General features: G+C 39.5%; 1 protein-coding gene across 5 annotated transcripts; it reads left to right on the forward strand.

The window, feature by feature from the left end:
* The first annotated feature begins 18,797 nt into the window (after positions 1-18,797).
* LOC127430646 (la-related protein 1-like) lies at positions 18,798-107,643 on the forward strand. 5 transcript variants are annotated; one of them, XM_051680566.1, is made up of 19 exons: positions 18,798-19,319; positions 33,095-33,156; positions 33,261-33,326; positions 65,151-65,295; positions 66,131-66,265; positions 72,150-72,308; positions 74,619-74,781; positions 82,465-82,609; positions 82,869-83,043; positions 83,143-83,300; positions 83,662-84,054; positions 92,475-92,598; positions 92,682-92,878; positions 93,321-93,427; positions 93,577-93,734; positions 93,820-93,964; positions 102,120-102,229; positions 102,313-102,440; positions 103,390-107,643. In XM_051680566.1, the coding sequence occupies exons 1-19, from the start codon at positions 19,016-19,018 to the stop codon at positions 103,570-103,572; spliced, it is 3,057 nt and encodes a 1,018-aa protein (XP_051536526.1). In that variant the 5' UTR covers positions 18,798-19,015; the 3' UTR covers positions 103,573-107,643. The 5 variants fall into 5 exon arrangements, with proteins under 5 accessions (XP_051536526.1, XP_051536527.1, XP_051536528.1 ...); XM_051680567.1 differs by having other exon boundaries at positions 83,686-84,054; XM_051680570.1 differs by lacking the exons at positions 18,798-19,319; positions 33,095-33,156; positions 33,261-33,326 and adding an exon at positions 44,661-44,821.
* Positions 107,644-144,179: the final 36,536 nt, after the last annotated feature.

Here is a 144,179-nt window from a genome sequence, read left to right on the forward strand (position 1 = left end):
CTTAAGAGCCTCCCAAGCCACGCCCATAGTGGATACTGAGGACCAGTTGGTCTCCATATAAACATTGATTTCAGTTTTTAACATTTGTTGGAATTCAGGATTTTGCAAAAGGGACACATTAAGGCGCCAACTATATGATTTCTTTTTCTCCGTATGTGGCACCACCTCTAAACTAACCAAGGCATGATCTGAGACTAAGATGTTTCCAATTGAGCAATCAACAACAGATGAAATGAGGGACTTAGATATAAAAAAAATCTATTCTAGAATAAATCTTATAGACTGATGAAAAAAATGTAGAGTCCCTACCAGATGGGTTCAAAAGTCTCCAAATATCCATAAGACCAAGATATTTACACATCCTGTGAAGTGTCAGTGTTGCTCTAGGGGGTTTACACACTTTTGCTTCACTGTGATCAAGGACTGATTCCATCAAAAGATTAAAGTCTCCTCCTAATATTGTATCATGAGGGGTGCCAGCGGCTTGCAACATCCCTTCAAGATCTATAAAAAAGCCCTGATCATCAGCGTTAGGCGCATAAATATTAGCCAAAATCAACCTTTGCCCCTGAATTTCAGCTAAAACAATAATGACTCTCCCTAATTTATCTTTAGTCTGTTTGAGACATTTGAATTGTAGATGTTTACTTACCAATATAATGACTCCCTTGCTCTTACTTGAGCCAGCACTAAAGAAAACATGTCCACCCCATATCTTCCCAAATTTTTCCGCTTCCTGCGGGGAAAGATGTGTTTATATATATATATATATCATATTTCTTACGTTTAAGAAAATAAATAACCTTCCTTCTTTTTATGGGGTGCCCCAACCCATTTACATTCCATGTGGAGAGAGGCAGTACACTCATATTAACAACTGACATATTGATATAATAAAAAAAATAAACTGTGTGTCAAAAACAAAATTATACAGACCACATTCCCCATTAGTGAAACAATCAAACCCCAAACTTCCCCCCAAACAAAACAAACAGAAAAAAGAAAAACGTGCGCATTAACCCCGCGCACGAAAGCGCCAACCGGCGACAATCCCTCTAAACTCAAAAGGTCCATGAACGCCCACGAGCCCCCACGACAACTTTGCCATCGGATTGCTAAATTTTGCCTCACAAATTTGTGAGGCAAAATTACATAACAGAAAATACTTTGTAAAATAAACCCAGCCAATAGGAAGATTGAACACAAAGAACGTGTAGATGCATTCACAGGACTGTCTCAAAGATGTGATCTTAAATAAAACAAATTCCAGCTGATATAAAACCGTTCAGATATGTTCAGTGAGCTGGCAGTTATGAGTTCAACGGATGACGTAATCATTCCAGTGTCCCGTAAAAAAACTCAACAAAACAAACTACAGCCAGCAGGAGATATAAGCACGAAGAACGAACAGATTAATCCACAGCTGTTCCAAAGGAGTGTTATTCAATAGAACAAGCTCCAGCCGCTAGGCGGAGCCAACACAAAAAGAAACAAAACCGGCATCCCGGTTCCCTGGATGGTTGAGTCAATTCACTCAGAGGCCACATAAAAATATATACCATGACTTACATAATCCATTGTAGGGCTTTACTGGTTGTTTAGATCAGTGTTACTATCAGAAATAATTGATAATTATTTCTTTAGTTATTAATTAATATTTTAATTAATTCATTGAATCTAACTCAGTAAAACCTCATATGGGGCTCCAGTAAATGTAGTGCACTACGTTTAGGAGCGGGTTTGGTTATTAGCAATAATTAATAATTATATACAAAGATAATTATTAATGATTAAAATCAATAGAACATTGATGAGAATCAATGTTAGCTTTTTTAATCCTTTAAATCAACAATTATCAAAGATAATCACCAATCATTAACATCGATGAAACATTAATTAAAATTAACACTATCTTATTGATCCTTCAAAATCAACAATCATCAAAGATAATTATCAATTATCAAAAATCAATAGAATATTAATAAGGATTAATATTGCCGAGGCACCACCCTGGAATCAGGGACTAATAACCAGATAGTATAACAGTCTCAATATTAGATTGTTTTCTTAGGAAAATCGACATCCGAAGAATATCGATTTTCGGGAAAAAAACAATGAATGAAGGCTTGAATCCGAGCACTGACATCCCGTCAGCATGACACAGGTGTATGCAAAACAAACCAAAACACTTCTCTTTGTAATATAACAAAGTTTATTTATGCAGTAATATCAAGTAATAATTAATACAATGCAGTCAATAAACTTCCGACTACAAACTAAACAGTGATATGATTAGATATGGAAATCAAAATAATCCTATAACACATGAGGGTGTGTGTGTGTGAGAGCATGTGTGTGTGTGTGTGTGTGTGTATGTGTGTGTGTGTAAGGAGGGACGCGCACAAAATGGCGGACGTGACTCTCGTGCAGAGTATGTCATGCGAGACTTCCGGCCAGAGAATATGGCTGCGAATGTGGGCGGAGAGAAACCAGTCAATGGCGTCTACCAGTTACCGCGTGTATCCGCTTGTACGATAGCTTAGGGACAAAGCTGAGCTTTATCACAAAGCTATCTACTAGCCAAAAATGTGTGGGAGAATGTTTGTGAGGGGTCGCGCGTGTGTCTGTGTGGTTAGTACGAGAGAGAGAGAGAATTAAGTGAAGGCCCCAAAGCCGGTTTCGCGATCGTGGGAGAAAAAGCAGCTGTTAGTTTATCACTCAGAGACGATTCTTTAATGGATAAACTCAGTTTGCCGGTCTCACCCGCGATGGTGGAAATGCACAACAGTCCAATGTGGTTGGACTACAATACAGCAAATCTCATTTGTGATAATTAATACCCTGAGTATTAGCCGCAATGAGTGGACTCGGTGGTCCATAAACTGTACAAGCAATAACCTTGATACACAAGAATAACACACTATAATATTCTATCTCTGCCCAGACGTAAACCTCTTACTTGAATCGCATGAGGATGCAGAATGTGTGTTCATCCGTCCTTTAACTCCGACTCGTGATGACGGGAGGCCATTTCCTCACTCTGTCGGCAGGCGGTACAGCTGTTGATTCTCGGCGGGCTGGCAGAGAAATCAGCGATGTCGACTTGATTGAAGATGGAAGAGAAATCTTTTATCTCTTCACTTCTGCAGGCAAACGGATGAAGATGCGGATTGCACAGCAGTCTCCTTCGGATCCGTTAGAGTGTTCGGTGGAACACAGAGTAATCTCAACTCGTCCAGCGAGATGGAAATTGTACGGCCACAGTTTCAAGTCGGGCGTTACTTCCTTGTGCCACGAAGCAACACCTGAGAGCAGCAATGAGCTGCATCTACACACAGCGAGCAAAGTTGCTGGAAGCAAATCCCGGAAGCATTTCAGAGGTATTTCTACTCCTGATGATGTCATGGTTGAGGTGCGTTCTGTCGTGTGCCTCATCTAATAGGAGTTGAGAGTTTGATCCTTTAGTGAGCAAGGCTTCATGGGATTTGTAGTCTGTTTTGGACTCCCTTTGTTTGATTTTGGCACGGTTTTTATCAGTAAGATTTATGACTTGGTATGTGGGCCTGAGTTAGGTTTTATGACTGTGTTAGGCCTGCCTTTGTCTTCTATCTGAATACATGAGGCCCAACATCGTCAACTTTATAAAAGCCATCTTTTGTGTGAGCATGTAGATATTTTGCGGTCATCCATAGTGTCCACTCTCAAACTGGCCGGGAACTTCAATGCAAAAGTAATCTTTCATCAATGCAAAAGTTTCTTTAAGGAAAAGTGTTACTCACAAAACAAGCTCCAGCCGCACAGTGGAGCCAACGCAAAAAACCCAAAATGTCGCCCAGCTTCCGCAAGAGTAAGTACAGCAAGTCGACCCACTCACATGAAAAACATCCAATGGTTTACTCACCCAGTGATTCAATAAAAGACATTGCCTGATTGGGACATGTAAATACTTTGCGACCGACCTTCGTTTCTATTCTCAGTTTGGCCAGAAACATCAGAGCGAACAAGATCTTACGCCAATGTAACAGTTTCTTACATTCCTTGAGATTCGATACACCCAGTTACATACTTGCTCTTTGAGGTAAACATGGCAAAGAAATCAAAATCCTCAGACTCTGGAGACATTAAAAGACATTTACGTGTTCAAGCTGAGGCCTCTGACGGGACTGCGAGACGGGGACTCGATTTGGACGGCACGTCGGTAGATGAAATTCAGTGTCAACTGTCCAACATGTCGGTAATATTGACGAAGGTTGTTGCTGACTTGGAGGATCTTGCTGTAATACGACGATTGATTACGGCGATGGAAACAAAATTCTCTGAGTTGTTTACAAGAGTGACAGAAGTTGAAAAACAAATCGATTATCTTGAGTCATCGGAAAGGGAATTATCCGCTAATCCGCCCGTGTCCAAAACAGATTTGGAATTAATTTCAGAAAAACTGGAATATTTTGAAAATATGAGCCGAAGGAATAACATACAAATTGTTGGAATTCCTGAGCATGAAGAGGGCAGAGATATGGTGAAATTCCTGGACGAGCTCTTCCCGAGTCTGCTCGACATAACAGGCCATAAACTGGAAATCTAGCGAGCTCACAGAGACCCAGCTCGCAGATCTGCTGAGGAAGATAGGCCCCGATCGATTTTGGCCAAATTTCTGAGATCATCCGATAAAGATCTCGTGTTGCACCAGGCGAAGAGCAAAGGGAAGCTTTCTTGGAAGAACCATAATATTTTCTTGTTCCCGGACTTTGCAAATTCGACAAGAGAGAAACGCGATCGGTTCAAGGAATGTAAGAAACTCTTACATCAAAAAAAGATCTCGTTTGCTCTGATGTTTCCGGCCAAACTGAGAATAGAAACGAAGAATGGTCGCAAAGTATTTACATGTCCAAAACAGGCACTCTCCTTTATAAATACATTGGAGTAAGCCATTTGATGTTTCTTATATTGGTGGACTGACTCGTGGTTCAGTCACTCTATTATCTGAGGAAGCTGGGTGCTATTTTTGTTTCTTTTTGCACTGGCTCTGCCTAGTGGCTGGAGTTTGTTTTGTGGCATGACTCCAAGAAATTTTTACATTGACGGAAGATCTTTTTTACACTGAAGTTTCCGGCCAGAACGAGAATGGACACTTTGGATGACCGCAAAATATCTACATGCTCACATAAAGGACGTCTTTTATAAAGTTGACGGGCTGAGTAAGTTATGGTGTATTTTTCTTTTCTTTTTTCTTTCTTTTTTTTTTTTTTTTTTTTTTTTTTGTAGCCTCCGAGTTAGTTTGGCTCTTGATCATCCAAGGAACCGGGATGCCGGTTTTGTTTTTTGTGCTGGCTCCGCCTAGTGGCTGGAGCTTGTTCTGTTGAATATCACTCCTTTGGAACAGCTGTGGATAAATCTGTTTGTTCTTTGTGCTTATTCCTCCTGCTGGCTGGAGTCTGTTTTGTTGAGTATTTTTACGGGACATTGGAATGATTATGTCATCCGCTGAATTCATAACAGCCAGCTCACTGAACAATTGCTTGTCTGTCCGAGGAAACTGAATGGCTTTATATCAGCTGGAGTTTATTTTGTGGAGGAACACACCTTCGAGACGGTTCTGTGAATGAATCTACATGTTTTTCTGTTTTTCTGCCTGTTGGCTGGGGTCTGTTTTACAAAGTATTTTCTGTTATGTAATTTTGCCTTATAAAATTTGTATAGAAGCACCGGACTTGAGCAATCTGATGGCAAAGTTGTCGCGGGGGCTCTCGTAGGCGTACATGGACTCTTTGAGTTTAAAGGGATTGACGCCGGTTGGTGCTGTCGTGCGCGGGGTTAATGCGCACGTTTTTCTTTTTTCTGTTTGTTTTGTTCGGGGGGAAGTTCAGGGTTTGATTGTTGCATTAATGGGGAATGTGGTCTGTATAATCTTGTTTTTGACACACAATTTATTTATTTTTATTATATCAATATGTCAAATGTTAATATGAATAAGTTGTCTCTCTCCACATGGAATGTAAATGGGTTGGGGCACCCCATAAAAATGAGGAAGGTTATTTCTTTTCTTAAGTGTAAGAAATATGATATAGTGTTTCTTCAAGAAACACATCTTTCTCCGCAGGAAGCTGAAACATTTGGGAAGATATGGGGTGGACATGTTTTCTTTAGTGTTGTCTCAAGTAAGAGCAAGGGAGTCATTATGTTGGTAAATAAACATTTACAATTCAAATGTCTCAAACAGTTTAATGATAAATTAGGAAGAGTCATTATTGTTTTAGCTGAAATTCAGGGGCAAAGGTTGATTTTGGCTAATATTTACGCACCTAACGCTGATGATCAGGGCTTTTTTATAGATCTTGAAGGGATGTTGCAAGCCGCTGGCACCCCTCATGATATAATATTGGGAGGAGATTTTAATCTTTTGATGGACTCAGTCCTTGATCACAGTGAAGCAAAAGTGTGTAAGCGCCCTAGAGCAACACTGATGCTTCACAGGATGTGTAAAAATCTTGGTCTTGCAGATATTTGGCGACTTTTGAACCCATCTGGTAGGGACTATACATTTTTTTCATCAGTCCATAAGATTTATTCTAGAATAGATTTATTTTTGATATCTAAGTCCCTCATTTCATCTGTTGCGGATTGCTCAATTGGAAACATTTTAGTCTCGGATCACGCCCTGGTGAGTTTGGAGATGTTGCCACATACGGAGAAAAAGAAATCATATAGTTGGCGCTTTAATGTGTCCCTTTTGCAAAATCTGACCAACTGGTCCTCAGTATCCTCTGTGGGCATGGCTTGGGAGGCACTTAAGGCAGTTCTTAGGGGTCGGATCATACAGTATGCCTCATTCACCAAAAAATCCAAAGCACGAGAACTTGTGGAGTTGGTAGAGAATATTAAAAGTGCAGAGGCAGAGCTGAAGCGCAGAATGTCGTCTGATGGCCTCAGAGAACTGACTAGATTGAAATACAGATATAATGCTATTTTGTCGCGAAAAGTGGAGTTTTGGTTATTTAGGGCAAGGCAGTAATACTTTGAGTCAGGGGACAAAGCAGGGAAGCTTTTGGCTAGATATATAAAGCAGAGAGAGTTTTTTCTACTATTCCCTCAGTGAAATCTGCTGGTGGTGAAATATTTACCTCGGCCACTGATATTAATAATGCTTTTAAAGAATTCTATATTGATCTTTATAGTTCTACGTCTTCGTCTACTGATGAAGATATTAGAAACTTTGTGGAACCATTAAAACTTCTTAAACTGACGTCTGAGCAAAGAAATTGTCTTGATTCTGAGATAAACTTGGAGGAACTTGACGAGGTAATTAAGGCCTTACCTACAGGCAAAGCTCCGGGGCCAGATGGTTTTACTGCTGAATTTTTTAGATCTTATGCTACAGAACTGGCTCCACCTTTGTTAGAAGTTTATACAGAATCATTAAAGAACGGAAAGCTTCCTCCAACCATGACACAAGCCCGGATCAGTCTGATTCTTAAAAAGGACAAAGATCCGTGTGTGTATAAAAGTTACCGACCAATTTCTCTGATCCAGCTAGATGTAAAAATTTTGTCCAAAATTTTGGCTAATCGTTTAAGTAAGGTTATGACACCTCTTATACATATAGATCAGGTGGGGTTTATTCGGGGCAGCAGCTCTTCTGATAACATCAGGTGTTTCATTAATATCATGTGGTCAGTAGCGAATGATCAGTCTCCGGTCGCTGCCATTTCACTTGACGCCGAAATGGCGTTTGATATGGTAGAATGGGATTATCTTTTTAAGATTTTAGAAATGTTTGGGTTCGGGAGTACATTCATTGGTTGGATTAAGTTACTTTATAGACACCCTGTTACAGCGGTACAAACAAATGGACTAATTTTAGATTATTTTACTCTGGATAGGGGCACTCGGCAGGGTTGTCCTCTTTCCCCATTATTGTTCTGTCTTGCCCTGGAACCATTAGCAGCTGCGATAAGAAAGGAGGATGATTTTCCAGGGGTGGAGGCGGGAAGTATGGCGCATAAGCTTCTGTTTTACGCAGATGATATTTTATTATTCGTCTCCGACCCCACTAGATCTATGCCTTGCCTCCACAGAATTATTAATTCCTTTTCCAAGTTCTCAGGATACAAAGTCAATTGGTCTAAATCTGAAGCTTTGGCTCTGATAGCATACTGCTCAGTAACGGCTTTCCAGCCGGGTGCCTTCCAGTGGCCCAAACAGGGTATTAAGTATTTGGGCATTTTATTCCCAGAAATTTGTCTGATTTAGTTAGAGTTCATTTTGACCCTTTAATAAAAAGTTTTTTGAGTGATGTGGGCAGGTGGGCTTCAATACATTTATCTATGATTGGGAAGGTTAATGTTATTAAAATGAATTGTATTCCAAAATTTAACTACCTGTTACAATCTCTCCCTGTAGTTGTCCCCCTCTCTTATTTCAAGCAATTTGATAGCATAGCGAAGTCCTTCATTTGGAATGGTAAACGTCCTAGATTACATTTTAATAAGTTACATAGGCCGATTGACAAAGGTAGGCTAGGCCTACCCAAGATTTTGTTTTATTATTATGCATTCAGTCCCAGGCATTTGGCTCATTGATCGCTTCCACCTGAGAGAGCCCCTCCCTGGTTTTGTATTGAACAGGAAGTTCTTACCCCTGTTTCGCCATTACAGCCCATGTTTTTGGGGGTGTGTTAAGATCCAAGAGTTTTGGTTGAAGGTTCAGAGTTTCATATGTGACATTTTGGTCACTCGAATTTCATTTTCCCCAGACTCTGTATTCTGGGCTAAGGGGCGGTCATAAATTTGGGGGACAAACACATAAAAAATTGGGTCCTGACTAGTTTTATGATTGGCAGGCAGATTATTTTAAGGGGATGGAAGTCAGATGGGGCTCCCTCATTTCTGGAGTGGTGTGCAGAAATGGGGAGGGTAGCGGCTTTTGACGAGATTTGTTTGATAGGAAGTGGGGCAGGTATTTGGTGTTTTTGGGGGACTCTCGGGGAGGGGCTGTGAAGAGAGAGGTTTAGTTTTAATTATATAAGATTATTATTTTTTTGGGGGGGGGGGGGATTATTTGTTTTTGGTTTGTGTGTATGTGTGTGTGTGTATTCTATTTGTGACCACAGGGGTGTTCGTTGGGGGTCAGGGTTGGTGATTGGGGAGGGGTAATAGTGGGGGTGAAATGTTAAATGTTGACTCAGTGTATATATGTTGTTTTTTTCTTTGTTATATGTTTGAGTCAATAAAAAATTTTAATTGAGAAAAAAAAAAGTGCTTTCTTCTGAAGAAAAAAAAGAAAGCTCCGTCCCCCAGACTCTGAATTAGCAGGGAGTAATATACTGATGCCTCGTGACCTTTTCCAAAAGCAGTAATCACCACTTCCAGAGTGTCAGCCGCCTTAGGGGAGTGTATGCTACTCCCAAAAATAGTACAGAGTAGGTGGTGCAGATGTAAATACCTAAAAAACCAAATTTACAAAGGATCTCAACACTCCACTCTCATATAGTTCACCGAGTGTAGTAACCCCCTCACAATCCACTCTAACCAGCAGAAAGGGGACTTAATAATACATCATTTTGGGTTTAGCCATTTGCTCGAGGCAACACTTAAATAAATGTCCGAATTAAACACTCTGGACACTTTTTTCCATACTGAGAACAAATGCGAGATAACGGGGTGTAACTTAACTTCTCCGGTTAATTTGTTAGAAAAGCTCTGCAATGGTGAAATAGGGGCAAGAACTTCCTGTTCAATACAAAACCAGGAAGGGACTCTCTCAGGTGGAAGCGACCAATGAGCCAAATATCTGAGACGAACGCATAATAATAAAACAAAATCTTGGGTTGGCCTAGCCCACCTTTGTCAATTGGCCTACGCAGTTTACTGAAATGTAATTTGGGACGTTAACCATTCCAAATGAAGGACTTCGGTATGCTATCAAATAGCTTGAAATAAGAGAGGGGGACATCTATAGGGAGAGAGAAAATTAATTTTGGAATACAATTAATTTTAATAACATTAACCTTCCCAATCATAGATAAATGTAATGAAGCCCACCTGCCCACATTGCTCAAAAACCTTTTTATTAAAGGGTCAAAATTAACTCTAACTAAATTACACAAATTTGCTGGGAATAAAATGCCCAAATACTTAATGCCCCGTTTGGGCTACTGAAAGCCCAACTTAATCCATCCAATAAAAGTATTCCTGAACCTGTATATTTCCAAAATCTTAAAAAGATAATCCCATTCTACCATATCAAATGCCTTTTCGGCGTCAAGTGAGATGGCAGTGACCGGAGTCTGATCATTCGCCACTGACCACATGATTGATGAAATGCCTAATGTTATCAGAAGAGCTGTGGCCCCGAATAAACCCCACCTGATCTATATGTATAAGAGATGTCATAACTTTACTTAATCGGTTAACCAACATTTTTGACAATATTTTAACGTCTAGCTGGATCAGGGAAACTGGACGGTAACTCTTACACTCACTTGGATCTTTGTCCTTTTTAAGAATCAGACTAATACAGGCTTGTGTCAATGTTGGAGGAATGATTCCATATAAAGTTCTAGCAAAAGTGGAGCCAGTTCTGTAGCATAAGATCTAAACAATTCAGCGGCAAAGCTGTCTGGCCCCGGAGCCTTGCCTGTAGGCAAGGCCTTAATTACCTCGCCAAGCTCCTCCAATGTTATTTCAGAATCTAGAGAATTTATGCTCCGTCATCAGTATAGGGAGTTCTAATGGTTCCACAAAGTTTCTAATATCTTCATCAGTAGACGAAGATGTGGAACTATAGAGATCAAGATAGAATTCCTTAAAAGCATTATTAATATCAGTGGCCGAAGTAAAAATTTCACCACCAGCAGATTTCACTGAGGGACTGGTAGACAAGGACTCTCTCTGCTTTATTTATCAAATAATATAATAACGAGTTTATTTTATATAGCGCCTGTCTTCAAACTCAAGGTCAGTTTACAGGATGAGAGTAAACACAAAGAATAAAATAAAATTCCCAATTTAAGAGTCAGAAAAGCATAGGTCAAAGAGATATGTTTTGAGATTGATTTTGAAATCATGTATGGAGGTGTGATCATGGAGAGACTGAGGAATAGAGTTCCAAAGCGAAGGGGCAAGTGTGCAAAAAGCCCTACGACTTAGCGAGGTCAGCTTGTAATGTGGAATGAATAGTAGGCCCAAATCAGATGACCTGAGTGAGCGGGATAAGTGTAGCGTTGGACGAGATCAGTGATGTATGAGGGGGCAAGACCATGTAAAGCTTTGAATGTTGTAAGGAGAATTTTGTATTGGATACAATAGGTGACAGGCAGCCAGTGTAGCCTACAAAGTGTGGGAGTGATGTGAGAGGATTTCTTTGAGTAGGTGAAAACCTTAGCTGCTAAATTCTGGATGTATTGTAGTTTGTTTATTGTTTTAGTCGGAAGGCCAGAAAAGAAGGCATTACAATAGTCAAGTCGAGAATTAATAAAGGCGTGAACAAGAGTTTCTGCATCTTTGGTGCTAAGAATGGGGCAGAGTCGCGCAATGTTACGGAGATGATAGAAAGCAGTTTTTGTGAGAGAGGAGATATGAGCATGGAAAGAGAGTGTGGGGTCAATGATAATGCCAAGGTTATGAAAAATAGCGGAGGGTCTCACCAGGACACCATTTATGTCAACCAACTGATCAGGGAGACGTGATAAACCACTTGGAGTCCCAACTATCAGTACATCAGTTTTATCAGTGTTGAGTTTTAGAAAGTTACTGATCATCCATGAGTTGATGTCCTTAATACATTCAGAGAGGGAATTTTTTGGGAATGGGGCAGTGTGTTTAGAGCTGATATAAAGTTGAGTGTCATCAGCATAGCAGTGAAAGTTGAGGCCATGATGGTGAATGATGTGACCTAGGGGAAGCATATAGGTGATGAAGAACAAAGGACCAAGTACAGAACCCTGGGGGACACCTTGAGAAACTTTGATTTAAACTGACGAATAGAAATGTAGTGTTGGTGGCCAGAGAGGTAAGAAATGAACCTAGGACAAAGCAGTGCCTGAGTTGCCAATTACAGGGAGCCTAGCGATGAGTATGCTATGCGAGATAGTGTCAAAAGCAGAACTGATGTCTAAAAGGACCAAGAAAGTGATGGCTCCAGAGTCCGCGGCCATCAGTAGATCATTAACAACTCTGATGAGTGCAGTCTCAGTGCTGTGTAGAGGACGAAAACCAGATTGAAAACACTCAAAGAGATCTATCTAGCCAAAAGCTTCCCCGCTTTGTCCCCCGACTCAAAGTATGACTGTCTTGCCCTGAATAGCCAAAACTCCACCTTCCGCAACAAAATAGTATTATATCTGTATTTCAATCGGGTCAATTCTCTGAGGTCATCAGACAACATTTGGCTCTTCAGCTCTGCCTCTGCACTTTTAATATTCCCTTCCAATTCCACGAGTTCTCGTGCTTTGGATTTTTTGATGAATGAGGCATACTGTATGATCCAGCCCCTAAGAACCGCCTTAAGTGCCTCCCAAGCCATGCCCACAGAGGACACTGAGGACCAGTTGGTCTCCATATAAACACTGATTTCAGCCTTTACATTTGTTGAAATTCAGGATTTTGTAAAAGGGATACATTAAAGCACCAACGATATGATTTCTTTTTCTCCATATGTGGCAACACCTCTAAACTCACCAGGGCATGATCTGAGACTAAGATGTTTCCAATTGAGCAATCAACAACAGATGAAATGAGGGACTTAGATATAAAAAAAATCTATTCTAGAATAAATCTTATGGACGGATGAAATGAATGCATAGTCCCTACCAGATGGGTTCAAAAGTCTCCAAATTGCTGTAAGCCCAAGATTTTTACACATCCTGTGAAGCATCAATGTTGCTCTAGGGGGCTTACACACTTTTGCTTCACTATGATCAAGGACTGAGTCCATCAAAAGATTAAGGTCTCCTCCCAATATTATATAATGAGAGGTGCCAGCAGCTTGCAACATCCCTTCAAGATCTATAAAAAAGCCCTGATCATCAACGTTAGGTGCGTAAATATTAGCCAAAATCAAACTTTGCCCCTGAATTTCAGCTAAAACAATAATGACTCTTCCTAATTTATCTTTAATCTGTTTGAGATATTTGAATTGTAGATGCTTACTTATCAATGTAATGACTCCCCTGCTCTTACTTGAGCCAACTCTAAAGAAAGCATGTCCCAATATTCCACAGAACAAACTCCAACCAATAGGAGGCATAAGCACAAAGAACGTGCAGATTATTCCACAAACTGTCCTGAAGGAGTGTTACTCCACAAAACAAACACCAGCCGCTAGGCGGAACCAACACAAAAAGGAACAAAGAAGGCGCTCAGTTTTCTCGGACGGTCAAGTGAATGTTCAGTGTGTCTGGTCCACTCGGCTGTATAGAAAGTATCACACAATAACTTACTCATTCCATTAACTTTATGAAGGACATTGCTTGCTGTGGGAATGTAAATATTTTGCGGCCATCCATAGTATCCATTCTCAATTTGGCTGGGAACATCAGTGCAAAAGCGACCTTCCGTTGATGTAAGAGTTTCTTGCATTCCTTGAAACGATCAAGTTTCTCTCGTCGAATTCGCAAAGTCTGGGAACAAGAAAATGCTGTGGTTCTTCCAAGAAAGCCTTCCTTTACTCCTTCTGGCGATCTCGAGGCCAGAATTGATTGGGGCCTGTCTCCCTCAGCGGATCTCTGAGCCAGGGTTCGATTTCCAGCTTATGGCCAGTTATGTTGAGTAGACTCGGGAAGAGCTCATCTAGGAATTTCACCATATCTCGGCCTTCTTTGTTCTCAGGAATTCCGACAATTCGGACGTTGTTTCGCCGGCTATGATTCTCTAAATTTTCCAACTTTTTCCAAACATTGCTTGCGGGGTTAGCAGCGAATTCCCTGTCCGATGACTCCAGATAATCGATCCGTTTTTCAACATCTGAAACTCTTGTAACCAACTCAGAGAATTTAGTCTCCATGGCAGTGATCAATCGACGTATTATAGCAAGATCCTCCAGGTCAGCAACTACCTTCGCCAGCACTGTCAACATGCTCCACAGTTGACTCTGAATCTCTCCCGCCACACCATCCAAACTGAGTCCCTGGTCTGCGGCCTTGTCAGGGGTGTCAGCTTGAGCACGTAAGTGTCTTTTTTTTTCTCCCCGATTTGGAATGCCCAATTCCCAATGCACTCTAAGTCCTCGTGGTGGCGTAGTGACTCGCCTCAATCCGGGTGGTGGAGGACGAATCTCAGTTGCCTCCGCATCTGAGACTGTCAATCCGCGCATCTTATCACGTGGCTTGTTGAGCGCATTACCGCGGAGAAACAGCGCGTGTGGACACTTCACACCATCCACTGCTGCATCCATGCAGAACCCACTACGCGCCCCACCGAGAGCAAACCACATTATAGCGACCACGAGGAGGTTACCCCATGTGACTCTACCCTCCCTAGCAACCGGGCCAATTTGATTGCTTAGGAGACCTGGCTGGAGTCACTCAGCACACCCTGGGATTCAAACTCACGTACTCTAGGGGTGGTAGTCAGCATCTTTACTCGCTGAGCTACCCAGGCCCCATCGTAAGTGTCTTTTAATGTCTCTAGAGCCCAAGGATTTTGAATTCTTTGATATATTGTCTTCATAGAACACTTATGGAACTGGGTGTATAGAATCTTACCGGTTTATGACACAAAAAGTATTAAAAACTGGCAAAGTGTGCAGAGCTCCCACCAATTCCATTCATGAATGTTCCATATGCCATGACTGTTTGATAGACTGTTTGCTGCTGTGCTTGAGTGAACAGTTTGATACAATTGGATGCAATGAGTTGGATGTCCCTAACCTGTAAAGCCTGAAATGTAGTTTTTTATTGTTGGTTCATTGTCCTCCATTGAGTTTTCGAGGGGCTGCACGATGTTAGCCAGTCATAACAGTGAGTTTAAAGGAGATACTGAGACCAAAACCAATCATTTCAGACTGAGAGACAGAGTGGAATAATACATTACTAAATTATGACTATTTTGGTGCAAAAAAAAAAACTTTACTAACATTATAAGTGGACCACAGGGGAAAAAAAAAAAAAAAAAAATTTTTGTGTGATTATAGAGTATCATAAAAAGAGTATCATGACCACTTTAAGTCACCTTCTCAGCTTCCCTCCAGCAGTTCAGAATGAAGATGTTGGCATAGATGTCCTCCACACAGATCCAGCTTGACAAACTGAGAGTGGTGTCTTTCCACACCCAATCCATCATCGCACATAACTCCGTCAGGAAAGGAACTAATCGGAAACTACGACAACAAAACCAGACTGTTGATGAGACAAGAGTCATAAAGACCACTATAAAATGAAAATTACACAAGTGAGTAATGAATGGATACTGACAAACTAATTATCTTAGCTTAAGTACCCAGGAATGATATTTATAATATATTATGTCAGCAACTGCTTTTTATGATCAAGAATCTTCAAGTTTCATTTATCAAATTTACTGCTGAAAATGTTAGAGCCTTGATCTAGAAATCCTTTTAGGGGAAAAAATATAATTTGCCATCTGAAGTGACTAAGAATTCTGGAGTCAGGTGAAGAAAGGACAACCAATAGCCTGTGAAATGTGATTAAAATAAATAAATGAAGTGAAGTAAGTCATGCAAGATGTTTAAACAAAAACCAACAAATGGATTTACCCCTGAAAGAGCAACAGGTTGAAGTAGTTGTATGTCTTGGTGAGAACGTTTCCCAGAACGCGGTTTGGGTAGCCACATTTGATCTGTTATGCTGACAGACCAAAATACAGCTCAGCATTCAACACCATAGTGCCCTCCAAGCTTGATGAGAAACTCCGGGCTCTGGGCTTAAACAGCTCGCTGCGCAGTTGGATCCTGGACTTCCTGTCAAGCAGACGCCAGGTTGTTAGAATGGGCAGCAACATCTCCTCATCACTGACCCTCAACACTGGAGCCCCGCAGGGCTGTGTTCTCAGCCCACTCCTGTATTCCCTGTACACACATGACTGTGTGGCAACACACAGCTCCAATGCCATCATTAAGTTTGCTGATGATACGACGGTGGAAGGTCTGGTCACTGACAATGATGAAACAGCCTACAGAGAGGAAGTGCACACTCTGGCACACTGGTACCAGGAGCACAACCTCTCCCTCAACGTCAGTAAGACAAAGGAGCTTGTGGTGGACTTCAGGAGAAGAGACAGAGAACACAGTCCCATCACCATCAATGGAGCACAAGTGGAGAGAGTCAGCAGCTTCAAGTTCCTGGGTGTCAACATCACTGAGGAACTCACATGGTCGGTCCACACTGAGGCCGTTGTGAAGAAGGCTCATCAGCGCCTCTTCTTCCTGAGATGGCTGATGAAGTTTGTAATGATGTGAATATAAGATTCAACCTAAGACCTTTATATGGCTTAATTCAGCACATGCAGTTGAAGAGACTGTAAGTCTAAAATGTATTATACTGATATGTTTTTGTACATAAATGGACTACTTGTAAACCCATTCACCCATATCTTTTAGAAAGAATGGCAGCTACTCCAGAGTAAATTTCAAAAGTATATTGTGAAGTAAAGACTGTGCATGTGAGGTTTGTATATTGTTTTTGTGAGAAAAACAGAAATCAGTATAATAAATCATAGTACAAAACGAATATGACAATCCAGAAAAACAATAATCATGTAAAGAATAAATGTTGTCATATTACTTGAAATAAACAGGTCTTAAAGAGGTGCAGTAAACTAGGGCTGACCAATACAGCTTCAAAAATGATCTCAGAATTTTTCAGCCAATATAATTATTATAATTAATTATTATTAATTATAATTATAAATTAAAATATCTATCTCGATAATTATGTATTTCCTCTGAAATGGCTAAATCTGTTTAAAATAATGAAGGCACATTTCCCCAGTTTTCCACTAAATAAACATGGGGTAGAATGAGATTTTCATTGATATGCACTTTTATATTTATATTTTAAATACAATAATACATAGTTGCCAAATAAAAATGTATTTAGTTTCATATATTTTATATTTTTGCAAAAATTACTTACAGTAAGAAGAATACAGTATAATACTAGAATATTACTGTGGGACCCAGTCAAGTTTATTACGCTAATACTGATTTATCAATATTATTTTGAGGATTAGATTTGTTTGATATAAAAGCAATATATTTTCTGCTTTTTTTTACTTCACCTTCACCTGGGACTTTTCCCAGTACAAATAAAATAGGGTTCCAGCACTTCGTGCTTGGACCCCTAATAATAAAAAGAAAATCAGTACAAATACAATAGGGTTCCAGCACTTCGTGCTTGGACAAATCCTTACAAAAATAATAGGGTTTCTAGCCCTTTGGGCTTGAACCCCTAATAATACGAAAATCGGAACAAATTCAATAGGGTTCCTGCACCTTCGGTGCTTGGACCCCTAAATAATAATAATAATACTTAGAAGAACAATAGGGCCTCCGCACTTTCAGTGCTTAGGCCCTAATAATAATAATCATTAGAAGAACAATAGGGCCTCCACACTTTCAGTGCTTGGGCCCTAATAACTAGATAGGTACATTTCCTGAAAAAAAATTGAGTGGTGCCTGCCGTGGCAAAATTTGTCATCACGATGTCCCACCAACTGCCCCAAGCTGAAAGAGGCCACCCCCATGACAGTAGGATGTTCTGGTGCAAAAATATTGGTTGCTAGGGTGTTCCATCTCGTTGATAGGGAGTTACAAGGGTGATACTCAAAACGCTCCTTGCCAGCCTAAGTCAAATGAGCCAACCCGGAATTCCCCACTGAATTTTATCCTGACTTCTGAAAAACATCTCAAGTTGACTCTGGCATTGTCGATGGGCACAACACATGATGACATATTTGATAGGTTCAAGTGTTGGACTTTGCTGCTTTGACAGTAGTTATTCTTCATTATTCAATCGGCTGCCATGTGATGGAAAAACAAATCATGCATATTCCAGTTATTGAGTCTTTATTATAAATATGACGTGAAGACCTACTGATTGTAAACTTCCTAAATATGTTTGTTTAGTATGTTGTTTTGACATGTGTTGTACAGTAGCTAGCATGACCTGTAATGTTTCTACATATCTCTTGTATTTGTATTGAATGCACAGCAGAAGAGAGAGTGGCGGTGAGAAAAGTAACAAAATTAACGTAATACTTAACTTAAAAAGTAACTTTTTCATTAATTTAGTTACTTTTATGGAGTGACAAAATATTCTAACAAGTTACTTTTAAAAGTAACGTTACCCAACACTGAGTATTTTTAATATTAGGCTATGCATCATATTTTATACTGTACAATACATGTTATTCTTAATGTACACCATTCCATGTGTATTTGTATCACTGTACCTTGTGTTATATTTTCCAGGCATTAATCTAGACATTATAAAAAGAGTAGTTTGGAATATACTCGCAGCAAAATATATGTACAATTCTAAATAGTATATTAATGCAACAGCGCTCTTTACTCATCTCGCTCGCATCAAAACACAGATTATATACTCCTCAGAATGCATCAACACCATGGAAAGAACAGAATTTATAAATCTGCATGTAGATGGAAGCATAATGTATAAAATGTGTCATCTGATTAAAGTCTTTAAGTCTATCCCGAACGCACACTTTTAAAACTCACTTGCTGACTGCTCCCCATCTGTCTGCTCTTACCTCCCCCTAAGGACTGGGCCCGCCTTAGCACGTGTCACGTGGTCATGTCGATGCCACGCCCCGTTACGCGTAAGTGAGCACTCACGTCCAACGCGTGGCTTTCTCACTTTGCTCTAAGTCGAGCAGTTCTGACCGTCAGGGTTTTTACATGTTTTAATTGAAATTCACCACTCTGCGTCTTAGACTGAAGCCGTTTTGGTCTAGGGGTGGAGTGGAGACGTTCAGCGGCGGGACAGAAGTGATCTTTCGGGCAGCTCATCGCGGTACATTTGAGGTGTGTTCGAGGAGAAATGGCCACTAAGGTGGAGGCTGTCCTGCCAAACAACCATCTGCTCACACAGGAGGATCACGAGCAGAGCGATCGTGACGGAGCTTCAGAGCAGGCGGGATTCAGCATGAAGGAGCAGACGAGCCTCAAACGAGCGAAAGATGAGAGCAACAGTCAAGTGAAGGAGAACTTGCTGCAGGAGAGTGAAGAGCAGGAGAAAGCGGCTAAAAAGGAGTTTGCAGAAGCTCAACCGCCCAAGGTGAACCCGTGGACGAAGAAGATGAACCCGGCGATGAGCAGCAGTTTCAACGGCCAAACACAGCAAGGTTTGTAAGAAAATCATTGCCTGTTGCAGTTCTGCGGTTGTCTGGATGGATTTGTTTGCAGTTGTAAAGACAGACCTGTTGTACGTGTGCGATCTACACGATTGCTGTCAGTAATTTAAAGCGCTTATGGATGTTCAAAAGAGCGATTATACGACTGTACATGCAGGAGCATTATTTCACTGGCTTGATTCGCGTTTCTCAGTGTAGGTTCAGCCCAATAATGTTTTTATCTGATAGAGTTCTCTGTGATCTAATAACGTGGGTAAATCAATGCACGTCATACATGTATGCCAGACCATGTAAACAAGATAACTCGATAAATGCGGCCTGCAGCTCGCGCTTCTGTGACTTCCTCACGGATCGTTCGCTCATGTAATAACACGGTGATGCTAAAAGTGTGTTATTTAAAACAATATCACAACAGTGGATGGAAATCCACTTGCTCGGCGGCTTTGCTGTTGTCCTGAACAAATGGCTATCGGGTTAGCTCAGCTAGCATTAGCGGCCTATCGCGTGAGCTTCTCTGACAGAACTGATTCATGTTTTATTCTTATAATACTGCCGATTGATTGATACTCTCAGATCGCATTATCAGACCTCATGAAGTTGGTGAAACGGGCCTTGTGATCACCGTATATTTGACATTTGTTATGGAACATCACGTGTGAGATCCACGTGTTTCTCGTAAACCGACTCGCATTAACTTTAACCCCATTTGTAATTGAAATAAATAATCAGAATGAATATATATATATACACACACCGATCACGAGTGTGGATCTCTAAAGATGTTCAAAGCACATTGAATGTGTCAAGCACGTCAGTGCTAATGCTAGCTGATTAGCATGAGCCATCTGTCTCGCCTTCAAATAATGATAAATATATGGTTTCTCTCAGATCGACACTTTATTGTGAACGTGCTTTACGTTTCTACAGCAACACCAAAGAGTGATTGAATTACAGGCTCAATGGGGTCAATTGTTATGAACCCATAATTCCCTTGTAGTCAGACAACGTGGTTTGTGCCAGATCATAGCGACTGTATTTCAAAATGTCAATGTGTTCACTCCTCATGTTCGAGTGAAATGATGTCGTGAAGGAGAGGAAAATGACAGTAATCCTTTGCCTTCGCTTCTCTGCGCCCATACTAATGTAAACAGAGAATGGAAGTGAATGAGTCCACTGAATGCCCACAGTAAAGATGAATAAGACTGTTGTGTAACATGCAAATGTGCTGATGTGAGAAACTCTCTTGTGTGTAACACACACGCATTTAGTGAATGACATTGACAAGCTGCTGTCAGTAACACACTCATGTTTTTCATAATTAAAAGCTCCTTTTAAATGCTGGAAATTACTTTTGTATACAAATATTAATTGCATTAGATTGTAGTTGTTAATTTCTTGTTCATGTCCTTGGATCATGCATATCATTACTGTTAATCTAAAATGTGGAAAACCGTAAGGGTTGTGTGTCCAAATAATAATCAGAAAAATGTTGTATAATAACTTTAAGTATAGCATGTCTCAATGCGGTGCACAACAGCCTATATCAGGGTTGCCAACTTAGGTTACCTGTGGCCTGTTTCAGAGTAAGTTTCAGGTTGACAACCAGATAGAGACAAACTGGTTTAGATCGGGTTCAGCGATCTCGAGACGCTCGCTATAAACGTTCTCTGTCAACTCGGAGTTTGATCCTGAGTTCATGATGAAGCTTGTGAACATGAATGTGACGTTTGACATGAACAGCCAATCTGTGAAGCTTGGAGTCTGCAGGATTTACTTGTGCAAGAAATGTATGATCCAAGGGGAGCGACTTTATTGTGTCAGATATGTCACTTTACTCACAGCTGATTGTTTCAGTATCAATTTGCGATCTGTAACTCAGAATAAAACCTGCTCTGGAGCACGTTAGCCGTGTAGCACAAGTTATGGTGATGAACACCAGTAAAAACCGACCTGCCTCCTTGAGACTGAAAAACCAGAGTTTGCTCAAACTAAACTCAATCTTACCTGGGTAGTCACGGAAACTGGCTTCGTGAGACGGGCATCTGGTTGGAGTGAGATTTTGATGACATGGGGTGAATTAATCACATGCGTTCATATTTAGTACTAGAACTATCCTTCATTTGGAACTCCACAGCACTTCCTAATCAAACACTACAATGAGCAGGTTTTTTTGGGCTCGCTTACACCAGTTAAATTGGCATTCACACATGCGCTATAGCACTACCAAGGTTTTTCCAAAAGTGGTCTCAGGTGGGGCCTGAGGTACTCGGTCATCCATACGCTCAAAGTTGGTTGGTTACTTAATTGCAATTAATGAATAATTAGCTAGCTTTGTAACAATACAGAAATTCCATGATACGATGCAGAAGCCTCCTGACATGATTATTAAAAAAAAAATAGTGCCCTCAAATGTTTTGCTAAAAATAATTCAAGGAATCAACACAAATGTATTTTAAATCATACGTGAATGATCAGAAGACATACTTTTTGTCCTTTTCCCAAATTTCATGTTATTGTAAACAATTTTATAAGCATTTTTACTGGCTTATCACATGTGCTTGTGTTGTGCTTATACCTGTTTACATTTCAACATCAACAGCAGTGAATATGAAGTCTCATGTAAATGCGGGTTTCTTAAGTTCTTATGTTTTTTTTATTGTCATCAGCGTCTTGTGGTGCATGTAATCATGCTCCGTGTCAACTGGGAGAGGCTTTCTGTTATTTTCAGCAGTGAGGCAAACTTGCGGCAGCTGTGTTTCTGCCTCACATTTTTTGTGAGTTCCACCGGTTTGCACCTTGATGTCGGCGTAAATAAAACATCTTTGATGTAGTACCAGGACAAGGTAAAGCTGGAAAAATTCCAGACTCTAAATAAATAATTTCGTGCATAGAAATTTGTGTTGTAAAACTTTACAGGTATATTTTAGATATAATATCGGTGATTGAATGACTGTTTGCTCTTTAAATTGAAAAGATTTCCTATTAAGTCAGTAGGCTCACTGGAATGTTTTAGCATACAAATATGGTGGCACAGTGGCTTCAGTGTTATGACGTCATCACCGAATCAAACAAATTGTACGTATAGTGTACAATGAATATTGAAAGTTGCTCTCACGCTAGTGCGGATCCAGTGAGCAGCAGTCTTCTGACAGTTTTAAGTTTACGCTGCCTGGATCTCCTGCTTGATGTGTCATGAAATGACCATCATGCAACATTCGTGACTCAGAGGAACTGAGTTTTGATCAAGGCTGTTTAAATGTGCGCTTCAGAGGAATATATGTGAGTGCTCACAAGAAGAAAACACTGGGTTTGTGAGGTATATGATAGAAGTCTTCTTGATATTTGCCTTCATATCAGTATCATTAGTCAAGGCAATTACAGGGAACTGTTGAGGTTAGAGAGAGAGAGAGAGAGAGAATTAAGCACGTAAGCATAGGGTTGGGCGATATGGCAAAAAAATAAAGCCTCGATTTTTATCAAACTTATGGACGATTCACAATTCGATACGATTTTTTCAACTTTTAAATGTACTCCAACATGATTCAAATTGCATGTTCTTTATTAGAATAAAAGGCAACCTGGTTAGAGAAATCCAATTTCTTTTCATTATAGGAAACAAAGGTGTGCAAGAAAAATTTACAAATGCACCACAGGGGGAAGTTGTCAACAGAGTGTAAATGTAAAATAAAATCTAATACATCCATATGTTCAGAAATAAAAGATTAAAATAAGAAAACTGCAAAATACAGAAGTAATGTAGGTATGTATCTCTAAACCAAGTCTAACTAGAAAGTTATCTAGAAATCAATATCTATAAATTATCAAGTTTATCTAGAAAGTACTCATTGTATATCAAACAATTTGTGTATATTCATAAACCCCTTCAGATAGAGAAGTAGCGCTCTAGCGGTTCACGCTGAGCAGCGCAGCAATATGAAATTTATCATTACATTTCAACTAGCAAAGTTTGTCAAAATGATCGCTTGCCAAATGTTGGCTATATATGCAGTACACTTGAAACACGTCAAAGATCAAAGCAATAATTAGCTATCTATCTGAATCATCATGGCAAAAGGAGCGGCGGATGTTTGATTCTCCCATAAATAGCCTATTCATATGATTTGAATGATTTTGAAGTGCCAGTGACTGTCACAGAACTAACGCTTTATAATGGGTAAAAAGAAAAGAAAGGAGTCAGTTCGTCAACATTCGCATGCCGAGGCCAGGTATGGTCTTAAGCCAGCGTATACAGCTCTGGGAAAAATTAAGAGACCACTACAAAATTATCAGTTTTTCTGGATTGACTATTTATTGGTATGTGTTTGAGTAAAATGAACATTTTTATTCTATAAAGTAATGACAAATTCCTCCCAAATTCCAAATATAAAATATTGTCATTTAGAGCATGTATTTGCAGAAAATAACAACTGGTCAAAATTACAAAAAAGATGCAGTGTTTTCAGACCTCGAATAATACAAAAAAAAAAAAAAAAACAAGTTCGTATTCATTTTTAAACAACACAATACTGATGTTTTAACTTGGGAAGAGTTCAGAAATCAACATTTGGTGGAATAACCCTGATTTTCAATCACAGCTTTCATGCGTCTTGGCATGCTCTCTACCAGTCTTTCACATTGCTGTTGGGTGACTATGCCACTCCTGGTGCAAAAATTCATGCAGTTCTGCTTTGTTTGATGGCTTGTGGCCATCCATCTTCCTCTTGATCACATTCCAGACGTTTTCAATGGGGTTCAGGTCTGGAGATTGGGCTTGATCCGGTGGTCCTCCATCCACACCTTGATTGACCTGGCTGTGTGGCATGGAGCATTGTCCTGCTGGAAAAAAACAATCCTCAGAGTTGGAACATTGTCAGAGCAGAAGGAAGCAAGCTTTCTTCCAGGATAATCTTTTACGTGGCTTGATTTATGCGTCCCTCACAAAGACGAAACTGCCTGATTCCAGCCTTGCTGAAGCACCCCCAGATCATTCCGATACTCCAAATATCACAGTGTGTGCGAGACACTGTGGCTTGAAGGCCTCTCTATGTCTCTAACCATTAGACGACCAGGTGGAGGATCGGTGAAGACCTGGGGGTGCTCCAGAAAGGCTGGAATCGGGCAGATTTGTCTTTGTGAGTGGCATAAAGTCACCCAACAGCAATGTAAAAGACTGGTAGAGATCATGCCAAGACGCATGAAAGCTATGATTGAAAATCAGGGTTATTCCACAAAATATTGATTTTTGAACTCTTCCTAAGTTAAAACATTAGTATTGTGTTGTTTAAAATGAATATGGACTTGTTTTCTTTGCATAATTTGAGGTCTGAAAACACGGCATCTTTTTTGTTATTTTGACCAGTTGTCATTTTCTGCAAATAAATGTTCTAAATGGCAATATTATTTATTTGGGAGAAATATTTACTTAGTTGACAAGGTATGGACGTAGCTACTTGGTTTGCTAGTTAGCTATAAGCTCATTATCATGGAGAGTAAAAGATGGACTTTCCAGCATTGCGTCTCACCAACTAGGTAACAACATAGCGTGAAATCAACAGACACAATCCACCAGTGCACCGTTTTCTGCTGAGCTGCAAAAAGTTGCTCTGATGTTTACCTTACATTACTTACTGCACTGACAAACTATAGCTGGCTAACGCAGCAAACAGAGGAGATAAACATAAATGACATGGTTGTCAAGGACAGGGTTAACGTTATATTGAAAACGGAAAATGATGGGGTCATAGTTTATTAACTTTCCAGTATGTATTTCACAAACTAGTTAGTAACTTACCATGAAAACACCGCTTAACTCCGCCCTGTCTGCAGAGCCACCATCAGCTCAGCTCTGTAAACAATGGAGTCGGAGCGCATTATGCTGGACAAACTTTGACACCAATTCTAAAGCATTGTTTTCTGCATTACATATTCTGAAAAAGTTTTCATATCTGCACATATCGGTAAACCTATACGGCGATACTGATATATTGGAGAAAGGCTAATATCGGCCAATAATATTGGTCGGGCACTAGTATTTGGCTAACTGGGGCCCAGGTCAGGAAGCAGACAAACTGGTTAATCCGAACGTGTGCTAGGTGCCTTGAGACGTCACACAGGTCACATAAACAACACCACATATTACCTAGATATCATATAGAGACTGTGTCTGTTCCTCGAACTACCAAACACAAACCCCTCACTAAATCATTTAGAAAAAATTTGATTAAGGTCAAACTTGGAAAAAAAAAACGAAATAATTGAAGATAAACACCATATAAAGTTAGGGCTACTAAACATTAGATCTCTTTCTACCAAAACACTAATTGTAAATGAAATTATTACAGATCATAGTTTGGATGCGCTCTGTTGACTGAAACCTGGCTTAAACCGAATGAATATATTAGTTTAAATGAATCTACTCCCTCAGGTTATTGTTATAACTATGAGCCTCGTCTGAAGGGTCGAGGAGGTGTTGCTACAATTCACAGTTTTTGGTGTTACTTAGAGGACAGGTTATAAGTTTGTCTTTTGAACTAATAATGCTTAATGTGACACCATCAGATATAAATAAAAATCTGTTGTCTTTTGCCCTTGCTACAGTATATAGATCACCCGGGCTGTACTCAGATTTCCTTGGTGAATTTGCAAATTTTCTATCAGATTTCGTTGTTAATGTAGATAGAGCTTTAATTGTTGGTAACTTCAACATTCACATAGATAATGAAAATGACACATTTGGGATTAGCATTTATCGATATTCTCAGCTCTCTTGGAGTCAGACAAAATGTGACAGGACCAACTCATCGCCATAATCGTATGCTAGATTTAATTCTGTTATATGGAGTTTATGTTGATACTATAGAAATTCTACCACAGAGCGATGACCCTGTCTCTTGTTTGCTGTGATCAGCTAATGTCACTCAATCTACACCACGCTATTGTTTAGGTATAAATATTCTTTCGACCACTAAAGATTGCTTCACTAATAATCTTCCAGAATTGTCTCACTCAGTAAGCCAAAAAGTCCAGAAGAACTTGAGGTAATAACAGAAATATAAATAGTCTTCTCTAGCATTCTTGATAGTGTTGCCCTCTTCAATTAACCCTTTAAAGCCTGAGCCCAAAATTAGGAAAATTCCATTCTGTGCCAGAATATGATATTCATATTACATTAATATTCATATAACATCACACACCTGAACTGTATATACCATATTGAAGAGGAAAAACTAGGGTTTTCATATGATATAAATATGTATGATTATTTAAGGCTAATCATCCTTTATCAATAAGATTTCACACAGCAATTTTTACAAAAATCTTCTCCGGCCACCATACTTCATCAGACAACTGCATTTTCAACCATTTTAATTACAAGCTAGAGGGAAACTTAGTGTATGAAATATACATAATTTTGTGGGCAATGTAGAATAGCAGACAGATTAGAAATATAATCTATTGTTTAAAAGTTGTGACCATTCTAGTGATTAGTGGGAAAACGGAATAAAACACATTTAGAATGTTAAGATACATTTCACATGACCACTCCTCAAATACTCCTTTTGAGCAGCTGTAATAATAAATTGAGATTGCATCTGAAATCGAAGGACACAAACACTGAAATAATACATTTTATGTGTTCAATAAAACACACACTATTTAATTTGAACATTAGAATTACACATGAATTACACAGCAAAACATTCAAAATCAAACTTTCGAACTATCTACAGTAAATACATTTTTAATAAAGAGTGCAGGAACAGAATATATATAAATTCATAAATACTCAACAACTGCAATACCTGTGGAGAGAAGAGAGGGAGAAAAGAGGGGAGGGGGAGGACAACAACACCAGTAAACACAGCCCAACCTAGGCCTCTTTGCGAAACTGTTCACACTTGGCTAAGTACCAAGACTGAAAACAGTTCCTATCGCGAACCAAGCAAAGTCTTTTGCCATTACATTCCGGCGTGCAACAAGCTACTTTAGTTTTATTTTCAGTCCTAGTTTTCCAATAGCATAGCCAACATCTCTTAGAGGACTCTTCAAATTTAGGGATATGGGCTGTGTGGAGTGATGACGAAGGAGGGACTACAGGCTTTAGTGTATGCAAAGGGAAACTTGCGTGAATATCGATACCTCCCAGCTGACGAGCCAGGTTTTCTCTGAAATCTATCTGGGTTAAGTTCACCAGTCTACGCTCATCCCCTGGTGCCGCATGAATGTGTTGCCATTCCTTAAACAATATGAAACTATTGACGACGGCAATGTCTATGAAGTGGAGAAAAAAAAAAGAGTCTTCCACCACTTCTGAGTTTTTTGTAGGACATCGTAAGATTTTATCATTTGGTCTGACCTATCAACACTGCCCATGTTTTTGTTATAATTGCTGATGACAGTGGGCTGGAGGGCTACTTTTGTCCAGTCGCCATCATTTTTTACAAACCTAGTAATTTTGGTCGAGCCATTCCCATTGTGGAAATTGGAGAGGCATGTAACTGCAGGCGTGTCCTTCCACTGAATTGCAAGTATATTCCCCTCAATCCTACACCACCTCATAGCGCCACGAGCTGTCTTGCATTCCCATCTTTTGATGTCTTTAAATTCTGCAGGAAACCGTTTACGATTCACCCTGCATGTCCCACATGCATTAGTTCCCATTTCTAACAACTTAAGCATAAGAGCTGGGGACGTGTAAAAGTTGTCAAACCAAACATTGTGGCCCTGGTCTATTGCTCAGTTACGACACATGCTCTCTGTTGCTGATGCCAAAAAACTAATTCATGCGTTCATGACCTAAAGACTAGTTTATTGTAATGCATTATTGGGAGGATGTCCAGCAAGTTCAATAAATAAACTTAAATTGGTTCAAAATGCAGCTGCCAGAGTGCTGACTAGAACCAAGAAATATGATCATGTTAGCCCAATTTGATCGTCGTTACATTGGCTACCTGTTAAATTTCATATTAATTTTTAAATTCTGTGAACTACATACAAAGTAGGGATGGGCAGATCGATACTAAAGTATCGATACTTCTGATACTGATGTGGTATCAAGAATATCGATCCTCACATAAAAATATCGATTCTGAAGGTTTTTTTAAGTAGTGATCTTATTATTTAAAATAACATGAATATTAATGCATCTCATAAGCTTAGAGTGGAAAAAATTATTATGAGCGAATTAGTTGCATGGCACCTGAACTAGTTTTTCTTCCGCCCATCTTGATGTGCAGAAATGCTGAAATACACTACCAGTCACAGACAGAGCTCACCCTTTCTGTCACAGTGCTCGTTCAAAGAGGGAGCAGTGCTTTCCTGAGGTAATGACAGAAAAACAGCATCTGGAGTTATTCACACTATGACAAACCTAGATGTGACATGTTATAATGGGCTTGTTTGACAATTTTTACAGGTTTATTTAAATTCAGAGTTGTTAAAACATTGATAATGATCTGTAATCCTTGTTAATAAATGATACCCTTATGAAAACTACCCATGGATTTACTGTAGTAATATTGTATTAACCATGACTAGTAACCACGACTGTAGAAACCAGGTTTTTTTTGGCAGTAAACAAGGTTTTGATAAAATTAACCATGGTTTTACTACAGCATTACTGTAGTATCCATATTGTAACTTGGTTTTAGTAATCGTAACCATGTAATATCTATGGTTAATTTTGTGGTTTTATATATTGCTTATACAGTGCATCCGGAAAGTATTCACAGCGCTTCACATTTTCCACATTTTGTTATGTTACAGCCTTATTCCAAAATAGATTAAATTCATTGTTTTCCTCAACATTCTACAAACAATACCCCATAATGACAACGTGAAAGAAGTTTGTTTGAAATCTTTGCAAATTTATAAAAAATAAAAAACGAACAAAATCACATGTACATAAGTATTCACATACTTTGCCATGACACTTAAAATTGAGCTCAGGTGCATCCTGTTTCCACTGATCATCCTTGAGATGTTTCTACAACTTGATTGGAGTCCACCTGTGGTAAATTCAGTTGATTGGACATAATTTGGAAAGGCACACACCAGTCTATATAAGGTCCCACAGTTAACAGTGCATGTCAGAGCACAAACCAAGCCATGAAGTCCAAGGAATTGTCTGTAGACCTCCGAGACAGGATTGTATCGAGGCACAGATCTGGGGAAGGGTACAGAAAAATTTCTGCAGCATTGAAGGTCCCAGTGAGCATAGTGGCCTCCATCATCCATAAATGGAAGAAGTTTGGAACCACCATGACTCTTCCTAGAGCTGGCCGACTGGCCAAACTGAACGATCAGGGGAGAAGGGCCTTAGTCAGGGAGGTGACCAAGAACCTGATGGTCACTCTGACAGAGCTCCAGCATTTCTCTGTGGAGAGAGGAGAACCTTCCAGAAGAACAACCATCTCTGCAGCACTCCACCAATCAGGCCTGTATGGTAGAGTGGCCAGATGGAAGCCACTTCTCAGTAAAATGCACATGACTGCCCGCCTGGAGTTTGCCAAAAGGCACCTGAAGGACTCTCAGACCATGAGAAACAAAGATTGAACTCTTTGGCCTGAATGGCAAGCATCATGTCTGGAGGAAACCAGGCACCACTCATCACCTGGCCAATACCATCCCTGCAGTGAAGCATGGTGGTGGCAGCATCATGCTGTGGGGATCTTTTTCAGTGGCAGGAACTGGGAGACTAGTCAGGATCGAGGGAAAGATGAATGCAGCAATGTACAGAGACGTCCTTGATGAAAACCTGCTCCAGAGCGCTCTGGATCTCAGACTGGGGCGAAGGTTCATCTTCCAACAGGACAACGACCCTAAGCACACAGCCAAGATAACAAAGGAGTGGCTATGGGACAACTCTGTGAATGTCCTTGAGTGGCCCAGCCAGAGCCCAGACATGAACCCGATTGAACATCTCTGGAGAGATCTGAAAATGGCTGTGCACCGACACTCCCCATCCAACCTGATGGAGCTTGAGAGGTCCTGCAAGCAAGAATGGGAGAAACTGCCCAAAAATAGGTGTGCCATACTCAAAAAGACTTGAGGCTGTAATTGGTGCCAAATGTGCTTCAACAAAGTATTGAGCAAAGGCTGTGAATACTTATGTACGTGATTTTATTTTTATTTTTTTATTTTATAAATTTGCAAAGATTTCAAACAAACTTCTTTCACGTTGTCATTATGGGGTATTGTTTGTAGAATTTTGAGGAAAATAATGAATTTAATCCATTTTGGAATAAGGCTGTAACATAACAAAATGTGGAAAAAGTGAAGCGCTGTGAATACTTTCCGGATGCACTGTAATTACAAATTTTTAAAAAGTAAACAAAGAAGCCTAGTAATTTTCTGCTTAGGCCTATAAATATATTAAAAAATGTAAGTTACTAATTTTATCCAAAGAATTTGTAAAAATTTAATTGATTAGAAGTATTGGTATCGATATTGGCGATACTGGCCTAAAAGTACTTTGTATCGGATCAAAGAAAATAAGTGGTATCGCCCATCCCTAAAACAAAACTTTGAATGGTCTAGCTCCACAGTACTTAAGTGACCTTCTACCACACTATATTCCATCACAGTCATTATGATCACAAAATTCTGGCTTGTTAATAGTTCCTAGAACATCAAAATCCACTAAAGGCGGTAGATCCTTTTCCTATTTGGCTCCTAAACTATGGAATAGTCTCCCTAACACTGTTCGGGATGCAGACACACTCAGTCAGTTTAAGTCTAGACTGAAGACTCAGGCATACACCTAATTTATCCATCAACTCACAATTAGGCTGTTAGTGAGGTCTGCCGGAACCAGAAACATCTGTCATGATCCATAACATTGCATAAAATTGAATGGCATCTACGCTAATATTATTCTATTTGTTTCCATGTCTCAACCACGGGATTCACATCCCGAGGTTACCAGAGCCGGCAAGATCAATCTCTGTTCCTGGTTGGTGTCGGACTCCACTGCTATGTGTGTCTGAGTGATGACGACTAAATGCAGCCAGTGCTAGCCAGATATCACTTCAGTCTTTTACGATGGACTTCAGTGGATGAACTGATGCCAACACCAACTGTAAGAAATCGGATATTTCATATGCCACTGCCTGAATCTTGGACTTAAGATGGACCCCACCGAACCTCACCGAATTAGACCTGCCGGTTGAACTGCAATGCACCTCATTGATCTCTGCCTGCATCATCTTTGTCTTTTGATGGACTACACTCTTGAAATGGAAAACATAGACTATAATTTAATTGCCAACAAAAGCCTTCATCAGCCAACTAACAAAGGACAGTGAATCTATGTGAACTTCTGCAGTTAATCCAGGATAGACTTCAAAGACATTAGTCATTATACTTAAAGTTCATAAAAAATATTATTTATTTTTTTTAAACACTGGACCTTAACACTTAGTTTACTAATCTTAAACCATGACCTGCACATAAATAACTAATATTGGCATTATTTCATGCTGGTTAGCCAGAGGGGAACTGGCCCCCACAGTGAGCCTGGTTTCTCCCAAGGTTATTTTTCTCCATTAACCAACATCTTATGGAGTTTTGTGTTCCTTGCCACAGTCGCCTTTAGCTTGCTCACAGGGGTTCTAATGCAATTATTATTTAATTATTTATTTTTAAACACAATTCACAATCGTATTTTATCAAACTAAACAATGAAGACTCATAAGACTTTATAGATATTACAGTTTCATTTTCTGTTAATGCACGATTTTCTGTAAAGCTTCTTTGAAACGATGTGTGTTGAGAGGGCACATTAAATACATAAACCATGCAGCACCGTTATATTACTGCAAATAACATTACAGGCTGTTAATAAAAGAGCATTCCATTTTCAACTAATGTGCAAAAAATAAAGTTTTTGCTGGTGCATATTTTCAAATGTTGAATTAAAAGAAAAATGGGGGGGGGGGTGTTCAATAGACGTTCACATGGTGTTACACTTTCTGATGCCACAGTATACTACCACCGACTCAAATTTCATAATAACAGTGAAATACCACATTGTTTTTTATTCATTAGTGTATGTAGGGTAGCAATATTCCCAGATAGCAGTGGTATTCGTCTGAACTCGGTGGTGAAGCGGCTCAGACTATGAGCTCAGGCAAGGGGCTGTTCAAACAGACGGAACACAACAGAATGGAACCGAACGAGAGGATCTCGTGCAGGAGCGCTGTTTTTTTAGATGCTGTGTCTAATTAAAAAGAAATGTAAAAAGCATCTTGAGACACCTGCTTTCTGTTAAACTGTATTTGTTGTACTGTGTCTAGCTTTTATTAGCACAAGAATGTGATCGATCTTAAATCATCGTCAGTGCTTGGCACAAATCCAGAATTTGAATAAACAGTTTTAGCATTCGAATGTGCATTTTTTTTTTTTTTTTTCTTTAATTCAACGAATATTCAAAATTACAATTTTAATTTGACAGCCCTACCAGTCTATTATTGTAATAACACGGTGGCAATACGATGGAACTACAAAACAAACTGTGATTGGTCGTTTACATGTCTCAGACGGCTCCTTCACATGCAAGTAGGCAATAAACCGTGCCTTCAGAACCTAATCGGCCAAACGGAAAGATTTATTGGCCTCTGTAATATATCGGTCGACCAATACAATTGGTATGATATTGTACTGTAGTTTTGGTATTCAGCCCTTGTTCTTAAATAAGAGGCTATTGTAACTTTTTTTTTTACAATTTTTTTTTTTTTTTGTTTTTTGTTTTTTTTTTACTTCTCTAGTTCATTCTGGGCCCACTAAGGTTGTGAGAGCAGGAAATACAAGAGCGAGGCGTGGAGGAAAGGTACGTCCCTCTCTTTCCTTACTGCCTCATTCTTATTACCAGACTAGTATCATAATGAAAGGAGAAAAGCTCTTGGTAAGATAACATTTTAACTGGTTTTGAAGGTTGGAGATTTTGGAGATGCAAACAATTGGCCGACACCAGGAGAGATTGCTACAAAAGAATTCCAGGTGAGAGAACGTTAGAAAGTTCATTCCTCGAAAGCTTCAATTCTTGACCACTGCCTCAAAATGATTTCCTGTCTAAATGAAAGTACATCATTGCTTGGCTCGTGAAGTCAGCAGTAAAGGCCCTCTCGCCACTGAGGTTCCTCAGGGTTCGGTGCTGGGACCTCTAAAGATCTCCGCCTACACCTGAACCCACAGGCCTTTATAACAATAAGTCCTTCAAACTGTAAATTTCCAGATCTGCTTCTGCAGTCATCTTCAGCCTGTCCATCTCTTCATATGATCGGTTCTCTTGTAGGCCTGTCGCAATTATTAAATAATTGTCTGATTGCGGGAGCCTGGGTAGCTCAGCGAGTATTGACGCTGACTACCACCCCTGGAGTCGCGAATTCGAATCCAGGGTGTGCTGAGTGATTCCAGCCAGGTCTCCTGAACAACCAAATTGGCCCGGTTGCTAGGGAGGGTAGAGTCACATGGGGTAACCTCCTCGTGGTCGCGATTAGTGGTTCCCACTCTCAATGGGGCGCGTGGTAAGTTGTGTGTGGATCGCGGAGAGTAGCATGAGCCTCCACATGCTGCGAGTCTCCGCGGTGTCATGCACAACGAGCCACGTGATCAGATGCGCGGATTGACGGTCTTAGAAGCCGAGGCAACTGAGACTTGTCTTCCACCACCCAGATTGAGGTAACCGCGCCAGCACGAGGACCTACTAAGTAGTGGGAATTGGGCAATCTAAATTGGGAGAAAAGGGGATAAAAAAAATTCAATAATAAAATATAGTTGCGAGCAGCAATTAACGGGGTTCAAGCGGTTTAAGGCCTTTAAGCACATGCGTAAAAAGGTATTATGTTTTATTTAGCAAGCATGTAACCACCTAGATCATAGATGGAATAGACCATTTACAGCCAATACAGGCAATTTACTAAGGAAATACATGGTTTTTAAAGCTTTTTAAAGCTCATAGTGCCACCTATGGTCTGATCTCCATAAAAGTATGCATGCTTGTTTAGAATCATATGTCGCATGTGCTCAACTAATTTCGTGAAGTGCTGAGTTTTTGTTTAGGAATTATGGGCTTATTTTTACACTTGACCATGCCCATTTTTTAAATGACAATGTTATAGCTACCCAAAGGGTAAAGTTCAAAAAATTATTTTTATTTTTTTTATTTTTATAATTATTGACCTAGAGAGTCCAGAGAATTGTACTGCATTGGTTTTATTGAGGTTGAGTGAAAAACCTAGGACTAGTTCACAAAAGTAGGTTTTTTACATAATCGTGACTATTTAATGAACGATTTGATTGACAGCAGTGGTTCTTGGGGCAAAGTTTTCAGTATGAGGAGATCTAACAAATGACATGAATTATAGCTGCATCCCAATTCAGGCTGCATCGTTCAAAGGTCGCATTCGAAGGCAGATTGCGTCACTGCTGAGCGACAAAGGCTGTCCCAATTCGAAGGCCCCTTCAAATGCGGCCTCCAAATGCGTCCTTCGTTTCCCGTGAAATGGATACAACAGATGGATCTTTCGCGGCCTTGCCTACCCCAGAATTCATTGCGCGCCACTGACGACAGGATTTTTTTTTTATAGAAATTGCTGAATTACACTTTTAAATGGAAGTATTGGGTTTCAACTTACTCAAATATCTGATACAAATGTAAAAATTTTTTTAAAGTGGTTCAAATGTTGACTTATCTTACTAAGATGCGATTATATATAGTTTATACTTTTTTTTTTTTTTTTTTTATATATATATATATATATATATATATATATACAGAAATGTACCATGGTGAAAATATTTACAGTTTGTGAACCCTGTTTTGTTTTCAGACAGTTTAATATAAGTTTCAAAAAACGTCCAGTACAAATGTTAGTCACTCGGCAGCTGTCACAGTTGTTAGGCGGCAAGAACAGTCCTCCATAGGCTAGACTGTCCCAATTAACTATGCTCAGTCCGACCTTCATGACCTTCGAAGGCATGGCCTTTGAAGTCAGAGTCCTTAGAAGGATGCAGCCTTTGAATTGGGACACAGCCATTGTGTGTATATGTGAAACACCACGTGATTACAGAGGCGTAAAACTCGTTAGTGCCATCCATTGGCCGATTTCTTTCAAATTTCTCACAGACCTCTAGGGCCAGGAGTGGAACAGGCCCACCGAGTTTTGTGCCGATCGGCCTCCGTTAACCTTGTCTAATAGGTGCTCAAACTTCATTGGCCGATAGCAGACATGTTTTTTTTAGATACGCCAATGTCCTCAGACAGTCCTGGCACCTTTGACAAAGACACTGCATGCCGATTCTCAATCAGACTAACGGTTGCGTAGTTAGAGCTGTTTTCATGTTTTTTTCCTGTTTTAGCACCACCAAGTGGCCAAACTGCACTGTTTTTTTACTGTGACCTCAGATTGAGCTCATACACGTGTACAGAGTTTGGTGAAAATATCTTATTTCGTTTGGGTGTTATAGCCATTTTAGTAAAAATGGCCGCCTTTTTTTGAACGTTTTGGCACCCCTTAGCGACCGTGAGTCGAAATTTCAACTTTGTTTTGATGATTATTGATAATCAGACTCCAGAGTGTATTTCTGCACTGGTTTGTATCCGATCGGGCGAGAAACCTAGGACTAGTTCACAAAAGTAGGTTTTTAACATTTATCTGAAATATTTAACGAACAGTTTGACAGACACCAATGCTTCTTGAGGCAAAGTTGTTTAGAATGAGAAGAGCTATCAGGTGATATAAATTTGTGCTCAAAAGTTTGCATACCCTGGCAGAAATTGTGAAATGTTGGCATTGATTTTGAATATATGACTTATCAGTCTTTTATTTAAGGATAGTGATCATATGAAGCCATTTATTATCACATAGTTGTTTGGCTCCTTTTTAAATCATAATGATAACAGAAATCACCCAAATGGCCCTGATCAAAAGTTTACATACCCTTGAATGTTTGGCCTTGTTACAAACACACAAGGTGACACACACAGGTTTAAATGGCAATTAAAGTTTAATTTCCCACACCTGTGGCTTTTAAAATTGCAATTAGTGTCTGTGTAGAAATAGTCAATGAGTTTGTTTGCTCTCACGTGGATGCACTGAACAGGCTAGATACTGAGCCATGGGGAGCAGAAAAGACCTGCGTTACAAGGTAATGGAACTTTATAAAGATGGAAAAGGATATAAAAAGATACCCAAAGCCTTAAATGCCAGTCAGTACTGTACAGTCACTTATTAAGAAGTGGAAAATTCGGGGATCTTTTGATACCAAGCCAAGGTCCAGTAGACCAAGAAAGATTTCAGCCACAACTGCCAGAAGAATTGTTCGGGATACAAAGAAAACCCACAGGTAACCTCAGGAGAAATACAAGCTGCTCTGGAAAGAGACAATGTGGTTTTTTTCAAGGAGCACAATACGACGATACTTGAACAGAAATGAGCTGCATGGTCGAGTTGCCAGAAAGAAGCCTTGTTACAATATGCCCGACAACACCTTGACACGCCTCACAGTCTCTGGCACACTGTAATTTGGAGTGAAGAGGCCAAAATAGAGCTTTATGGTCACAACCATATCCCATAAGATATAAAAGAAGTGTTATGTCTGCTCACTCATGTTTTCTACAAGGGTATGCAAACTTTTGAGCACAACTGTTTATTACTTGTGTTTTTTCACAACACTGCATTATATACAACCTTTAACACCTACATAAATTGTGATAGTACCACCTAGTGGCTGTTTTTTTTTTTTTTTTTTGTAAAACTTTGCACAACCCTCTCAGACCAAGAGTCAAATAGGTCCACCAAGTTTCGTTCCAATCAGTCATTGTTAATCTTGAGTACTATGCTGCTGAAATTTGATTTGCTGATGGCGGCCGTGTTTTTCAACATACGTGAATGTCCATATAGACAATGATGGCAGCTGAGACTATGTATGCAAATTTTGAAGTCAATAAGATTAACGGTTTCATAGTTTTTTTTTTTTATTAACATTTGTATTGATTCATATGCACATGACAGTGGAAAAAACTCAACACATATATAAAGAATCAACATTTTACATTTAAACCCTACTAATACAATCTCACCATGACCCCTAATGAACACCCCTGCGGTCCCACATAACACACACACAATCCAAAAAAAATAAAATATAATATCTTTTTTTTGTGATTAACATTTTATTAATTTTCAAAACAAAGAAACCGACTTCCAACCCCTTAAAACAATCTGCCTGCCTATCATCGCACTAGTGAGGATCCAATTGTTTATGTATTTATCACCTACGTCGATGACCGCCCCATCACCCAAAAGACAGAGTCTGGGGCAAAACTAAATCTGAATGCCCAACACAGAACACTCTGTACCTTCAACCAAAATTCCCGAATCTCAGCGCACCACCAAAAAAGATGGGCCATGTCTCCTTCCTCTGATTGGCATCGCCAGCAGGTGGGTGTGTCTTTAAGACCAAGTCTATACAATTTAGAGGGGGTCCATTAGAACCGATGAAGGCGCACCCTTGCATCTCTCGATGCAGTTTTTGTTTTTTAAAATCCTAGCCCATTCTCTCTCCTCCAATTCTAGGTTTAAATCTTTCTCCCATAATCTCTTGAGAGTGGTTGAGACTCTGTCCCCCAGACTCTGAATTAATAAGGAGTAATACACTGATGCCTCATGGCCCTTTCCAAAAGCAGAAATCACCACTCCTAGAGTATCTGCTGCTTTAGGGGGGTGTATGCTACTCCCAAAAATAGTACAGAGAAAATGGCGTATTTGAAGATACCTAAAAAACTGAGATCTGGGGATCCCAAAATATTGAACCAGATTTTTAAAGGATCTCATCACACCGCTTTCGTAAAGATCACTGAGTGAATTAACCCCCCTTGCAATCCACTCTGACCAACAAAAAGGGGACTTATTAATGCATAGTTTGGGGTTTAGCCACAGGCTCGAGGCAACATTTAGATAAATATCTGAATTAAACACTCTGGACACTTTTGTCCATACTGAATGTAAATGTGAAATAATGAGCCAAATGTCTGAGACCGAATGCATAATAATAAAACAAAATCTTGGGTAGGCCTAGCCCACCTTTGTCAACCGGCCTATGTAATTTATTGAACTGTAGTCTGGGGTGCTTACCACTCCAAATGAAACACTTCGCTATGCTATCAAATTGCTTGAAATAAGAGAGGGGGACATCTAAAGGGAGAGACTGTAGCAAGTAGTTAAATTTTGGAATACAGTTCATTTTAATAACATTAACCTTCCCAATCATCGAGAAATGTAATGAAGCCCACCTGTCTACATCGCTCAAACCATTTTATTAAAGGGTCAAAATTAACTCTAACTAAATCGCACAAATTTGTTGGGAATAAAATGCCCAAATACTTAATGCCCTGTTTGGGCCACTGGAAGGCGCCTGGCTGGAAGGCCGTTACTGGACAGTATGCTGTCAAAGCCAAAGCTTCGGATTTAGACCAATTGACTTTGTATCCTGAGAACTTGGAAAGGCAAGGCATAGATCTAATGGGGTCGGAGACGAATAATAAAATATCATCTGCATAAAGCAGAAGCTTATGCGCCACACCTCCCGCCATCACCCCTGGAAAATCATCTTATCGCGGCTGCTAATGGTACCAGGGCAAGACAGAACAATAATGGGGAAAGAGGGCAACCCTACCGGGTGCCCCTATCCAGAGTAAAATAATCTGAAATTAATCCATTTGTTTGTACCGCTGCTACAGGGTGTTTATAAAATAACTTAATCCAACCAATAAACATACTCCGGAACCCATATATTTCCAAAATCTTAAAGATAATCCCATTCTACCATATCAAACGCCTTTTCGGCGTCAAGTGAGATGGCAGCGATCGGAGTCTGATCATTCGCCACTGACCACATGATGTTGATGAGACGCCTAATGTTGTCAGATATGCTGCGGCCCCGAATAAACCCCACCTGATCTATATGTATAAGAGATGTCATAACCTTATTTAATCGGTTAGCCAAAATTTTAGCCAGAATTTTTACATCTAGCTGGATCAGGGAAATTGGATGGTAACTTTTACACTCGCTTGGATCTTTGTCCTTTTTAAGAATCGGACTGATCCGGGCTTGTGTCATGGTTGGTGGAAGCTTTCCATTCTTTAATGATTCAGTATAAACTTCTAACAAAAGTGGAGCCAGTTCTGTAGCATAAGATCTAAAAAATTCAGTGGCAAAACCATCTGGCCCCGGAGCCTTGCCAGTAGGTAGGGACTTGATTACCTCGTCAAGTTCCTCCAAGGTTATCTCAGAATCAAGAGTTTTTTTGCTCATTCGTCAGTTTAGGAAGTTCTAATGGTTCCACAAAGTTTCTAAAATCTTATTAATAGTATTATATCTGTATTTCAATCGGGTCAATTCTCTGAGGCCATCAGCTGACATACGGCACTTTAGCTCTGCCTCGGCACTTTTAATATTTCCTTCCAGCTCCACAAGTTCTCGTGCTTTGTTTTTTTTAATGAATGAGGCATACTGTATGATCCGACCCCTAAGAACCGCCTTAAGTGCCTCCCAAGCCACGCCCACAGAGGATACTGAGGACCAGTTGGTCTCCATATAAACATTGATTTCGGTCTTTAACATTTGTTGGAAATCAGGATTTTGCAAAATGGACACATTAAGGTGCCAACTATATGATTTCTTTTTCTCTGTATATGGCAACACCTCTAAACTCACCAGGGTGTGATCTGAGACTAAGATATTTCCAATTGAGCAATCAACAACAGAAGAAATGAGGGATTTGGATATAAAAAAAAAAATCTATTCTAGAATAAATCTTATGGATGGATGAAAAAAATGTAGAGTCCCTACCAGATGGGTTCAGAAGTCTTCAAATATTTGTAAGAACAAGATTTTTACACATCCTGTGAAGCGTCAGTGTTGCTCTAGGGGACTTACACAGTTTTACTTCACTATGTTCAAGGACTGAGTCCATTAAAATGTTAATGTCTCCTCCCAATATTATATCATGAGGGGTGCCAGCGGTTTGCAGCATCCCTTCAAGATCTATAAAAAAGCCCTGAACGTCAGCGTTAGGTGCGTAAATATTAGCCAAAATCAACCTTTGCCCCTCAATTTCAGCTAAAACAATAATGACTCTCTAATTTATCTTTAGTCTGTTTGAGACATTTTAATTGTAGATGTTTATCAATATAATGACTCCCTTGCTCTTACTTGAGCCAGCACTAAAAAAAACATGTCCACCCCATATCTTCCCAAATTTTTCAGCTTCCTGTGGGGAGAGATGTTTCTTGAAGAAACTCATCATATTTCTTACGTTTAAGAAAAGTAATAACCTTCCTTCTTTTTATGGGGTGCCCCAACCCATTTACAGGTGCATCTCAATAAATTAGAATGTCGTGGAAAAGTTCATTTATTTCAGTAATTCAACTCAAATTGTGAAACTCGTGTATTAAATAAATACAATGCACACAGACTGAAGTAGTTTAAGTCTTTAGTTCTTTTAATTGTGATGATTTTGGCTCACATTTAACAAAAACCCACCAATTCACTATCTCAAAAAATTAGAATACATCATAAGACCAATAAAAAAAACATTTTTAGTGAATTGTTGGCCTTCTGGAAAGTATGTTCATTTACTGTATATGTACTCAATACTTGGTAGGGGCTCCTTTTGCTTTAATTACTGCCTCAATTCGGCGTGGCATGGAGGTGATCAGTTTGTGGCACTGCTGAGGTGGTATGGAAGCCCAGGTTTCTTTGACAGTGGCCTTCAGCTCATCTGCATTTTTTGGTCTCTTGTTTCTCATTTTCCTCTTGACAATACCTCATAGATTCTCTATGGGGTTCAGGTCTGGTGAGTTTGCTGGCCAGTCAAGCACACCAACACCATGGTCATTTAACCAACTTTTGGTGCTTTTGGCAGTGTGGGCAGGTGCCAAATCCTGCTGGAAAATGAAATCAGCATCTTTAAAAAACTGGTCAGCAGAAGGAAGCGTGAAGTGCTCCAAAATTTCTTGGTAAATGGGTGCAGTGACTTTGGTTTTCAAAAAACACAATGGACCAACACCAGCAGATGACATTGCACCCCAAATCATCACAGACTGTGGAAACTTAACACTGGACTTCAAGCAACTTGGGCTATGAGCTTCTCCACCCTTCCTCCACACTCTAGGACCTTGGTTTCCAAATGAAATACAAAACTTGCTCTCATCTGAAAAGAGGACTTTGGACCACTGGGCAACAGTCCAGTTCTTCTTCTCCTTAGCCCAGGTAAGACGCCTCTGACGTTGTCTGTGGTTCAGGAGTGGCTTAACAAGAGGAATACGACAACTGTAGCCAAATTCCTTGACACGTCTGTGTGTGGTGGCTCTTGATGCCTTGACCCCAGCCTCAGTCCATTCCTTGTGAAGTTTACCCAAATTCTTGAATCGATTTTGCTTGACAATCATAAGGCTGCGGTTCTCTTGGTTGGTTGTGCATCTTTTTCTTCCACACTTTTTCCTTCCACTCAACTTTCTGTTAACATGCTTGGATACAGCACTCTGTGAACAGCCAGCTTCTTTGGCAATGAATGTTTGTGGCTTACCCTCCTTGTGAAGGGTGTCAATGATTGTCTTCTGGACAACTGTCAGATCAGCAGTCTTCCCCATGATTGTGTAGCCTAGTGAACCAAACTGAGAGACCATTTTGAAGGCTCAGGAAACCTTTGCAGGTTGTTTTGAGTTGATTAACTGATTGGCATGTCACCATATTCTAATTTTTTGAGAGAGTGAATTGGTGGGTTTTTGTTAAATGTGAGCCAAAATCATCACAATTAAAAGAACCAAAGACTTAAACTACTTCAGTCTGTGTGCATTGAATTTATTTAATACACGAGTTTCACAATTTGAGTTGAATTACTGAAATAAATGAACTTTTCCACGACATTCTAATTTATTGAGATGCACCTGTATATTTCATGTGGAGAGAGACAATCCACTCATATTAACATTTGACATTTTGATATAGTAGAAAAAATAAATTGTCAAAAATAAAATTATACAGACCACATTCCCCATTAGTGAAACAATCAAACCCCTAACTTCCCCCCGAACAAAACAAACAGAAAAAAGAAAAACGTGCGCATTAACCCCGTGCACGAAAGCGCCAACCAGCGACAATCCCTCCAAACTCAAAAGGTCCATGAACGCCCACGAGCCCCCATGACAACTTTGCCATCGGATTGCTAAATTTTGCCTCACAAATTTGTGAGGCAAAATTACATAACAGAAAATACTTTGTAAAATAAACCCCAGCCAATAGAAAGAATGAACACAAAGAATGTGTAGATTCATTCACAGAACTGTCTCAAAGGTGTGATCTTCCACAAGACAAATTCCAGCTGATATAAAACCGTTCAGATTCCACGGATAGACAAACGAATGTTCAGTGAGCCAGCTGTTATGAGTTCAGCGGATGACGTAATCATTCCAATGTCCCATAAAATTACTCAAAACAAACTCCAGCCAGCAGGAGGAATAAGCATGAAGAACGAACAGATTAATCCACAGCTGTTCCAAAGGAGTGTTATTCAATAGAACAAGCTCCAGCTGCTAGGCGGAACCAATACAAAAAGAAACAAAACCGGAATCCCGGTTCCCCGGATGGTCGAGTCAGTTCACTCGGAGGCCGCATAAGTATATACCATGACTTACTCAATCTGTCAACTTTATAAAAGACATCCTTTGTGTGAGCATGTAGATATTTTGCAGTCATCCGTAGTGTCCACTCTCAAACTGGCCGGGAACTTCAATGCAAAAGTAATCTTCCGTCAGTGCAACAGTTTCTTTAAGGAAAAGTGTTATTCACAAAACAAACTCCAGCTGCTCGGCGGAGCCAACGCAAAAAGAAAAAAGAAACCGAAATGACGCCCAGCTTCCTCAAAATCCTGAGTAAGTACAGTGAGTCGAAACACCCAATGGTTTACTCACCCATTGATTCTATAAAAGACATTGCCTGATTGGGACATGTAAATACTTTTTGACCGTCCTTCGTTTCTATTCTCAGTTTGGCCGGAAACATCAGAGCAAAAGTGATCTTTCGCTGATGTAAAAGTTTCTTACATTCCTTGAACCGATTGCCTTTCTCTCTTGTTGAACTCACAAAGTCCGGGAACAAGAAAATATTATAGTTCTTCCAAGAAAGCTTCCCTTTGCTCCTCGCCTCGCGCAACACGAGATCTTTATCGGATGATCTCAGAAATTTGGCCAGGATTGATCGGGGCCTTTTTCCCTCAGCAAATCTGTGAGCTGGGACTCTGTGAGCTCGCTCGATTTCCAGTTTATGGCCTTTTATAGCCTGTTATGTCGAGCAGACTCGGGGAAAAGCTCGTCTAGGAATTTCACCATATCTCTGCCCTCCTCATGCTCAGGAATTCCAACAATTTGAATGTTATTCCTGCGGCTTCTATTCTCAAGATCTTCAAGCTTTTCAAGGAGATGTTCCAAATCAACTTTGGTCGTGGGTGGATTAGCGGTTAATTCCCTCTCTGAAGACTCCAGACAATCGATTCGTCTCTCAACATCAGTCACTCTTGTAACTAACTCAGAGAATTTTATTTCCATTGCCGTAATCGATCGACATATTACAGCGAGATCCTCCAAGTCAGCAAGAACCTTCGTCAGCTTCACCGACATGTTGGACAATTGACGCTGGATCTCCTCTCCCGCCACGCCATCCAAATCGAGGCCCCGGTCTGTAGGCCTGTCGGGGCTTTCATCCTGAACACGTAAGTGTCTTTTAATGTCTCCAGAGCCCGAGGATTTTGACTTCTTTGCCATGTTTTGCCTCAGAGCAAATGTGTAACTGGGTGTATCAAGTTCACCAGATTTTAACTTGAAAAGAATTTTTTTTTTTAGGAAAGAGCTCGTCGCTCGCACATCTGCTTCTTGCATGGCATCATGCGACCTCATGAGAGTGGATGGGCCCATGGCTGGATCACTAATGGACACAGGGCACCACTTCGAGTCAGGTGCTAGCAAGGTGGAGAAGGGGGTACTGGTATGGGCTGCTATCATTAAGGATGAGGTAGTTGGGGTTAGGTTAGGGTTAGGACCTTTTCGAGTTGAAGATGGACAAACTCAACTCTCAAACCTACTGCCAGTTTCTGGAAAGTACTTTCTTCAAGCAGTGGTACAGGAAGAAGTCCTCAACATTCAAGAAGTCCACGATCTTTATGCAGGACAATGCTCCATCACATGCATGTACTCCACTGCTTGGCTAGCCAGCAAATGCCTCAAAGATGCCCAAATAATGACTTGGCCCCTTCCTCACCTGATTAAATCCTACTGAGAACTTGTGGGCCCTTCTCAAGCGAGAGATTTACAGTGAGGGAAGACAATACACCTCTTTGAACAGCATTTGGGAGGCTGTGGTTGCTGCTTCAGCGAAAGTTGATCGTGAACAGATCAAGAAACTGACAGACTCCATGGATGGAAGGCTCATGGCAGGTATTGAAAAGAAGGGTGGCAATATTGGTCACTGAATATTTTTGAAAGACCAAAATTTTTATTTAATGTCATTTTGTGTTACTTATTTGTTGCACCTAGTCTAAAAATTGAGAATAAACAGTTGAGTTGGGAGAAATTCTTTTTGTAATTTAGTTGCCTAATAATTGTGCGCTCTAATAGTTGCCTAATAATTGTGCACACTTATATATTCCCCTGAGAAAGACAACTCAATTTTTCTTTGTTAAACATTCAGGTTTGAGGTTCAATAACATTTTGGATTGAGAGCATTTGTTCAACAATAAAATTAATCCTGAGGAATACAATTTGCCTAATAATTGGGCACGCAGTGTATAGCACCTTACCAGAGGTAATACAGTTTAAAGAAGAAGAATAAGACGGAGCATGTTTCAGTTTCTTTGTTTTACATAAGGATGAATATTCCTAATAGATGAATACTCTATGGAGCATTTAAACCTTTATGGAGCATTTTAACTTTTTATTTATTTATTTTTTTTTATGAAAAAAGTCTTAACCAGATAATTTTCTTAATCACTGATGTGGATATAAATGTTGTCAACTTTAAAAGAGGGATAGACTGGCTCTGATGTGAAAATTGTTCGATTAGTAAAGGGGGCTTGACTGAAAAAGGTTTGGGAACCACTGATCTAATATGACAACTGTTTGGTAAAGAACGATAACCAATAACAGTTGCAATGTAAAAAAAGAAAAGAAAAAAGCCTGAGGTGTAATGAAACTTTGTATCTGCTCCAGATATCCTCTTTTAAAAAAAAAAAACTTTTTTTTATTAATTATATTTAAAATGCGTAACATTAATATGACAGTAATTCCAGTGTCGACTAGCAGCATCAGAACTGTTTAGTCAACTAATCTAGCACATCCCCAATAATTAATCGCACTAAACTGATGCGTTAAATTAACAGCCCTAATCTAAAAAAGAAAGCAGCAGAACTAAAAATGGTTCAAGGAACGAAAACCGAAAAGGAACAATTTTTAGTAGGCCGTAACCGAAAACCGGAACAAAGTGATTTAATTGTTCCGGAGTGAAAACTTTCTTTTTAAATGCTGGTAACCAGTTATATTTCGTTCAGATCATTTTTTCATGAAACCAAATGCTAAAGGGTTTATCACAGTAAATCTTTGAAATTACACCACTTCATGTTGCCCGAAAAAATTAAACGTGCTTTGATCCAGAAGGAAACTGCCGCATCACACATTTCTTTGCCAAATTGCCCGTTGTGGTTGCATTCTATGAATGAAGACCTTTTTAACAACTATGTGTAATTACTACATATACTTATGGAAGTATATTCATGTCTAAAGTCTTTGAAGCATAAAAGCATGTTGAATTGCTCTAATCGGAAAAATAAATGGATTGTATTACCAGTGCTTGCATTTAAATGCGTTGTATTTACAGTGCTTGTATTTTGGGAGGCTGAATTTTAACAAAGTTGTATTTTTAAGCATTGAATAGTTCGTTTGGAAACATTTCATTATTACAAATTCAGTAATACAGTGCATCCGGAAAGTATTCACGGCGCTTCACTTTTTCCACATTTTGTTATGTTACAGCCTTATTCCAAAATGGATTAAATTCATTATTTTCCTCAAAATTCTACAAACAATACCCCATAATGACAACATGAAAGAAGTTTGTTTGAAATCTTTGCAAATTTATTAAAAATAAAAAACGAAGGGAAAAAAAAAATCACATGTACATAAGTATTCACAGCCTTTGCTCAATACTTTGTTGAAGCACCTTTGGCACCAATTACAGCCTCAAGTCTTTTTGAGTATGATGCTACAAGCTTGGCACACCTATTTTTAGGCAGTTTCTCCCATTCTTCTTTGCAGGACCTCTCAAGCTCCATCAGGTTGGATGGGGAGCGTCGGTGCACAGCCATTTTCAGATCTCTCCAGAGATGTTCAATCGGGTTCAAGTCTGGGCTCCTGCTGGGCCACTCAAGAACATTCACAGAGTTGTCCCGTAGCCACTCCTTTGTTATCTTGGCTGTGTGCTTAGGGTCGTTGTCCTGTTTGGAAGACGAACCTTCGCCCCAGTCTGAGGTCGAGCGCGCTCTGGAGCAGGTTTTCATCAAGGATGTCTCTGTACCTTGCTGCATTCTTCTTTCCCTCGATCCTGACTAGTCTCCCAGTTCCTGCCGCTGAAAAACATCCCCACAGCATGATGCTGCCACCACCATGCTTCACTGTAGGGATGGTATTGGCCAGGTGATAAGCGGTGCCTGGTTTCCTCCAGACATGACCCTTGCCATTCAGGCCAAAGAGTTCAATCTCTGTTTCATCAGACCAGAGAATTTTGTTTCTCATGGTCTGAGAGTCCTTCAGGTGCCTTTTGGCAAACTCCAGGCAGGCTGTCATGTGCCTTTTACTGAGGAGTGGCTTCCGTCTGGCCACTCTACCATACAGGCCTGATTGGTTGAGTGCTGCAGAGATGGTTGTTCTTCTGGAAGGTTCTCCTCTCTCCACAGAGAAACGCTGGAGCTCTGTCAGGGTGACCATTGGGTTCTTGGTCACCTCCCTGACTAAGGCCCTTCTCCCCCGATCGCTCAGTTTGGCCGGGCAGCCAGCTCTAGGAAGAGTCCTGGTGGTTCCAAACTTCTTCCATTTACGGATGATGGAGGCCACTGTGCTCATTGGGACCTTCAATGCTGCAGACATTTTTCTGTACCCTTCCCCAGATCTGTGCCTCGATACAATCCTGTCTCGGAGGTCTTCAGACAATTCCTTGGACTTCATGGCTTGGTTTGTGCTCTGACATGCACTGTTAACTGTGGGACCTTATATAGACAGGTGTGTGCCTTTCCAAATCATGTCCAATCAACTGACAGTCCACAGGTGGACTCCAATCAAGTTGTAGAAACATCTCAAGGATGATCAGTGGAAACAGGATGCACCTGAGCTCAATTTTGAGTGTTATGGCAAAGGCTGTGAATATATATATATATATATCACATGTACATTTTTTTTTTTTTTTTTTTATAAATTTGCGAAGATTTCAAACAAACTTCTTTCTCATTGTCATTATGGGGTATTGTTTGTAGAATTTTGAGGAAAATAATGAATTTAATCCATTTTGGAATAAGGCTGTAACATAACAAAATGTGGAAAAAGTGAAGTGCTGTGAATACTTTCCAGATGCACTGTATATATTCACCTTCCAAAGTTCATTTCCAAAATATTCAGTTCATTTGAAAATACAATCTAGATTTTTTGACAGGTAAAATTCAGCCCTTTATATTTCGCTTAACAAAATTCACTTCCTCCAGTTCAGTGGTTCAAATTCAGTTGGATATTCAACCTTCTACATCCTAGAACTGCAGGAAAAGCAGCATGTTACAGATGCACAATCTCCATCTGATGCTATTCATTCTCACCAGTAGGCGGTGCAATGCAGTCGGGTTTTGACTGCTGAAGACCAAAGCTACAGGTAGAGAGAACAGCCATGTACATTTTGATGGTTTGTTTTTCAAAATTGTTAATGGGTAGAAAATAGATAAATGATTTGCACATGTAGGTGGGCATGAAACAACACCGATTGGTCAACCCACGTCATCATCAGTTCCTTAATGCCGTGCAACAGGATAATTATCCACCGCTGCTCAACATTTATTGCAACTACATATCTCTCTCTCTCATCAAACAACTGGGCTAAGGAATGCTTGAGAGACAAACTGTCCTAGTCTAGGGAAGGATCTATAGACACAAAGCCCTGTCCGTAGAGAGGGCTTCATGACAATTTTCTTCTGTGTAGGCATGGGTTCTGCAACCTACGTGTGCCAGATAAATATTAGTTGTCTGTTTTAGAAATAGCTTATTGATGTCCCTCGCATCTGCACTCAAAATTACTTCGCCTACTTCTTAGACACACGACCTGTTTTATTTAGCTGTCAGCTATCAAAATCTCTCTCAAAAGGTGTGGCGAAACTGCGCACCCAGTGCGACCCACTGGACCGGCCGGAGAAGATGTATTTACTTTGCAGTGAAGCACAGAGCAGTATGTGGAATGCATTTGCTTTTTAAATTGTTTATAAAAGTATTGCAAATACATTGTTCAGGTTCTTACATAACTCAGATGTTTGAAGTGCTGATTGTTGGTAGGCATTACGTATAATGTAATAGGGTTACCAGACCCTAAATTATTATTATTATTATTATTATTATTATTTTGTCTCATTTCATTTATTTGTCCGTGGCTAGGTTTCCCGAGGCACTATAGAACATTAGTATTACTAAAGTAGTACTTGATCTCTACAGCGTGTTTCCCAAAAAGCATCGCTATAGTAACATAAAACTTTTGAACCGCTCTAAAGTTATAAGTGCAACTTAAATGTATCTTTCTTGCATTTTTCACAGTTTATCAGAGAATGAGTAACATGTAATAACTTGTATTGATATATTTGGATCATTGGAAAGCCAGAAACAAGGCTTTGGGTGTGCCGAGGGAAAGTGCAAGAACTGAAGCACAATAAAGTTACAAAAAAATAATAATTTTTGCCTTTCACAAATGTAACCATTTTTAGCACTAAATTTTTCTATTTAGCCCCGCATTACATTATAATTAATTTATTAGACTAAACAAATTAATGGCAATTTTATCAATGGAGTTGGTAGGCCTGTTAATATATCCAAATATTAGGACTAATATTTAGTAATAAAATTTGATTAAATTATTTTAGAACGTTACTTAATAATTTTCCAAAATCCAGAAAACAAATGCACAGGTAAATGAAGCAACGATAAATGGAATAAGAAATGAATTTCTACTCTCCAGCCCCAGCACAATACACACAAATAAATAACGGTCAGTTCAAATATTGAGTTGTTTATTTTGTAGAACAATAATGGGAATATCATAAACTTCTGGAGGAAGTGGAATAAAAGCCAAAACTTTTCTTAAGAGGGAAAATGATAACTTACCTAAAAAGAAACAAAAGGAAAACACACTTCCCTGTCTCCCTCTCTGAATAAACAGCGAAAACATTAAATAAATCTGCACCCGCCTCCCCACAAAATTTCCTAATATAATAAACAAATCTTCTAACAAAATTTAACTAAATTATAACAGATAAATGAGAATTAAGAATATAGTTTGTCAACAACAGACTTACACCAGCACAGCTGAAAAAGACACCATTTGTGGCAGGAGAGACTAAACTCTCCTGTGAAGGATAAACGCTCAACTCTGTTCTTGTGGTCACTCGCAATCTCTCGAGGCAGCTAACAACCGATGCTGCCAACGCGCGCCTCTCTTCTCTCCTTCTGCCTTTTTATGTGAGCCACAGTCCTCTTAGCTTCCAATCACAAAAGGCAAGACTCCGCGATGGTAATGGGAAACAGGTGGCAGTAATTAGTACCTGCTCAGAGGAAAGTGGGAGAGACAGAAGGAAAAACTGGTGGATAGAACACACCCAAATAGTGACAATTCACACACCACAAACACTGATGTAAATAAATACATCCAGGGATGTAACAATGTAAAATAACAAGCAGTGTTATTTAAGATGATCATAAAAGCTTAAGTTGCAACTTGTAAAAAAAAAAAAATACAAATTAATTTATTCCCACTTATCCCATGTAAGGTCGAGAAGGTACTGGAAAAAATCTTATCCCAGGAAAAAATTGTATCCAACACATTCTCATGGTGTAATCGTAAGGATTCATTCGACTTTTCTAAATATGGCTAATTTGTAATATCGTACGACTGCACTCGCATGAATTCGTACGACTTTCACTACAGCCGATGATGTCGCTGGACATTGTTTCCATCTAATATGTGACAATTACTTGTTTCTCTCACACACAACAGCTTCCTATCATGTTTACACACACTACTGATCAGTTAAGTTTAGATGAGGCATTTGGGTAAGAGCATAATATTAATAAGCATGTCCTTAACGCCTTGTGCGCGAAACTCACGCTTCGGCATTACACATCCGGGCATTTGCACGTGATGAAATCATACAAATTCGTACGAACAAACTTGTACGAATTCATACGAAATAGTCAACTTGTAAAATATGTACAAATTTTCATGAGACTGGGTTGTTTTTATCTAACATTAGAAAAGTTGTAAATGAGCTTTGACTTTTACAAATGAAGATCAAGGCAAATGTCTCTAGTATTTAATAAAATGTTAGCCTAGATTAGATTATTTGAATGTTTAAGTTTTTTATGTCTGTCAATACATTTCTGATTTTAAAAATCCTCAACAGTGTAGAAGTCCTTGTTTTGTTTTGTTTTCTATTATTATTTACTTCAGCACCGGACATTAATATGCAGATATTGACGTAGTTCAGGAAATGCAATAAATAAATAAACTAATTAATAAATAATTCTAATAAATAAATAATACATTTCACCATGGTACAATGTTAGATCAAAAAATACATGTTCCAGCAAATCATAATGGAATAATTGCGTCTTACATATTAATTTAATAAACTGTGGAGGTCCCACAAATGTTTATTTATTTATTTATTTTTTATTATTATTATTGGTTTTTATTATTTTGTGACATGACACAACAAACTAGCTCGTTCAAATAATCACTTTAACAATCTGTTTAAAGCAGTACTCTTAACTGCTTTTTATTTATTTATTTATTTGCAAGCTTTGGCAAATCTAATCAAAAGTCAAGTAGTTTTCGACTGGTTCTTCCACAGAGGTGCTCATTGTAGCCTGCTGACTTCTAAACAACACTGTTATCTGATAAAGTGATAAAAACCTGTGCACCTCATAAGAGCTGCCAGCCAATAGAATGGATTTTCTGACATTTCTTGCAGATTTCATGCCATCTGAGACTGAGACTAACCCTTAGCACTGGCCAAATTAAATTGACCTTCCAACATTCTTGACTTATTTGTACAGAAACTAAAACAGTGCAAAATATTCAATCCCATATCCATACCACGTTTTGAAATAATAATGACATACTTGTATTGCTATTAATATTCATGTTCAGATAAATTCTAGCCATTTCTGAAACTCCAACACACCAAAAAATATGCATTTTCCTATTTCCTGCTTTGTAGTAAACACTACAAGAATAAATACAACCATTTTAATAAGTAACATTTATTATACATTTATATTCATGATAATGTTATTATATTAATTATACCGTATCTGTCAACTGCTAATATGAATAGTCTATTAGAGGGACAAATGGCATGTTTTTTTTTTTTTGTTTTTTTTTACAAGAAACATGTTGAATTCAGTGTTACTGTGTCAAAGTTCCACATCTTTAAGCTTGTTCTCTTCAATTCACAAATCTAGATAAAGGACTTACATGCGTGACTTGTTGGGCAAACAGAATAATATTTAGCATTTTATTTGATCACCTCAATTTCTCCTGCTCTTGTTTTTGCATCCAGCTCATTTAAATTATGGATTTCGTCTCTTGAGCGTGGCTGTGTGTGAGGGTGCGGCACACAGCACAGAGGGAACATTACCTCCACCCAGAAGACATGTCCGAGATTTTGCGATGGCAAAGTAGACATCAGAAGCAGTTTTTTGTTGCAGTGCTGTCAATATGCTTCACTTGGATTTTCCAAGATATACATGGAGATTATCACACACATGTGAATGGGTTCAAATTTCTAATTGCAAGTTTTTAATTGCAGATGTGAAAGCACTGCACAATGAGCCTTGTTTCCCAAAAGCATCGTAAGCCAGGTAACGTGAATGTACGCAATGTGAATCATAAGGGGCTCTCACGTAGCCCAAAGTTTTTTGTCTGGAAACTGAACAAATGCACACAGAACAGGATATTAAAATGACGGACATCAGTATTTATTTTTTTGTTAACTATTTTTATTGATTCCGTACAACAAGCCAAACAGACATAACAGAAAATGTGTAGTCACATTATATGAAATTAAATCCCTTCCCCCCGAACATTCCCCACCCCCCCAGCCGACACAAGCACTCCATTGATCAAACGCTATATTGACAGTGACACAATTAACAACAAATCAGCAGAAAACATTCAGAAACACACAAAAAAACACAAACTAAAAGCACACCTCCAAAAAAAAAAGGTTGCACACATGCATTCAAAACTACAAATCCCTATACACTGTCCCTCCCCGAGAGCCTCCCAAAAAAGGCCAAATAGTTGCCCCATTTTTTTATTAAAGAAATCCAGGCTGCCTAGCCTTCTACATGACATCTCCTCAAAGGCCGCAACCCTGCCCATCTCTGTGTGCCACTCTTGAAACGAGGGTGCTCCAGCAGACTTCTATCCCCTAAGTATGACCTGTCTGCTGATCATAACAGTCTGGGGCAAAATTAAATTTGAGTGCCCAATACGTCACACACAAAACTCTGAACCCTCAACCAAAATTCTTGGATCTTAACACACCACCAAAAAACATGGGTTGTGTACCCATCTTCTGATTGGCATCGCCAGCAGTTGGGTGTGTCTTTAAGACCAAGCCTATACAATCTAGAGGGGGTCCAATAGAATCTATGTAAAATCTTAAATTCATAAGGCGCACCCTTGCATCTCTAGATGTAGACTTTATATTTTTTTAGAATCCTAGCCCACACTCCCCCCTCCAATACTAAGTTTAAATCTTTCTCCCATAATCTCTTGAGAGTGAAGTTCCGTCCCCCAGACTCTGAATTAGTGGGGAGTAATACACTGATGCCTCAAGACCTTTTCCAAAAGCAGTAATCACCACTCCCAGAGTATCTGCTGCTTTAGGGGGTTGTATGCTACTTCCAAAAATAGTACAAAGCAAGCAGCACAGCTGTAAATACCTAAAAAATTGTGACCTGGGAATCCCAAAATGTTGAACCATATTTTCCAAGAATCTCAACACTCCACTCTCATATAGGTCACTGAGCGTATTAACCTCCCTTACAATCCACTATGTCAAGCAGAAAGAGGACTTCTTAATACATAATTTGGGGTTCAGCCATATGCTCGAAGCAACATTTAAATAAATGTTAGAATTAAAAAATCTGGACACTTTGTCCATACCACGTGCAAATGCGAGATAATGGGGTGTAACTTTTCTGGTTAGTTTGATGGAGAGGCTTTGCAATGGCGAAATAGGGGCAAGCACTTCCTGTTCAATACAAAACCAGGGAGGGGCTCTCTCAGGTGGAAGTGACCAATAAGCCAAATGTCTGAGACCAAATGCATAATAATAAAACTAAATCTTGGGTAGGCCTAGCCCACCTTTGTCATTTGGTCTATGCAACTTACTGAAATGTACTCTGGGACGTTTACCATTCCAAATGAAGACTTCGCTATGCCATTGTAGGGCTTTACTGGTTGTTTAGATCAGTGTTACTATCAGAAATAATTAATAATTATTATAGTTATTAATTAATATTTAAATTAATCAATTGAATCTAACTCATTAAAACCTCATATTGGACTCCAGTAAATGTAGTGTGCTACGTTTGGGAGCAGGTTTGGTTATTAGCAATAATTCATAATTATCAAAGATAATTATTAATTATTAAAATCAATAGAACATTGATGAGAATCAATGTTAGCTTTTTAAAATCCTTTAAATCAACAATTATCAAAGATAATCGTTAATTGTTAACATCGATGAAACATTAAAATTAACACTAGCTTATTGATCATTCAAATTCAGTCATCAAAGATAATTATCAAAAATCAATAGAATATTAATAAGGATTAACATTGACGGGGCACCACCCTGAAATCAGGGACTAATAACCAAATAGTAAAACAGTCTCAATATTAGATTGTTTTCTTAGGAAAATCGACATCCGAAGAATATCGATTTTCCGGAAAAAAAAACAATGAAGGTTTGAATCCGAGCACTGACATCCCGTCAGCATGACACAGGCGTATGCAAAACAAACCAAAACACTTCTCTTTGTAATATAACAAAGTTTATTTATGCAGTAATATCAATAAATAATTAATACAATGCGGTCAATAAACTTCCGACTTACAACTACAAACTAAACAGTGATATGATTAGATATGGAAATAAAATTATCCTATAACAAATAAGGTGTGTGTGTGGTTAATAGAGAAAGAGATGATTAAGTGACAGCCCTAAAGCCGATTTCGTGATAGTGGGAGAGAAAGCAGCTGTGTTTATCACTCAGAGACGCGGTGGACGGCTCGTAAAAGTCCCGCGTTATTTGACTCTTTAATGGATGAACTCAGTTGCTGTCTCACCCGCGATGGCGAAATTGCACAACAATCCAATTTGGTTGGACCACAATACAGCAAAACAAATTTGTGATAATTAATACCCTGAGTATTAATAATGAGCGGACATGGTGATCCGTAAACTGTACAAGCAAAAACCTTGAAACACAAGAATAACACACTATAATATTCTATCTCTGCCCAGACGTAAACCTCTTACTTGAATCGCATGAGGACACAGGTAGAATGTGTTTTCCTCCGTCCTTTAACTCTGACCCGGTTCCTTGAAGCTCGGGTGATGATGGGAGGCTGTTTCCTCGCTCTGTCGGTGGGCGGTACGGCTGTTGATTGTCGGCGGGCTGGCGGAGAACTCAGAAATGTCGACTTGATTGAAGATGGAAGAGAAATCTTTAATCTCTTCACTTCTGTAGGCAAACGGATGAAGATGCGAATTGCTCGGCGGTCTCCTTCGGATCCGTTAGAGTGTTCGGTTGAACACAGAGTAATCTCAACTCGTCCAGCGAGATGGAGATTGTATGGCCACAGTTTCAAGTTGGATGTTACTTCCTTGTGCCACGAGGTTGCACCTGAGAGCAGCGAAGAGCTGCGTCCATACTCGGTGAACAAAGTCGCTGGAAGCTACTCACGAAAACATTTCGGAGGTATTTCAACTCCTGATGATGTCATGGTTTGAGGGACGTTCTGTTGTGTGCCTCATCCAATAGGAGTTGAGAGTTTGATCCTTTAGTGAGCAAGGCTTCATGGATTTGTAGTCTGTTTTGGACTCCCTTTGTTTGATTTTGGCGCGATTTTTATCAGTAAGATTTACGACTTGGAAGGTGGGGGCTTGAGTTAGGTTTTTACGACTGTATTAGGCCTGCCTTTGTCTTCTATCTGAATACATGAGGCCCAACACCATCAAATTGCTTGAAATAAGAGAGGGGGACATCTATAGGGAGAGACTGTAGCAGGTGGTTGAATTTTGGAATACAATTCATTTTAATAACATTAACCTTCCCAGTCATAGATAAATAATGAAGCCCACCTGCACACATCACTCAAACCTTTTTAATAAAGGGTCAAATTTAACTAACTAAATCACAATTTTGCTGGGAATAAAATACCCAAATACTTAATGCCCTGTTTGGTCCACTGGAAAGCGCCCGGCTGGAAGGCCGTTGCTGGACAGTACGCTGTCAGAGCCAAAGCTTTGAATTTAGACCAATTAACGCTGTATCCTGAGAACTTAGAAAAGGAATTAATAATTATGTGGTGGCAAGGCATAGATCCAGTAGGGTCAGAGACGAGTAATAAACTATCATCTGCGTAAAGCAAAACCTTATGCGCCACACCTCCCGCCATCACCCGTGCAAAATCATTCTCCTTATCGTGGCTGCTAATGGTTCCATGGCAAGACAGAACAAAAATGGGGAAAGAGGGCAACCCTGCCGGGTCTCCCTATCCAGAGTAAAATAATCTGAAATTAATCCATTTGTTTTGTGCCGCTGCTATCGGGTGTCTATAAAGTAACTTAATCCATCCAATAAAAGTATTCCTGAACCTGTACATTTCCAAAGTCTTATAAAGATAAAACTATTCTACCATATCAAACGCCTTTTCGGCGTCAAGTGAGATGACAGTGACCTGAGTCTGATCATTCGCCACTGACCACATGATATTGATGAAATGCCTAATGTTATCAGAAGAGCTATGACCCCAAATAAAACCCACTTGATCTATATGTATAAGAGATGTCAACTTAATCGGTTAGCCAAAATTTTTGACAATATTTTAACGTCTAGCTGGATCAGGGAAATTGGACGGTAACTCTTACAGTTGCTTGGATCTTTGTCCTTTTTAAGAATCTGACTGATCCGGGCTTGTGTCATGGTTGGTGGAAGCTTTCCATTCTTTAATGATTCCGTATAAACTTCTAGCAAAAGTGGAGCCAGTTCTGTAGCATAAGATCTGCATGGACAGTAACTAGCTAACCACGTAGCTACTTTCATGCCTTGTCAGTGTGTAAACATGTATTCACCAAACTGTTTTGTTCAGAATTCACAGTTTGGTACCCCCTTCAACCGAACAATTACAGTCGTTGCATTTATAAAATGTAATATTTAACAGTCTGGTTTTCCAGACATTTAAAATAGGATATGTAATAAAAGTAGATTTAATAAATAGTACATTTGCCCTGTGTAAAATAATAATATATAGGAACTGTATCTAAAATAAATGAGGGGTGACAAATACTAATACAACAGGCTGGAAAAATAGACATTTATTCATTTTAATATCCTATATATATATTTTGAATGTGTTGAAACTTGACATTGGGCGATGCATCCTGAAAACTGCACCGTTAGATCAGTTTCATGCTGAAGAGCCGCTTAAAAGTAAAAAAAAAAATCTTTTCTCTCTCGTAAACGTAAATGAGTGTAAATGCCAACACCATCATATACAGGTGCATCTCAATAAATTAGAATGTCGTGGAAAAGTTCATTTATTTCAGTAATTCAACTCAAATTGTGAAACTCGTGTATTAAATAAATTCAATGCACACAGACTGAAGTAGTTTAAGTCTTTGGTTCTTTTAATTGTGATGATTTTGGCTCACATTTAACAAAAACCCACCAATTCACTATCTCAAAAAATTAGAATATGGTGACATGCCAATCAGCTAATCAACTCAAAACACCTGCAAAGGTTTCCTGAGCCTTCAGAATGGTCTCTCAGTTTGGTTCACTAGGCTACAAAATCATGGGGAAGACTGTTGATCTGACAGTTGTCCAGAAGACAATCATTGACACCCTTCACAAGGAGGGTAAGCCACAAACATTCATTGCCAAAGAAGCTGGCTGTTCACAGAGTGCTGTATCCAAGCATGTTAACAGAAAGTTGAGTGGAAGGAAAAAGTGTGGAAGAAAAAGATGCACAACCAACCGAGAGAACCGCAGCCTTTTGAGGATTGTCAAGCAAAATCGATTCAAGAATTTGGGTGAACTTCACAAGGAATGAACTGAGGCTGGGGTCAAGGCATCAAGAGCCACCACACACAGACGTGTCAAGGAATTTGGCTACAGTTGTCGTATTCCACTTGTTAAGCCACTCCTGAACCACAGACAATGTCAGAGGCGTCTTACCTGGGCTAAGGAGAAGAAGAACTGGACTGTTGCCCAGTGGTCCAAAGTCCTCTTTTCAGATGAGAGCAAGTTTTGTATTTCATTTGGAAACCAAGGTCCTAGAGTGTGGAGGAAGGGTGGAGAAGCTCATAGCCCAAGTTGCTTGAAGTCCAGTGTTAAGTTTCCACAGTCTGTGATGATTTGGGGTGCAATGTCATCTGCTGGTGTTGGTCCATTGTGTTTTTTGAAAACCAAAGTCACTGCACCCGTTTACCAAGAAATTTTGGAGCACTTCATGCTTCCTTCTGCTGACCAGCTTTTTAAAGATGCTGATTACATTTTCCAGCAGAATTTGGCACCTGCCCACACTGCCAAAAGCACCAAAAGTTGGTTAAATGACCATGGTGTTGGTGTGCTTGACTGGCCAGCAAACTCGCCAGACCTGAACCCCATAGAGAATCTATGAGGTATTGTCAAGAGGAAAATGAAACAAGAGACCAAAAAATGCAGATGAGCTGAAGGCCACTGTCAAAGAAACCTGGGCTTCCATACCACCTCAGCAGTGCCACAAACTGATCACCTCCATGCCACGCCGAATTGAGGCAGTAATTAAAGCAAAAGGAGCCCCTACCAAGTATTGAGTACATATACAGTAAATGAACATACTTTCCAGAAGGCCAACAATTCACTAAAAATGTTTTTTTTATTGGTCTTATGATGTATTCTAATTTTTAGAGATAGTGAATTGGTGGGTTTTTGTTAAATGTGAGCCAAAATCATCACAATTAAAAGAACCAAAGACTTAAACTACTTCAGTCTGTGTGCATTGAATTTATTTATTACACGAGTTTCACAATTTGAGTTGAATTACTGAAATAAATGAACTTTTCCACGACATTCTAATTTATTGAGATGCACCTGTATGTCGAAAGGACTGATGCCTGTCAACCAAAACATGAGCTCATCGATGTCATTAAATGAGTCTGCTTTTTTATTCCATCAGTTGCTCCTGGTTGGAGGCTGCCATATATATTTAGTTTATACGTAGGGTTACGTCCACATAAATGTAATGGTGCAACGGTCAAATATTTAGTAGAGCGTAAATTGTGACTTAGTGCCCATTTACGCCACAACTAGGCTGAGTTGTAACGTACGTATAGCTGGTGCAACCGGCCCCTGATGTTTATTTAGCTATTTATTTTATTTTTATTTATTTAAATGGTCAGCCATTGACTGATACTAAACCGTACTGATGTTTATTTAGCTATTTATTTTATTGGTGGGCAATTGACTGATACTAAACATACAGTACTGAATTTTTTTATTTTTTTTATTTATTTAAATGGTCAGCAATTGACTCATACTAACAGTACTGATGTATATTAAGTAGGGGTGTGACGAGATCTCGTGATCTCGCGATAATAAAACGTGACAATATTTCTCGTTGAGGTGAAAAGCTGTCTCACGATATCAGCATGACGGAGTGTGAGGGTTAAATTAGCATAGAAGATGCCCCTGCCATTTTTAAATCGTTTGTGTGGCAGCATTTTAGGTACCTGGTGGAAACGATAAATGGCGACAGAGTGACAGACAAGACATGAACAAAGGCTGTGTCTCGTTTGGAAGGCTGCGTCCTCCGGAGGTTGCATTTATCGGCCGCATGCGTCATGGAATGCCTCGTTTAATTATTTTATATATATTTTTTTTATTATTATTTTTTTTTTATATCTATTGTCAATGCCTTTTATGTATATGCACCTTTTTTGCATTCCCAATAAAAAAATACAAAATTTAAAAAATAAATCTCTGACGTATGCGGCCGACAACTGCGACCTCCGGAGGACGCAGCCTTCCAAACGAGACACAGCCAATATGTAAGCACTCTAAGAAAATAGTGCCGTACACTGCGGCTAACACAAGCACTATGCAAAGACACCTACAGAACCACCGCAGCTCTCAACTAAAATCAACCAGGTCTGAAGAGACTCATGTAAAATCATACAGGAGAGAAGCCAGTCAGTTGAGTTTGTGGAAAAACCTTTTACAGTGCTTGCATATTGTTCTGTCTTTTACTGCATATGATAATTCATACTCAAAGTAGAACTGAAGTGACATTCATTACAAGATGATTAAATGGACCTGCATTGTTTTGCATTTTGTGACTTTCAGTCGAAAAAATACTATTTTTCCAGTCATATACAGATCTTTTGATCTGAAGACGTATGCTTAAATGTTTGAAATTAGTTTTGTAGACAAAAATATAATTATGCCACCATATTAATTTATTTCATTACAAAGCTAATTTATTTAAAAAAAAAAAAAAAAAAACATTTTTGAAATTGATGACTTGGACCAAATAATAAAGAAAAGCAGCCAATAAGTGCCCAGTATTGATGGGAACTCCTTCAATACTGTTTAAAAAGCATTCCAGGGTAATACCTCAAGAAGTTGAGAAAATGTCAAGAGTACATGTCTGCAAATTCTAGGCAAAGGGTGACTACTTTGAAGATGTTAAAATATAACATAGTTTTGACTTATTTTGGATTTTTAGTCACAACATAATTCCCATAGTTCCATTTGTTATTCCATAGTTTTGATAACTTTACTATTATTCTAAAATGTGAAGAAAAAAAAATTATAAGAATAAGTGTTTCAAAACTTTTGACCAGTAGTGTATATAGTGTTAAAATATCGTCTCGTTCTCATGATCCCAGTATCGTGTATCGTCTCGTGAGCTAAGTGTATCGTCACACCCCTATTATTAAGCTATTTATTGTATTTTTATTTATTCTTAATTTTCTCAGTGTTCATTTCTAGAATTTGTTGACATTATATAATAATAATGTCAAATGTTCTTTGATAAAAATATTTTAATAGTTTAAGAAAGCAGCCTTCTGACATTTGCATTGTCATATTGGTGCACAATCCACTAGAAAAGGTCTGTTTTCATTCCAGCTCAAAAATTAGCTCTATCAGTCACCATATCGGTAATCTGTGAATTGTTTTAAATGTACAACTTAATTCACCACATAATTGCATTTTGTTTTGCAATCGTTTTGTGCAGAATTATATATTTCTTTTACACAATCACTGCTTCGTTCATCAGATGTGCATTTTAATATTTCGTTTTCAAAATTTGCTCTGTAGGTCGAGATTAAGGGTGTGTTTACACTTGGCAGGTTTGGTTAGATTAAAACGAACTCTGGTGTGATTGCTCTGTTAGTGCGGTTCATTTGAACAAGTGTGAACGCTGCCATCCGGACCTTGGTGCGCACCAAACAATCGGACTGAGACCGCCTGAATAGTGGGTCTCGGTCCGCTTCCAAACAAACTCTGGTGCGGTTCGATTGATATATGAACACAATACAGACCAAAGACGTCTAAACGGACCAAAAACAGGAAGTAATTTGCCTAAAACTGACCTCAAGCATACCTGGTTCTTCTCATCATAGGAGCTATGTTGCCCATTACAGTTCGGTACAGGGATCGGAAATGCCGTCAGCTGTCCTTGCAGCATATCTTCGTTTATGTGTGCAACGGAGGAATTCCTGGCGTTGTTTTGACTCCTTTACACATTTTATTAGCTCTTCGTTTGTTCTCAGCTGGTAAAAATACCACCATATATACATACATAAATCTAACGAGCACATTTCGCCCAGCAGCCAGCATTGTTTTGGATGTTCTGCAAGTTCCATCGCAATATGTCATAAAAGCTGTCCAATCAGGTTGTGACATTTTCCTGATGCCTTTTGTTTCGTATCTTTAGGATCGGTGTTAAAAATGGCAGTGTGAACGCTAAGCGAACCAGGGCTAAATGTATCATTTTCTTTTTTGGTCCGGACCAAGAGAACCGAACTACAAGTGTGAACACACCTTAAAGCTTCCAGTATTGGTGAAGACAGCGGAGGGGCACTGTGTATGGTCCTGCTAATGACAACAAGCATTGATTTGAATATAATGTGGTTCACAAGTGTTATCACACAGCATAAAATAAAGAGAACATGGAGGCTGTGATTTAGGGACATTAACAAATCAAAGGGAGATCTGCTCTTTACTCCCAAAAGTGATGACGGTAACAGCAATGCTATACAACATGTGCGGTACTACACATCGCGTGGTGCGGGCAAGAGCGCCATTAGGTGTCGGAGAGGAAGAGGAGACGAGGATGAGGAGCCTATATACTGTACAGAAGATTTTCATGCACGGCAGCAAGTTATTGTCTCTCTCTGCAACAATCACGCCACCACTTTGTTGTTACAACTAGTCCACAAATAACTTTTATTTGTTTACTTAATTTATCTGTTCATCCAATATTGACTAACCATTTTATGCATTCATTATTATTATTATTATTATTATTATTATTATTATTAGCCTTTTCAGTTAAAAAATATATAAAATAAAACATATGTATACTGATATTAAATTAGCATAAACTGTAGCTATAGGTGTTTAAATTGTATCAGGTGTAATTTTGCGTTTGTCTTGCAGGTGTCTGCATAAGTCTGTGTCCTTACGATGTTCTTAACACTACAATTACTCGAGCACTCGTTAATCCACGAGCATTTAAGTACTACTAAAGTTACAATGCTTTTGGGAAATGGGCTGCAAAACTAAGATGAATCGTAAGAAGGATTCAGTGATCTATTTAGGCTTACGGTGCTTTTGGGAAACGAGGCCCTGGACAAGGTATCGGCAATCTTTTTATAAACATTTTTAAAAGCCAATGCACTCCACATACTGCTCTGCACTTCTACAAAGTAAATGCATCCGCTCCACTTTGTCCATTGGGTCTTCGCCACACCTTTTGTTTTGATAGCTGACAGCTAAATAAAACAAGCTGTGTGTCTAAGAAGTAGGCAAAGTAATTTTGAGTGCAGATGCGAGGGACATCAATAGGCTATTGCTAAAACAGACAACTAATATTTCTCTTGGGCACGTAGGTTGCAAAACCCATGCCTATGCAGAAGAAAGTTGGCACGAAGCCCTCTCTATGGACAGGGCTTTGTGTCTATAGACTCTTCCCTGACTAGTATGGTTTGTGCGAAGCATTCCTTAGCCCGGTTGTTTGATGAGAGAGAGACAATATGTAGTTGCAATTAAAGTTGAGCAGTGGTGGATAATTATTCTGTTGCATGGCATTGAGGAACTGATGATGACGCAGGTTGACCAATCAGTGGAAAGGTGTGTTTCATACCCACCCACATGTGCAAATCATATTTATCTATTTTCTGCCCATGAAAAATTTTGAATAACAAACTATCAAAATGTAAACGGCTGTTCTCTCTGCCTATAGATTTGTTCCTCAGCAGTCAACACCCAATTGCATTGCACCACCTACTGGTGAGAACGAATAACATCAGATGGAGATTGTGCATCTGTAATCTGCTGCTTTTCCTGCAGTTAAAAATAAATAAATAAATAAATAAAAAGCTTTTCCTTCCAGATTTGGAAGGTTGAAGTTTCAACCGAATTTGAACCACTGAATTTGAAGCTAATTTTGTTAAGCGAAATATAACGGGCTGAATTTTACCTGTTGAAAAATCTAGACTGTATTTTCAAATTAGCTGAATAGTTTGGAAATGAACTTTGGAAGGTGAATATTTATTATTGAATTTTTAATAATTAAATTAGTTGTGAAATGTTTCCAAATGAAATATTCAATGCTTAAAAATACAACTTTGTTAAAATTCAGCCTTCTAAAATGCAAGCACTGTAATTACAATGGATTAAAATGAAAGCACTGTAAATTCAGTGCATTTAAATGCAAGCTCTGGTAATACAATGCATTTTATTTTTTCGACTAGAGCAATTAAAAATGCTTTTATGCTTCAAAGACTTTAGACATGAATATACTTCCATATATACTGTACATGCACAGCTAATCCAGATACAAGGAAAACATTATGAGAGGTAAAAAGTAAATTTCGCAGTTTTGTTCACTGAATTATTGTTAGAAATGATGTATTAATACAGAGTTAGTGCTTTGTTTGTTTTTTTTGTTTTTTTTGACAGATCTGTAATTAAAATTGTTTAACTGTTAATTAACTGTATGCTGGTTAGGCAAGTGGCTTTTTTGGATTGTTTTTTTCAGACAATTTTTCATGTTTCTCTTGCAAAATCTGGCAATACTGCAATTGTACTGTCATTTTAAAAAGAACATTATTAACCATTCTTTTATTTTGTTCTAACTGGTAACCTTTTGGAAAGGAGGCTGCAGAGCTTCTGAACTGGAATGAAAAAAATAAAGTTTTTGCTCAGAACGAACCGAAATGAAAAACATAGTTTTTAGTCCCTGAAACATGGAGATGATGTGCAGCAGTGAAAGCCGGCTGTATAGTGCACATTCATAGGAATAACAGCACGTTTATTTTAAGCGACTCAAGAATACAGTACATGCCTGATTTATTTTCTCTCTGCATAGCAGACAACATCTAGGCTATAATAAATATGTATTTACTGTAAATCCCAGCATGCCCTCAATGCAGAAGTAAAAACTGGCCTTTTCACGTGTGTCTTGCTCTTTATTTACTAACTTAAATTCTAAATTTCAAGTAATCATTTAATTGTTTTTTGTTGTGTATCAAATTTATGAAATGCCCATCCCTGGCCTTTACACTGACCTTAAGAACATACGTACTATTATGCTTTGGTCATTGTCTTGACTCATTGAGCACCTGGTTTGTATGCTCTAGATTAAAAGGTGTTCACACTGACAGCGGTTTGCAGCGACAAAGCGGAACATAGAAGCAGAAATTTTGAAGAATCGTTCTGAAACACTTGACAACATGACATTTTTTTGCAAAGTAAAATGGAGACAGAATTGTTTTTCATTTAGAGAGCAACATGATTAACAGTATTGTTTAATGTAACTATTGTGCTGTCGCATGTGACTCGGTGAATAAATGACAAGAATATTGAGAAGTAATGCTGTTGCTGAATCTCCCAGCCCAGTGATTGATAAATGTGGAAAAAATCCTTATTGCTGCTGTTTAATTTCATGCAAATGACCCATCAGGTGGTGAAGTCAACGATCAAACGAGAGTCAAAAGGACGGAGAGAGAATGAAGAGAGTAAAGAAAACCTGAAGTCGAAATCAGATGAGTCTGGAGAAGAGAAGAGCCCGGATGAAGACAGTCAGAGGAATGGACAGAAGAAGAGAGGTGGAAAGAGTCTTCACACGGATTGTGTGTTGTTTCTTGGGATGCACAGATATTTAAATTCTGGCCAATTCCAATAAGCCAGTAATTATTTTCATGGTAAAGGCAATATCACAGAAATGGCTGATTACTGTTATCAGAAAAGCTACACTACTTTGTCAAAAAAAAAAGAGAGATTTAAAAACATTTGGTTGATTATTTACAGAGTTGAGCATCCCATATAATGCTGATACTTTGATTACATTTATGAAAAAGTTTTAAATGATTTTGCATGGGCAGAAAATTACACAATTATGTCAGATTATCAAAAGTATAATGTGATTTTATGATGTTTATAATGATTAATAGATAAGATCCGACTGCAAACGTGAAGGCTCAAGAGGAGTAATTAGTTTATAAATTGTTTTTGACATCAGAGAACATCACTGCATCAAAACAGCCAGCTCAGATGGTAACGGCTTTAAACTTTTAATTTGTGTTTATTTGAATGATTGTAACATGAAAAACAGAGAGATAGTGATGTTGAAGAGGCTTCATCATGACAACCGCTGCAGACATTTTTTCCTGGTAAACAGCAGCGCCAATGCAGATCACAGCGGTTTGATCACACGTGTGAAGAGGTTAATGATAAAATATAAACAAAATAAAACCCTAATATCGGCTGATATGATTTTGATGTATTGTGCAGCCCTTGTTTTCAGTTGTGCATGCTAAAAAAAATGGTAAATGTTTCAGAATGAGTAAAATGGGCATCTGTGTTATTTTAAACATATTTATTTTAAATGTGTTCTAAAATGTAATGAAGCAAACATTCATGTGGTGGTTGTGTGTGTTTTAGGTAACAAGCACAAGTGGGTTCCTCTCATGATTGAGGTGATGTCGGAGGGTCCTCGCGAGCGCTCTGCGTCCAGGAATAACACGCGTCAGTTTGACGGCCAGAGAATTCCTCCCAACAGCAGGAATGACTTGAGCGGTATTTTACACTTATTTGTTGGTGTTTTTTACTTTCATCCAGTGGTGGTTAAAGTAAACACATCAGATCAGGCCTTCGGGTGCCATTGAACACGAGCAGACTTTCATTGTCAGTCGTGCAGTGACTCAATAAAATTCCAAGGACAAGCAATCTGTCTGTCCACAATAGATGCGACACTGTGATATACATACACTAGAATGATGACAAATAATAAATCAGAACTGTGATATAAATCAGTCAGTTGATTGAACGCAACTCATTTTCTTATGGAAGCTGCGTAAGGACATTCACTTTCTACAGCAAACCCAGAGGGCATAAATACTCAATGAGACACATTGGACTCAAGATGGCACTGAGTATGGCTGCTGCGTTGCGAGCTCCGACACAACATAGTAATGTTTTGTTTGTTTTGTTCACAATTCTTATGTTTTTTGTCTTGGATGTTGTCTGCCTTATTGTCTACGACAGACAAACACTTTTGGACATTGGTTCAGCAATCTCACACCGTAAATCGGACTTCACATTCCTCAATGCCGACCCGCTGTTTACAAACACGCAAGCGGAGCCCTTTGTCTGGGCAGCACGGCCGCGGAAACGCAGGAGGAAAAGGGGGAACAGAGCCGGCGTTCTCATCAGAGTAAGACGCCGTGCAAATCGACCCCCGCTACCCACTATTCTACTGGCAAATGTTCACTATCTGGATAACAAGCTCTGCGAGCTGAAAGCGTGGATCTCTTTCCAACGAGATACAAGGGACTGCTGCATTATATGCCTAACAGAAACTTGGATGTCTGCGGAGATTCCAGACTCAGCCATTGAACCCGCGGGGTTCTCCGTGCACCGAGCGGACAGAGCGAAAGACCTCTCAGGTAAAAGCAGAGGTGGTGGTGTATGTTTTATGATCAACAAATCCTGGTGTGATCAGAGGAACGTACATTCTATCAAGCCTTTCTGCTCTCCTGATCTGGAATTTCTTATGCTTCTGTGTCGACCATTCTGGCTACTGAGGGAATTCACAGCGGTCATTATCACTGCTGTGTACATCCCCCCACAAGCCGACACAGACCGGGCACTCAAGGAACTGTATGGGATTATGAGCAGGAAACTGCGCACCCTGAGGCCGCGTTCATTGTGACCGGGGACTTTAAGCCAGTTTAAAATCAGTCGCACCAAAATATCACCAGCACATTAGTTTCAACACACGAGGGGACCGGGTTTTGGACCATTGCTACTCTCCGTTCCGGGATGGCTACAAATCCCTCCCCCGCCCACCATTTGGCAAATCGGACCACTCTTCCATTCTGCTTCTGCCCGCTTACAGGCAGAAAGGAAGCACCCACCCTCAGAACGATCCAGTGCTGGTCGGACCAATCAGATTCTACGCTACAAGACTGTTTTGATCACACGGACTGGGAGATGTTCCGGTCCGCCTCTGATGACGACATCGAGCTTTACGCGGATAGCATAATGTGTTTCATCAGAACGTGCGTAGAGGACGTCGTTCCGACCAGAACTGTACGAATCTATCCGAATCAGAAACCTTGGATCAATAGCGATGTTCGCGCGGCACTTAATGTGCGGACCTCCGCTTTTAATTCCGGGAACGTGGAGGAGCATAAACAAGCCAGTTATGCCCTCCGAAAAACTATCAGAACCGCAAAACGCCAGTACAGGAGTAAGATTGAAGGACAGTTTAACACCACCAACTGTAGAAGTATGTGGCAGGGAATTAACATCATCACGGACTTTAAAGGGAATAAAAACTTAGCCATGAACACCGCTGCCTCTCTACCGGATGAGCTAAATACTTTTTATGCTTGTTTCGAGGGAAATAACACCGCCCTCGTGGAGAGAGCTCTCACGGCTGAAGCTACAGAGGTTAGTTCACTCTCCGTCTCTGTAGCGGATGTAACCCGATCCTTCCGACGGGTGAATATCTGCAAAGCCGCGGGCCCAGACGGCATTCCGGGCCGCGTCATCAGAGCGTGCGCGAACCAGCTGGCTGGTGTTTTTACGGACATTTTCAACCTTTCCCTCTCTTTGTCTGTAGTCCCCACATGCTTTAAAACATCCACCATTGTGCCTGTTCCAAAACAATCAAAAATAACTTGTTTAAATGACTGGCGTCCTGTTGCTCTGACCCCCATCATCAGCAAATGTTTTGAGAGACTAATCAGAGATTACATCTGCTCTGTATTGCCACTCTCTCTTGACCCGCTGCAGTTTGCTTACCGCAACAACCACTCCACTGATGATGCCATTGCATCTACAATACACACTGCTCTCTCCCACCTGGAAAAAAGGAACACTTATGTGAGAATGCTGTTTGTAGACTACAGCTCAGCATTCAACACCATAGTGCCCTCCAAGCTAGATGAGAAGCTCTGGGCTTAAACAGCTCGCTGTGCAGCTGGATCCTGGACTTCCTGTCAAGCAGACGCCAGGTGGTTAGAATAGGCAGCAACATCTCCGCATCACAGACCCTCAACACTGGAGCCCCACAGGGCTGTGTTCTCAGCCCACTACTGTATTCCTTGTACACACATGACTGTGTGGCAACACATAGCTCCAATGCCATCATTAAGTTTGCTGATGACACGACGGTGGTAGGTCTGATCACTGACAATGATGAAACAGCCTACAGAGAGGAGGTACACACTCTGACATACTGGTGTCAGGAGCACAACCTCTCCCTCAACGTCAGTAAGACAAAGGAGCTTGTGGTGGACTTCAGAAGAAAAGACAGAGAACACAGTCCCATCACCATCAATGGAGCACCAGTGGAGAGAGTCAGCAGCTTCAAGTTCCTGGGTGTCCACATCACTGAGGAACTCACATGGTCCATCCACACTGAAGTCGTTGTGAAGAAGGCTCATCAGCGCCTCTTCTTCCTGAGACGGCTGAGGAAGTTTGGAATGAACCACCACATCCTCACACGGTTCTACACCTGCACTGTGGAGAGCATCCTGACTGGCTGTATCTCCGCCTGGTACGGCAATAGCACCGCCCACAACCGCAAAGCACTGCAAAGGGTGGTGCAAACTGCCAGACACATCATCGGAGGTGAGCTTCCCTCCCTCCAGGAAATATATACAAGGCGGTGTGTGAAAAAAGCTCGGAGGATCATCAGAGACTCCAGCCACCCGAGCCATGGGCTGTTCTCACTGCTACCATCAGGTAGGCGGTATCGCAGCATCAGGACCCGCACCAGCCGACTCCATGATAGCTTCTTCCCCCAAGCAATCAGACTTTTGAACTCTTGATCTCCCATGATCAAAATACATCAGCACTGCACTTTATTACCCTTACTCTTATATCTCACACCGGACTGTCATAAATTATATTATTATTATTATATTATGTTCTCTCTTAACAACTGACTATCAACCGACAGCCTGAATGTCAATACAGTACAATACTGTACATTCTATATATACTACTATATATACTTTTTTATATATTTTTATTTTTTATTTTTATTGAATAATGTGTATCTATATAGTGCGTATTGTATACTGTACAGTATGTTATTATTTGTATACTGTTGAGTGTAATTATGTGTATAAAAGATGTTTAAATTGTGTTGTGTTAATTTGATGTTATTGTAAATTGGTATATGTCTCAGCACTGTCACGACTGCTATGGTGATCGGAACTGCACCCAAGAATTTCACACACCATTGCACTTGTGTATATGGCTGTGTGACAATAAAGTGATTTGATTTGATACAGTGCATTCATAAAATATTCAGACCTCTTAATTTTTTTTCACATTTTGTTATGTTGCAGCCTTTTGCTAAAATGCTTTCAATTATTTTTATATTCACATCAATCTACACTCCATAATGACAAAGCAAAAACCGATTTTTGATAACTTTGCAAATTTATAAAAAAAAAAAAAAACTGAAATATCACATTGATATAAGTATTCAGACCCTTAACTCAGTACTTAGTTGAAGCACCTTTGGCAACGATTACAGCCTCAAGTCTTTTTGGGTATGATACGACAAGCTTTGCACACCTGGATTTGGGAATTTCTGCCATTCCTCTCTGCAGAGCCTCTCAAGCTCTGTCAGGTTAGATGGGGACTGTCGGTGGACAACCATTTTCAGGTCTCTCCAGAGATGTTTGATTGGGTTCAAGTCCGGGATCTGGCTGGGCCACTCAAGGACATTCACAGAGTTGTCCCTAATTCACTCTTGCATTGTCTTGGCTGTGTGCTTAGGGTCATTGTTCTGTTGGAAGGTGAACCTTCGGCCCAGTCTGAGGACCTGAGCGCTCTGGACCAGGTTTTCATTATGGATATCTGTATTTTGCCGCGTTGTCCCTGCCGCTGAAAAACACCCACACAATATGATGTTACCACCACCGTGCTTCACCATTGGGATAGTATTGCCTAGGTGATGAGCGGTGCCTGGTTTCCTCCAGACATGACACTTGGAATTGAGGCCAAACAGGTCAATCTTTGTTTCATCAGACAAGAGAATCTTGTTTCTCACAGTCAGAGTCCTTTAGGTGCTTTTTTGTGTCTTGCACTGAGGAGAGGCTCCCGTCTGGCCACTCTGCCATAAAGAGTGTTACAGTGATGGTTGTCCTTCTGCAAGTTTCTCCCATCTACACACATGATCTCTGGAGCTCAACCAGAGTGATCATCAGGTTCTTGGTCGCCTCTCTTACCAAGGCCCTTCTCCCCCGATTGCTCAGTTTGGCTGGGCAACCAGCTCTGGGAAGAGTCCTGGTTGTTCAAAACTTCTTCCATTTAAGAATTATGGAGGCCACTGTGCTCTTGGGAATATTCAATGCAGCCAAAGATGCATAGAGCAAAATGAGCAATTGAGCAATTCTCCCCCGATTGCTCAGTTTGGCTGGGCAACCAGCTCTAGGAAGAGTCCTGGTTGTTCCAAACTTCTTCCATTTAAGAATTATGGAGGCCACTGTGCTCTTGGGAATATTCAATGCAGCCAAAGATCTGTGCTTCGACACAATCCTTTCTCTGAGCTCTGCAGGCAGTTCCTTTGACCTCATGGCTTGGTTTTTGCTCTATGCATTTTCAGCTGTGAAACCTTACATGGACAGGTGTGTGCCTTTCTAAATCATGTCCAATCAATTTAATTTCCCACAGGTGGACTTTAATCAAAGTGTAGAAACATCTCAAAGATGATCCAGAGAAATGGGATGCACCTGAGCTAAATTTCAAGTGTCATAGCAAAAGGTCTGAATACTTATGTTATAGTTCAGTTTTTTCTTTTAAATAAATTTGCAAAGTTATCAATCGTGCCGCAGTGACATTTACACTGTGTCCTAACCAGACGCAACGCAATAAAATTCCAGCGACAAGCAATCTGTCTGTCGACACTAGACGTGACACTGCGGTATACATACACTAGAGTAATGACAAATAAACACGGCACTTCTCCTCCGGTGTTCGACCGCCTTCAGTTAATGTTATATCACCCTCTTGTGGTCTCCCAAAGCTATTACACCAGACATTAAACAGAAGGCCAGCTGACAGTGAATTGAAAAGCATGCAAATAAGGCTTCTAATTGAAATGTCTGCTGATGTTAGAATATAGACACCTCAAACATTGAGAAAATAACGTTCCGAACAATCAATGTATCGATATTTAATGACATTCCTAATAAATACACATTTTAAATCTGCACAATGGCACCATGCCAGGTGGACATTGGTTTTGTGTGCAAAATTTAATTTAGCAACCATTTAATAATAAAAAAAGTTTAATAGTAAAAAGAGATGAATAAATATGGACCGGTTGCATTATTTGTCACTTTAAACACAATGTCATGTCAACCGTTTTCTTCTTGCAAAGGGAACAATGCTCACAATTGAGTTGCTGTTGTAATTCTTCTGGTTGTGTTTGTAGACTGGCACAGTGGAAAGTTTGATCAGGACTTTAAAGATGATCGTGATGAAGTGTCCAGTGTGAAGAGTGAGGGTGCGCCCTACAGAGGAGCTGTAAGATGCCGCGGGCGCGGGAGAGGAAGAGGACGAGGACGAGGACGTGGCAGAGCAGCTAACAGAGGTACAACCAGATACAACCGTATTCACTGTCACATGTTCTCAACAGAAAGGGGACTGAATTGAGATGCTCTGAGATACTTTAAGCACAAAAAAAAAAAAGATTCTTGATGCATCTTGTCCTCCCATTTCTTTCCTTTTTTTTCCTCAGTTTTTTCAAAATGTACTATTTTTTTCCCCATCAGCTTTTTAATTAACAGCTGCTTTCAAAAATCAGAATGAGTCACATTACATAAACTGGCCTTTTACATTCAGTATGAGCTGTAAACAAAACATGGAATATCCACAAGATTAAATAAACTGTTCTGTAGCTTAGAAGAGTATCACAATTTTTTAGTTTCTTTCTTTAGAACCTTACAAAACATAAATTAAAAGCACAAGAATAAAAATATTGGTTCTCTCTCTCTCTCTCTCTCTCTCTCTCTCTCTCTCTCTATATATATATATATATATATATATATATATATATATATATATATATATATATATATATATATATATAAAAATAAAGCATTAAACATTTAAAAATTTAATTGTGTAAAATTAATTTATGCCATGCCTATTCATGTTAATTTTAACCACAACTGGAAGTTGCTGGTCTTGGTGAGAGATATATCTGCTTCTATGAGAGTGCAGCTCTCAGCTTTTCCTCCTCACCTGCACAGGTGATAAAGTGGTTTAAATAGCAAGTTTGTTGCTTCAGTCATTTATCAAGCGTCTCGAATGCACTGTTCCATCTGTTTTCTTTGTGAGTAGAAGATCGCACAACCCTGTCGCAAATGCTACAATGGATTTCAATCCATCCAAATATCAGCATGTGTGCACTGTCCTGACAGTGAAATGGAGAGCGCGCAAGAGTAGAGAGAGGCATCGGAGAGGGAAATAAAAATAATTAAATGAAAACATATCCCACGTCTCACGAACCGCTGCCTTATTATTTTCTGCTGTGTTTTCCCTCGTTCTGTGCATATCAGTGCAATAATGGACACAAGCTCGACTTTCATGTTGTTTGTTGACATGTTATCATGAATAAACTCTCCTGTTGCTATGTGCTTGGGTTTGTGAAAGAATTTAGGGATTGTAGATTCATTTGGGCACAAATGGTCATGTATTTGATGCTTCTAATCTACAAACAGTTGTGTTTGTGTGCTTGACTTTAGTGTATGCACTTAACATGCGTCTTTGTTTTTATTGCTACGTCCGAAACCAGGAAAATGCTGCCTTCGGAGGCTGTATGGAGGCAGGATGAAAATAAGGTGCTTTTCAAACTGTTCGAAGACCAGTTTCCTTAAGAGTTCCATTCATTCAAAATAGCTGTCAGTTAAGCCATTAACTGATTAGGCAGTAAGTCAGCTGCCTACGTTTTCGGATGCAGCCTATATCTGTTTCTGGGGTGTGCACTGTGCTGCCGCAGTTTAAACTGAACTCAGAATTGATTCTGATTCTTTTGAGAATCGATTCAGAATCATTTGAGAGAATCACGATGCATCGCTGAAACAATTTTTACCCCCACCCCTGTTCTCTATATACTTGTTAAGTACATTTAAGCGTAATGCCCACATAAAATGACTGTTGTAACAGATGTTGTCAATTGAAACAATACTGATAGTATCTTATTTCATGTATATCTACTTGTGTTATACATTTGCTCAAAACCCTGCATGTTATTAAACATTATGACATTTAAACGCTCAGAGTTGATATAATGTAAGCAATAAAACACAGATCTCATCCAACAAAACCATCTTCAGGCCGACCCATTATTAGATACTTTACCAAAGACAGCTGAAAACGACTGTTAACAATTGCACAGAAATAATGATTTTGTGGTGACAAAAACAAGTTTTTGCACACAGGCATTTTGAATACAAAGACAAACAGCACACTGCAAGTCACAGCAATAGTATTAATATTTGGTGAAGAAAAACACTTAAGATCCGTAAGCGTAAAACGTTTATTTATTAAAATAGGTGATACTACAAAGATGCCGTGATATGTTTTGTATATATTGAAGATATTGAATATTATTTTTCCAGTTGAAATCTGTGCAACAACCTCTTGAAGTGGAAGAATCCAGTTCTCTTTGCCTTCACACTGACTCTCATTTTGGTTGACTTCAGATAGGGTTTACGTTCACCCTCCATGTTTGTTTTGGTTGTGGAGTCAGCACCGCTGAAGGAGCGTCTGCGTTTGGTTGGTGGCAGGAGTTCATTTCACGCTTTGCTCACATAGAGGATAAAAGAGCACATTTGAGGGCTGCTCTGTTGAATCCACAGCTACAGTACTCATGTGTGTGTGTTTCTGCTCTCATCAGGTCAATCTGAATACTACTACGGCTATAAAGGCTTTGAAGGGAAGCATGGTGCATACGGGCAGAAGGTCAACAGCACAGTGACGTATTACTATGACAACATGAGCAGCACTGACCTGTATACAGTGGACCAGGATCTGCTGAAGGACTATATCAAGAGACAGATGTGAGTCAAACACCAGCAATTGTATTTTCAATTGTCAGATAGAATCTATTAGACAGTTGTAGTTCAAGTTTTGTTTCAGCTACTATTTTTCATTAATATTTTTTTTCATAAATTCACAAGACTAGACCGTACCCATGAGTAGAACACTTTACAGAGTTATGACTGTGCTAGTGAAAATGTTTGTTTCCTACACCATAACAGATATGGTTTTCCTTTCATCAGGCTCTTAATGATTTAATTAATCTTGAGGAATATCTGAAGGCAAACAATTCAACTTTATTGCCTTCTATCTAACACTATTCTAATAGAACATATATTACACAGGAGAAAAATGTTGTCCATAATTTGTGTGTAAAGCTCTTTATATACTTGCCTTTACATTTACAGTGCAAAGCCATAAGCACAAACAAGACCACGAATGGTTCCTCATTTCTGTGGTTAAGTCATTATAGCTAGTATTTCTAAATTGTTAAATAATTGAGGTAATTAAGGTTCAGTTTGATTTCACATAGCACCTTAAAGTATAAAATTATGTGTTGAATTCAAAATGTTCTATATACTTGGATGGTGAAAAATAACTTGTATCCAATGTGAAAATGAAATAAGTATCCTTTGTACACTGATCAATAGAGAACCCCATTCCATCTATTTGGGACAAATTTGACCCGAAACATCAAATGTGAAACCCCCCCAAAAAAAAAATATATATATTTTTATATTTTTTTTTTTTAAAAAAAATATATATATATTTTTTTTAACAAAATACAGTTTGCTCTTGTGTCTTCACTAGAGTTGTCACAGTACCAAAATTTCAGTAGTCAGTAGGGCTGGGCGATAGGACGATGTAATCGGACTATGTCTTACAAAGATACCGATTGCAAACAGATGATGATTGACAAAATCGGAAAATGGTAAAATCATGGATCTGGGAAGTTGCCAAATATATTAAACAGTAGCCCAGGGTGTCAAACTAGCACCCGCCACCCGCAAAATGCGATGAGGCTGAATCCAGTTCGCAAGCTCCTCATCCCGCAACAGGCGGGGACTTGTAAGACGTCTCGTAATGACACATGACAAGAAATGCTGTTAGTCACAAAGACATGTGCTTGAAAAAGCAATTTAAAGTTAAATTTCAGTGTAAATAATAAATTAAACCTTCAAAGTGTTTCTCAATGAAGCCTGCATTGCTTAAAGGTGCACTTAATCATTTGTTTCCTCATTTTAAAAAGTTTTACTTCTAAAGAAATGAATGGTAATTTGAAACATGTTCCACTCATGAGATGAAGAAGAGTTCAGTCATATCAGTAACCTTTTAAAAGCTCTTTTATTCTACATAGGGCAGGGGCACCCTCATGTTAGAATCACATGACCATCTGAATACTACTCAATCTCAGTAACTGCCCTGTTATTGGACAACTCTCATTAATGGATTAAATGAATCTTGGCTTGCTGTGCATTGTGAATTTCTACAATGGCATGGGTAACTGAAAACTGCTGTGTTTGAATGATGCTGCGTCCAGGCCATCAGGTGTCAGTGTAAGCCACTTCAACATACTTCAAGCAATTTCTGCTTTAAGTGTTTTTACAGAGGGTTCTACTTAAATCAGGTTTATTTTTTCCCAAATCCTGTTTTCTTCACTCTGGATAAACGGTTCGCTACATGGCGCAGTGTGATTGTTAAAGCACAAATGCTGTGATTTAATTATATAAAAATACATGTTCTACATGTGAAACGTACAGTGTGCTTCAAAGTGGAAAATTGCTCTGTCATCTCTTTCAACTCGAATGGTTGCTAGGCATTTACCAAGGTGACACTGAAAAGGCTCCTTGCTATCCTGAGTCAAATGAATGAAACCAGAAGTCTCTATGATGTTCTGGTGCAGAGATGTGTGATTTGTTACATGGTTGCTAGGCAGTTACCAAGGTGATATTGAAAAGGCTCCTTGTTAGCCTGAGTCCAATGAACAAAACCAGAAGTCTCTACAATGTTCTGGTGCAGAGATATGTGATTTGTTACATAGTTGCTAGGGTAACCCCATCTGGTTGCTAGGTAGTTACCAAGGTGATACTCACAATGCTCCTTGCTACCCTGAGTCCAATGAATGAAACCGGAAGTGTCTACGATGTTCTGGTGCAGAGAGATGTTTTGTTGGTTGCTTGGGTGAGCTCATTTGGTAACTAGGTACGCTGCTCTTGTAGCGACCAGCTGCACTGTGTTCGTTTGTTTGGAATTGTTTCTGTTTTTTGTTTTTTAAAATATATTTTTTATGTCTGATACCAGAGGTATTTTTTTCCCTTTTCTTAATATTACGTTAAGGTATGAGGAAAATGGAAGTACGTAAATACCCGGGTTTTTATGGTTCATGCATGTTTATGTTAGTTTTTTGTATTTTATTGTTGATGCTGCAGAAATTGCCCTGTGAAGGGACAAATAAAGAGTATTACCAAGGTGGTACTCAAAAGGCTCCTTGCTACCCTGAGTCCAATGAACAAACCCAGAATTATCTATGATGTTCTGGTGCAGAGAGATGTGATGTTACTTGGTTGCTAGGGTAACCCCATCTGGTTGCTAGGCAGTTACCAAGGTGATACTTAACGTGGCTCCTTGCTATTCTGAGTTAAATAAGTCAACCCGGAAGTCTCTATGACATTGTGATCCTGAGATAACCATCTTAGTGGTTTTGAATGGTAGTCGATGGTTTTTGGTTGCTAGGGTGCTCTAAATGGTTGCTAGGGTGTGGCTAAGTAGTTCCCATGACAATACTTGAAGACTCTTTTGTGTTCACTCAATTAAAATAAGCCAACACTCATGTCTCTAGGACATTCTGATCCGAAGATATCGCACTCTTATTGAAAGCAATATAGTTGGTTGCTAGGGTGCTCTAAATGGTTGCCAGGGCATGGCTAGCCAGTGAATAGAGTAATTCTTATTGGCTGCTTACTAACCTGACTCCAAAAGAGCCAATCCCCAAATGTCTACAACATTCTGTTCTGAAGATATCCTTCTGAGACATTTTTGAATGGAAGTTAATGGGGGTGTTTGCTAGGGTCCCATAAATGGTTAAGGCATGGCTATGCCATTTCCAAGGTGATACTTAAAGAGTGATAGGTAGCCCGATTAAAATGAGCCTGCCCCCATGTCTCTATGTCATTCTGATTGACAGCTTTTTGCATTGACTGCCATAGTAGGAAAAACAATTCCTTCCCATAGTACCCTATGGGACATTTTTGGACTCCCACCTATTGTTTGATAAAGCCACCTAGACTCATCGAATATAGTCCTATTTTTGTTTTTTGTTTAAAATTTTTGTTCAGTTGGCAAGTTTAGAAAGTCACCAAGCCTTTTACTGCTCAGATTAAGGAAACCATTTTTATAAAAACTTAACAATTGACCCGAACAATGATTAAGGGTTGATAACATTATAGATGTTATAAATTGTTTAATGTTATAAATTTATTAAATTAATTTGCATTTTGTAAATTAAATGTAAATATGTAATAAACCAAATTCGAGCATGTGGATGACTGTATACGTTCGTCACCACCGAAGACCATTTTTGACTCAGGAAAAACCTTGTTGAACAGTTTGATAATCGACTACTCTAACGATTATATAAACAATTATTCGACTATTCGGGCGATTAGTGTAACGATTAATCATTAGCTCTGACTATTCAGGTTGTTCCCCAAGTTAAAAGGGTGTATTAAACATGCTTACTAACAATAAAGAGGACAAAATCATCTTTTAAATATACCTCTAAATGACATTTACTGAATTAAAGGGGAAAAAAATTATTTTGAATTCAGTAAAAAAAATCACTGCAAAAAATCTTGTTATATGTGTTTTTGTCTTTGTTTTCCATTGAAAATTGTCTAAAAATATTTAAAACAAGATACATTTACAGTTGAAGTCAGAAGTTTACATACACTTAGGTTGAAAGTCATTAAAACATATTTTTTTAATCACTCCACAGATATCATATTAGCAAACTATAGTTTTGGCAAGTCGTTTAGGACATCTACTTTGTGCATGACAAGTAATTTTTACAACACTTGTTTACAGACAGATTGTTTCACTTTTAATTGACTCATAATTCCAGCCGGTCAGAAGTTCACATTCAGTAAGTTAACTGTGCCTTTAAGCAGCTTATAAAATTCCTGAAAATGATGTCAAGCCTTTAGGCTAATTGGAGTCAATTGGAGGTGTACCTGTGGATGTATTTTAAGGCCTAACTTCAAACTCAGGGCCTCTTTGCATGACATCATGGGAAAATCAAAAGAAATCAGGCAAGACTTCAGAAAAAAAATATTGTGGACCTTCACAAGTCTGGTTCATCCTTGGGAGCAATTTCCAAACGCCTTAAGGTACCACGTTCATCTGTACAAACATTAGTGCGAAAATATAAACACCATGGACCATGCAGCCATCATACTCAGGGAGGAGATGCATTCTGTCTCCTAGAGATGAACATAGTTTGGTGTGAAAAGTGTAAATTAATCCCACAACAACAGCAAAGGACCTTGTGAAGATGCTGGAGGAAACAGGTAGACAAATATCTATATCCACAGTAAAACAAATCCTATATCAACCTAACATGAAAGGCTCCTCATCAAGGAAGAAGCCACTGCTCCAAAACCACCATAAAAATGCCAGACTACAGTTTGCAAGTGCACATGGGTACAAAGATCTTACTTTTTGGAGAAATATCCTCTGGTCGGATGAAACAAAATGTTTACTTTTTGGCCATAATGACCATCGTTATGTTTGGAGGAAAAAGGGTGAGGCTTGCAAGCGGAAGAACACCATCCCAACCATGAATGTGAACCAAGCATCATATTGTGGGGGTGCTTTGCTGCATGAGGGACTGGTGCACTTCACAAAATAGATGGCATAATGAGGAAGGAAAATTATGTGGATATATTGAAGCAACATCTCAAGATATCAGCCAGGAAGTTAAAGCTCAGTCGCAAATGGGTCTTCCAAATGGACAATGACCCCAAGCATACCTCCAAAGTTGTGGCAAAATGGCTTAAGGACAACAAAGTCAAGGCATTGGAGTGGCCATCACAAAGCCCTGACCTCAATCCGATAGAAAATTTGTGGGCAGAACTGAAAAAGCGTGTGCGAGCAAGGAGGCCTTCAAACCTGACTCAGTTACACCAGTTCTGTCTGGAGGAATGGGACGAAATTCCAGAAACTTATTGTGAGAAGCTTGTGGAAGGCTACCCAAAACATTTGACCCAAGTTAAACAATTTAAAGGCAATGCTACCAAATACTAACATAGTGTATGTAAACTTCTTACCCACTGGGAATGTGATGAAAGAAATAAAAGCTGAAATAAATCTATTTAAAACTATTATCCTGACATTTCACATACTTAAAATAAAGTAGTGATCCTAACTGACCTAACACAGGCAATTTTGTTCTACGGTTAAATGTCAGTACTTGTGAAAAACTGAGTTTGAATGTATTTGGCTAAGGTGTATGTAAACTTCTGACTTCAGATGTACTTTAGAAGCAGCATATAAGAAATTAAGAATTGCTTTCAGAGAATATATCTTGAATGTATTGTGTATTTTTTCACTTGTTCATACTTCTGCCTGTGCAGTTAAGACAGAATATACTTGTATTCAAGATACATTATCTGAAAGCAAGTCTAAATATCTTATATGGTGCTTCTCAGGTAAATGCATTTTTTTTTGTTTTTTTAGGATTTATATATATATATATATATATATATATATATATATATATATATATATATATATATTCAGCATTCTCAGGTAACACATTTATAGCTGCTAAAGTAAATGTACATTGTTTTAAAGGAGTTTTAGATACTTGTATTGGAAAACAAGCCAAAACGAAAACTAATCCAAAACGTATTTCGTTGTAGTGTATAATGGTGCAAAGACTACCCTCTCTCACCTTTTTGTACACATCAATCCATGTTTAACTCGCAAAAAAACAAACTCTCTCTTCTTAATAGAGCTGCGTATCACTGATTTTCTTTATGAATTAGATACACACCGCAACACATGCATTATGATTCACAACGTCGCAAGCCATCACATAATCTAGCCAAAAAAATAAAAAAATAAATCCTTGTGTACGTGAGACCACTGCAATAAAGCTCATTCTGATTCTGATCACCTGAGGCTGTTTGGAAAGTTTGGAGTGCGTCTGGACTGTGAGCCATGTTTTCTCCTCAATCAGGTGCGAGCTGCAGTGCTCCTCACGTGCGGCATCATTAGTTTCATATGATCCCATGTCACATTAAATGAGATCAAACGACTGTTCGACAGAAAATCTTTGTCAATTTTTTTATTGTCGATGTTTCAGACCTATTGTGAATGATTCATCATGCATATGCTTTATTTAAAACAAAAAATTTCTTATAAATACCACAACTTGCGTAGAGTTAATCAAAGCGCCAATCGCATGTTGGTGAAGATGGCAAGGTGTATTTTTGTCTGTTTTCCTTCAAAACTATCGTTCCTTAACCCAAACTTTATTGGTTACGGGTCAGCTGGCTTGAATTTACATTTCAAATGAGGAGGAATAATGTCGAATTTGCGATTGTGTTCGAGACATTTCACTCCTGAATTGCTGCGGTGATCACTAATGAATACAATGCTTCAGATGCCTCTGGAGTTTATTAATATTTTTGAATGCAGTTATCTTGGGATGCTCAGCATGAGTAAGTGTTTTTTTTTTTCCCTTTATATTTAGTGTATTGTGATTCAAAACATTAAAATATGGTCCATATAGGTGTGTGTGTGTGTGTGTGTGTGTGTGTGTGTCCACTGCAAACTCATATTCACATCTGCCTCCGTTCCGCTATGCAACACCCACTTTTCACAATCCAGCCACTTCACAATCCATCAACCGATGGATAAACTCCCAACTTCCGTTTCATGCCGATTTTAAATGGGCATTCTTCCGCTGGTGTGGATGGACTTCACTAAGGATGCAGTATTCCTGTTAAATGCACTATTTATTCTGAGCGCTACAGCTGAGGACACAGCTGACAACCTTTACAACACACTCTGCCAGGACTGAACAACATTAATCCACTTGTGATCCAGATACACGTGTCATCTCTTTAACATGCCGAAAGTGTCCTCAACTGCACCGCACATCTGGATGCATGATGGGTTATAACGCTTTCCTCCATCATTTGATAATTAATTTGATGAATTACTACTGAACTAATCAATAATAAATGTACACAAACATCTTTTAAAAAAATTTTTGTTTTCAGCCTTGTTTTTATTTGGCGGTAATAGCGAGAGGTAAATTGCACCAGGCAATTTTTGTGAATGAAGCGCAACTTAAAATGAGCGTAATTTACATAGAAAAGAGGCATGTTTAATAAAAATGTGCTTGAATCCTTGAATTTCACTTTAAAGCATCTTTACAAATTCTGTCGAAATGTTTGATGTACATGTGAAAGCACACACACACCAGGGCTCCAGACTGCAACTACAGTTGATGCAAAAGGTCAAAAAACACAGTAAAAGCACTGTAAAAGAAGGCGATATGACCCGTGTGCTGTATTCCAAGTCTTCTGAAGGTGTACAATAGCTTAATAAATGGATTGAAGTTTCAGATCTCTCTCTAATAACTGCAGTTAAAGTGACTTCATTGTTCATCATCTGATTTTTGTTTGTTTCTGCAGCGAGTATTACTTCAGTGTTGATAATCTGGAGCGAGATTTCTACTTGCGTCGGAAGATGGATCAAAAAGGCTTCTTGCCCATCGCTCTGATTGCCAGCTTTCACCGCGTGCAGGCTCTGACAACAGACGTCAACCTCATATTAGGGGTTTGTTCTAATGGTCGACCAATATTGGATTGTTGGAAGAAAGCTGATAAATGTTTTTAAAACCGATATATTGAGTATGTTAATGTTTTTAGTCTTTCTTTACTAAATTAAGTTTTTCATGGCCTGTATAGTTTTATAGATTTAACCAGATTATTCTCCAGATATGAAGTTGGAGACACAATGTATGTGCTGATGGGGCACGTTTCCATATACTAGCATTTTTCCATTTATGATCCCTGACGTTTTGCTGTATATTCAGGCGCTGAAGGACAGTAATGAAGTGGAGATTACGGACATGAAAATTCGCTGCAAGGAAGATCCTGAAAAATGGCCGCTGCCTGGGTTGGCTGTGCAGGATCATTCCCAGACCGACTTTTCTCAGTTCATCAACTGTGCAGAGTTTGTGCCCAGGGTTGTTGTGGACAATCAGACAGGTGCGTGCAGACTTGACATGAAATCATCCACTACCAAATGCATGTTTTCTATATGACGGCCTGACAATGGAAGAACTGATTCAAAGTCCAACTGTGCAGGTTCTCCAAGAGCATCCATGCCTGTGCAGCCGAAGCCCGAGGACTTGAGTAATCTGAAGATCATGCCAAAGGGTTTGTCGGCCAGTCTGCCTGATCTGGACTCTGAGTCGTGGATAGAAGTGAAGAAGAGGCCCAGACCGTCACCGGCTCGACCCAAGGTACAGAGACGATTCACCTTCATTACATCATATCTCACAATACTGTTCAGTCGTTGATGTCCAGAGAGATGAATCTCATGAATGCGTGCTGCTCTTATTTCACCCACAAATCAAAATAAATTATATTTTGCTTAAATAAAAAATGGGCCTATCTTTATTTATTTGATTGATGTTGAAGAGACTTCATCATGACAACCACTGCAGTCACTCTCTCATGTTAATCAGCAGCGCCAGTGCAGATCACAGCGGTTTGATCACACGTGTGAAGAGGTTCATTGGGATTAAAACCCCCCAGTTCTCTAAACTAGAATACATCTTGACATATTACCACTGAATTTCTTGTGTAATTCTCATACATGAGTGGATTTTAAACCACTCATTGCAGAAAGCGGAGGAGGCACGCACACCGGTGCAGTCTGGTCCGGTGTCAGCTGAAGAGCAGGAAGAGCCAGAGGAACTGGACTTCATGTTCGATGAGGAGATGGAGCAGATAGACGGGCGACGCAACACCTTCACCGATTGGTCAGACGAGGATTCGGACTGTGAAATCAATGATCGAGATGTCAATAAGATTCTAATAGTTACTCAAACGCCACCTTATCTGCGCAAACATCCAGGAGGAGATCGCACAGGAAATCACACGTCACGCTCCAAACTAACCAGTGAACTGGTGAAAATCATTAACGATGGACTTTACTACTACGAGCAAGACCTCTGGGACGACACGTACGAGCCTGAATACGCCACCATCAAGGTGAGTTGCCCATTTAATGTCATTGGCAGAATCGGTATGTGGATTTGTTTGTTGATCACTGATGATCTCAGAACCATAAATAGTCTACAGATCATGCCTGACACTTGGTTTTTGTTTTTTTCCAATGACAAAATTGAAATCTGATTAGAATCATGTTTCACTTTAATGTGCTGGATTGTCGGTTGTTGTTGTTGTTGTTGTACAAGTATGCGCTCAGTGCCTGTAGTGCTGAACTCTCCATTATTGCCAAAGGTTTATCATGACCTGTGAAGAGATGCAAATGTCTGACAGACATTTATAGAAAAATGTATGCAGGAAATGACTGCTGGAGTAGTTCCAGCAGATGTGGGGTGTAGTGAGGTGGCATTCAGTTGTTCGTTTATCCAGTTGTGTGTTTATCTTTGAGTTTGGTTCTGGTAGATTCTAAGTGTGTTCATTCTGGTGTGTTTCTGGATGCTTTTGTGTTTGTTGTGCTCTTTGTGTGCTGCCCTTTTGTGCTGTTCATGTGCTAGAAACACAACACTGTGTTAGCTTCAGTTTGACCTGCGGGTGTGGGGGTCATGGATCCAGACAGCTCTGAGGTACGATCTTTAACGCAGGAACAGATGGGGCATGGTCATTTTCTCTCTGTTGGTTGTGGTTTGTTCTCCAAGACTTGTGATGCTGAATGCTTTGTGTCTTATGCTATCTTACTGTTTTATCACACAATATAGGCCTGTTGACATGCTTGCCGGTGGAAGTGATCACCCATGCGTGTTTCAGTTGTTGTACAACAGCTTTAAACATGGCTCATCCAATCAGATTTTAGAAACGATCCAGTTTACAATATTAGTTTTATTGTTTTAAGACTGAAGTGTTACAAGTCAGACTTCAGTCATTTATTGATCATATTTAGAATTAAAAGACAATAATCAAATTAGATTAAATAAATGCCACTCATTTGTAAAGCATTGATTTGACTGGATTATCCAAAATGAATCATGACCACATGACCCACTCTCATGGAAAACATTATCAGGGACATTTTTTTAATTGGAAAAGCCATGGAAATCAATAAAATCTTAAGTCATGGACATGTCTAATGTGAATACTTTTTTCTAGTCTGTTCATCTCAAAGTGCACATTTAATAAGAAGTCATTTGTACATATTTAACTTAGTATCACATAATAAATAGTCATTTTTTTATTTGTATAGTGCTTTTCACAACACACAGTCTCAAAGCAGCTTTACAGAAATTCATGCATTAACAGAAAATGAAAACTGTAATATCTATAAAGTCTTAGAGTCATTGTGTAGTTTGATTAAATATGATTGTAAATTGTGTATAAAAATAAATTATTAAATCACAATTGTATTTAGAACCCCAGTGAGCAAGCCGAAGGCGACTGTGGCAAGGAACACAAAACTACATAAGATGTAAGAAAAATAACCTTGGGAGAAACCAGGCTCACTGTGGGGGCCAGTTCCCCTCTAGCTAACCAGCATGAATATAATGCCATTATTAATGACTAATGTTTTTGAAGTTCAGCCTGGATTAACCACAGAAGTTCACATTGATGCATTGTCCTTTGTTAATTGGCTAATGAAGGCTTTTGTTGGCAAATCGTTTAAAGTCTATGTAATCCATTTTAAGAGTGTAGTCCAGCATTAAACCAAGGTGATGCAGGCAGAGATCAGTGAGGTGCATTGCAGTTCAACTGGCAAGTCATTTCAATGAGGTCTATCCTAAGTCCAAGGTTCAGGTAATGGCATATGAAGTATCCCCATGTCTTATGGTTGGAGTTGGCATCAGTTTATCCCCTGAAGTCCATCGTAATACACTGAAGTGATGTCTGGCTGGTACCGGCTGCGTTTAGTCATCACTCAGAGACACATAGCAGTGGAGTCCGACACCAAGCAGGAACAGAGGTGGATCTGGCCGGCTCTGGTAACCTCTGCATATGAGGTTGAGACAGGGAAACAAATAGAATAATATTAGCATAGATACCATTAAATATTTTGCAGAGTTATAGAGCATGATAAATGTTTCTGGTTCCGGCAGACCTATCTAAAGCAGCCTAATTGTGATTTGGTGGATTAATTAGGTGTATGCCTGGCTAAACTGGTGAGTCTTTAGTCTAGACTTAAACTGAGTGTGTCTGCGTCCCGAACAGTGTTAGCAGTGTTAACTATTCCATAGTTTAGGAGCCAAATAGGAAATTGATCTACCTCCTTTTGTGGATTTTGATATTCTAGGAACTATTAACAGGCCAGAATTTTGCGATCGTAATAAAAGTGATGGAATATAGTGTGGTAGAAGGTCACTTAAGTACTGTGGAGCTAGACCATTCAAAGCTTTGTACGTAGTTAACACATTTTTTTAATACGAAATTTAACAGGTAGCCAATGTAACGATGATAAAATGGGGCTGATATGATCACATTTCTTGGTTCTAGTCAGCACTCTGGCTGATGCATTTTGAACCAATTGAAGTTGATTTATTGAACTTGCAGGTCATCCTCCCAGTAATACATTACAATAATCTTTCTTGAGGCCATGAATTAGATTTTCGGCATCAGCAATAGACAGCATGTGTCATAACTTAGCAATATTTCTGAGGTGGAAGATTGCTGTTCTACAAACATTGGAAATTTGATTTTCAAAGGACAGATTGGTATCAAATTCCTAATAATATCTCCCAGGTGAAGCATATATAAGGAGAAAAGCAGAGGCCCTAAAACTGATCCCTGTGGCACTCCATACTTCACTCGTTTGATTTGACAATTCCTTGTTTACAGAAAGTGGTAGCGATCTGCTAAATAGGACCTAAACCATGCTAATGCAAGTCCACAAATGGCACCATAATTTTCAAGCCTATTCAAGAAAATGTCGTGATCTATGGTGTTGAAGTCAGCACTAAGCTCTAAAAGCACTAGAAGAGAAATGCAGCTGCGATCAGATGATAAGAGCAAGTTGTTTATAATTCTAAGTGGAGTCTCTGTGCTGTGATACATAAATCCTGACTGAAATTGTTCATATATACTATTTCTCTGTAGAAATGAACATAGTTGGGAGGACACTACCTTTTCTAGTATTTTTGACATAAACGGGAGATTTGAAATCGGTCTACAATTAGCCAATTTTCCAGGATCAAGCTGTGGTTTTTTAAGTGGTTTGATAACTGCCATTTGAAAGTTTCTTGGGACATGTCCTAAGGATAACGAGGAGTTAATAATATTAAGAAGAGGTTCTGAGATTACAGGGAACACCTATTTTAAGAGCTTAGTTGGTATTGGATCTAACATACATGTTGTGGCTTTTGATGTTTCGATAATTTTTGTCAGCTCTTCATGACTTATGACAGCGAAGGTTTGAAGTTGCTCGTGAGGAAAATGATGAGATACTGTTTCCTGTGGTACTGTGACAGACGATTGCATAATTCAAATTTTATTTCTGATTATTTCAATTTTATCAGTAAAGAAATGCATGAAGTCATTAGGGCTGGGCGATATGTAAAAAATATTTTCGCGAAAATTGCCTTAAAAAATATTGCGCCCCCCCCCCCCCCCGCCAAAGGTCTGTGAATTTTTTTGCTTTGTTGATTTTGGTTTTAAAGTTTAATTCATTTATTGAAACACAAACAAAAGACATTTCTAAATTCAAATTGCACTTTAAACTAAACAAAGCAATAAAGTGATCAAAACATCTTATTTAACTGCCTCCCCAAATCCAAACATTTACCGTCTCCAACGACTCCATTTGCCATCATCCAAGCATCTGTCACACAACAGATGGAAAATTGCAAATAGCCTACAGATTAAGAACTTATTATAAAGACAATTATAAATGTAAAGACAATAATAATCAAAATAAATAAGCCTAATAAATTCCCTTGTGTTCCCAAAATAATGCTGCCAAATGTGTTCTTATCGAATTTGTGTTTGTATTCAGTTTTGTTAATACAGTTAATGCTACCTAAAGAAATAAAATAAAACTAAATTTTAGGTTCAAGGTGAACATGTCTTGAATTACTTTGATTTAATCACTTTCGTCTTTGTTTATTTAATACAAAGACGTGTATTACTGAACCCACAGGGTTGCGTTCACAATGTATGTTACCAGTGTGGAAATAAAGTGAACTAAACTTACAACACCTCCCGTCACGTGAGGAACAGAGATAATTTGCAGCATTCTTACAGACGACATTATTCTTGCAAACAGTTTTCAGGTGAATGAAACATGCACTTACATGTGCTTGTTCCACATGACAGGTTTGTGCTGCACGCCTCTGAACAGTGAATCAGGTGAATTGTTTTGCTTTTGATTTTGCTTTAAAAATTGTATTCATTTATTGAAACACGAAAAACATAAGACATTTCTAAATTCAAATTGCACTTTAAATGAAAAAATCAATAAAATAATAAAGTGATCAAAAAATCTGATTTAACAACTCCCCAAATCTAAACATTTACCATCTCCAACAGCTCCATTAGCATTACGTAGGAATCTGCAATGCATGCCAACCGCAAGGAAATAAAGCACATTAAACTCACAGCACCTCCCGACATGTTCAGAGATAACTTGCAGCATTGTCATAGACTACATTATTCTTGCAAACAGTTTTCAGATGAGTGAAACAGAAGAGTGAAAACTCTTTACATGCACTTGTTCCATGAGACAGGCTTGCTCTGCATGCCGACATGCATGTGTTCCACATGACAGGCTCGTGCTGCATGCCTCTAAACAAACAGTGAATCAGACACAAGCATTGATGGCTTTTCTGTACTTAAAAATATAATAGTTTGTTTCTTCAAGTGCATGTCTTTGTGACTAACAACATTTCTTGTCGTGTCACTCCGAGACGTCTTACAGGTTCTCCGCCTGTTACGGGTAGATGAGCAAAATTAGCTGCGCGTGAAATACATTTAGACGAGGAGCTTGTGAACTGTATTCAGCCTCGTCGCATTTTGCGGGTGGTGTGTGCTAGTTTCACACCCTGGCCACTGTTTAATATATTTGTCGAACTCTCAGATCCATGGTTTTGCCATTTCCCGATATTGTCGATCATCATCTGTTTGTATTTCGTCGATATCCGATTACATCGTCATATCACCAGCATTGTGCTGCAATGGAATATCTGCTTTAGTCGAGGCTTTATTCCTAACCAATTTAGCCACAGCACTGAATAAACACCTAGGATTGTTGTGGTTATTTTGAGTTTGCTCAAATATTCTGACCTGGCAGCTTTAGTGCCTGTCTGTAGCTACAGACACTATCCTTCCATGAACTGCAAAATACCTCTAATTTTGTATTCTTCCACTTGTGCTCCATTTTCTGAGCTGCTCTCTTGAGAGCATGAGTGTGATCGTTGTACCATGGGGCGGGGCTTTCTTAAATTTTCTTTAATCAAAGGGTGGCGACACTATCAAGAGTGCTAGAGAAGACTATTTATATTTTCTGATATTCAAGTTCTTCTAGACTTTTTTGCTTACTGAGTATATGAGATAAATCTGGAAGATTAATAGTGAAGCTATCTTTAGTGGTTGAAAGAATAGTTCTACCTGAACAATAGCGTAGTGTAGATTGAGTAACATTAGCTGATCGCAGCATAAAAGAGATGAGGTAATGATCTGAGATGTCATCGCTCTGCGGCAGAATTTCTATAGTATCAATATCGAATCCATATGACAGAATTAAATCTAGCATATGATTATGGCGATGAGTTGGTCCTGTCACATTTTGTCTGACCCAAGAGAGTTTAGAATATTGATAAATGCTAATCCCAATGTGTCATTTTCGTTATCTATGTGAATGTTGAAGTCACCAACAATTAAAGCCATATCCACCGTAACTACTAGATCTGATAGAAAATTCGCAAATTCACCAATGAAATCAGAATACGGTGACCCGGGTGATCCATATACTGTAGTAAGCACAAAAGATGACAGAGGTTTTTTAATTGTATCTGACGGTGTCATGTTAAGCATTATTAGTTCAAAAGACTTAGTTATATCCTGTCCTCTGAATAACACCAAAAACTTGCAGCAATACCTCCTCAACCCTTCAGTCAAGGCTCATGTTTATAACAATAACCTGGGGGAGTAGATTAATTTAAACTAATATTCATCCAGTTTAAGCCAGGTTTCGGTCAAACAGAGCATATCCAAATTATGATCTGTAATAATTTCATTTATAGTTAGTGCTTTGGTTGAAAGAGATCTAATGTTTAGTTGCCCTATCTTTATACGATGTTTATCTTCTTTTTTAATTATTTTCAAGTTTTACCCTAATCACATTTTTTCTAAATGATTTAGGGAGTGTTTTGTGTTTGGTAGTTCATGGAACAGACACAGTCTCTATGTGATATCTAGGTGATACAGTCTCTGTGTTGTTTATATGATTGTGTGATGTCTCAAGGCAGCTAGTAGACGTTCGGATTAGCCATTTTGTCTGCTTCATGACCTGGGCCCCAGTTAGTCAAATACTTTTACTATTACATTTATGCATTTGGCAGACGATTTTATCCAAAGTGACTTACAGTGCCCTAATTACAGGGACAATCCCCCTGGAGCAACCTGGAGTTAAGTGCCTTGCTCAAGGACACAATGGTGGTGGCTGTGGGGATCGAACCAACAACCTTCTGCTTACCAGTTCAGTGCTTTAGTCCACTACGCCACCACCACTCTATGGTCTATTAAGACCATGAGCCAAATTAATAGAGAGGTGAGTGGCACCTTCCTTGGAGGGATGGAGTCCGTCGTCTTTTGTAGGTCAGGTCTACCCCAAAAACTCTCTTAGTTGTCTATAAATCCTATGCTATTCTCCCAGACACTTCTCAGACATCCAGCCATTCAGTGACACTAATCTACTATAAACCTCGTCACCACGACGAGCAAGGAGGGGGCCAGAGCATGTTACTGTCGTTTTTGCAAGTTCACACACCTCTTTAATATTATCTTTAGTGATTTCCAACTGGTGAAGCTGGACATCATTAGTGCTGACATGAATAACAATTTTAGAAAATCTACGTTTAGCATTAGCCAGCACTTGTAAATTTGGTCTGATGTCAGACGCTCTGGGACCGGAAATGCATTTAACAATAGTGGGTGGAGTCTCTATTCCACTTTTCTTACAATAGAATCTCCTAAAACCAAGGCTCTTTCAACATGATTCTCAGTGGGTGCATCACTGAGTGGGGAGAATCGATTGGAAACCCTAACAGGATCGGGAGAGTGGTGTCACTTTGCTGAGCAAGCATGCCGCCAAGACGTCACCCAAACGCCCTACTGCGGGGGCTCTACAGCCGGAACCAAGTGTGTTGCTCGCTGTTCAACCCACATCCAAAACAGTATCTACCGGCTTCTCTTTCTCACTGACCTCCACTTGCGTTCGAATGCATTTCTCTAACTCATTAACCTTCTCCGTCAGCCTGACTAATTCCTTACATTTATCACATGTAAACCCCTCACTGCTGACGGAAGAAGCTACAGTAAACATGTGGCATGCAATGCACTAAGCAATAATATGAGCGGATGCCATGACTTACCGCTTTGTTGTTGTTGCTATGGTTGTTCTTGAGCGGCGAGGGTTTGAGATCGATGTGAATCCCTCGTGCAATTGTTTGCTGTTGTTGTGTTAGTTCCTGATCAGCAAATGTTTGAGTGGTGCAATTATCCATGAAAAACACAGAGGTGAAAACGTATGCACGCAGTCGAAATGCGAGATGTAGACAAGCAGGAAAAAGAAAAGAAAAAGAAAACGGGTGCACTCGGTAATATACACGCAGTTGAAACAGTAGAAAAGCGGGAAAAACAAACAAAAATGAAGCGCATGTTAAAATATAACGATGAGCGTAGAGGAATTAGCAATGCTAAGCAGGCTAGCAAGCTACAAACAAACAGACTCATGCAGCGTGCCAGCAGCAACCGGAACAAGATCAAGTCAAGTTGGTGGGTAGTTGGTGAGAAGGATGTATGATTTCCTTTTAAGGCGTTGAACAGGGGTAGAACGACATGAATACTATGTGAAATATCAAAATATTAAACTCTTTAAATACGTTGATCTGTCTGCTTTGAAAGAATGCACATACAAAAACCATTAACAGAACCGAAATGAATGAAAATGATTTTTTTTTTTTTTTTTTCTGAAACAGGTTCTCGTTTTCCAACCCTAATAGTGATGTGCGATTTGTGCATGAATCTTTATTTTTAAGTAGTTTTTTTATCAGTATGAATAATTCATTTGCAATAGAATCTAAATTATTTGGAACAAAGTGTATTCTGTATACAAAATAAGGCATGAAAATTAAATGGTCCATATGTATGCAAACCCTGAACTTGGATGTTAAATTTAACGTAACATTTAATATAATTCTGTGATTGTAGTTGTCCCCCCACGCAATTGACTTGATGATTCTGATTTTGCTTTTTCTGAACTACAGCAAGAAGTGGAAAACTTCAAGAAAGTTCATCTGATCAGCCGAGAGCAGTTTGACTGTTTGACCCCTGAACCGCCGGTCGACCCAAACCAGGAAGTCCCTCCAGGACCACCGCAGCCCCAGCAAAGTGAGTGTTGTGTTGGATGTTTTGCTCATATGGTGAGAGATGCTGTGTTATAGTATGACGGGTGTTTGTTTCTCATCCTGTAGTCCCCACAGAAGCCCTCGCCAACAAACTGTTTGGTGCCCCGGAACCCTCCGCAATCGCTCGCTCACTTCCAACTACTGTGCCTGACTCGCCCAACTACCGCAGTGCCCGAACGCCTCGTACTCCACGGCTGAAGGACCCCACACAAACGCCCCGTTTCTACCCTGTGGTAAAAGAAGGCCGACCATTAGATGCCAAAGTGCGTGTGTGAACTTTCAGCACTCTTACACTCTTTAGTAAAGACACTTACTCGGTTCTGTTGTATATAATGTGTTACCTAATAACTGTGATAGTTACCCTCAAAGGATGTGCTGTTTAAACTGGATGTGATGTTATTCGTGTAGCTACATATGTGTCATGAAAATAATTGTAGAAAAACATTAGCCTATGTGAGAAGTTATCGTGAGCCTTGCTCTCTGATATTGAGTGTTGTATGAAGCCTTGTTCACACCACCAGTGACTCGCAGCGACAAAGATGTTTTCCAAATTTGTCCGGTAAAATGTATAATTCCTTGACAGGTTGTTACATTTTCTTAGCAGAAACTCTGGTTCATGTACTTCTGTAGAGTGTATTTGGGGACTTAAACAGAGCAGATGTGGTCTGTGCAAATATAAATCATCATCGTTTTCTCCTTTTTCAGACGCCCTGTAAAAGAAAGACGCGACACAGCTCCAATCCGCCCATGGAGTGTCATGTCGGTTGGGTAATGGACTCAAGAGAGCACCGCTCACGAACAGCCTCGGTCAGGTGAGAACACCTCAAAATTATCAACAAAAGTCATCCATTGAACTTTGTTCTCAGGTGATGTTGATATCCAAGTGACTGATACATGACTCTGTAACTGTCTTGTTCTTCACATGAAGGCTGATCACTCATTGGCTCTTTTCTGTCTGTAGCTCAAATGCGTCTCCCTCTGAAGGCCCTGCGGCAACGGGGAATTACGGCTGCACGCCGCAGTCGCTGCCCAAGTTCCAGCACCCCTCGCACGAGCTGCTCAAAGAGAATGGGTTCACACAACATGTGTATCACAAGTACCGGCGGCGCTGCCTCAACGGTGAGTTCCAGAAAAACTCAGCAGCAGCTGTGATCACACATGAGAATCACCACGTCTCCTCATGGCTCATTTGTGTCTCCTGCAGAGCGCAAGCGGCTTGGCATCGGCCAGTCTCAGGAGATGAACACGCTCTTCCGCTTCTGGTCGTTCTTCTTGCGAGATCACTTCAACAGAAAGATGTATGAGGAATTCAGACAGCTGGTAGTCGAGGATGGAAAGGAAGGATACAGGTACTCTTGATGCAGACTGTGATGTCACAAACATGAAACTGGAAATATATCAGACATTGTTCAGTTGATTTTGAGTGGCACTTTGATTCCATCAAGAGTGTTTCATCTGTCATGGTGTTTTTAGGGTTAAATGACTTAAGGATCTCCATGAGGATAAAAAGGAGAAATCTTTAAAAACACAGGTGCTTAGTTTTTAGAAATGTTGGCATTCATGTCGTTGTTTTTATTTTTTAAGTGCATTTATAGCATTTAACGATAGTTTAGGCTCTAAAAATTTCAAGTTATGGGACCATCAAGTTGAAAGTTACAGCAATTCCTTGCAAAAATCGAGAGTTCATTACAAATTTGAGATTTCATTGCAAATCTGCCACAAACATTCCGCAAATTCGCCCCTGATCATTTTCACATGCAGATCAGCTTTGCAGCAAATTGTCCATTTGTTTGCGAAAGGTTTGCTGCAGGTTCACCACTAACGGTGAAGAGCTGAAACTTCTGAAAAACATTTGCAGTGAATCGCAAACTCATTTGCATGTTAAAATAATGAGCAGCAAGTTTGTGGCTAGTTTGCCAGAACTCAAAATTTTTTGTAAGGGACATTTTCCTTGACAGCCTGAACTAACCCTGACACGTCAAGAAAAGTGATCTGATATTTTAAGGGACCTTGACTGCAGTCATGAGGGGTCTACTACAGACATTCTCTGTCATTTCCTACTTTACGATTTATCACATTACAAAATGAACAAAATTTCTGCACGTGGGGACTACTTAGGGTTAGGTTAGGTTTCACGCCGCACCGGTGGGAAAATTATGATATCGTTGCAAGTCTGCCACCACTCTTAAAGGAATAGTTGACCCCAAAATTAAAACTCCATAACTTAATCACCTTCATGTTTTTGCAAACACATGGCAAAAAAAGAAAACTTCTTTCATCTGTGGAACTTAAAAGGAGATGACAAACTGTTATTCTCAGTCATCATTCGCTTTAATTGTATGGAAAAAAGATGAAAGTGAATGGTGACTGTGACTAACATTCAGCCTAACATCTCCTTTTATGTTCCATAGAAGAGAGAAACTCCTATAGGCTTGGAACAATGTATTGTTGAGTTATCGTGCTAGTATTTTTAGTTTTGGGTGAACTATCCTTTTAAATACCTGTAAAAGTATTTGCCAAGAACAACAAAATAAATGTAAGTTCAACACATGGTTGCATGTCTTGCTGGAAAAAAATTGACTGAAGAGAAGGATCATAATGTAGGATGTATACTAAAAAATCATTCCATCTGAATAAAACTAAAAGTAAGAATTGATGTAAGAAGTAGTCCCCTGTGATATTTAGGTGAGATTGTTGTTAAATTTAGGATGTTTAGCATTACCAGTTTTATTATGTTTCCTTCAATTGATTCCTTAAATTTTCTTTAGTTGGTCTTAAAAGGCCTTCAAAATTCTTCAGTTGAGCTTCATAAAACCTGTAGAAACCCTGGGTTTGGACATGACTTTTTTTTTTATTTACAATCGCGCATGCCAGCTGAGGAGTTGTTACATAGGATACTGTCGTTAAAATTGATAACTTTGAAGCCTGTCTCAGAGATTGTGTGGAAGTATACTTTTTACATGATTTGCAACTGTCTACAAAGATAGCGTGGCCACGACAAATTAGAGTTAAAAGTGGAAGGGGCTGTGACAAGTTTAATAAAGCAAAGAAGCGACACAGTGCTAAAAGTGGCAGTTCAAGGAGAGAAAAACCTGCATTATTGGCTTTACTTGTGGCTGGAACCGTACGTTAAACACATGACATCACCCTAAACGAACTAATTTTACAACGACGATGCATGTAGTATAATAAACACCAGACTTGTTCTTCTAGGGTGCTTTAGTTCATCCAGGAGAAAAAAGTTTGGCTTCTTCCAAAGTAAAATCAGGCTTAAGTCAGAACAGTCTGAAGGTCTGCAATTTTTGGTGCAAGTCAGGGTCAGAAATTTTAGTTTTAGAAGTAGTTATTAAGAATGTCAGTATGTTGGCTTTATCAAGCCAACTTAAATATTGTTGTACTGTTAATTATACACTATATTGCCAAAAGTATTCGCTCACCCATCCAAATAATTGAATTCAAGTGTTCCAATCACTTCCATGGCCACAGGTGTATAAAATGAAGCACCTAGGCATGCAGACTGCTTCTACAAACATTTGTGAAAGAATGGGCCGCTCTCAGGAGCTCAGTGAATTCCAGCGTGGTACTGTGATAGGATGCCACCTGTGCAACAAGTCCAGTCGTGAAATTTCCTTGCTACTAAATATTCCACAGTCAACTGTCAGTGGTATTATAACAAAGTGGAAGCGATTGGGAATGACAGCAACTCAGCCACGAAGTGGTAGACCACGTAAAATGACAGCGGATGCTGAGGCACATAGTGCGCAGAGGTCGCCAACTTTCTGCAGAGTAAATCACTACAGACCTCCAAAGTTCATGTGGCCTTCAGATTAGCTCAAGAACAGTGCGTAGAGAGCTTCATGGAATGGGTTTCCATGGCCGAGCAGCTGCATCCAAGCCATACATCACCAAGTGCAATGCAAAGCGTCGGATGCAGTGGTGTAAAGCACGCCGCCACTGGACTCTAGAGCAGTGGAGACGCGTTCTCTGGAGTGACGAATCACGCTTCTCCATCTGGCAATCTGATGGACGAGTCTGGGTTTGGCAGTTGCCAGGAAAACGGTGCTTGTCTGACCGCATTGTGCCAACTGTGAAGTTTGGTGGAGGGGGGATTATGGTGTGGAGTTGTTTTTCAGGAGCTGGGCTTGGCCCCTTAGTTCCAGTGAAAGGAACTCTGAATGCTTCAGCATACCAAGAGATTTTGGACAATTCCATGCTCCCAAATTTGTGGGAACAGTTTGGGGATGGCCCCTTCCTGTTCCAACATGACTGCGCACCAGTGCACAAAGCAAGGTCCATAAAGACATGGATGAGCGAGTTTGGTGTGGAAGAACTTGACTGGCCTGCACAGAGTCCTGACCTCAACCCGATAGAGCACCTTTGGGATGAATTAGAGCGAAGACTGTGAGCCAGGCCTGTTTGTCCAACATCAGTGTCTGACCTCACAAATGCGCTTCTAGAAGAATGGTCAAAAATTCCCATTAACACACTCCTAAACCTTGTGGAAAGCCTTCCCAGAAGAGTTGAAGCTGTTATAGCTGCAAAGGGTGGGCCGACATCATATTAAACCCTATGGATTAAGAATGGGATGTCACTTAAGTTCATATGCGTCTAAAGGCAGATGAGCGAATACTTTTGGCAATATAGTGTATGTAATCATTTTAAAACTGTAATTGTAATTTGAATATAGTTCAAATAGCATATTTAACATTTTAAAACACAATTCTCTTACTTATTTCTTAAAAAAAAAAATATTAAGCCAAACTACTGAAACTACTATTTTTTTTTTTTTATTTTCTTTTACCATTTATTCAATCTCAGTTCAGTTACACTAATATGACATTTTGGGGGGAAAAGTCAACATTTACAATATTAATTTTTTTTAACATACAGTATAAATTCAAAAATTCAACATCAGTCATATTCTATATGAATGGTATTTTATATATACAGTTGAAGTCAGAAGATTACATACACTTAGGTTGAAGTCATTAAAAAAAATCTTAACCACTCCACAGACTTAATATTAGACACAAGTACTTTTTCCAACAATTGTTTAAAGACAGATTGTTTCACTTTTAATTAACTATATCACAATTCCAGTGGGTCAGAAGTTTACATACACTAAGTTAGCTGTGCCTTTAAGCAGCTTGGAAAATTCCAGAAAATGATGTCAAGCCTTTAGACAGTTAGCCAATTAGCTTCTGATAGGAGGTGTACTTTAATTGGAGGTGTACCTGTGGATTTATTTTAAGGCCTACCTTCAAACTTAGTACCTCTATGCTTGACATCATGGGAAAATACAAAAAAATCTCCCAAAATAATTGTGGACCTCCACAAGTCTGGTTCATCCTTGAGAACAATTTCCAAACATTTGAAGGTACCATGTTCATCTGTACAAACAATAGTACACAAGTATAAACACCATGGGACCACACAGCCATCATACTGCTCAGGAAGGAGACGCATTCTGTCTCCTAGAGATGAACGTAGTTTGGTGCGGAAAGTGCAAATCAATCCCTGAACAACAGCAAAGGACCTTGTGAAGATGCTGGAGGAAACAGGTAGACAAGTATCTATATCCACAGTAAAACTAGTCCTATATTGACCTAACATGAAAGGCTGCTCATCAAGGAAGAAGCCACTGCTCCAAAACCACCATAAAAGTTTGCAAGCGCACATGGGGACAAAGATCTTACTTTTTGGAGAAATATCCTCTGGTCTGATGAAACAAAATGGCCATAATGACCATTGTTATGTTTGTAGGAAAAAGGGTGAGGCTTGCAAGCTGAAGAACACCATCCCAACCGTGAAGCATGGGGGTGGCAGCATCATGTTGTGGGGGTGCTTTGCTGCAGGAGGGACTGGTGCACTTCACAAAATAGATGGCATTATGTGGGTATATTGAAGCCACATCTCAAGACATTAGCCAGGAAGTTAAAGCTCAGTTGCAAATGGGTCTTCCAAATGGACAATGACCCCAAGCATTCCTCCGAAGTTGTGGCAAAATGGCTTAAGGACAACAAAGTCAAGGTATTGGAGTGGCCATCACAAAGCCCTGACCTCAATCCAATAGAAAATTTGTGGGCAGAACTGAAAAAGCGTGTGCGAGCAAGGAAGCCTACAAACCTGACTCAGTAAGCCTACAAACCTGACACCAGTTCTGTCTGGAGGAATGGGCCGAAATTCCAGCAACTTATTGTGAGGAGCTTGTGGAAGGATACCAAAATGTTTGACCCAAGTTAAACAATTTAAAGGCAATGCTACCAAATACTAACATAGTGTATGTAAACTTCTGACCCAATGAGAATGTGATGAAAGAAATAAAAGCTGAAATAAATCATTCTCTCCTATTATTCTGACATTTCACATTCTTAAAATAAAGTAGTGATCCTAACTGACCTAACACAGGGAATGTTTTCTATGGTTAAATGTCAAGAATTGTGAAAAACGTAGTTTGAATGTATTTGGCTAAGGTGTATGTAAACTTCTGACTTCAGCTGTGTATATATACGTATATATACTAGGGGTGTAATGGTTCAAATTTCTCACGGTTCGGTTTGTATAACGGTTTTAGGGTCATGGGTTCGGTATAAAATAAATTCGGTAACATTATAAAATAATTCGGTAAAAATATTTCTACCAAATCCAAAATAAAAATATTCTATTTGGTAACAAACACTTATAGAGATTTTCCCTTACTACAAATCACCATGGTTTTACTACAGTAACCATCGTTTAAACATTATACTTGTAGTACATTTACATTTATGCATTTGGCAGACACTTTTATTCAAAGCGACTTACAGGGACAAGCGAATTACAGGGACAATCCCCCTGGAGCAACCTGGAGTTAAGTGCCTTGCTCAAGGACACAATGGTGGTGGCTGTGAGGATTGAACCAACAACCTTTTGCTTACCAGTTCAGTGCTGTAGTCCACTACACCACCACCACTCCGTAGTAAAATCATAGTTACCACAAAATTAACATGGTTAGTGTCATGGTTACAATACTATAGTAAAATCAAGGTTACTATATGGAAACTACAGTATTACTGTTGTAAAACAATGGTTAATTATCAAACTATTTCTGCCAAGAAAACACAGTGACAGCAGTCCCCAGTTCAGTCATGGCTACTACAGTATTACTACATAAAACCATGATTTTTGCTAAGAAAACCATGGTGACAACAGTCCTTATTACAGTCATGGTAACTACAATATTACTATAGTAAAACCATGGTTAATTTTCGTTATGGTCCTTAACTAAAAAAAAAACCTATCTAATTACTAACTCAACATTTTATCTTAACACCTGCATTATTTCGCTACATGCATCAACATAAAGTGCATTTCAAACTCAATTCAACGTATATCCAACATTCAGAATCTGTACATCACTATAGAAGAAATAAACTTGCTATTAAAATGAATGAGAATGGATGCCGTAATGCGACTCGAGTATTTTAATTATACGTGGAAATCCCACAACTTCATCAACGAAATAAGGGCAATATAACGTTGGCTATGAACACCCCAAGCGCTTTAGTTCTTGTTTCATGTCTGTCTGAACTCCCTTCAGTCTTTATGCAGGCACTCGTTAGTGCCTGCATAAAGATGGAAGGGAGTGTATCTGTGTGCAGTTTAGGGCTCATCTGCAGCTCTGTGAGCTATATATCCTTGGGTGATGTCAGCGTAAATATCTAATCAAATATCGATGTATTACCAGTATACGGCACTCGCGTCAAGCAATGTCTGCAAACAGTGCCTGTTATGTAAACTCTTTTTGACCATCGCTGTTGTAATTGACTGCATAAAGAAAAAGTTCCCTGAGTGGAGACTTAAATGACGCAGGGGATTCTCTCTTGCGGCTTGTTTATCAGCTCGCGATTTTGCCAACTAACGTGTGCGAACTGTGATTTCATCAACTGATTTAGCATACTAACAGTTAATAGGACAGCTTCTATCTGTAGAAAGTTGACCCACATGAAACATAGGCGGAGTGTCCATCTACAGAGCCATACAGGTGCATTAGCGGAGGTCTGTGCATGTCTATTTGGTGCTTTATTTTCTTCGCCAAATTGTATGATCCAAATGCATTATTAAACTAAAGATGAACCACGGAGCAAATGCTTACTGAACCATGGTTGGCGTACCGTACGGTTCGTTTTTTTTACCGAGAACCGTTACACATCTAATATATACCCTGATCAGCCACAACATTAAAACCACTAACAGGTGAAGTGAATAACATTTATTATCTCATTACAATGGCACATGTAAAAGGGTGGGATATATTAGGCAGCAAGTGAACAGTCAGTTCTTGAATTTCACGTGTTGGAAGCAAGAACAATGTGCAAGCGTAAGGATCCGAGCAATTTTGACAAGGGTCAAATTGTGATGGCTAGATGATTTGGTCAGAGCATCTCCAAAACGGCAGGCCTTGTGGGGTGTTCCCGGTATGCAGTAGTTAGTACCTACCAAAAGTTATCCAAGGAAGGACAGCCGGTGAACCATCGACAGGGTCATGGGCGCCCAAGGCTCATTGATGCACGTGGGGAACGAAGGCTAGCCCGCCTGGTCCGATCGCGCACAAGAGCTAATGTAGCACAAATTGTTAAAAAACTTGATGCTGGCCATGATAGAAAGGTGTCGGAACACACAGTGCATTGCAGCTTGCTGCGTATGGGGCTTCGTAGCCGCAGACCGGTCAGAGTGCCCATGCTGATCCCTGTCCACCGGCAAAAGCACCTACAATGGGCATGTGAGCATCAGAACTGGACCATGGATCAATGGAAGAAGGTGGCCTGGTCTGATGAAACGTTTTCTTTTAGATCATGTGGACAGCCGGGTGCGTGTGCGTCATTTACCTGGGGGAGAGATGGCAGCAGGATGCACCATGGGAAGAAGGAAGGCTGGCAGAGGCAGTGTGATGCCCTGGGTGATGTTCTGCTGGGAAACCTTGGGTCCTGGCATTCATGTGGATGTTACTTTGACACGTACCACCTACCTAAAGATTGTTGCAGACCACGTACATGCCCTCATGGCAACGGTATTCCCTGATGGCAGTGGCCTCTTTCAGCAGGATAATGCGCCCTGCCACACTGAAAAAATTGCTCAGGAATAGTTTGAGGAACATGACAAAGAGTTCATGGTGTTGACTTGGCCTCCAAATTCCCCAGATCTCAATCCGATTGAGCATCTATGAGATGTGCTGGACCAACAAGTCCGATCCATGGAGGCTCCACCTCACAACTTACAGGACTTCAAGTATCTGCTGCTAACATCTAGGTGCCAGATAACACAGGACACCTTCAAAGGTCTTGTGGAGTCCATGCCTCAATGGGTCTGAGCTGTTTTGGTGGCACGAGGGGGACCTTCACGATATTAGGCAGGTGGTTTTTATGTTGTGGCTTATCAGTGTATATGGTCTGAACACTAATGATTGTCGCATCACTGAGACAATGAATGTGAAAGTAGTGAACGATGTCATGATGTGTTTGTCAGGTACGGGCTTGAGTGCCTCTTCAGGTTTTACAGTTATGGACTGGAGAGGAAGTTCAGACCTGACATATTTAAAGACTTTCAAGAGGAGACTGTCAAAGACTATGAAGCAGGTCTGTCTGTGCAAACATTTCTCTCATTTCTTTCAAAATTCATTTTCATTCTTTATACACACATTTGTTTTCTTTCCTGATAGGCCAGCTATATGGACTGGAGAAGTTTTGGGCATTTCTGAAATATTCTAAAACAAAAAACATGGACATTGAGCCCAAACTTCAAGAGTATTTATGCAAGTTCAGACGTCTCGAGGACTTCAGAGTGGATGTGAGTACAGACAAGCATAAATTCATCACAGTATGGCCTAAATGTTTGTAATCAGAACATTTCTGGACACTTCAAGTGAATTTATGACAGAAAAAGAGATGACAGCATTTTCCCACATTTGCAATGAGAGGTGGATTATAAACATATCGAAACATGCAAAAGATTTTCTGTGAAATAGAGGCTTGAGAGTTCAACTGGACAACCTTGTATGGCCATGTGAATACATTTTGAAATCTATTCCTTTCATTTACAAAGACCAAAATAAATCTTACTGTTCTTTCAAGTCCATGTACAATGTGAATACAAAGAGAACTGGCTCCTTTTTCACTCGCCTCACTGTTTGACTCTTTTAAAGAGAGCGAATGTGAAAACTCTTAGTTTTCACACACTCTGTTGAACACAATCGCTGCTGTTTCTTAATGTTCTTTTAGCCTTAAATGTGCTGTAAGCGATTTTTAGCATTCTTAAGCTTTTAAGTGACTGAGCCGTTGAATTAGCCATGCCCCCTCATTCCAAAACCCTACCCTCCAAAGATAATTTTGAGACCAACACAGAGCAAAAGAGCAGCATTGTTTGTTCCTGTGGCTGTCAAATTCAACAGTGGCACAGTAGTGCCATCAACTGACAAACATTATGAATCATAGCTTCAATGATGTGCTTCAAATACAACACTATGAGAACGAGCAAAATGATTGACAGGTGAGAAGCATTTTGTTTGCTGTTTACAAAGTCTACAGCTGTCACAGCTGAGATATCTCAGGACACTTATTTCATTAATATCTTTAATAAAGTAGGACATTTTCTGCATCACTTAAAACACCTTTAATTTCTAAATTGCAGCAATATGAGATGTAACATGTTAATCGTATTACACTTCAAATCGCTATATTTGTCAAAATGATACAAACTAGCAAACTGTGATATTTAAGATGATATTTGTTTCCTGTAGCCACCCATGGAGGATGGCGGTCGCAAGAGACACGCTTATAGTGGCGACGGTTGGCGACGGCATCCTCCTCAGCCGACAACGAGCCGAAACCAGACACAGACTGCTGCAGGCTCCGCCCAACTCACCGGAGCCCCGCCCACCAGAGTCGATGCCAAAAACTCAGGCCAGCACGTGCCGAAATGATCGTCAGTCTCCGCCGACTTGCCTGAAACAAACTGCTCACGATTATCAAATCACGGCTCTTTCACGATGACCTGCAAACATTTCTGAATCAGCTACGGCAGAGCACATGAGAAATCCTTCCATTTTTTTATTTTATTCAAGACTTTTGAATATTTTTATTGCTGTCCTATCATATTGGGGTAGAAGAAAGGCTTCTGTTGAAGCTTTCATGCGACTCTATTGCTCCTTTATATCTTCAGTCGAGTCACAATGTGATTCCGCCCTCATCTTGAGTTTTACTTTTTTCTTTTTCTAGAACATAAAGGTTGTTAATGGAGATGTTTGCTCTTGACTAGAGTATGTACTGAAGAGACTAAATGATGCAAACGCTCACAGAGCCGCATGATTTTGTTGCATTTTTTGGGATCGTTGCTAAATTTTATAGCAAACAAATCAATAGACTGTCAGTGGTCATACCGAAACATCTGCCTCACTGTGACACGCCAGTCTGCCAAAATCATCACAATCCAGGTGATTGATTTCAAGTGTCACAGTCTGATACAGGAGGAGGGGGTGTTCAACAGATGATCACCACAGTCATCTCTTCATATGAACGTTTGAGGAACGCTTCTTATGCTTCTGTTCATCCCTCATTCAGCAGCACATTTAGAAGATCCAGTGAGAACTGTGTGTGCATCCAAATAGGAATCAATTCCAGATGAATGTGTTAATCATCGTGTAAATATGAATTCAAGAAATTAAGAGACATTTGCACCACCTGGCTGTATGTGTCATTTATTGTTTATAGTTCAGATGATATATTTGCCTTACTACTTCACCTTTTTTATGCTCACCCATGACAACTTTTAGTCTAATGCGTTTAAATTTTTACAGTGTTCTAGCGCCTCTTATGGTATGTTTTATTATTGCATAGTATTTATCTTCACACTTGTGTTATGGGCACCACAAACAGGATGATGTCTGAATGAAAGGGAAACTGACCATGATATCAACTAGAAACCTGTGAAGAAACAAGCCTTCTGTTTTTGATCATTCATGACACAAGTGATGCGTCGATCCTCGTGTAGCCTTTGACAATTCGCCAAATGAATTTGAACTCATTTCCTGTGTAATGAATGAAATTTCACGTGTGAACTTTATGCCCATTTGTTAGCTAAAATGTCTCGAGTTTTTGCTTTGATTTCAAACATGCTCTCATGCACTATACTAATATCAGGTTTTCTTTTGTTTGATACTTGCTACAAACATTTAGATGTTATATTGGGGGGGCTTCATTCAAGGTAGCTGTGCTCAAATCTTGAGGAAAGTCTTATGATCACCAATACCATACAAAATATTTTATTCAGCTCCAAACCGATGTTAAAACTCTACGTGATGTCACATTTGGTGCATTAGACGTGTGGATTGATGTCATTATTCAAGAGGATTTTCAGAGGTTTAGGGGCTAGAATGACTGGGAAAGGACTGTAAAATACTTGAATGAAATCTTGTATCATAACACTTAATATTCATAATATCTCAATTATAGGCGGAGATTATTTGCCATTAGTGTGATTTGAAATTTGTAGTAATTATGTTTCCCTTAATAAACAAGACATTTATAAAATGGTCAAAAAACGTAAACTCTTTTATAAGCTCTAGTTCCCTGGTTTTCTGGCTGTTTGAGTGACAACTACAAAAGTTTAGCTGTGGAAAGGAATTATTTATTTATTTATTTTCAGATCTTTGATTTAAGATCTGTAAAAAATAGCTTAAATCAGCAATAATGGGCTCAAGCACACAAAGGGCAGTGTGTTGTGAGGTGGAGTAGATTTGTTTGGTCATTGCACCTCAGCGGCTCTATCACAGGAGACAGCGTAACGTCAGCTAGCGTGTTACAACAGTAAGTAACCGTTTGCGGACACCATACATATGAATGTGGAAAGTCATAAACTGACACCTACACTACCATTCAAAAGCTTAGGGTCACTTATTTTTTTTTTTCACATTTTAAAATAATAGTAAAGTCATCACAACTATGGAATTATAGAAATGGAAATATGGGAATTATGTTGTGACTAAAAAAATCCCAAATAAATCTAAACTGTGTTATATTTTAGCATCTTCAAAGTGGCCACACTTTGCCTAGATTTTGCAGAAATGTACTCTTTCTCAACCAACTTGAGGTATCACCCTGGGATGCTTTTTAAACAGTATTGGAGTTCCCATCTATATGTTGGGCACTTAGTGGCTGCTTTTCTTAATTATTCGGATGACAGGTAAGTCATCCATTTAAAAAAAAAAGGTTTTTTTTGTAATTAATATGTTGGCACAATTATATTTTTGTCTACAAAACTAATTTCAACATTTTGGGCTCTTACAAGAGACTTTAAAATAGTCCTATTATATTTACCCAAATTGCTTCAAAATTGTTTAGAATAATGCCAAATGCATGTCCACCGTGCATTGTTTTCCAAAAGCCATTGGAAATGGACCCATGGTGCTTGGGCCTGTCATCGTTGCTTGCAGCTACATATTTAGGGCCCAAGCACTGAAAGTGCCACCTAGAAGATGGGCATGTTCGGGGGGGCTTTGTAGCACATCCCTTTTGAGCTAGTCACCAAATTTGTACATAAATAGATCTCATCAAGCCGGACAACTTTCGCACTCAGTCAAAAGCTCCGCCCAACAGGAAGTCGGTCGTTTTGGATTGTTTGAAAAATGCATGCTCTGGAATTTGAAATACTCCTCCTAGGGGATTCATGTTACAGGTACTAAATGTGGGTGACATCATGCAAATTCATTGACATAGACATACATAGACATGCTAAATTGTGAACGGGTTTTTATATATTGAACTGTTGCCATAGCGATGCGATAAAGTAACGGCAAAAAATGGGAAACAGGAAGTGTCTCATATCTTCTGTGTGCATCGTGTGATTTACATCAAAATTGAGCCGTATGTTTGGCCTTGCGGGCTGATCACATTGTTGTGACTATTGTGGGTCACGGTCGTAGCGCCACCAACTAGCGGAAGGAAGTGTGGCACTTTTAACAGACTTTGAAATATCCCTTTTATGTTTACCTGAATTGCTTAAATTTTTTTAGAAAAATGTCAAGATGGTGCAGATTTAAAATTCTGAAGGGAGTCTTGATATCTTAAATATTGTTGTCATTAAATGTCATTATTCCTTTTTATGTATATTCAAGTTTTTGATGTACTTGAGTGCTTGAACTTTTATGATATTTTGCACACACATCAGAGTTGTTGGCCATTAGGCCTGGGAAAAAGTTAACACATGGACGTGGCTAGGGAGCGCTGTAGCACAACCTTTTGCCAAAAGTTGTGGGGTCAGTTTCTTTTACGGTCACCAAACTTGTTACATATATTGTTCTCATCAAGCCGGAACATATATTGTTCTCATCAAGATGGTAAAATTTACTTTACTTATTAGCTCCACCCAACAGAAGGTTGGCCATTTTGAATTGAATATGCATTTTTTGAAAATTGCAGGCCCTGAACTTTTGAATACTCCTATGGGATTCATGTGACTGGCACCAAACTTAGGCAATATTATGTCAAGACATTGAAAGATGCTGAATTGCGCACAGATTTTTTTATGTTTTGAATGTTGCCATGGCGAGGCAATAAATTAAGGGCAAAAATGTGAACAGGAAGTTCCTTATATCTTCTGTGTGCATTGTATGATTTTGATGAAAATTCAGCTGTATTTTTTTGTAATGGGGGATGATCACATTTATGCGGCTATTATGGTCATAGCGCCACCAACTGGCAGCAGGAAGTAAGGCAGTTTTAACAGACTTTGAAATAGCCCTCTTGTGTTTACATGAATTGTTTCAAAATTCTTAAAAATAATGCCAAGACACTGCTGGTGTAAAATTGTAAAGGGGTTGTTAAAATTGTTGCCATGGCAACACATTGTTATTATTCCTTCCTATATTTGGTGTAAACTTATATGGTTGTAACTCATAAATGAGACCTACGCCTGGTCTCATTTTAAAGAAGAAACTTGACAGTGTATTGTGCAAGTGAAAATGGTTTTTAAAGTTAAATAAAAATATAGAAGTTTACGTTTATTGTAATGAAAATGTACTGCACAAACTTTACATTTTTTATATAAATAAAATATATTAAAAATATCAACTGAAATGTAAAAATATTAGAAAATCAAAGCCACAATCTAACCCAGCTCTGATCCAAATTTTATAAATATATCAAGAAGTGACCTTTTGGTGGCAGTTTTTATTCAGATGCAGTACCAGAAATGTCCAATAGAGGACAACCAAGCTCCATTGGTGAATGATTCCCAAAAGACCACATCTGCACAATTATCAGAGTAAACTCGGCAGGAATTGGTATAAAAACACTATGAATTTGAGAACAATAATACAAAGATGAGTTATATGAAAGCTTTTTCTAAGGACAGGACAATTTTTATTTATTTATTTATTTTTATTTTATTTTTATTTTTTTGTCCATAAAATGCTATAAAGGTGGGACTGTAAGAAATAAAGTTTGGGATCTAAACAAAACTAATGTTAGAAACACCTCTCAAACCACATGTGAAGTGACAACATTTTATTGCACAAAATTATATAAAACGTTTACAAGATTAGAAATATTTTAACTTAAACAGTTACTAAAATAACTGGTCACAATGTAAGTGCTTTTAGCAGTTGGAGCCAGCAACTATTTTCATTTCAACAAAAATAAAAATTCTGCCATAAATTATACAAGCTAATTCCTCTGTATCGCTCGAAATGATCACGTGGTTGATGTCACTTTCTAAACTGTGAAAGGTCAGCCCATGTAACCATGGAAACCTTACATTATTGCCTAAAAAGAATGAAGATTTATTCTATTAATATTTTAGTTAATAAGAATAACAAGTAAGGCCCAGTGCCCGGTTGCAAAAAACACCTTACGTTTTTCCCTTAAGTATAACACTTTTTTTTTTCTTACCTCCCTACACCGTAATTTGATGACCAAACTTTAGTTGTGGCAATGTAACTGATCACGTTGTGACAACCGGAAAAGTTAAATTCCTGTATTCGTTGCCACAATGTAACTTTGGAATGGTGCCAGTCCGTCATGATGATGTTGTGGCAAGTTCGTGGATCAATACTGTCACGGGGTGGGGGACAAAGGACCCAAAAGCAGAGATGATGGTTCAGTGGTTTTATTAACAAAATTCTCAATGTCAAGATAAGGCGTACCTGGCACCAGCTGTAGAAGGCTGAAATCTAGCGAGCCGCAATGGGCTAGTGAAGGGTGTGTTCATATGATAAGAATCAGAATCCGAATGAGATTTATTGCCAAGTATGCTTACACATAAAAGGAATTTGTCTTGGCGACAGGAGCTTCCAGTGTACAACAATACAAAAATGATACAAAAACAGCAGCAAGACATAGATAATAATAAAAAATAATTATACACAAATGTACAGACACATACATACATACATACACATGGGTAGTGCAAATCTAATACAATCTGTTATGTACAGTGTAAATACAAATCTGATATGTACAGTGCAAATGTGTTTTTTTTTTTTATTTATTTATTTATTTTTTGCCAGAGGAATGAAATGGCAGAAGAGGTTGGATGTGTTGGATAAATATAAGAAAGACTAAACTGTGTATTGCACATAGTTATTGCTCAATGGGGCAATTTAACTGTTCATGAGATGGATAGTCTGAGGGAAGAAACTGTTCCTGTGCCTGACGGTTCTGGTGCTCAGAGCTCCGAAGCGTCGGCCAGAAGGCAACAGTTCAAAAAGGTAGTGGGCAGGGTGAGTGGGGTCCAGCCTTTTTCCTCACTCTGGAAGTGTATAGTTCTTGAAGGGGGGGCGGCAACCAATAATCCTCTCGGCAGTCCAAACTGTCCTTTGTAGGCTTCTGATGTCCAATTTAGTAGCTGACCAAACCAGACAGTTACTGAAGTGCAGAGGACAGACTCAATGACTGCTGAGTAGAGCTGTATCAGCAGCACCTGTGGCAGGTTGAATTTCCTCAGCTGGCAAAGGAAGTACAACTTCTGCTGGGCCTTTTTCACAATGGAGTCAATGTGGGTCTCCCACTTCAGGTCCTGTGAGATGGTAGTGCCCAGGAACCTGAATGACTCCACTGCTGCCACAGTGCTGTTTAGAATGGTGAGGGGGGTCAGTGTTGGGGTGTTCCTCCTAAAGACCATAATCATCTCCACCGTTTTGAGCGTGTTCAGCTCAAGGTTGTTTTGACTGCACCAGACAGCCAGCTGTTCAACCCTTCTGTATGCAGATGATGGGCCTCATGTATTCAGATAGAAGACAAAGGCAGGCCTAACAGTCATAAAAAACATTCCTCAAGCCCCCTCCTTCTAAGTCATAAATCTTACTGATAAAATCGCGCCAAAATCAAACAAAGGGAGTCCTAAACAGACTACAGATCCATGAAGCCTTGCCCACTAAAGGATCGAGCACTCAACTCCTATTGGATGAGGCACACAACAGAACGTCCCTCGAACATGACATCATCCGGACTTCAAATAATTCTGAAAATGCTTCCAAAGTTGCTTCCGGCTACTTCGTTCACCGAATACGGACGTAGCTTTTTGCTGCTCTCCGGTGTAACCTCGTGGCATAAGGAAGTAATGTCCGACTTGAAACTGTAGCCATACAATCTCCATCTCGCTGGACGAGTTGAGATTACTCTGTGTTCAACCAAACACTCTAACGGATCTGAAGGAGACCGCTGAGCAATTCGCATCTTCGTCCGTTGGCCTACAGAAGTGAAGAGATTAAAGATTTCTCTTCCATCTTCAATCAAGTCGACATTTCTGAGTTCTCCGCCAGCCCACTGAGAATCAACAGCCGTACCGCCCTCTGAGAATCAACAGCCGTACCGCCCTCTGAGAATCAACAGCCGTACCGGCCGCCGACAGCGCGAGGAACCGGCTCTAGTCATCACACGAGCCTCAAGAAACCGGGTCGGAGTTAAAGGACGGAGGAAAACACATTCTACCTGTGTCCTCATGCGATTCAAGTAAGAGGTTTACGTCTGGGCAGAGACAGAATATTATAGTGTGTTATTCTTGTGTTTCAAGGTTTTTTCTTGTACAGTTTACGGACCGCCATGTCCGCTCATTATTAATACTCAGGGTATTAATTATCACGAATTTGTTTTGCTGTATTGTGGTCCAACCAAATTGGACTGTTGTGCATTTTCGCCATCGCGGGTGAGACAGCAACTGAGTTCATCCATTAAAGAGTCAAATAACAAGGGACTTTTACGAGCCCCGCTCATAAAACCGCGTCTCTGAGTGATGAACACGGCTGCTTCATCTCCAGCTATCGCGAAATCAGCTTTCGGGCTGTCACTTAATCATCTCTCTCTCTCTCACTAACCACACTGACACACACACACACACACACACACACTGTCACACACACACCTTATGTGTTATAGGATTATTTTTATTTCCATATCTAATCATATCACTGTTTAGTTTGTAGTTGTAAGTCGGAAGTTTATTGACTGCATTGTATTAATTATTAATTGATATTACTGCATAAATAAACTTTGTTTATATTACAAAGAGAAGTGTTTTGGTTTGTTTTGCATATGCCTGTGTCGTGCTGACGGGATGTCAGTGCTCGGATTCAAACCTTCATTCATTGTTTTTTTTATTCGTAAATCGATATTCTTCGGATGTCGATTTTCCTAAGAAAACAATCTAATATTGAGACTGTTTTAATATTCGGTTATTAGTCCCTGATTCCAGGGTGGTGCCCCGTCAATGTTAATCCTTATTAATATTCTATTGATTTTTTGATAATTGATAATTATCTTTGATTGAATTAGAATGATCAATAAGCTAGTGTTAATTTTAATGTTTCATCGATGTTAACAATTGATAAGTGTTGATTTTAAAGGATTAAAAAAAAAGCTAACATTGATTCTCATCAATGTTCTATTGATTTTAATAATTAATAATTATCTTTGATAATTATTAATTATTGCTAATAACCAAACTTGCTCCTAAACGTAGCACACTACATTTACTGGAGTCCTATATGAGGTTTTAATGAGTTAGATCCAATTAATTAATTTAAATATTGATTAATAACTACAGAAATAATTATTAATTATTTCTGATAGTAACACTGATCTAAACAACCAGTAAAGCCCTACACAGATTCATTGTCATCTCGGATGAGGCCGATGACAGTGGTGTCATCTGCAAACTTCAGGAGCTTGACAGAGGGGTCCTTGGTGATGCAGTCATTGGTGTAGAGGCAGAAGAGTAGTGGGGAGAGCACACATCCCTGGGGGGCACCAGTGCTGATTGTACAGGTGCTAGAAGTGAGTTTCCCCTGTCTCACAAGCTGCTGCCTGTCCGTCAGAAAGCTGGAAATCCACTGACAGATAGACATGGGAACAGAGAGTTGGTGTAATTTATTCTGGAGTATAGCTGGGATGGTGGTGTTGAAAGCCGAACAGAAGTCCACAAAAAGGATCCTTGCATATGTCCCTGGTCTGTCCAGATGTTGCAGGATATGATGCAATCCCATGTTGACTGCATCATCCACAGACCTGTTTGCTCAATAAGCAAATTGAAGGGGATCTAGAAAGGGTCCAGTGATGTTCTTCAGGTGGGCCAACACCAGTCTCTCAAATGATTTCATGACCACAGACGTCAGGGTGACAGGTCTGTAGTCATTAAGTCCTGTGATTTTTGGTTTCTTTGGGATGAGAATGATAGTGGAATGTTTGAAGCAGCATGGGACTTCTCACTGCTCCAGTGATCTATTGAAGATCTGTGTGAAGATGGGGGCCAGCTGGTTAGCACAGGATCTAAGACATGTAGGTGAAATGCCATCTGGGCCCTGTGCTTTCCTTATTCTTTGTTGTCCAAAGACGCGGCTCACATCATCTTTATGCATCTTAAGTGCATCTTAAGTGCTGGTTGAGTAGCAAGAGGGGGGAGGAGGGGGGTTGCAGGAGGTGTTGGTGTTTGTGTGAAGTGAAGGTCAGAGTGGGTGTGGGGTGTGAGATTGGGCCTTTCAAATCTACATTAGAACACATTCAGGTCGTCAGTTGGTCCGCCACAGGGTTGGGGGCAGGAGTCCTGTAATTCCGTAAGTTGTTTCATGCCACTCCACACTGATGCAGGGTCGTTAGCTGAAAACTTGTTTTGTCAGCTCCTCAGAGTATCTTCTTTTAGCCACTCTGATTCCCTTATTCAGTGTGTTCCTGGCCTTATTGTACAAGACTTTATCCCAAACTCTGTAAGCATCCTCTTTGGCCTGATGAAGCTGCCTGAGTTCCGCTGTAAACCATGGTTTGTCGTTGTTAAATGTTAAATAAGTCCTAGTAGGAATGCACATATCCTCACAAAAACTGATATATGATGTAACCGTATCTGTGAGCTCGTCCAGATTGGTGTCTGTAGCCTCAAAAACACTCCAATCAGTGCAGTCAAAGCAGGCTTGTAGTTCCAGCTCTGCTTTGTTGGTCCATCTCTTTACAGTCCTTAATACAGGCTTAGCAGATTTTAATTTCTGTCTAAGTTGGAAGAAGATGAACCAGACAGTGATCATATAGTCCCAAAGCTGCTCTAGGAACAGAGTGATGTGCATCCTTTATTGTTGTGTAACAATGATCCAGTATGTTCCTCTCTCTGGTGGGGCATGTAATGTGCTGTTTATATTTGGGCAGTTCACTTGTGAGGTTTGCTTTGTTAAAATCCCCAAGAATAATAATAACTGAGTCCGGGTATTGTTGTTCTGTGTCTGTGATTTGATCAGTCAGCTGTTGCAGCGCGGCATTCAAACACGCGTTTGGCGCAATATACACTCACCAAAATAAACGAGGAAAACTCCCGCGGCGAGTAGATAGGCTTACAGTTAATAAAGAGCGCTTCCAGATTAGGACAGCACGTCGTCTTTAATGTTGTTACATCTGTACACCAACTTTCATTGATGTAAAAGCATGTTCCACCGCCTCGTTTTCCCCGTTAACTCCGCGATGCGATCCGCTCTGAACAGCTGAAAGCCCAGCAGATGTAACGCACTGTCCGGAATGGCTTCATTCAGACAGGTTTCTGTGAAGCACAAGGCAGCAGAGTTTGAAAAGTCCTTGTTTGTGTGGGTGAGGATGTAGTTCATCCGTTTTGTTAGGGAGAGAGCGGAGATTCGCTAGATGAATGCTTGGCAGCGTTGTTTGAAAGCCCTGCCGACGGAGTTTGAACAGCGTGCCTGCTCGTCACCCATGCCTGCGTCTCATAGCGTGTTTAAACAACACTACCGCGCCTCCGACTAAAATGTCAAACAAAACGTCCAAATATTCAAAATCCGGGAATTGATTGACTGGTGTATGCTGTCGAATGTTCAGCAGTTCGTCTCTGGTAAAACTGACTGAAAAAAGATTACTAAACACAGGACAAACAAACAAAAATAACAAAACAATAGAAGCGCTCCACACCGTGGCGGCCATCCGCAGCACCATCATGATGATGTGTCCTTTGTGGAATTCAGGAACAATCCGAAGAGAGTCCATTGAAGCTGGTATGTTGCGAAGCAAAGCCCAGATGATATAGTCCCCAAGATGCGGGCAGAGACCGAGGAATCCTCCTCCACATGAACTGGGCACAGAACTGGTGAGGGCAACGGCAAACAGGAAGGTAACCACACCTCTACAGATGGGCAACCAACAGACAAACAAGTTTGCTCCAACTACACGAGAGCACAGTTAACATGACAGTGAACAATACACAAGCAAATAATGAGGTGACACACAAGGAATAAGTAGGGAGTGCAATCGGAGTGAAGCAGATGGTAACGGGCGAGTAAATCATTGCTGTGATCAGCATCTCCCCGAGATCGATCACCACTCCCATGGAAATGCTGATCATGTGCCGGCTCCACCTGTGAGACACGAGGAAGAGAGAAAAACAACAGTATGAGCCTGCACAAATGCCGGAACCATGACAAATATTTGTTTGTTGGTAACCAGTTGGTAATTTATGCTTTGAATAATTATTCTATGGCCGAACATGCAGTATACTAAACTAATTATGTCCTCATTTACACAACATTAATTTAGAGGCTATTTAGTTGTGCGTATGAATAAAGAATGCAGATGGGATTCTTGATATCTTAAATACTGTTGCCATGGCAATGCATTAAATCTCATTCCTTTTTGTGCATATTCACATGTTTTAAGGTATTTGGCAAGCTTGGTTTTTAAAGTTTGTTAATAAACATATTTCTTAATTTTTATATAAAACATAATAAAAATAACAAATGAAATGTAAAAATAATGGAAAACTGTCATAATGTGTATATGTAATGAGTGACAATTACAAGAAATGTCCAATAGAGGGCATCCAAGCTCCATGAATGATTCCCAAAATAACAGAAGATATTTGGTGTCCTGTTTAGAAGGGATCCCTCTTTCGTACGGTGTGTATATGAAGTATGTGTAACTACATTCTTCAGTTAACTATATTTCTCATTTCATGTGTTAAACATCTCCAGTTCTTGAGTTGGAGTTTGATTCATTTGATCTGTGTATGTTTTGATTGCCGATCCAGTGCTGGAATGTGTTATTTTGAATTTATGATAAATGTTTGTTTTGGCTGTTATCAGTGTCGTTTAGTGTCAGCAGTTGTTTCTGCAGTTCGGGCTCTTTTCCAGGAAATAGAAAAGCGCAATATATCCCTCATTGTGATTGCCTTCTTGGCCATGTTGTTTGTGTATATGTACAGCTTGTGTTTTGTCTCTCTCTCTCTCTCTTTTAATCACTCTCAGGTGTGGGGTAATCAGGTGATCTGATTGTTAATGTGCAGCACCGGCACACAGTGTGTTTCCTTCCTATATAAACCAAGTGTTTCATGGCTGGGTTGTGCAATGGGTGTTCATGAGCTGGGCCATCTTGATCACCGATTTTCTCGTGCAAATTCCCGCTGCTGAAGCGGAGAGTTTGTGGTCATCACTGTCTGAACTTCGGAGGTTGCTGGGTTTATTTTTATTTTTTCAAATATAGAACAGTCAATAAATGTGTCTGTGTTTCCACTACTCTCATCTCCCCACATCTTTTATTGCATTTTATTTTTAAAGTGTAGCACCCATCCACTGACATACAGTGACAGACATTCATTTCTTTCTATTTAACAAGACGGCTTTTGGGAGCCATGAAATTACTCCGCAAATAAAATACGTTTATTTCGCAAGTGAACAGCCACAGTGTTCAGCTCTGAATACGTTTATTAGTTTTAATTCTGCTAGAAGTTGGCGTGATTTGTGTTGACGGTGTTTGTGTAATCACATAGTCCTATATATTAGCTAATATTAAAACATTTTTTTACATTTCAGCAGTGTTTGAAATCATTTTACATGCCGTTCACATGCTTGAACGCGTTTGTTTTTGCACTAAAATTACACGCAGCGCCACAAAAGAGCAAAACGTATGTGTCTTGACTCGAGACGTTTAGCAGTTTAAGTTCTTTTTAACTTGACATTGCGTCTATAAACACGAACAAGCCGTCAAAGACGTCTGTCTAGTGCACGTTTACGTTGAAATCATTTTTAAAACAGCGCAGACGGACACAAACGCGCTCAATGTGAAGGGCCCCTCAGTGTTTACTAGAACTCAAGTCAAATGAGCTTTATTGTCATTCCGCTATATGCAGAGACATACAAGGGAACGAAATGTCGTGCCTCACAGGACCACGGTGCTTCATATATAAACATATTACACCTAGACCTATCTAACTTACATACTTTACATTGCCTGTACTTTATTATTTGCTACTGCACATCTTCACCCTGTGTGCTGAGAAAGACACAAAATTATGACACTTATTATTTAGATTACATGAATATTAATGCATCTCATAAGCTTCTAAGTGGAAAAAAGAATTAAATGAGGGAATTGTTGCATGACACCATAACTATTTTTTCTTCCGCTCATCTTGATGCGCAGAAATGCTAAAATACACCAGCAGTCAGACAGCGCTCACAGTGCTTTCCTAAGGTAATGGCAGAAAAACAGCATCTGGAGTTATACACACTAAGTAATGACAAACCTAGACGTGACATGTATTATAATGGCCTTGTTTGACAATTTTTACAGGTTTATTTAAATTTTGTTAAAACATTGATAATGATCTTTAATCCTCGTTAATAAATTATACCCTTATGAAAACTTACCATGGCTTTACTGTAGTAATATTGTATTAGTAACCACAACTGTAGTAACCATTCTTTTTTTTTTTTTTTTTTCAGTAACCAAGATTTTGATACAGTTAACCATGGTTTTACTACAGCATTACTGTAGTATCCATATGGTAACTTGGTTTTAGTAATAATAACCATATAATAATATCTATGGTTCATTTAGATGTTTTATATGTGGCTTATACTAACTAATTTTTTAAGGGTTAACAAAGCAGCCTAATAATTTTCTGTTTAGGCCCATAAATGTATATGAATAAATAAAGTAATAATAAAGTTATTAATTTTATCCAAAGAATTCGTAAAAATTCAGTTTAATTAGAGGTATTGGTTTTGATATCGATATCGGCGATATTGGCCTAAAAGTACTTGGTATCAGATCGAAAAGTAAATAAATGGTATCGTCCATCTCTACCATCATGCTTTCAGAATCCCTCAACAGTGCAGGTGAATAGGCATCTAATGTCAGTTTGTCAGATTCATCAACCAATCAGATTGATTTATTTGTTCTTCTGTGTGTGGTCGGTGTGAACACGCAGTATTCTAAACTAATTTATGTCCTAATTTGCCCTACATTAATTTAGAGGCTATTTAAACAGTTGTGCGTATGAATAACGAATGCAGACTCAAATTTAATATACTTAAAATTTATTTTAACAGTGCACAGAGAAAAAAAATGCGACAACAGAATTGCAATGAAATTGCAAACTTAAATGACTTCAGTGCTCATTAAAATCTACTTGGACTATCTAATGCCATGAATTACATTTGTTAATATAATTTTACAGCCAGTTTATGGATGGATAAATATGGTAAATAATTTTATTGTAATATAATCTTTAGAGCTACATATTTTTTTCAATAAACAAATGATAGCAAAAATTAATCAGTTAGCAAAACATTTAAAATTACAATTAAAAATGTATATAGATAGATTCTCTGAATGGTGATTCATGAGAATGTCACCACATTTAGACAACATTATGCCAAGACATCGAAGATGCTAAATTGCGAACAGATTTTTAAATATCGAACTGTGTTGCCATGGCGATTCACTAAATTAATGGCAAAAATAGGCAAACAGGAAGTGTCTCATATCTTCTGTGTGTGTTGTGTGATGTAATCAAAATTGAGCTGTATGTTTTTTTTTTCTTGGGGGCTAATCACATGGATGTGGCTGTTGTGGTTCACGGACATAGCGCCACCAACTGGCAGCAGGAAGTGTGGCACTTACAACAGACTTTGAAAAGGTTTTCTTACATTTACCCAAATTGCTTAAATTGTTTAGACACTGCTGATGGAGAATTTGGAAGGGATGCTTGATAGCTTTAATAGTGTTGTCATGGTAATGGATTAAATTACATGAAGTTGTAGTCAAACTGGAATGGTGGCATACATCTAATACGCATTGTATGTTTAGGGTCCAATTTTACATTAATGTTGAGTTGTTGCTGTGTCCATCATGCTTTGTTTTCCGAAAGCCACTGAGTGGAAATGGACCCATGGTCAGTCATCTCTGCTTGCAGCTATATTTCTTCTTATTATTATTCTTTTCAAGGTTTTCTGTACTTTTGGGGTACATAACGGGTGAAAACTCTTGAAAGTTTGCACACACATCAGAGTCGTTGGCCATTAGGGCTTGGCAAAGTTTCAGGGCAGGCCTTGCAGGGGGGGCTCCGTAGCACAGGCTAGAACATGGGCATGTTCGGGGGGCTCTGTAGCACATCCTTTTTGAGCTAGTCACCAAACTTTGTACACATATAGATCTTATCAAGACTTTCTGAAAGGATTCTTTATCTTAAATACTGTTGCCATGGCAATGCATTAAATGTCATCATTCCTTTTTGTGCATATTCATGTTTTTTTTTATTGAATCAAAGAAAATGACACAACAGAGAAAAACACAACATATACACACCGAATCAATATTCAACTTTTAACTCATTAATATCCCTCCCCAAACACCAACCCCACCCTACCCCAAAGAACACCCCTGTGGTCACAAAATAGTACACGCACACAAACAATAAAACATTAATAAAAATTAAAATATATAATAAACATGCATAATTAAACTAAAATTAAACCTCTCTCCTCATCCCTTCCCCTAGAGTCCCCCAAAACTGCCAAATACCTACCCCACTTCCTGAAAAACAAGTCCTCCAGCCCCAGCCTTCCATCTATCATCTCCTCAAATGCTGCCGCCCTCCCCATCTCTGCACACCACTCCGGAAATGGTGGCACTCCGTCTGACTTCCAACCCTTTAAAATAATTTGTCTGCCAATCATCATGCCAGTCAGAACCCAATTTATTTGTATATTTGTCCCCCGAATTTATAACTGCCCCATCGCCCAAAACACAAAGTCTGGGGCAAAGTAAAATTTTCATGCCCAAAACGTCACGCAAATAATTCTGAACCTTTAACCAAAAATCTTGGATCTTAACACATCCCCTAAAGACATGGGTTGTGTCTCCAACTTCTGACTTGGCATTGCCAGCAGGTAGGTGTGTCTTTAAGACCAAGCCTATATAATCTAGAGGGGGTCCAGTAAAATCTATGTAAAATCTTAAATTGCATAAGGCGAACCCTTGCATCTCTAGATGCAGACATGACATTTTTCAGAATCTTAGTCCACACTCCTTTCTCCAATACCAAGTTCAAATCTTTCTCCCTTAATCTCATAATAGAAGTTAAAGCTCCATCCCCAAGACTCTGAATCAGCAGGGAGTAATACACTGATGCCTCATGATCTTTCCCAAAAGCAGTAATCACCTCTCCCAAAGTATCTGCCGCTTTAGGGGGGTGTGTGTTACTCCCAAAAACAGTACAGAGCATGTGGCACAGCTGTAAATACCTATAAAACTGAGATCTGGGAATCCCAAAATGATGACCCAAATTCTCAAAAGATCTCAATACTCCACTCTCATACAGGTCACCGAGTGTAGTAACCCCCCTCACAATCCACTCTGACCAACAAAGGGGACTTGTTGATACATAATTTTGGGTTGAGCCATATGCTTGAGGCAACATTTAAATAAATGTCCAAATTAAATACTCTAGCCGCTCTTGTCCAAATCACGTGCAAATGTGAGATAACGGGGTGTGACTTCTCCGGTTAGTTTGATAGAAATGCTTTGCAATGCGAAATAGGGGCAAGGACTTCCTGTTCAATAGAAAACCAGGGAGGGGCTCTTTCAGGTGGAAGCAACCAATGAGCCAAATGCCTGCGACCGAACGCATAATAATAAAACAAAATCTTGGGTAGGCCTAGCCGACCTTTGTCAATTGGCCTATGTAATTTGTTGAAATGTAGTCTGGGACATTTACCATTCCAAATGAAGGACTTCACTATACTATCAAATTGCTTGAAATAAGAGCGGGGGACATCTATAGGGAGTGACTGTAGCAGGTAGTTGAATTTTGGAATACAGTTCATTTTAATAACATTAATATAATAAATGTAACGAAGCCCACCTGTCCACATTGCTCAAATCTTTTTATTAAAAGGTCAAAATTAACAAACAATCACACAAATTTGCTGGGAATAAAATCGGCAAATACTTAATGCCCTGTTTGGGCCACTGGAAGGTGCTATGCTGGGAGGCTATTACTGGACAGTACGCTGTCAGAGCCAAAGTTTGGATTTAGACCAATTGACTTTGTATACTGAGAGCTTGGAAAAGGAATTAATAATTCTGTGGAGGCAAGGCATAGATCTAATGGGGTCTGAGACGAATAATAAAATATCATCTGCGTGAAGCAGAAGCTTATGCGCCATACCTCCCGCCATCACACCTGGAAAATCATCCTCCTTTCTTATTGCGGCTGCTAATATTTCCATGGCAAGACAGAACAATAATGGGGAAAGAGGGAAACCCTGCTGAGTGCCCCTATTCAGAGTAAAATAATCAGAAATTAATCCATTTGTTTGTACCGCTGCTACAGGGTGTCTATAAAGTAACTTAATCCAACCAATAAAAGTATTCCCGAACCCGTATATTTCCAAAATCTTAAAGATAATCCCATTCTACCATATCAAACGCCTTTTCGGCGTCAAGTGAAATGGCAGCGACCGGAGACTGATCATTCGCTACTGACCACATGATATTGATGAGACGCCTAATGTTATCACAAGAGCTGCGGTCCCGAATAAACCCCACCTGATCTATATGTATAAGAGATGTCATAACTTAATCGGTTGGCCAAAATTTTTGACAACAATTTTACATCTAGTTGGATCAGGGAGATTGGACGGTAACTTTTACACTTGCTTGGATCTTTGTCCTTTTTAAGAATCAGATTGATCCGGGCTTGTGTCATGGTTGGGGGAAGCTTTCCATTCTTTAATGATTCAGTATAAACTTCTAACAAAAGTGGAGCCAGTTCTGTAGCATAGGATCTAAAAAATTCTGCGGCAAAACCATCTGGCCCCGGAGCCTTGCCAGTAGGTAGGGACATAATTTCCTCGTCAAGCTCCTCCAAGGTTATCTCAGAATCATTTTTTGCTCAGTCTTCAGTTTAGGAAGATCTAATGGTTCCACAAAGTTTCTAATGTCTTCATCAGTAGACGAAGACGTGGAACTATAAAGATCAAGATAGAATTCTTTAAAGGCCTTATTAATATCAATGGCTGAGGTAGAAAATTCACCACCAGCAGATTTCACTGAGGGAATGGTAGAAAGAGACTTTCTCTGCTTTATATATCTAGCCAAAAGCTTCCCTGCTTTGTCCCCCTCAAAATATGACTGTCTTGCCCTGAATAACCAAAACTCCACTTTCTGCAACAAAATAGTATTATATCTATATTTCAGTCGGGTCAATTCTCTGAGGCCATCAGATGACATACAGTGCTTCATTTGCTTCCAACTCAAAGTTCTCGTGCTTTGGATTTTTTGGCGAATGAGGCATACTGTATGATCCGACCTCTAAGAACTGCCTTAAGTGCCTCCCAAGCCACGCCCACAGAGGATACTGAGGATACTGTTTGTCTCCATATAAACACTGATTTCAGTCTTTAACATTTGCTGGAAATCAGGATTTTGCAAAAGGGACACGGTAAGGCGCCAGCTATATGATTTCTTTTTCTCCGTATGTGGCAACACCTCTAAACTCACCAGGTTGTGATCTGAGACTAAAATTTTTCCAATTGAGCAATCAACAACAGATGAAATGAGGGATTTGGATATAAAAAAAAATCTATTCTAGAATAAATCTTATGGACTGATGAAAATAATGTATAGTCTCTCCCAGATGGGTTCAAAAGTCTCCAAATATCTTGTGAGACCAAGATTTTTACACATCCTGTGAAGCGTCAATGCTGCTCTAGGAGGCTTACACACTTTTGCTTCACTATGTTCAAGGACTGAGTCCATCAAAAGATTAAAGTCTCTTCCCAATATTATATCATGAGGGGTGCCAGCGGCTTGCAGCATCCCTTCCAGATCTATGAAAAAGCCCTGATCATCAGCATTAGGTGCGTAAATATTAGCCAAAATCATCCTTTGCCCCTGAATTTCAGCTAAAATAACAATGACTCTTCCTAATTTCTTTAATCTGTTTGAGAAATTTGAATTGTAGATGTTTATTTATCAATATAATGACTCCCTTGCTCTTACTTGAGCCAACACTAAAGAAAACATGTCCACCCCATATCTTCCCAAATTTTTCAGCTTCCAGCAGAGAAAAATGCGTTTCTTGAAGAAACGTTTAAGAAATAACCTTCCTCCTTTTTATGGGGTGTCCCAACCCATTCACATTCCATGTGGAGAGAGACAATGCACTCATATTAACATTTGACATTTTGATATAATAGAAAAATATTTTGTGTCAAAAACAAAATTAATAAAGACCACATTTAAACATTAGTGCAACAATCAAACCCCGAACTCCCCCCTCCCCCCAAACAAAACAAACAGAAAAAAGAAAAACATGTGCATTAACCCCACGCACGACAGCCCCAACCGGCGTCCATCCCTCTAAACTCAGAGTCCATGCACACTTACGAGAGTCCCCGCGACAACTTTGACATCGTATATCTCAAGTCCCGTGCTTCTGCACAAATTTTGTGAGGCAAAATTACATAACAGAAAATACTTTGCAAAACAAACTCCAGCCAATAGAAGGCATAAGCACAAAGAACAAGCAGATTCATCCACAGCTGTCCCGAAGGTATGTTCCTCCAAAAAACAATCTCCAGCCGCTAGGCGGAACCAACACAAAAAGAAACAAAAAGGCACTCAGCTTCCTCAGACAGCCAGAGTAAGTACAGCGAGTCAAACCATTTACATGAGAAACATCAAATGGCTTACTTCAATGTATTTATGAATGACAGTGCTTGCTTGGGACACATAAATATTTTGCAGCCATCCTTTGTTTCTATTCTCAGTTTGGCGGGAAACATCAACAGAAGAACGCTTTTGCTCTGATGTAAGAGTTTCTTGCATTCCTTAAATCGATCACGTTTCTCTCGTCGAATTTGCAAAGTCTGGGAACAAGAAAATGTTGTGATTCTTCCAAGAAAGATTTCCTTTGCTCCTAACCTCACGTAACACAAGATCTTTATTGGATGATCTCAGGAATTTGGCCAGAATTGATCGGGGCCTGTCTCCCTCAGCGGATCTGCGAGCCAGGACTCTATGAGCTCGCTCTATTTCCAGCTTATGGCCTGTTATGTCAAGCAGACTGGGGAAGAGCTCGTCTAGGAATTTCACCATATCTCTGCCCTCCTCATGCTCAGGAATTCCAACAGTTCGGATGTTATTCCTAAGGCTCCTATTCTCAAGATCTTCAATTTTTTCAAGAACGTGTTCCAGATCAGCTTTGGTCGCTGGCGGATTATCAGATAATTCCCTCTCCAATGACTCCAGATAATCGATCCACTTCTCAACATCTGCCACTCTTGTAACAAACTCCGAGAATTTTATTTCCATCGTAATCGATCAACGTATTACAGTGAGATCTAAGTCAGCAACAACTTTTGTCAGCATCACAAACATTTTGGACAGTTGATGCTGTATTTCTCCCACTGCACCGTTCAAATCGAATCCCTAGTCTGCAGGCCCAGAGGTTTCAGCTTGAGCACGTAATTGTCTTTTAATATCTCCAGAGCCTGAGGATTTTGAATTTTTTTTACACATTGACTTCAAAGAGCAAATATGTAGCAGGGTGTATCAAATCTCACTGGATTATAACACAAATAATTAAAAACCAGCAAAGTGGAGTCAGGTGATGCCATGCAAAGGGCAGACATGAGAGACAGCTCTGCGCACTTTGCTAATTTTTTACATTATTTTCATGATATAATCCGGTGAAATTCGATACACACAGTTACACATTTACTGTTTGAGGTAAACATGGCAAAGAAGTCAAAATCCTCGGACTCTGGAGACATTAAAAGACACTTATGGGTTCAACATGAAAGCCCAGATAGGCCTGTGGACCTGGGACTCGATTTGGATGGTGCGGCGGGAGAAGGAATCCAGCGTCAACTGTCCAACATGTAGGTGATGTTGACGAAGGTACTTGCGGACTTGGAGGATCTCGCTGTAATACGTCGATCGATTACGGCGATGGAAAAAATATTCTCTGAAGCTAGTCACCAGTGACAGATGTTAAAAAACGAATCGATTATTTGGAGTTATCAGAGAGGGTATTAGCCGCTAATCTGCCCGCGACCAAAGTTGATTTGGAACGTGTTCTTGAAAAGCTCGAATATCTTGAGAATAGAAGCTGCAGGAATAACATTCGGATTGTTGGAATTCCTGAGCATGAGGAGGGCAGAGATATGGTGAATTCCTAGACGAGCTTTTCCCGAGTCTGCTCGACATAACAGGCCACAAGCTGGAAAGCGAGCGTGCTCACAGAGTTCCAGCTCGCAGATCTGCTGAGGGAGGAAGGCCCCAATCGATTCTGGCCAAGATCTCGTGTTGCCCCAGGCAAGGAGCAAAGAAAAGCTTTCTTGGAAGAATTACAATATTTTCTTGTTCCCGGACTTTGCGAGTTCGACGAGAGAAATGCGATCGGTTCAAGGAATGCAAGAAACTCTTACATCAGAAAAAGATCTCGTTTGCTCTTATGTTTCCTGCCAAACTGAGAATAGAAACGAAGGTCGGTCGCAAAGTATTCACATGTCCAAATCAGGCAATATCTTTTATAGAATCAGTGTCTGAGTAAACCATTGGATGTTTCTCATGTGAGTGGGCCTGACTCGCTGTACTTACTCTTGAGGAAGCTGGGCACCATTTTGGGTTTTTTGCATTGGCTCCGCCTAGCGGCTGGAGCTTGTTTTGTGAATAACACTTTTCCTTAAAGAAACTTTTGCATTGACGGAAGATCACTTTTATAATGAACGGATTACTGCAAAATATCTACATGCCCACACAAAGGATGTCTTTTATAAAGTTGGCGGACTGTGTAAATCATGGGATATACTTTTATGTGGCCTCCGATTGAATTGACTCTTGACCAGCCGAGGAACCGGGATGCGTGTTTAGTTTCCTTTGTGCTGGTTCCTAGCTTGGAGCTTGTTTTGTTAAATAACATTACTTCAGGACAGTTATGGATGAATCTGTCAGTTCCTTGTGCTTATGCCTCCTGTTGGCTGGAGTATGATTTGTGGAGTATTTTCGTGGGACATTGGAATTATGTCGTCATCTGCTGCACTCATCAGCTGGCTCACTGAAGATTCATTTGTCTGTCCGAGGAAACTGAACGGCTGAAATTTGTTTTGTGAAGGAACACACCTTTGAGACAGTTCTGTGAATGAGTCTACACGTTCTCTGTGTTTATTCTGCCTATTGGCTGGGGTTTGTTTTAAAAAATATTTGATGTTATGTAATTTTGCCTTACAAATTTGTGAGGCAAAATTGAGCAATCCGATGGCAAAGTTGTCGCGGGGGCTCTCGTAGGCGTACATGGACTCTTTGAGTTTAAAGGGATTGACGCCGGATGGTGCTGTCGTGCGTGGGGTTAATGTGCACGTTTTTCTGTTTGTTTTGTTCGGGGGGAAGTTCGGGGTTTTATTGTTGCATTGATGTTGAAATGTGGTCTTCATAATTTTGTTTTTGGCACACAATTTATTTTTTCTATTATATCAAAATGTCAATATGAGTGTACTATCTGTCTCCACATGGAATGTGAATGGGTTGGAGCACCCCATAAAAAGAAGGAAGGTTATTTCTTTTCTTAAACGTAAGAAATATGATATAGTGTTTCTTCAAGAAACACATCTTTCCCCGCAGGAAGCTGAAAAATTTGGGAAGATATGGGGTGGACATGTTTTCTTTAATGCTGGCTCAAGTAAGCGCAAGGGACATTATATTGGTAAATAAACATTTACAATTCAAATTTCTCAAACAGTTTAATGATGAATTAGGAAGAGTCATTATTGTTAGCAGAAATTCAGGGGCAAAGTCTGATTTTGGCTAATATTTACGCACCTAACGCTGATGATCAGGGCTTTTTTATAGATCTTGAAGGGATGTTGCAAGCCGCTGGCACCCCTCATGATATAATTTTGGGAGGAGACTTTAATCTTTTGATGGACTCAGTCCTTGATCATAGTGAAGCAAAAGTGTGTAAGCCCCCTAGAGCAACATTGATGCTTCACAGGATGTGTAAAAATTTCAGTCTCAGATATTTGGAGTTTTTGAGACCATAAATGTTTTTCATGAGTCCGTAAGATTTATTCTAGAATAAACTTTTTTTTTTATATCCAAATCCCTTATTTATTCTGTCGTTGATTGCTCAATTGAAAACGTTTTAGACTCAGATCACACCCTGGTGAGTTTAGAGGTGATGCCACACATAGAGAAAAAGAAATCATATAGTTGGCGCCTTAATGTGTCCCTTTTGCAAAATCCTGATTTCCAACAAATGTTAAAGACTGAAATCAATGTTTATATGGAGACCAACTGGTCCTCAGTATCCTCTGTGGGTGTGGCTTGGGAGGCACTTAAGGCGGTTCTTAGGGGTTGGATCATACAGTATGCCTCATTCATCAAAAAATCCAAAGCACGAGAACTTGTGGAGTTGGAAGGAAATATTAAAAGTGCAGAGGCAGAGCTGAAGAGCCAAATGTCGTCTGATGGCCTCAGAGAATTGACCCATTTGAAATACAGGTATAATACTATTTTGTCGCAGAAAGTGGAGTTTTGGTTATTCATGGCAAGACAGTCATATTTTGAGTCAGGGGACAAAGCAGGGAAGCTTTTGGCTAGATATATAAAGCAGAGAGAGTCTTTTTCTACCATTCCCTCAGTGAAATCTGCTGGTGGTGAAATTTTTTCCTCGGCCACTGATATTTTTATTTTTTTTTGTAATTAACATTTTTATTGATTCATGAACATATGACAGTGAAAAAAAAAAAACTCAACACATATATAATGAATCAACATTTTACATTTAAACCCTGCTAATACAATCCCACCCTCACCCCTAACGAACACCTCTGTGGTCCCACATAACACACACAATCCAAAAAAATAAAATAAATAATATATATATATATATATATATATATATATATATATATATATATATATATATATATATATACACACACACATATACACTTACATAAAATAAAATATATTTTATATATATATATATATGTTGGGCCTCGTGTATTCAGATAGAAGACAAAGGCAGGCCTATCAGTCATAAAAACATTCCTCAAGCTCCCTCCTTCTAAGTCGTAAATTTTACTGACAAAAATCGCGCCAAAATCAAACAAAGGGAGTCCAAAACAGACTACAGATCCATGAAGCCTTGCCCTCTAAAGGATCGAGCTCTCAACTCCTATTGGATGAGGCACACCACAGAACGTCCCTCAAACATGACATCATCAGGACTTCAAATAATTCTGAAATGCTTCCAAAGTTGCTTCCAGCGACTTAGTTCACCGAGTACGGACATAGCTTTTTGCTGCTCTCCAGTGTAACCTCGTGGCTTAAGGAAGTAATGTCCGACATGAAACTGTAGCCATACAATCTCCATCTCGCTGGACGAGTTGAGATTACTCTGTGTTCAACCGAACACTCTAACGGATCCGAAGGAGACCGCCGAGCAATTCGCATCTTCATCCGTTGGCCTACAGAATTGAAGAGATTAAAGATTTCTCTTCCATCTTCAATCAAGTCGACATTTCTGAGTTCTCTGCCAGCCCGCCGAGAATCAACAGCCGTACCACCCGCCGACAGCGCGAGGAAACGGCCCCCCCCCCCCGTCATCACCTGACCCTCAAGGAACCGGGTCAAAGTTAAAGGACAGAGGAAAACACATTCTACCTGTGTCCTCATGCGATTCAAGTAAGAGGTTTACGTCTGGGCAGAGATAGAATATTATAGTGTGCTATTCTTGTGTTTCAAGGTTTTTGCTTGTACAGTTTACGGACCGCCATGTCCGCTAATTATTAATACTCAGGGTATTAATTATCACGAATTTGTTTTGCTGTATTGTGGTCCAAACAAATTGGACTGTTGTGCATTTCGCCATCGTGGGTGAGACCGGCAAACTGAGTTTATCCATTAAAGAGTCAAATAACAAGGGACTTTTAAGAGCCCCGCTCGTAAAACCGCGTCTCTGAGTGATGAACACGGCTGCTTTATCTCCAGCTATCGCGAAATCAGCTTTCGGGCTGTCACTTAATCATCTCTCTCCCTCTCTCTCTCTCACTAACCACACTGACACACACACACTCACTGTCTCACACACACACCTTATGTGTTATAGGATTATTTTTATTTCCATATCTAATCATGTCACTGTTTAGTTTGTAGTTGTAAGTCGGAAGTTTATTGACTGCATTGTATTAATTATTAATTGATATTACTGCATAAATAAACTTTTGTTTATATTACAAAGAGAAGTGTTTTGGTTTGTTTTGCATACGCCTGTGTCGTGCTGACGGGATGTCAGTGCTCGGATTCAAACCTTCATTCATTGTTTTTTCCCGAAAATCGATATTCTTCGGATGTCAATTTTCCTAAGAAAACAATCTAATATTGAGACTGTTTTAATATTCGGTTATTAGTCCCTGATTCCAGGGTGGTGCCCCGTCAATGTTAATCCTTATTAATATTCTATTGATTTTTGATAATTGATAATTATCTTTGATTGAATTTGAATGATCAACAAGCTAGTGTTAATTTTAATTAATGTTTCATCGACGTTAACAATTAACGATTATCTTTGATAACTGTTGATTTAAAGGATTTAAAAAAAGCTAACATTGATTCTCATCAATGTTCTATTGATTTTAATAATTAATAATTATCTTTGATAATTATTAATTATTGCTAATAACCAAACTTGCTCCTAAACGTAGCACACTACATTTATTGGAGTCCCATATGAGGTTTTAATGAGTTAGATCCAGTTAATTAATTTAAATATTGATTAATAACTACAGAAATAATTATTAATTATTTCTGATAGTAACACTGATCTCAACAACCAGTAAAGCCCTACATATATATATATATATATATACATACACAAATAAATAAAATAATAAACATACATGATTAAACTACACTCTCCACATTCCCTCCCCGAGATTCCCCCAAAAAAACTAAATATTTGCCCCATTTTTTGGCAAATAAGTCCCTCAACCCCAGCCTTCTACTTACCGCCTCTTCAAATGCAGCTACCCTCCCCATTTCCACACACCACTCCGAAAAAGATCATGAGACTGATCATAACCCAGTTTTTTTATATGATTGTCCCCTAAATGCATGACCGCTCCATCGTCCAAAATACAGAGTCTGGGACAAAGCAAAACCTGAGTGTTCAAAACATCGCACAAATACCTCTGAACCCTCAACCAAAACTCCTGGATCCTAACACACCCCCAAAAGACATGGGTAGTGTCTCCAACTTCTGACTGGCATCGCCAGCAAGTGGGTGTGTCTTTAAGACCAAGCCTATATAATCTAGAGGGGGTCCAATAAAATCTATGTAAAATCTTAAATTGCATAAGGCAAACCCTTGCATCTCTAGATACAGACTTGACATTTTTAAGAATCTTAGTCCACACTCCATCCTCCAATACCAAATTCAAATCTTTTTCCCATACTCTCTTGAGAGAAGTCAAGGCTCCATCCCCCAGACTCTGAATTAGTAGGGAGTAATACACTGATGCTTCATGGCCTTTTCCAAAAGCAGCAATCACCTCTCCCAAAGCACCTGCCGCTTTAGGGGGGGTGCGTGCCACTCCCAAAAATAGTGCAGAGTAGGTGGCAAAGCTGTAAATACTTATAAAACTGAGATCTGGGAATGCCAAAATGTTGAACCAAATTTTCAAAAGATCTCGATACTCCACCCTCATATAGGTCACCAAGTGCATTAACCCCCCTCACAATCCAATCTGACCAACAAAAAGGGGACTTATTAATACATAGTTTAGGATTCTGCCATATGCTCGAGGCAACATTTAAATAAATATCAGAATTAAACGCTCTGGACACTTTTGTCCATATCGAGTGCAAATGCAAAATAACGGGATGCGACTTAACCTCTCCAGCTAGTTTAATCGAAAGGCTATGTAGTGGCGAGATGGGGCAAGAACTTCCTTTTCAATACAAAACCAAGGAGGGGCCCTCTCAGGTGGAAGTGACCAATGAGCCAAATGTCTAAGACCGAACGCATAATAATAAAACAAAATCTTGGGTAGGCCTAGCCCTCCTCTGTCAATTGGCTTATGTAACTTATTGAAATTTAACCTGGGGCGCTTACCATTCCAAATAAAGGACTTCGCTATGCTATCAAATTGCTTGAAATAAGAGAGGGGGACATCTACAGGGAGAGACTGAAGCAGGTAGTTGAATTTTGGAATACAATTCATTTTAATAACATTAACCTTCCCAATCATCGATAAATGTAATGAAGCCCACCTGCTGACATCGCTCAAACTTTTTATTTAAAGGGTCAAAATTAACTCTAACTAAATCAGACAAATTTGCTGGGAATAAAATCCCCAAATACTTAATGCCCTGTTTGGGCCACTGGAAGGCGCCCAGCTGGAAAGCCGTTTCTGGGCAGTATGCTGACTTTGTATCCTGAGAACTTGGAAAAGGAATTAATAATTCTGTGGAGGCAAGGCATAGATCTAGTAGGTTCAGAGACAAATAATAAAATATCATCTGCGTAAAGCAGAAGCTTATGCGCCGCACCTCCCGCTGTCACCCCTGGAAAATCATCCTCCTTTCTTATCGCAGCTGCTAATGGTTCCGGGGCCAGACAGAACAATAACGGGGAAAGAGGGCAACCCTGTCGAGTGCCCCTATCCAGAGTAAAATAATCTGAAATTAATCCATTTGTTTGTACCGTTGCTACAGGGTGTTTATAAAGTAACTTAATCCAACCAATAAATGTACTCCCAAACCCATACATTTCCAAAATCTTAAAAAGATAATCCCATTCTACCATATCAAACGCCTTTTCGGCGTCAAGTGAGATGGCAGCGACCGGAGATTGTTCATTCGCCACTGACCACATGATATTGATGAGACGCCTGATGTTATCAGAAGAGCTACGGCCCCGAATAAATCCCACCTGATCTCTATGTACAATATTTTTACATCTAGTTGGATCAGGGAGATTGGACGGTAACTTATACACTCGCTTGGATCTTTGTCCTTTTTAAGAATCAGACTGATCCGGGCTTGTGTCATGGTTGGAGGAAGTTTTCCCTTCTTTAATGATCCAGTATAAACTTCTAACAAAAGTGGGGCCAGTTCTGTAGCATAGGATCTAAAAAATTCTGCGGCAAAACCATCTGGCCCCGGAGACTTGCCAGTAGGTAGGGACTTAATTACCTCGTTAAGCTCCTCCAAGGTTATCTCAGAATCAAGAGAGTTTTTTTGCTCAGTCGTCAGTTTAGGAAGATCTAATGGTTCCACAAAGTTTCTAATATCTTTATCAGTAGATGAAGACGTGGAACTATAAAGATCAATATAGAATTCTTTAAAAGCATTATTAATATCAATGGCTGAGGTAAATATTTCACCACCAGCAGATTTCACTGAGGGAATGGTAGAAAAAGACTCTCTCTGCTTTATATATCTAGCCAAAAGCTTCCCTGCTTTGTCACCCGACTCAAAGTTTGACTGTCTTGCCCTGAATAACCAAAACTCCACTTTCCGCGACAAAATAGTATTATATCTATATTTCAATCGGGTCAATTCTCTGAGGCCATCAGATGACATTCGGCGCTTCAGCTCTGCCTCAGCACTTTTAATATTTCCTTCCAACTCCACAAGTTCTCGTGCTTTGGATTTTTTGATGAATGAGGCATACTGTATGATCCGGCCCCTAAGAACCGCCTTAAGTGCCTCCCAAGCCATGCCCACAGGGGATACTGAGGACCAGTTGGTCCCATATAAACATTGATTTCAGTCTTTAACATTTGTTGGAAATCAGGATTTTGCAAAAGGGACACATTAAGGCGCCAACTATATGATTTCTTTTTCTCTATGTGTGGCATCACCTCTAAACTCACCAGGGTGTGATCTGAGTCTAAAATGTTTTCAATTGAGCAATCAACGACAGAAGAAATAAGGGATTTGCATACCAAAAAAAAATCTATTCTAGAATAAATCTTATGGACTGATGAAAAAACTGTATAGTCCCTACCAGATGGGTTCAAAAGTCTCCAAATATCCGAAAGACCAAGATTTTTACACATCCTGTAAAGTGTCAATGTTGCTCTAGGGGGTTTACACACTTTAGCTTCACTATGATCAAGGACTGAATCCATCAAAAGATTGAGATCTCCTCCCAATATTATATCATGAGGGGTGCCAGCGGTTTGCAACATCCCTTCAAGATCTATAAAAAAGCTCTGATCATCAGCGTTAGGTGCGTAAATATTAGCCAAAATCAGACTTTGCCCTTGAATTTCAGCTAAAACAATAATTACTCTTCCTAATTTATCTTTAATCTGTTTGAGAAACATGTCCACCCCATATCTTCCCAAATTTTTCAGCTTTCTGCAGGGAGAGATGTGTTTCTTTAAGAAACACTATATCATATTTCTTACGTTTAAGAAAAGTAATAACCTTCCTTCCTTTTTATGGGGTGCCCCAACCCATCCACATTCCATGTGGAGAGAGATAGTACACTCATATTAACATTTGACATTTTGATATAATAAAAAACTGTGTGTGAAAAACAAAATTATGAAGACCACATTCCCCATTAGTGAAACAATCAACCCCCGAACATCCCCCGGAACAAAACAAATAGAAAAAAGACGTGCGCATTAACCCCGCGCACGACAGCGCCAATCGGCGTCATTCCCTCAACTCAAAAGGTCCATGAACGCACACGAGTCCCACGACAACTTTGCCATCGGATTGCTCAATTTTGCCTCAAAAATTTGTGAGGCAAAATTACATAACAGAAAATACTTTGTGAAATAAACCCAGTTAATAGGAAGAATGAACACAAAAAATGTGTAGATTCATTCACAGAACTGTCTCAAAGGTGTGATCTTCCACAAAACAAATTCCAGCTGATATAAACCCGTTCAGATTCCTCTGACAGAAAGTTCCGTGAGCCAGCTGTTATGAGTTCAGCGAATGATGTAATCATTCCAATGTCCCATAAAAAAAAAAACTCAACAAAACAAACTCCAGCCAGCAGGAGGAATAAGCACGAAGAACGAACAGATTAATCCACAGCTGTTCCAAAGGAGTGTTATTCAATAGAACAAGCTCCAGCCGCTAGGCGGAGCCAACACAAAAAGAAACAAAACCGCCATCCCGGTTCCCTGGATGGTCGAGTCAATTCACTCGGAGGCCGCATAAAAATATATACCATGACTTACATAATCCGTCAGCTTTATAAAAGACATCATTTGTGTGAGCATGTAAATATTTTGTGGTCATCCGTAGTGTCCACTCTCAAACTGGCCAGGAACTTCAATGCAAATGTAATCTTCCATCAATGCAAAAGTTTCTTTAAGGAAAAGTGTTATTCACAAAACAAGCTCCAGTCGCACGGCGGAGCCAACGCAAAAAAAAACAAATTTCACCCAGCTTCCTCAAGAGTTAGGTACAGCGAGTCAGGCCCACTCACATGAGAAACATCCAATGGTTTACTCAGTCATTGATTCTATAAAAGACATTGCCAGTTTTGGATATGTGAATACTTTGCGACCGTTTTTCATTTCTATTCTCAGTTTGGCAGGAAACATCAGAGCAAACGAGATGTTTTTCTGATGTAAGAGTTCCTTACATTCCTTGAACCGATCGCATTTCTCTCTTGTCGAACTCGCAAAGTCCGGGAACAAGAAAATATTATGGTTCTTCCAAGAAAGCTTCCCTTTGCTCCTCGCCTGGCGCAACACAAGATCTTTATTGGATGATCTCAGAAATCTGGCCAGAATCGATCTGGGCCTGTCTCCCTCAGCAGATCTGTGAGCTGGCACTCTGTGAGCTCGCTCGATTTCCAGCTTGTGGCCTGTTATATTGCGCAGCCTCAGGAAAAACTCATCTAGGAATTTCACCATATCTCTGCCCTCCTCATGCTCAGGATTTCCAACAATTCGAACATTATTCCTGCGGCTTCTATTCTCAAAATCTTCAAGCTTTTCAAGGAGATGTTCCAAATCAATTTTGGTCGTGGGTGGATTAGCGGTTAATTTCCTCTCCGAAGATTCCAGAAAATCGATTCATTTTTCAACATCAGTCACTCTTGTACCTAACTCAGAGAATTTTATTTCCATCGCCGTAATCGATCGACATATTACAGCGAGATCCTCCAAGTCAGCAAGAATCTTCGTCAACATCACCGACATGTTGGACAACTGACGCTGGATTCCTTCTCCCGCCGCACCATCCAAATCGAGTCCCCGGTCTGTAGGCCTGTCGGGACTTTCATCCTGAACACGTAGTGTCTTTTAATGTCTCCAGAGCCCGAGGATTTTGACTTCTTTGCCATGTTTTGCAACAAAGGACAAATGTGTAACTGGGTGTTTCAAATTTCACCAGATTATAATGAGAATAATCGAAAATTCAGCAAAGTGCGCAGAGCTCGTCGCTCACACATCTGCTCCTTGCATGGCATCATGTGACCCCCGACCTGACCTGCTTAAGCGAGACGGACTCCATCCCTCCAGGGAAGGTGCCACTGTCCTCTCAAGTAATTTGGCTCATAGTCTTAATAATGATAGTATTTGACTAACTGGGGCCCAGGTCAGGAAGCAGACAGTTAATCCAAACATCTGCTAGCTGCCTTGAGATGTCACACAGGTCACATAAACTACAACACATTGAGACTGTATCACCTAAATATCATATAGAGACTGTGTCTGTTCCCCGAACTACCAAACACAAAACCCTCACTAAATCATTTAGAATTTTTTTTAATAAGGTCAAACTTGAACAAAACATCATATAAAGATAGGGCTACTAAACATTAGATCTCTTTCTACCAAAGCACTAATTGTAAATTAAATTATTACAGATCATAGTTTGGATGTGCTCTGTTTGACTGAAACCTGGCTTAAACCAGATGAATATATTAGTTTAAATGAATCTACTCCCCCAGGTTATTGTTATAAACATGACCCTCGTATGAAGGGTCGAGGAGGAGGTGTTGCTACAATTTACAGTGAAGTTTTTGGTGTTACTCTGCAGACAGGATATAAATTTAAGTCTTTTGAACTAATAATGCTTAATGTGACAAGGTCAGATATAGATATAAATAAAAAACTGTCGTCTTTTACCCTTGCTACAGTATATAGATCACCCAGGCCTTATTCTTATTTCCTTGGTGAATCTGCACATTTTTTATCAGATCTTGTAGTTACTGTAGATAGAGCTTTAATTCACAGAGATAATGAAAATGACACATTGGGGTTAGCATTTATCGATATTCTCAACTCTCTTGGAGTCAGACAAAATGTAACGGGACCAACTCATCTCCATAATCATACGCTAGATTTAATTTGGTCATGGAGTTGATGTTGATACTATAGAAATTCTGCTGCAAAGCGATGACATCTTGGATCATTACCTCGTCTCTTGTATGCTGCGATCAGCTAATGTTACTTAGTCTACATCACGCTATCATTTAGGTAGAACTATTCTTTCAACCACTAAAAATAGCTTCACTAATAATCTTCCAGATCTATCTCATACACTCAGTAATCCCCAAAGCCTAGAAGAACTTGATGAAATAACAGAAAATATAAATACAGTCATCTTTGTTAGTGTCGCCCCCCCCTTCGATTAAAGAAAATTAAAGAAAAAAGCCCTGTACCATGGTACAATGATCACACTCATGCTCTCAAGGGAGCAGCTTGAAAAATGGAGTGCAAGTGGAAGAATACAAAATTAGAGGTATTTTGTGGTGCATGGAAGTATAGTGTCTGTAGCTACAGACAGGCACTAAAAGCTGCCAGGTCAGCATATTTTAGCAAACTCATAGAAAATAACCACAACAATCATAGGTGTTTATTCAGTACTGTCACTAAATTTGTTAGGAATAAAGCCTCAACAGAACCAGATATTCCGTCGCAGCACAAGAGTAATGACTTCATGAATTTCTTTATTGATAAAATTTAAATAATCAGAAATAAAGTTGGAATTATGCAATCATCTGTCACAGTACCTCAGAAAACAGTCTCATAATTTTCCTCACATGCAACTTCAATCCTTCACTGTCATAGGTCATGAAGAGCTAACAAAACATATTGAAACATCAAAAGCCACAACATGTATGTTAGATCCAATACCAACCAAGCTCTTAAAAGAGGTATTCCCTGTAATCTCAGAACCTCTTCTTAATATTATTAATTCCTCGCTATCCTCGCTACATGTCCCAAGAAACTTTAAAATGGCAGTCATCAAACCGCTTATTAAGAAGATAACTTGATCCTGGAGAGCTGGCTAATTATAGACCCATTTCAAATCTCCTGTTTATGTCGAAAATACTAGAAAAGGTAGTATCCTCCCAAATATGTTCATTTCTACAGATAAATAGTATATTTGAACAATTTCAGTCAGGATTTAGGCCCCATCACAGTACAGAGACTGCACTTATCAGTTACAAATGACTTGCTCTTATCATCTGATCACGGCTGCATTTCACTTCTAGTGCTTTTAGATCTTAGTGCTGCATTCGACATGACAGATCACAACATTCTCTTGAATAGGCTAGAGAATTATGTTGGCATTTGTGGGGTTGCATTAGCATGGTTTAGGTCCTACTTAGCAGACCGCTACCACTTTGTCCATGTAAATGAGGAATTGTCAAACCAAACAAAAGTACAGTATGGAGTGCCACAGGGATCAGTTTTAGGGCCTCTGCTTTTCTCCTTGTATATGCTTCCCCTGGGAGATATTATCAGGAATCGTGGAATAAGTTTCCACTGTTATGCTGACGATACCTAACTTTATATTTCTTCAAAACCTGATGAGATTTCACAATTCTCCTAATTAGCAGAGTGTATCAATGAAATAAAATATTGGATGACCAGAAATTTCCTTCTACTCAATTCCGACAAAACAGAGGTACTAATTATTGGACAAAAACCTCTAAAAAATAAGCCACTAAAATATAATTTGACTCTTGATGGATGTACTGTTACATCGTCTTCAACAGCGAAGAACTTAGGTGTTATATTTGATACCAATCTGTCCTTTGAAGATGCTCTCTGTTGCTGATGCTGAAAAATTAATTAATGCGTTCATGACCTCAAGACTAGATTATTGTAATGCATTACTGGGAGGATGTCCAGCAACATCAATAAATAAACTTCAATTGGTTCAAAATTCAGCAGCCAGAGTACTGACGAGAACCAAGAAATATGATCATTTTAGCCCCATTTTATCATCGTTACACTGGCTACCTGATAAATTTCATATTCATTTTAAAATTCTGTTAACTATGTACAAAGCTTTGAATGGTCTAGCTCCACAGTACTTAAGTGACCTTCTACCATGCTATATTCCATCACGTTCATTACGATCGCAAAATTCTGGCCTGTTAATAGTTCCTAGAATAACAAAATCCACAAAAGGAGGTAGATCCTTTTCATATTTGGCTCCTAAACTATGGAATAGTCTCCCTAACACTGTTCGAGACACACTCGCTCAGTTTAAGTCTAGACTAAAGACTCATCTATTTAGCCAGGCATACACCTCATTTATCCACCAACTCACAATTAGGCTGTTTTAGTTTGGTCTGCCGGAACCAGAAACCAGAAACATTGATCGTGATCTATAACTCTGCAATAAATTGAATGGCATCTATGCTAATATTATTTTATTTGTTTCCCTGTCTCAACCTCGGGACTCCTATCTTGAGGTCACCGGAACCGGCTGGATCCAGCTCCATTCCTGCTTTGTGTTGAGTACAACACTGCTATGTGTCGCTGTGTGATGATGACTAATAGCAGCCGGTGCCAGCCAAACATCACTTCAGTCTATTACGATGGACTTCAGTGGATGAACTGATGCCAGCTCCAACCATAAGACATGGGATACTTCACATCCCATTGCCTGAACCATGGACTTAGGATAGACCTCTAGATATTACAGTTTTATTTTCTGTTAATGCCTGATCTTCTGTAAAGCTGCTTTGAAATTATGTATGTTGTGAAAGGCGCTATACAAATAAAAGTGACTTGACTATAATTTAATATAATTATTTATTGAATAAAATGTCAATCTGAAGATATTGTAATGAATACATTTACCATTTTTATATATCCCTAAAATTGCTTTAAATTAAATTAACAAATGTAATTCAATGAATTAGGTTTTAAGTTGGTCTAGGTAGAGTTTAATATGAGCACAAAAGTCATTTAGCCTTGTAATTTTGTTGCAATTTTGTGGCAACAGGTCTCAGTTTCTTTCATTGTTGCATTTTTTCTCTGTTCTCTTTCGAAATAAATGATGTACATTAACTTTTAGTCTGCATTTGTTATTCAACCACAACTGTTTAAACAGCCTTTTGTGGTGAGCAAGGCGGAGCCGAGTGGCAGCTGGACAGCCACACCAGGCTCGCATTCCAGTGAGGGGAAGCGGGAGTATTTCAGGAGAAGAGACAGCGACAGATGGGAGAGAGATGTACGAAGCTTGTCTGCGTGTCTGAATGTCTTTATGATTTGATGCAGCTGGCTGAAAAGCAGTGCGTGTTTTTGTTTCTTTGGATGCTGAAAAGTGTTATTAAATGTCTATGTGTTTGTCAAGCCAGGCCCAGCTTCCTCCTTTCCCATCTTTAAGTGTTACACCTTTAAATTATGTTGGGAAAATAAGTACATAAATTAGGTTACACTACTGCATGTCCGTCCATAGAATAATCATTAAAAACAAAAATTACCAACTGGTAACTAACAAACAACTGTTGTTCCTCGTTGTTGCGATGTTGTGGCTACGAATATAGGAATTTCACTTTTCCGGTTGTCTCAACATAATCAGTTACATTGCCACAACGAATGTTTGGTTATCAAATTTTGGTGCAGTTAGGTAATGCAAGAAAACGTATCTAAGGTTAAAATAGATGTACAATAAATCTGTGAACTATAAAGACAAATGAGGTTTCAATAATTAGGACTGTTGCAATATTTACGGCCATATACAAACAAATACAATTAGAGTTCATATTGGCACAGATCCACCTTCCACTGCTCCGCCTTCTTTGGCTCCTACCCTTGGGCATCTCCTGGCTCCGCCTTCCTTGGCTCCACCTGTCTTCGTCGAACCTCTCCTGGCTCCACTTGCCTTCATCGAGCCCTACAGGGCTCCGCCCTCAGAGTCTTCCATGGCTCCGCCTTTAACACTAGAATCTCCACCTCCTATGACTCAGCCTGCTCCTACTCCTGGTGCTCTGCTTCCAGATCCACCTATGGCCCTTCCTCCTCTGTTGGTTCCGTCCAGCATGATGGCCCTTCCTCCTCCACTGGCTCCATCCAGCACGATGGTCCTTCCTCCTCTGCTGGTTCTGACCAGCAAGATGGCCCTTTCTCCTCCACTGACTCCACCCAGGACATTAGATCCTCCTCCTCCCGATCAGCTGGTTCCTCCCAGACCTCCTGTCCCTGCCCTGTGGCCGCCCCCCCAGGCCTCCTGACCCTATCCCTGCCCTGTGGCCGCCCCCCAGGCCTCCTGACCCTGTCCCTGCCCTGTGGCACCCCCCAAGCCTCCTGACCCTGTCCCTGCCTTGTGGTCACCTCCCTGGCTTCCTGATCATCCGCAGACTCCTCTCTGGCCACTGGATCATTTGCCAATTCCTCCTGATCATCCTCCTGGATCCTTCCCTGTCACCTGTTTCCTCCTGACCTCCTCATCCATCTTTGGGCACCAGGAGTCGCCCTTTGGTGGGAGGATTCTGTCACGGATCCACCGGACTCCCTCTCTCACTCCACACTCTGCTCTCTCTCCTTCACTGCCGACACAGCACTCACTCTCCCTGGATTTCTGATCACATGCACCTGCACATCATTTAGTGGCTAATTAAGGACTGCATTTATACCCCGCTCTCACACACATTCATTGTCTGTTCTCGTCAATGTTTTCCCGGAGACTACGGACTTCCTGATTTTGTCTAACTTACCTGTTAATATACTTACCTTGTTATTGTTCTCCATCTGTGTTTTGTGTTGGTTCATCCTCCGTTTATCCTCAGTGTTTGGACTCTCCTATGTCGTTTAAGTTTCCTGCAAATATCAAAAAACTGTTGTGAGTTAACAATTCATCTGTACATCGCATTATATTCCCCTGTCTGGATATTACTCACCTGCAGTGGTGGCTCAGCGGTTAAAGCTCTAGGTTACTGATCAGAAGGTCAGGGATTCAAGCCCCAGCACCACCAAGATGCCACTGTTGGGCCCTTGAGCAAGGCCCTTGACCCTATCTGCTCCAGGGGTGCCATATCATGGCTGACCCTGCACTCTGACCCCAGCTCAGCTGGGATATGTGAAAAAAAGAATTTCACTGTATATGTGCAAATGTATAATGTGTGATAAATAAATATAATTATAATGCTGTCTGCATCACCACTGTATCTGGATTGACTCACCGTTGTTTTCATCACTGCTTCATTCACCTGTTTAATAAACCCCGCGATTGAGTCCATATCCCTCCTCCGTGAGTTTCTCTGTGACACATATATTTATACTATATACTATGAGGGGTGGCAACACCAAAGCAAGCGCCCATGCGTAGATCTTATGGATTAAGTTACCAAGCTTCATTGCAACAAGTACTAATTCATTAACTGGAGTCACAATCAAATTATAAATATCCATGAATTTGCGATACAACTGCATTTCCACAAGAATCATATTGTAACAATTTTGCTACTGATTTGCCAACATACCAAAAAAAATAATAATTAAAAAAAGTCTCCAGAGTACCAACACATTGTGTATTAAACACATCAATGAATTCTAAATGTTCCTTAGCTTGACATAAAACTGACAATCTGGAATAAACTTCACATTTTTTAAGTTTACCCACGGATGGAGAGTGCATGCATATCCAATGTTACTCTGCTAATAAAATCCTGTAGGCCTATCAATTTTGTAACAGCTGGAATAAGCCATTTGAAAGAGAATATTAACACAAAGTTAGTTTTAAATATAAAATAAACTCAAGGAAAACAGTACTTTGGGTGTCAGTGCTGCGAAACTCATGAATATGAATTATTTTATGCACAATAAGTTATTTTAAATCACCTGTTTTGATAAACAGTCATTCTTAATTACCTATTTAAACACTCAAATAGATATTTCACATTATATGGTAATTTAATCTCTACATCTGCCACTATCAGTCTTGGGATTTTGTTAGTCAGTAGATGAAAACATAGATCAGCAATTTAATCAAGAACATGACTGATTGGTCTAGTGGCTACTTTTGTGTCTAGTATTTAGAGGTTCTGGTTTCTAATTCACCCAAATATAAAGTATTATTGTAATAAACCAATCCACCATCTGTATGTCAGTGGATGGGTGATACACTTTAAAAAATAAAATGCAATAAAAGATGTGGGGAGACGAGAGTAACGGAAACACAGACACATTTATTGACATTCTATATTTGGAAAAAAAACAAAAAACAGCGAACTCTGAAGTTTAGACAGCGACAACCACAAACTCTCCCCTCCAGCAGCGGGAATCTGCATGAGAGCATCGGTGACCAAGATGGCACAGCTCACGAACACCCGTCTCCATCACACAACCCAGCCATGGAACACTCGGTTTATATAGGAAGGAAACACACTGCGTGCCGGTGCTCCCAATTAACAATCAGCTCACCTGGTTACCCCACACCTGGAGCAATTAAAAGCGAGAGAGTGATAAAGACAAAACACACACTTTGCATACACACAACCAGTACGGCCGAGAAGGCAATCACAATGGGGGACATATTTCACTTTTCTGTTTCCTGGAAATGAGCGTGAGCTGCAGAAAAAACTGCTTACACTAAACGATACTGATAACAGCCACAACAAACATTTATCATAAATTCAAAATAACACATTCCAGCGCCGAATCGGCAATCAAAACATACACAGATCAGATGAAATAGAAACTCCAACTCAAGGACTGGAGATGTTTAACACATGAAATGAGAAATATAGTTAACTGAAGAACGTAGTTACATATACTTCATATACATACGAAAGAGGGATCCCTTCTAGACACAACACCCAAAATCCTGGAATTCAAGTGGTATTTTGGGAATCATTCAACAATGGACATTTATGGTACTGCGTATGATTAAAGATAATTGTCACTCATAACTGGGTTGGACATATGGCTTTGAATTTCTAATATTTTTTAAATTTCAGTTAATATTTTTATTATATTTTATATAAAAAATAAAAAGTTTGTGCAGTACATTTTCATTGCAATACATTTAGACTTCTATAGCTTTTTATTTCACTTTAAAAACTCACTTGCAATAAACTGCAGTGGGAACAGTATTTAAGATATCAAAACATCCCTTTACAATTTTGCATCAGCAGTGTCTTGACATTATTCTAAAGAATTTTGAAGCAATTCACGTACACACAAGAGGACTATTTCTAAGTCTGTTAAAATTGCCTTACTTCCTGCTGTCAGTTGGTGGCGCTATGCCCGTGACCCATAATTGACACATAAATATGATCAGACCCCATTACAAAACATACAGCTGTATTTTCATCAAAATCATGCAATGCACACAGAAGTTATAAGGAACTGCCTGTTTCACATTTTTGCCCTTAATTTATTGCCTTGCCATGGCAACACCATTCAAAATATCAAAAATCGGTGTGCAATTCAGCATCTTCAAAGTTTGGTGCCAGTCATATTAATCTCCTCGGAGGACTTTTCAAAATTCTGGGTCTAAGATTTTCAAAAAATGCACATTCAATCCAAAATAGACGATTTCCTGTGGGGTTGAGCTATTGACTGTAATTTTGAAAGTTGTCCAGCTTGATGAGTACAATATATGAAGAAACTGACCCCACCACTTCTTTAAATTAGGTTAGAATACTGCATGTTCACCCATAGAATAATTATTCAAAGAATAAATAACTGGTTACCAACAAACAACTATTTGTCATGGTTCCGGCATTTGTGCCGGCTCATACTGTTGTTTGTTTTTCTCTCTCCCTATTGTCTCACAGGTTGAGCCAGCATGCGATCAGCGTTTCCATGGGAACGGTGATCGATCTCGGGGAAATGCTGATCACAGCAATAATTTATTTGCCCATTATCATCCGCTTCACTCTGAATGCACTCCCTACTTATTCCTTGTGTGTCACCTATTTGCCTGATTATTGTTCACTGTCTTGTTAACTCTCTTGTGTAGTTGGAGCATGTGGAGTGTGTCTGTTGGTTGCCCCTCTATAGAGGTGCGGTTACCTTCCTGCTTGCCGTCACCCTCGCCAGTTCTGTGCCCAGTTCATGTAGAGGAGGATTCCTCGGTCTCTGCCTGAGCCTCGGGGACTAAATCATCTGGGCTTTGCTTTCGCAACACCCCAGATTCAATGGACTCTCATTGGATTGTTCCCGACTTCCACAAAGCACACACTTATCATAAGAACACACCCTTCACTAGCCCATTGCGGCTCACTGGATTTCAGCCTTCTGCAGCCGGTGCCAGGTGCGCCTTATCTTGACATCGAGAACTTTGTTAATAAAACCATTGAACCGTCATTTCTGCTTTTCGGTCCTTTGTCCCCCCGTGACACTATTGATCCATGACCTTTCAACAACGTCGTCATGATGGACTGGCACCGTTCCAAAGTTACATTGTGGCAACGAATACAGGAATTTTACTTTTCCGGTTGTCATAACGTAATCAGTTACATTGCCACAACTGAAGTTTGGTCATCAAATTATGTTGTTGTTAGGAAATGGCCACGTAATTTGGCTAGCTGAGA

Source organism: Myxocyprinus asiaticus, chromosome 40, assembly GCF_019703515.2.
Source record: "Myxocyprinus asiaticus isolate MX2 ecotype Aquarium Trade chromosome 40, UBuf_Myxa_2, whole genome shotgun sequence".
NCBI lineage: Eukaryota > Metazoa > Chordata > Actinopteri > Cypriniformes > Catostomidae > Myxocyprinus > Myxocyprinus asiaticus.

What these genes read in the sequence shown, in the direction of transcription:
- LOC127430646 (XM_051680566.1), top strand. Translation starts at nt 19,016, where the DNA reads ATGGCCACTAAGGTGGAGGCTGTCCTGCCAAACAACCATCTGCTCACA. An exon ending in CTGAATACGCCACCATCAAG is followed by an intron (nt 84,055 to 92,474) that starts GTGAGTTGCCCA and finishes TCTGAACTACAG; the next exon opens with CAAGAAGTGGAAAACTTCAA. An exon ending in TGTCAAAGACTATGAAGCAG is followed by an intron (nt 102,230 to 102,312) that starts GTCTGTCTGTGC and finishes CTTTCCTGATAG; the next exon opens with GCCAGCTATATGGACTGGAG.